This window comes from Epinephelus moara, chromosome 24 (assembly GCF_006386435.1).
Source record: "Epinephelus moara isolate mb chromosome 24, YSFRI_EMoa_1.0, whole genome shotgun sequence".
Lineage (NCBI taxonomy): Eukaryota > Metazoa > Chordata > Actinopteri > Perciformes > Serranidae > Epinephelus > Epinephelus moara.
The window spans coordinates 44,874,478-44,989,800 of record NC_065529.1 but is presented as its reverse complement, the minus strand read 5'-3'; the positions used below and the strand labels follow the sequence as shown (position 1 = coordinate 44,989,800).

General features: G+C 40.5%; 2 protein-coding genes and 1 long non-coding RNA gene across 4 annotated transcripts; 2 read left to right on the top strand and 1 right to left on the bottom strand.

Annotated features, from left to right (window-relative positions):
- Nucleotides 1–11,714: 11,714 nt before the first annotated feature.
- Nucleotides 11,715–51,622, bottom strand: matn4 (matrilin 4). Of its 2 annotated transcripts, XM_050037563.1 has the most exons (17): nt 51,237–51,622; nt 31,302–31,443; nt 27,184–27,359; nt 26,852–27,010; nt 26,269–26,500; nt 24,573–24,695; nt 23,662–23,784; nt 22,228–22,350; nt 21,641–21,763; nt 20,936–21,058; nt 19,878–20,000; nt 17,860–17,957; nt 17,042–17,173; nt 16,593–16,776; nt 16,318–16,470; nt 14,271–14,373; nt 11,715–13,204 (listed from the first exon to the last, which is right to left on the bottom strand). In XM_050037563.1, the coding sequence occupies exons 2-17, from the start codon at nt 31,381–31,383 to the stop codon at nt 13,144–13,146; spliced, it is 2,118 nt and encodes a 705-aa protein (XP_049893520.1). In that variant the 5' UTR covers nt 31,384–31,443; nt 51,237–51,622; the 3' UTR covers nt 11,715–13,143. The 2 variants fall into 2 exon arrangements, with proteins under 2 accessions (XP_049893520.1, XP_049893521.1); XM_050037564.1 differs by lacking the exon at nt 21,641–21,763.
- Nucleotides 24,707–26,348, top strand: LOC126385715 (uncharacterized). The gene is made up of 3 exons (XR_007569438.1): nt 24,707–24,838; nt 24,976–25,063; nt 26,244–26,348. It is a non-coding gene; the product is annotated as an uncharacterized LOC126385715 (long non-coding RNA).
- rbpjl (recombination signal binding protein for immunoglobulin kappa J region-like) lies at nt 31,840–82,380 on the top strand. The gene is made up of 17 exons (XM_050037565.1): nt 31,840–31,904; nt 38,608–38,657; nt 39,727–40,103; nt 41,062–41,190; nt 42,886–43,091; nt 43,568–43,653; nt 51,142–51,289; nt 59,506–59,640; nt 61,044–61,114; nt 61,260–61,375; nt 65,038–65,212; nt 66,192–66,329; nt 68,663–68,775; nt 73,716–73,856; nt 73,953–74,108; nt 75,344–75,447; nt 81,757–82,380. The coding sequence occupies exons 6-17, from the start codon at nt 43,599–43,601 to the stop codon at nt 82,055–82,057; spliced, it is 1,653 nt and encodes a 550-aa protein (XP_049893522.1). The 5' UTR covers nt 31,840–31,904; nt 38,608–38,657; nt 39,727–40,103; nt 41,062–41,190; nt 42,886–43,091; nt 43,568–43,598; the 3' UTR covers nt 82,058–82,380.
- The last annotated feature ends 32,943 nt before the right edge of the window (nt 82,381–115,323 follow it).

Sequence of the window (115,323 nt, the reverse complement as noted above, 5' to 3'; positions counted from 1 at the left end):
GCAAAATTATAGACGGAGAACGATTGACAAATTTTTCACTTTAAGCCCTGACACTGTAATTTTTGTGTAGGAATTAAGCTACAATACATGACATATGTTGTTTTAATTAATAAATACAGTGTGAATAAAGATTACATAACATAAAAATAACTGCAGTCTTTGTCTTAAAAACTGACTTCGGGCAAGTAGATCTCTGACCAACTTGCCCGACCGGGCAAGTGAAAAAAAACCTTAGCGTTGAACCCTGATTAGTCATCATGTACTTTTATTTAACATTACCTGACCAACACATACAAAATAAATATTTTAAATTAAATCTAATCACAAGGCAGACAATTTATGTGAAGTGGCTACAAAAAATATAAACAAAGACATCCACAAGTTTGCTGCCTGTAACCGTCTTATAAAGCTTTTGTGCAATACACTACAGTGGTTGTGATGCACACATTCACTGTATCAGAAGAGAAACAATATACGTAGGTGAACCCTGCAGCAAAGTGAGCCCTCTTCCTCAGAGAGGATCTTTGCCTCCCAGTTTAGGGCGATATTTTGCGTGGCAATATTGTATCGATACACAGATGTCAAGTATCGATCTTTTACTATATACATAGTTCATCTTTGCAAATACACATTTAAATACAACTTTTGGTACTACAATAATAAAATCAGTTGCTTTTTTGGTCCACTAGATGGTGCTGATGGGTTTTTTTTTTCCTGGTGAGGTCAGCAGAGGTCTCAGTCGGCGCCATTTCAGAATCAGAATCAGAAATACTTTATTGATCCCCGAGGGGAAATTATTTGCGTTACAGGTGCTCCTTGCAAGAGTGGAAAGATAAGTGAAAATGTAAGAAATTTAACAAGATTATTTACAAATATATAGTTCAAATAAACAGGATTATTAACAAAAAATAATAATAATAAATAAATATATATATATATGTATATATATACTGTAACCTAAACAAGATTATTTACACAATATATATAGTAACCTAAATCGATAATACACAGAATATACAGTCAAGGTAAAATGGGGTTATTGCACAAGTTAAATTATTGCACATGTTGACAGTGGGTGAAATAGTCACAGGGCCACTCAGAGGGAGGAGTTGTGCAGTTTGATGGCCACAGGCCGGAATGATTTCCTGTGGCGCTCAGTGGTACATTTAGGTGGTATGAGTCTCTCACTGAAAGTACTCTTGTGCCTGACCAGCACATAGTGGAGTGGGTGTGAGACATTGTCCAAGATAGTTCATAGGCAGGAAGTTCATCAAAACAAAGATGGAGGCCCCAGAGAAAGAAATCAGAAATGCGCCATCGATGTTTAAATCAAACATCTGGACTTATTTTGGATTTTTTAACACAGAGGGAAAGGAGGCCTTGGATATGACACATGCAATTTGCAAGCAGTGTCACATGAGAATAAAATACTCTGTGAATACTAACATTACTAACAAAACTCCCATCCAACTCTGAGAGCTAAGAAAATAACACAGTCCATCACCTACTTTATGGGCAAAGATCCGCGTCCATACAGTGTTGCTGAAAACAAAGGCTTTTGTTACATGCTAAAAACACGTGAGCCCAGGTATATGACTCCGTCCCCACGTCTTTACAACGACACAGCTGTACCCAAGCTCTACAGAGACATGCAGCATTACGTTGAGGAATCTTTGAGTGCAGCAGGAAGGGTGGCGTTAACCTGTGATGCCTGGACTTCAAGGTCAGTGGATTCATATGTGACTATAACAACACATTATCCAACAGAGGACTGATGACTGCTGTCTCACGTTCTCCAGACTAGCACAATACATTATCTGACATAGGACTGGAGACAGCTGTCTCACGTTCTCCAAACTAGAACAGTACACCAAAGTCACAGCAGAGCAAACGCTGCAGACCTCCTGCAAAATACAGTACAAGAATTGAACAAAAAACACTTCTAATAATAGTGATGTCATTCAGTTAGCAGGATACCTGCATGTTAAGTGTTTCGCGCATGCTCTTAATCTGGCCACTCAAAGGGTGTTGAATCTGCCCACAGTTCAGTCTGACAGGTGTGTGCAGCATTTCTGACAGGTTTTAAGATGGTTGTTGGTCAGGCTGTCTGCTTTGCATCACGTTTTGCTGCAGTAAAAATTATTTAAGTCGATGAGCAGACTGAAATCTTTGTCTTATGATGTAAAACTGATGCTGACAAAGTTTTTCCTTGTAATAATTTGCAATTGTAAAACAAAAAAGGTAATAATTCGCAATACATCACAATATATTGTATCGCAGTACTCAGCATATCGCAATATGGTGATTCTGTCATACCCTGAGTCCTCTGGCGATTCCCACCCCTACTGTCTGTATGTCCTGTTCCTCTGATAGACTCAACACTTGGTGGGTTTATTGTTGAGGATCCAAGAAAGTACCTTGTCAAGCTATTGAAATCTACAGGTCATTTTTTATTAGTAGTTGAGTTATGTACACACCCTGTTAGAGGGAACCCTTAACTATCACACTGCCAAACAGCATGCTGGGTACAGCTCACTCTTTGACGCTCATTCAAAAACAGATTGAGAGTGACAGAGCAGAGATGTGGCTAACAGTCAGAATTGACACATTTGAATCTTTAAGGGTAAATATTGTGTGAAGAAATATTGTGTATATTAGAAAAGCTATTTGAAGTCATATTTTTCAATAGCCAAATTGTGTTGAATCACTGAAATATGTTGCACCTTGCACATTATCTCATAACAACAACAACTCACTAAATCAAAGTTAACAAATAACATTTTATTTAAAACAATTTTCCTATAGAATATTGTTTTAAATAAAATGTTATTTGTTAACTTTGAGTTTTGTGAGTTGGGTGAATGCCGTCACATAAATACAGAAGTGTATTGCTGCCACATCAGGGGGAAAAAATGGATCAGTATTATATTATTATGTGAAAAGTTTATTGTTCTAACAAGAAGTTTTTCATATTATAACGCATTCAGAGGGAACACCATACTGCAGTCAGAAGCACAAACAATTTAACTTTGGAGCCTGGAATGTGCGCACCCTTATGGATAGCACCACTGGTGAAAGACCTGAGAGACATATGGCCATCATTGCCAGAGAACTGCAGAGATGCTAGATTGACATCCCTGCCCTATCCGAAACCCGGTGGGCAGATGAAGGGCAACTGAAGGAGGAAAAGGGTGGCTATACTTTCTTTTGGAAAGGAAAGTCTGCTGACAAGCCTAGAATCCATGGGGTTGGGTTGCCATCAACAACCAGCTTGTCAACCACCTCTGTGAACTTCCCGTAGGGATCAATAAGCGCCTCATGACCATCCGTCTGGTGCTAGTCAACAACCAGATGGCGACAGTAGTGAGTGCCTATGCCCCTACTCTAGACTCTGATGCGGATAAAAAAGAGGCCTTCTATGCCTGCCTTGAGGAAATCCTGTCAAAAATCCCCAGGGAAGACAAGATTATCCTTCTTGGAGACTTCAATGCCAGGGTCTGCCAGGACCAACACCTTTGGAGGGGCACTACTGGCAAAGAGGGCACTGGCAACACAAACTCCAATGGAGTGCTGCTTCTCAGTAAATGTGCTCAGCACAATCTCATCATCACCAATGCTCTCTTCCGCCAGAGAAACAAATGCAAGGCATCCTGAAGACATCCTCGCTCCAAACAATGGCATCTTATCGATTATGTCATTGTAAGAGCAGGGACCGCTGTGATGTGAACATTACAAGGGCCATGATAGACTCCGACAACTGCTGGACAGACCACCACCTCATTCGATCCACAATGTCCATCAAACTTTAAAAAAGGAGGTGGATTCAAAAGAAGCAAACCCAGCGAAGACTGAACGTTGATAGCCTGAATGAAGCCACCACCAAGCAGCTACTTCAGGACAACATCAAGACTGGTTTGATGAGAATAATACAGAGATAGAACAACTCATCTCCAAAAAACAGAAAGCCTTTCGAGCCTGGCAAAATGACCCAACATGTGAGGCTAAAAGGACAGGTCACTTCAGAGCCAAGGCTGACGTTCAAATCAGCACAGTGCACTGGGAAAGGCGCTACCCAAGAGGAAGAAGAGACTGTTGTTGGGCTGCAGTAAAGCAGTGGCCGGCAAGACATGTAGCTTAAGACACCTTCAGTTTGTAGCTTACACGACAACAAGCTACAAGCTGCAGCCACCACTAGTACAAGACAAACCCACCATGACAACCATGATCTGAACCCTGCCACAACACAACACTGTAGTGAATAAATATGAAGCCAAATGTTGCAATAATCCACTGTGTTAAACAATTCATTGCTAGCTAATCGCTAACACAGCATTTTTATCAGGTCTTTCGCTCCTGGACCAAGGGGCAAAGTCAGCTGATGGTGAACTGACATTTAGGTATGGTGGATGAGTCATGTAGCAAGTGGACGGGTCACGTAGCTGCTCCAGCTGCAGCTATACTTACTTGTGGCCAACCGCCAGCCCTGTACGCCACAGTGTTTCTGCCACCACGGCAAAAAAATCAGTAAAGAAACCAAAACTCATTTTCTGGGCCATTCAATGTTTTAATATAGTTTTATATTGCCAGCTGGCGTTTATAAATGCCGGAGACAGTCATACTTTGCGTTTGTGATCGTGACTTCCTATGCGTCATTATGTGCCTGAAGGGAAGCCTTGTACTTATATCGTACACACCAGTGAAATCTAACGAAATGAAGAGGCCCCCCCCCCCCCCCCCAATTAACTGTATTCCCACTTTATCAGTACAAAGGTTCAAACAGACTCTGTAAAACATAATATTTGTTCATTACAATACGTGTCAACATCACTTCCACATGTGCTTGAGAAAAAAGATAATTTAAAATAGGAAGTGAAATACGCAAAATAACTGATGGATATAAAGAAAAGGCTGTGTTTTAAAAGTGTCTTGTAAAAGTGTCTAAGAGGTGATTGCTTAAAATGTAGTTTTTTAAATTTATTTATATGCTACGAAAACAGGAGGAGGTCTACATTGGAGTAGATAATGTTCCACCAGCAGAATAAAATTGATACTCACTATATTAGTATTTGTGGCCATGTTCTCAGTCTCAAACATAAGGTGTCCAAGTCATGTGATCTGCTTTGGGAACAAATATTAATGGGACTACAGAAAATAAGAGATAAACATTTTACAATTAAGCCACAATTTATTAATTGTTGTCTTTTTTTTTCCAAGCATATACTTATCAGCACTTTTAAAGTGTGCTGCCTGTAGTAAGTAGGGATTGCTTGAGCCAGTTGAAGGCACTGAACACATGTATGTGTGATCAGGAGATCAGGATAGTACCGCCTCTGTGTCATTTTGAGCCAAAAAATCCTTAGATATTATAACTGGCCTCAAAAATCCAGTAAATCCAGTTTATAAATATATGATTAAGTGACTTACTTTTGCTCTACAGTGTGAACTTTTCTTTCTCAGTGACTAAATGTTTAACAGCTTTCATTACACACACAGCCATGTTATAGAATGTTAGAAGGAGATTATTCCTCTGAACATTTTGTTTTGAAGTTACTCATGCTTCATGGAACTTTTGCTGTTGGTAAACAAATTGTGTCTTCTTCAGTTTAGCCTCCCACACTTCCTGAAGTACAACACTCAGGTAAACTTACTGTAAGCAAGACCTTAGTTGCATTTTCCACAGGAAGGACTTCTGGGACCTCCTGACATTTTCAATAATCCTCAGTGTATTCAGGAAGTGAGTGATGCTGCAGGACAGAACGAGCAGCTACCTAATCAACCCTTGTTATCAGTAAAGGTCACACACACTGGGGCCGTTTGTTATGTAGCATGCAGTGCACACACAGCATCACAGGGATTTATTAGATATGTCTTCAGAGAGAGTTTCTCATTATTGACATTAAAAGAATCTGCAATTAGAAGGAGCCGGGGGGTCACTCCATTAGCTGTGATATTTAAGATGATTTACTTTAACTGTCTTTTTTTAGTAAATTAAAAACAAGTTGCAGAATTCTCAGTGGGTAACAAGTGATTTAAGTTCACTGACATTAACAGGGCTGTTTAAAAACAATAATATTCTCTGTGGTGCTGCTCTTTATCTCTGATCCACAAGGAGAATGTCTTTGTTCCTCACGTGTCTGACTTCTTTGCTCTTTCATAAACTTTACCTTTGAAACCAATTATCAGAAACTTTGCTGTAGAGAAGTTTGTTAATGATCATCACAACTTAACCGTGAAGTTGTTGCATCATTTCACACTTCTTTAATCTTAAATTCATAAAACATACATTTGAATTAAGTTACATTTTCAGTAAGCTCATTTTCAGGTTGTATTTGTCTTTTATGATTGTAAATTGAATATCTTTGGGTTTCAGGCTGCTGGTCTGACAAAAGAAGCCATTTAAATACATCAACTTGGTTTCTGAGAGCTTGTAATTGCCATGTATTTTACTGTGTTCTAATATTTTGTAGCCAGGTTGTGATTATTATAAATATTGCGATATTCCAACATTCAAATATGTTCAAACTTCTGCCCCCTCCCCCCTTATAGTCATGAAAAGATATGAATTTTAAAAAAAAAACACACACACCACCATCCAAAAGTAATCATTAGCAAATGTAATCATAAATACATTTAACAACTTTTTACAACTATTGAAGTGTTTAAAGTATTATGGTGTACTGCAATTGTACATGTGGTTTGTCCAAGTGGTGTTGCCATACTCATAGCAGAAGCAGTTGCTTGAGTGTTGTGGGTACAGTCAGTGTCAAACACTGTGCTTTTTCTCTGTTTCATTACTTTCAAATGTATTTAAAAGCTGAAAACTAGAAAGTAATATGAGTGTTACGTAGCCTCTATCACTGACCATTATTTTAGTTTTTGTAATGTGTTTGTATGTCATGCGCGTCAAAAATGTCATAGTATAGTATGTCATTAAAAAGTCAGTGGCCCTCACTGTTCAATCTACCACACAAACAGCGCAGATCCAAACACAGAAATCATCTAATGATGGGGTTTACAGGTGATTCATGAAACGTTCTTTTCTCACCGAGTGTGAGGGCTCATTTATGCTCACTATTAGATACAGAAACAGAGACGGACAAAGCCTTCTGTCCGTACTCTGCGTTGTTTTTTTCTGTTCTTGTGTACATTTCCTGAAAGCTTACAGAAATGCACGCAACAGAGCAGTGCCATTGGAGATCGCAAAGGCAGTGTAGCATAGTTCAAGCGAGAGACGACCTTAGGAGACAACAAAGAACTTTAAATTATGGTGAAAAGAAAAGAATCCGTTATATAATGAAAAGAACTCTCCGTCCTCACTGGGATGTATATATAATGGCCACATTAACACTGCCGTCTACAGCATTGCCTCCTCCTAGAGGTGCAATATTACGACCTCTTCCGCTGTTGCCTCATTTGTTGTGTAAAACTGCGCCCTCCAGTACAATCTATTGGCTGTATCTATGCCATCATAAAGGACATTTACATTTGAAACAGCTATATCTATTTTCATATGTAATGGTAGGGTGACCATATTTTGATTTCCAAAAAAGAGGACACTCGGCCGGCCACGACATAGCCTACTTAAATGATACTCGCAGTTTACTCAAAGATGCCTTATAATTTTAATATATTTAAAGTTTATATGTATGGATAGAAAATTCAGTCATATTACAAAATAATATCTCTCAAATATCCTGCCTCAAAATATTCTCGGTTTAGAGGCCTTGTTCCAAGAGTTCACGTCATGGAGAGGCGTAATACAGCTGAGAAGAGAAACTTCTCTGAGCTCGAACTGGAAACACTCATATCCCAGATCCAATTTAACCAGTATAGTATTTTTTATTGCATTTTATTTGGCTGCCTGAAAAGTGGCATCAAATAAAGAAGCAAAAACACAGTATGGAAAGAAATCACTGCTGCGGTCAACAGGGTTGTAGCAGACAAACTCCAGCTGAGGTTGGAATATTTGATTTACACACCTATGTCATGTACTGACCAATGGCCCACATATACTAATAATATTAGTCTGGATATTATATAATAATAATATTATTGTAATATTGCCCACAAAACCTTATAATTGACCCAGAAGTAGGAGTGTGTGGCCGCGGATATCTGTCTGCTTCTAGTTCCAGCATAACAGGTGGTGGTGGGGACACAGACACACCACCTGTGTCTGAGCCGGACACTGGTGAAAAATTAATCACCAAGGCAACTAGTATTTTAATATTTACAAAGTTTCAGGGTTTATTTATTTATTTTCAATAATGTTTAAATGATATAAACATGCTTTGGTTGGTTGGTGTTTAAAAAAAATTCAGATGAGTCAGAGCCAGGCACCAGTGGTGTTCAGCCTTCAGTCAGTTTGGAGCCAGTCCCAAGCAACTGCGAGCTGTGAACACATCGTTGTAGGCCTTTACAAAAGGCAGTATTTTCGCATAGGCTTTACGTTTTATTTACCTCCACACTGGAGGCCTAACGTGGGATTTGATTGTAGCCTCCGCTTAAATCTTCATTGATAAATGCCAAGGTTTGTGTGGAAATGACCACACACCCAGTTTTCTGTTGTGTGCTCATTTTGTAAATGAGGACTACTATGTGTCCTTTTTCTGTGAGGCCTTCAATCCTGTGCTGGCTCCCTAAAATGGCACTCAGTCATCAAAACTTTGGGAACCCCTCACTGAAAATTTTGTTTCAAAATGCTCTAAAATAACCAATTTAGCTGTTGAGTTTCTAAAAACTTCTCCCGAGAGTGTTGGAAAAGATGGCGGTTGAAAATGGTCCCCCTCCCAGTGATTATGGCCCTTTCTTGTACATTACATAATAAATCAATTAACAAAGGAACTAAGTAGAGATGCGCCAATCCCACTTTTTCTTTCCTAATAAAATGCCTGTAACGAGTACTGATACTGTGCTGTGCCAGTGCTCTCTGGTTCCCCACATTTAAAATCTGTAATCTTCACTGTTTGAAACTCTTTGGGATGATTTTATGTACGATAAACACTAAGCTATATATCACTGTAGCAAAAAAAGAGTCAGGCCTTGAGTGAGTGGATATTTTTTATGACATTTACAATGAAAGCGTATTTGTTCCAATCTGTTGATTTCAGTCCAAATAACAAGTCTAAGCAGTTTTAGTAAAACTATTGTTATAGTTAGTCATGCTAGTTTGAAAGTAAGAATAACAGGAACAAACAAGTTGCATCATAGTCTACAGAGAAAATGTGTTTAAGGTCATTGTCAGTAATGAAGCTCTTTGTTTGAGAGCAGTAACTGATCCCTGTGGAGATGCTCTTTAAACACTGTGGATCCACAGGGAAATAGCTTTGTTCCTTTAAGTGTTTTGTTTACTTGCTTGTCTGCTTACCTTTAGAAAAACAAAAGTTACTGTTGACCCACTGAGAATGAACTTTGGTCATCAGGGTACTCGTCACCTTTCAGAGGCAACTTCAGTTGTGAAGAAATTCTCACTATTAAAGTCCCACAAAGAAAAGTTTAGTAGAAAGTTTTGAGTTCCATACAGTTGATAAAACTCTGTTTTTAAACCCACCTTTTATTCATTTTTTGAACGCTCCCCTCAAAGGCAGATCATGTTAGTGACATAAGTACACTTTAGAGTACAAGGATATATTTTGTCCACCTGTACTAGAGATTCCATGGACTTGAGAAATTAATTGCACTATAACACTTTGTTATGCAACTATCCCACACATTGTAATGACTCAACTCTTTGTGCTTTATGGGCATAGATAGATTAGTGAACAGGCCCACTGGTCCAGGGGGTCAGGGGCCCCTGGACTGGCTGCTTTTGCTGCTTTGCTTTGTCTTGAGTCTTGTAATATCAAGTATCTGCCAACCAAAGTAAATCCAATATTTGATTTTTTATTTTACGCATTCAAAATTCCAAAATAGATTTCAAATGTTTTCCTGAAAGGTCCACTGTGTAAGAGTTAGAGAGCTTTACTGGTCCCTAGTGGTGAAGATTGCTGATTGCAGTTTAACTTCCTTGGAGTTGCTTCAGTTTACATTGTTCAGGGGGTTTTCAGCAGGAGCCAAATAATCTGCAGTGGTTTCTTACTCCACAAAACAAAGAGACCAGGTGATTTAAACTGGTAAAAACACTGTATAAAGCAGTTTCATGTTACAAATCATTGTTTCTCCTACGCTGTTGGGCATGTCAGAGACAGGCCACTAGCCCAGCACCTGTGCAATCTGTGTTCACCTTTTGTCTCTGACAACCAGAAGTTCAGGAGGTTTTTACCTTTTAGAGGAATTATCTGCAGAGGTCTCAAACAGGCCAGGTGATTTAAACCTAATGAAGCAGTTTAATGTCACAAAAAATCTGTTTTTCTGATGCTGCTTATACACCAAAGAAAACATACTTGTAATATTATATGCAGTTTCTGTCAGTATAACTGCCTAAATCCTACACACTGGACCTTCAAATTATTTATATGATTTGATAGGAACTAATTAGTACATTTCCAGTTGATATATTTTAAATAAGTCTGGAGTAACTGAGGAAGTTATTTAGTCTGTGCTGGGTTTGGGTACTGAACTCGAGTACAAGTCACTACAACCAAGTACCGATTCAGGTTAGTCTGTGTCAAATTTTGGTGCCCACATCTGGGTGAAAACGCCGGGCTCAGACAGGAGGCTGAAGCAGTGCAAAGTGACCCAAAGAGCAGAAACTATTTCTGCAGCAGCGATCTGCAGCGATAGTTTGGCGTCTGGTCATTTTTCTTTTGTTTAGTTTTAGAAATAATCTAGTATCAATGCTGTTTGTGATATACTTTTTTAAAATTACTTATTTATTCCACATATTTGTCAAAGAGGTCTTAATAAAGAAGGAGAAAAACAAGCAAACACACACACACACACACACACACACACACACACACACACACACACACACACAGACAGACAGAGACTCAGCTCTACATGTGACTGGTGGAGCAGAGGAGTACAGGGAGAAAAAGAGAGAGTGAGACTATGTTCAAAAATTATACTTTTTCTTATGACTAAGAGACTGAAAAACTGAAAAAAAGGTACCACCAGGTACAGGTACTGAATTCCAGATAACAGTGTTGCTTCAAATGTGAACAGTACCCAACCCTATCAGTGCACAGCAGATATTGTCTGCAGGCAAACATACAGCTCAACATTTGTAGAAAAGGTTTCCAGTAGGGAATGAATGAATAATTAATAAATATTTATGTGGGATTAAATGGAGCTTTTCATTTAGGAACATTTTCAAGTTAAATAGTTCTTTACAGGAAACTTGAAATTATTAAACCGTCACAGACCTGTAAATCAAGTGTTACCTTCTGTTCAGTTATTTAGTCTTTCATGTTACAGCTGCAGAGCACACTGAGCAACATTTCATTGACATACAGTGACATGAGTAAAGCAATTCAAATCAGTTTGACAGCAGGACATCTCTGCTCTAACAAAACAGAACCTGCTTCTCATGCTCTTTTGATTTTTTTCCTTTAATATTTTCTGTCGTTTGCTGTAGTATTTGTATAATCTTCATCTCCACTGAACTAAATACTGATGTTAAGATGCTGTTTTTCAACCTGAGAGTTCTTGTTCACCTGCAAAATGTCACAGAAAGAGAAACAACATGTCTACGAACACATTTTCTTAATAAGACACCAAATTCTGAAGTAAAAACAGAAACTGGAAATATAAAACACGTTACTCAAAAGTGAAAAGTTCACTCTTTTATTGCCTTCTGTGCTGTAATACAGGGATCCATCAGAAAAGTAAAAAAAGGTAAAGCTATTGGAAAATATACAAAAACATAGAGACATTCAAATATAAAAGGGTATATTTTTATACAAAACTACAAGAGTGAGATGATCTACCAAAGTTAATTTACATACAGCGCCCTGTGAGGCCTCCCTGTTAGTCTAATGTGACTGGATTATAACAGACTGCTCAGACACTGCTGATGATGTGATGGACCACTTTAGGGCAAAGAGAAAAATATCAAACACTTTTTTATTTCCAATACTCAGACATGTTAAGGGCACTGTAAGACAAAATTTAGAAAGTGCACAGTAGAGAATGAATTTGATTTTTAAAAGGTAAGACCATATTTGTTCTGACTACAAAAATACTGAGTCCTGTCACAATTGGTTCATCACATTTTCTCAGACCACAGCTTTATGAACGACACTTCAGACTTTATAACATCCCTTTTTGTTTTAAATTCAAACCGCTTTTCTCTTTGAAACTGTCGGACCTGTGATCGAACAAGTAATGACTTTGTATGAAAATGACTCGAGCCAATTTGAAATTGGGAGTGGTAACAACACTTCATTTTTATAACTCCTTTTTTAATTTAAATTTGCTATTCTACTGTGGTAGAAAAAAACAATCTGCTATAAATACATCATAATAAAACTTAACAAACCGTACAAAACAGATCAAGTATAAACAGGGCACTGACAGACGGAGGGTGTGTGTGTGTGTGTGTGTGTGTGTGTGTGTATGAATGACACAGTCTGTGTGATGAACATTTTTCACTGAATAATATTTTGTGCTTCCATCTAATATCTACAGTACACTGATTACATCTAGTTTACAAAGATAGCCTACAAACCCGTGTGTGTGTGTGTGTGTGTGTGTGTGTGTGTGTGTGTGTGTGTGTGTGTGTGTGTGTGTGTGCGACTGTTATAACATGTGTTACATGATGACTATCAGTAACAAATGTTAAACAGTCTTGAATTCATCCTTAATGTAGGTACACTGAAAACACAGATGTTCTGGGAATCTTGGAAATGTAATATCCATCTGTTTTATGAAAGCATGTTTTTCATCTTAACAGCTGGTTCTCTTGGTGACGTGTGGGAAAGTTTCTGTAGTTTTTTCTTTTCTTTTTTTTTAAAAGACAAAAAGTGTACAGTTGGGTCTTTTACATCTACACCAGAATTATGATTCTGTCACAAGCTTTCAGATAAATGTCGTCCTCATGAGCATGACAAGGAACAGACCGTCTGAAAGCTACAAAGGCTTTGTGAAAAGACACTTTGGTTTTGTCCATTGATTTGGAAGGTTTCTGATGCTCCCTCCTCTTCCTCACTCTGTTATTCTCCCTCTGTGGCGTCCCGTTAGCTCACTGTGATGATGATTAGATCACTTCCTGGAGAGAAGTTGGTTCTCCAGCTGCTCCAGACGAGCAGTCATCCCAGACAGTAGACAGGTGATTAAGGAATGATAATGATATAAAGGTATTCACTGTGAGTCTGCTCATAAATACATGCATGAACAAATATTTATTGGAAATTAAGACATCTGTTTTTGTTTTTGAAAAAAAGATGCTTTCAGGTAATTTTTGGTAGACCACATCTAGCACCGTTTACATGCTATGTTTTGTTTTGTTTTTTTCTTTTTGTCCTCAAATCTATTGTTGTCAAAGTGGACGCATGGTAGGCGCGCTCAAAGTGAGAGCAATTCTGTCCCAGTGTGCAAACATTTCCAAGTGCCTATTTTCCAGAGTGCAACGGTTATGTTGTGAGATACACAAAGTTAAACTGTTGGAAGGCATCAGTGTGCACCGCATGTCATGTGAGAACGAACAACCAATTGTAGTCAGCAGATACCTTTCCCTTCTTTTGTAAGCATCATTCTGTTGTAAATACGAAGGAGAAATCGATCATTGCAGAATATCAGCAGCGTTATTCCTTAGTTTAGTTTCTTTATTTAGTTTTACCTGATTTTTATGTCGCACTGTGGGACTTGGAACAGTTGTGGGAAAAATTTGGAACTAAAAAGATCTGTTTATACAAACAAATTGTTGTGCATCCGTTGCAGTACAAAGTAGCAAAGAGTGCAAATAAATCAAAATATAAACAATAAAGACTAACAAGGTGCAAAAACCAAATGTGCATGATGTAAGATATGTGGGTTTGCTAACGGACCTCGCTCTACAGACTCAAGTCTAAATCAGTCAAAAGACAGCCGTAACTAAAGCCGCAGTTTCACATCTGTAACATCCATTATCTTTGCCTTTAAATCATTTTTATATTACCACTGAATCCATGACTGTAATTCTGCAGGATCCTCATACCGATGAACACACAGAAGAATACCAACCAAATTTGGTGTATTTACTCTGGTGTCTTGTGGGGACTTTTCTTATTGCAGATCACAATGAGTAAGTGAGTCTTCTTCCCCTGTCACAGAGGCTTCTACACAATATTTATTTAATTTTGTTTTGGTTTCTTGTGTTTGGATGAAGACATTTTTTTTAAAGGATATGTTTCTGTGTGAGCTGCTCCAGGCTGCTCATGGTGGCCTGCTGGAACTCCACCAGACTCTCACAGGCACACGGATCCTTCACCTCGATCTCCCCCTGACTCTCCTCTGCAAAGAAATAACGTCACAGACAAACAGTTTTACTTCATCTCTTTGTGACACTTCATACTTTCACCTCAACACATTTGTCTTTTGTTACTTACAGGAAAAACATATGATAGGCTCATAAAGCATGTTGCAGTTTAGATTGCCCTTATGAAACAACAAATTAAAACTCTAAATCACAGGCCTCTTTGTTTAATAAAGTAATATTATCATATTTTTGGTATTATGTTTTGTAATTGCTTCACACTGCTGTGCATTTTCTACTTCTGTCAGCAGATGGAGCCAGAGAACAAGACATCACAGTGACCTGCTGACAGGTTTCACATGTGAGTCTCATCTTTTACATTTTCCTTATGTTGAACAAAGTCTTTTGAAAATATTACAATTAATATTTTTTCACAATAATGTTTATGATACTGAAATAAAGCAAATTAAAAAGTACAATGTGACAAAAGAGTTGAAAGTAGACATTCCCCCTGTAGGTTGTATCATGGGCCTGTACAGTGTGCTGCATTATGGTTATATTTCTGCCATTTTATGCACCGAACCTCTTCAATTAATCATTTATTTTATAACCCATAATATATATTTTTTTTAATGCAAAGCAATTTCAGCCACCATACAACATACAGTTTGTTAATCTGTAGTGAAGTAAAGGTTGTTACTTTACAACTGATTTTTCAATCAACTGTACACAGACATTAAGACAATGATCAGTGACCATTTGGGTGCTTTTAAATATTAAACAGCAGTCACTAAGATTTCCATCCCTGTTAAGCAGTGGAATATTTAGGAGTGTTGTATGTTTCCTCGTTTATATTGCTCGTTTAAAGCCCTATTCACACAGGACTAGTATTACCTGGTGACCTCTGGTCATTTGTAATAATTGTAAAGGTTGTCTGAGATTTTAATCCTGTACCATCTGCCATGTCTGTAATTTGCCGAATAATATTTCTGCTGCAAATTACCTCCTATATTTCTCCAAACACAGGTTATGGGATGATATTCGTCCTGTGTGAATCTGCATCTGGGTGATTTGGGGTCTTATTTAGGTTTTTTGTTTTCTGCGGGCCTCTTTTCTGCCTCTTCCCTGGTCGGAAATGGTGGAGGCTGATGTTGGCAACTGTAAATGACAGTTTTGACAGCCCTTTGGGTGGAAGAGGTTCATTTAGCGACACAGTGTGGAGACCCATTGCCAGAAAGAGCAAGCTTAAACCCATCCAAAGAGCGAAATCTCAAAAGAGATGAGATTAGATGAGATGTGACAATTTGTGTCACATTCGGTTCTGCCTTTTTACCCCACTAAAAAAAGTGGTTAAAGGAGCAGTGTGTAGGATTTAGGGGGACTTCATGGTGAGCACTGCAACTAGCTGAAACTTCCTCTGGTTAGAATTCCTTCATTGTTCATTGTTCAGGAAGTTTTTTTCATCGGTAGCCAAATTGTCCACAGAGGTCTCTTCCTCTCCAAAACAAACAGACCAGATGATTGAAACGGATAAAACACTGAATAAAGCAGTTAAATGTTACAAATCAGTGTTTGTTTGATGCTGTTTGGCGCTTGGGACGGGCCCCGTCCCCAACACCTGCTCACCTTTGTTCTCTGAGAACTTAAAAAACAGACGCTCAGGGTTTTTTACCAAGAGCTGAATTCCCTGCTGAGGCCTCCTCCTCTCCAAAACAAATGTTTCACATTAAAAAAAAAAAAGTGTTTTTCCTACACTGCTCATGGCAGCTGGTCTTCTGACTACAGTTGCCAACGTGAAAACTTGAATGTCCCTGTCTAGAGACAGTGTTTCAGTAAATACAGTAAAATACAGACTTTGCTTATCCTGTGGAAATGTGCCACATGAAACTCAGTGGTGGGGGGTCATTTTTAAATCACACGAGGTCCCCTGGTAACACCAGTCCTGTGCGAACAGGACTTAAGTCAGGCGTAGTATCTTGTACCTGGGCAGACGTTCAGTTTGAGGTTCTCAGCGATGGTGCTGATGGCCGTGAAGTCGGTGGTGTAATAGAAATGTTTCTCCACAGGCTCAGATGCAATTTCACGAAGCTCATCCTCCACAGCTTTTCCAACACCCACGGCGTACATGGTGATACCTGCGTACATGCACATAAACATACACGTCACGAACGTACTTCTGCAGGGACCGGACTCAGAGTATTACCCTAAAAATACAAAATGTAGTGCTGGTTCGACCCTCACACCAGTTGAGCCTTACCAGCTTCTTTGGCCTTCTTGGCGTACTCTGTGATGTCGTCCTGTGAGCGTCCGTCTGTGAAGACCAGTCCAATTCGAGGGATGTTGCGGCTGGAAGGACGAGCGCCCTCCGCCTCTGAGAAGCTGTTCTCCAGCATGTGTTTCAGGGCCAGACCTGTCATAGTGCCTTTCTCCATGTAGTCAACCTAGACAAGGCCAAAACAGCAGTTCAAGTCCCAAGTGTCTGCATTTCTTATGGGCTCACACTAGAAAAGGACAAAGAAGCTGTTCCTGCTGGACGCCCATGAAATAAAAGCCTGTAGTATGTTTGTACCAAAATAATTGATTGATTTCATTTCAGAAATACTTGTTAATACTTTCTGAACACCGGTAGCTGGTGATGCATCTGATAGTAGAACATAAAACTGAAGATCACTTGCAGGTGAAAACAGAGAAAAGCAACAACTTTACCTTCATGACTGCAGCTTTGATCTCGTCAGCAGTGTGGTACATGTTGAGAGGGAACTCTGTCCGGACCCGGCTGGAGTACTGAACCAGACCGACTCTGGTGCCATGTGCAGACACATCCAGAGAGTCCACAACCTGGGGGCACAAGGCACAGATACTTGATCAGTGTACCTCCATGTTTACCTCGGCCAAAGGAGATTGTTTTCAGCTCGGTTTGTGCATTTGTTTGTCAGTTTGTCAGCAGGATTACAGAAAAACTACTGACCAGATTTTCATGAAACTTGGTGAAAATTAAGTATTGGTCAACGAAGAAGTCATTAAATTTTGGAGTGGATCTGAATCACATGGCGAATCCACAGATATTTTTTTATTTGCAATATACGACATTCGTAGTCTGGGTCTGGATTACACATGGCAGTCACCTCAGACGTCACAAGCAAAGGTGGAGGTGGCTCACACTGGCAGCAGTGTTGACAAAGCTAAAGGTGTGATCATATGGCGGTGCTCATACAGGACAGTATGATGAATATTTGAGCTTTTGTTGACCAATTGTTTGTTACACAATTGGATTACCTTATTTTGATACCTGTTAAGTGATACCAGTTCTCTGTCTGCCCCGGGAGCAGCTTGCCGACACAACCAATCAGCTGTTAGCTGTAAACAAACATCTGCTCTGTGTAGGAAATAATTATTCTTGCAGATAAATAACTAGATTTGAATGTGTTAAATTATATTCCGTTCTTTTGTCGTTGTTATTTTTGTAAAGTGCAATACACAATGACATCAAAATACTGTAGTTGTTATATGACACCATGTCCCACCTGGTTTACAAACTTTTTGACCAGCTCAAAGTTTTGGGGGCGGACACTCTTGGAGCCGTCAATCAGAAGCACCAGGTCGATGTTGGCTGACTTACAGGCTGAAGGAGAGAGAGAGACGGAGGATAGATACTGACAATATACACAGTCATAAGTTTGCTTTTTTAAAATTCACCACAAGTATTTTTTCTATTGCACAGAAATAGCAAAATGATTTGAGGTACAGTAATATAGACACATGCATATTTGTCAGCTTCTCTGTACATATCTAACTCTAAATGCTTTAACAACAAAATGTACAGGATTCACATCAAATGTGTTTATGTTACTGTAAGTGTTCATTATAAAGAAAATTCTAGTTTTGCACATGCTGTTATTAAACTGTCAGATCTTCAGTATCAGATTTCAGTTTAGCCTGAAAAATTAATTAGCTGTAGTCTTAATATGTGCATTTGAGGAAGTCAGTCATTCAGTCCAAAACTATGTTGGTAACACAAATACAGGATTCCCATGGTCATGAAATTCCTCGAAAATGTATGAAATTGGAAAAACAGTCTTCCAGATCTGGCAATGGTTTGAAATTAACAAAATGTTTTGGAAATGTTTTGAGCATACAGTTTGTCTGTTGTTAAAAACATAATTAAAAAATACCAAATCATGTATAATGTTATGTGAAGTATGTTTCTTGTATTTCTATTTTAAAATCTAGTGCTGCTCTGCATGACATGAGGGCAATCAGTTTTAATTTATTAAGTTATCACGTACACTCAGGTTCAGACAAGGTTGCAAGACAATAATCAGACATGTCCATAAAACAAACATTTACTTAACAAGAAAGACATGCATACAAACTTGTCAAAATTATAATCTAAACACATGTCAAAGTGCATTGACATCTTTAGGCTCTTGGTTCTGTATCCCCCAAAGAGGGGCGCAGCCTTGACGTTTTGTGAAGTACCCTTATGTACCCTGTCTAATGAGCGAGGAAAGTCATCTGCAAATGCCTTGGAAGTGCATGTTCAATAATGGATGGCTGTATCACTAGATAGGCCGACCTACTCTAAACGACAGTACTTAAATAAAGTCATGGTAACAAGTATTAAGTGGTAAAAATGTGTGGGAACCCTGTGTGACGATTTGTTGAGAAAAAAAGAACAGACTATTTTGTCTCAGCCTTATTTTTCCATTACTGCTGCTTTCTCTTTGGAAAATGAACGATATGTCCTCAGTATAAAATATCAGCTGACTGATAGATCTGTATTATTCAAATTTTCAGACATAACAAAATAAGACAGAAATTATATTTCGCTCACAGGTTCTCTGGTTACTATGAGAGTTGCCGTGGTGACAGAGGATGTGTTGCAGTTATCTGGAGCAGTTGGAGCAGTTGTCTCCAAGTATAAATCTTGGATGGATGATGAATGAGACCGTCTGCACGGCCACAAATCTTCAAATAGAGGATACTGGCAGGCTCAGTCTCCCCAGAGGAAAAGAAAACTCAAAAGAAGATCCCATCTTTGTCCAGCCAGGTCCTGCCAGACATAACTGAGCTGCTTTTAACATCAGCATGGGATTGGGTTTATTTTCACACAGATATTTCTCATCTCCAGAGAAATAACCCTCCTTCTCCTATTCTAATCCTAATCTCAGCTCTTGATGTTTTTCTCCTTTGCAGAGCTCATCTGAGTGATCGAAGACAAATGTGATGGGATTCAGAGGTTCTGCTCCACCTAAATACTTCACCTGCAACGCTTCTTCGGGTCCTGCAGGACCTGCAGGGTCTTCATGCCCCTGCAGCCCCCTGACTGCAGCACAGTGGTGAGTTGCTCCATTATTCTATGAAGTTGTGTTTCATGACTCTGAGTGATAAGTGTTATAATGAGGTCTGCTTTGGGAAACAGTGAACCTGTCCATTATTGCGCACAGTGGTCAACAGTCTTGTCAACAGTCAGTACCTCCGTGTTTGCTCAGCCAGGTCAGATGATTTTATATGATACGGATTATTATCAGAGTAGACTTACTGCCGCAGCTCTTTCCGTCCTCCTGCAGCAGTTGTCCTTCAGGACAGATGCAGTAGTAAGATCCTGGAGTGCTCACACACTGGTGCTCACAGCCGTGCTCCACTGTGTTACACAGGTTCATGTCTGCAAATACACACAGATTACATATAAATTACACCTGTACAAATACATACTTTTAACAATTTGGTACTTTATCATTGCCATTTTTATTTAATCTTTACTTAACACATGAGATAAGTTCATTTGTGTACTGTCTATGTAAGGCCACTATAAATGCTTGTTTTTGTCACTGACAGGCTCAGATTATTATTCTAAGTAACTGACATTATGGAGAGGATTTCTACAAAGACAGACATTTATTAGATTCTTTTTGTATAACCAGGAACAGCCCCTAAATCACCATCACCAAACACACCAGACTAAGACAAGAGTCATTTTATCATCTTAAAGCAAACTTCATTCAGAGTGCACAAAAACAAAATAAAACTAACAATAACCATCTTTGTTCGCTTTTGCACTCCTCCAACAATCACCAACTCTGGTTTGGTTGAAATAAATCCTCAGTTCAACCAGTTTGGTGTGAAAATAAGCTGCCTCTATACACGCTAAATGGAATCTGGTGGGTTTGGTGATGGCGATTTTGGGGCTGAGTAAGGATCTTACTCTTTAACGAAAAGGTCTGTCTCTGTAGGGATCCTTTCCATAATGTTGTCAGACACTTAGAATAATTATCTGAGCCTGTCAGTGATGAAACCAACCACTTTTAGTGGATGTTCGTTGATGACGCACAAATGGCCAGAGTGGTTACATTGCAGCCTGTTTGGCCGCGGCCAGCTGCAGCGCTCTCTCTCAATACTGGGTCAGTTTCAAAAAGTGTTGTCTCCATTAGTCACTTAGATGCTAAAACATAGGAAAACAGGGTCCAGGTTGATTCTTGACAACAAACTGAAGCTGAGGTAAATCTTTAAGTCAGGGATAAAAGAGTGAGATCTCACATAAGATGAGCTGATGTAAAAACCCATGATATTAGTAAATGTTTTTGTGTGAGATTCACTGACTTGTGCAGGTCTTCTTGTCTTTGTTGAGTTTGAATCCTTTGTTGCAGTCACAGGTGAAGACGCCAGGAGCACTGATACAGATCTGCTCACAATCATGCTTTCCCTCGGCACACAGGTCAATGGCTGAATAACACACACACACACACACACACACACACACACACACACACACACACACACAAAGTTATTTCCACTTTGTCATTAATGGAACAGTGGAACATTTTTCTGTGTGTATATTGTTTTACATGTCTTCAAGCACAAGTTCAGGTTTAGCTAGAGGATCATGTATTTATTAGAAAGTACAAGAAGAAGAAATATGCTACTGATCACCCAGAGAAAGACAGTTATGTGTTGCAGCTACACAAACAAAATATTCTACAGCTTAAATAATCTGTTCATTATTAAGTAGTTGTCTAAAGTGGTGTATATTAAAACTGCTTATTTACCCCTGAACAACAGTCCAAAGATCTGAAAAGATTTAACATATTACGACATGAAACATAAGCAGCAAGTCTTCACATTTAAGAAGCTTTGAGGCAGAAACTGTTTTGTGTTGTTACTGACATTACAAATGGAGACAGAACAGGCCTCACTCCTGCTGCAGGATAGATGCACAAACAGGAGTTTCTCTTCATTGTAACTGTGTTTGTTACTGTTGGTGTGTGTACAGCTGTGTGTGTGCGTGTGCACGAGGGCCTGACTAACGTGCGCAGGTCTTCTTGTCTTCATTGAGTGTGTATCCTTTGTTGCAGTCGCAGGTGAAGACGCCCGGCGCGCTGACGCAGATTTGTTCACAGTCATGTTTCCCCTCAGCACACAGGTCAATGGCTAAATAACACACACACATTAAGTTAAAGTGTGTGTGTTTCTGTGCATTTATTTACACACATACTCACTCTTAAAATGAGCCAGTAGCCGGTATTTCAGTTTGTGGAGGGTTATGTGTTTCCACTGANGCTGACGCAGATTTGTTCACAGTCATGTTTCCCCTCAGCACACAGGTCAATAGCTAAATAACACACACACATTCAGTTAAAGTGTGTGTGTGTTTCTGTGCATTTATTTACACACATACTCACTCTTAAAATGAGCCAGTAGCCGGTACTTCAGTTTGTGGAGGGTTATGTGTTTCCACTGAAATCATGCATGTGTGTAAGCGGCTCTGTCAGGCAGGTTTTACTGTATAAAATCTGATCCTCACCTCCGTTACACCAGCGGCAGACAACACTGTGTGTTTTTATCTGTGTCATCAACAATGACCATGAGTTGTGTCTCACATGTGTGTTACTCACCCTGGCAGGTCTTGCCGTCGTCCAGCAGCCTGTAGCCCTCGTTACAGCGGCAGTGATAGCCATTGAGCACACTCACACACTCATGATCACAACTGTGGTTCCCAAACGAACAGTAGTCGATCACTGAGGGGAGGAAAGCAGCGAGGCCATAAGCAGCAGAGCGAACAGCAGCAACATGTGTGGGATTGCATCAATGTTCCCTTTGTCTCACTATAAATCTTACCTTAAACAAATCAGTCAATAATATGTTGAGTTCTGCTCCTTAAAGGGATAGTTCTGATCTTCTGCAGTGGGGTTGTACAGGTTTCTTTTCCATAGTTGATGTATTATCTACAGTGGATGCCAGTCGGCACGCCCCCAGCTTGGAGAGGTAAGCAGCAACGTCCAACATGGAAGTTGTTAATGGCTTCAGTTCACCATCTTTGAGCTTGTCAAAGCCTCCAGACTCCATTGAGAAAAACAGTATTTTTAGCTTGCTGAACACAGGAGCTGCTGGTCTACCGCTGCCTCGATAGGTAGTTTATTTGTGTTATTGTGTGACTTTGGTGAATCCGAACTAACTTGTTTTAAACGCCAAAGTCGCACAATAACACAAACAAATTGACATCAGTAGACCAGCAACTTCTGTGTTCAGCCATGTTAAATCACTGTTTTTCTCAATGAAGTCTGGCTTTTTAGAAAGTGATGTAACTGCTTCAGTTCTCCATCGTAAATCACTGTCTGATGCCAAGATAAAGCAATGAAAGTATTCTAAATATGGCAAACGCTAAAACTCCACAGGAGCACATTGCTTAGTTTCTGTGTCGGTACTCCTGCCTGCTTCTCCAAACTGGGGATGTGCTGACCGCCATCTACTGTAGATAATACACTGACTACAGATCACTTATTCATATAGTTCCACTTATATCTGAACTATGTCTTTAAGGTGATATATGTTGTTAGAGCAGCATGACACATTGTCTTTCAAAGCCCAAAATTACAACAAAAGTTATGGTTGAATGCAAATCAGGTTTTAAATATTTAAGATTTATGATTTACGAGTATGGCTGTTTTTTTTGTTTATCATATATCTTAGTGTTTTTATTTAACAATTTTCTTGTAAAAGAAGGATCTCAAGCCAGGATGTGCTGAAATATAAATTATTTAAGTAAGAGGACTTCTTTTATTGAGACAAAGGGAGGAACATGGTGCGAACCCAAAGTCAGCTTCATGAATCAGCAGAGAAATCATGAATCAGCAGTTTGTGAAGCTCAGAATCCATTTCAGCATGAACGAACATGAATTCAAGCCAAACACACTTCTTAATGTAAAGCCAGGAGCTATCAGCAGATGTTATCACACGTGTGTTGTGTGAAATGATACTAAATACATGTGTTGTATCATAGTTTCTACATGTGTTTTCTACATGTGTGTTTGTGTGTATGTGAGACTAACTTGAGCAGGTCTTCTTGTCGTCATTCAGTTTGTATCCTTTGTTGCAGTCGCAGGTGAATGAACCAGGAGAGCTGACGCAGATCTGTTCACAGTCGTGTTTCCCCTCAGCACACAGATTAATGGCTGAAACACACAAACACACACATGCCAGTTATTTATTGAGTAACTGCATTTTCATTCATTGTGGATTAATGAATAATTTCACCTTTTGCGTTCAAGCATCTTAAGCACTGGGTGAATTAATAAAACCTTTCATGTCAGGCGACATTTATACTGGTAGGAGTGTTGAAAGTCTTCCTCTCTTTGAATGTTCCTCTGAGCCTTTTAACCAAATTAACACTCTGTTTTTAAACAGAGGTTTTCAGACCGAGAGAGACGTGAGGTAATGACACTGTGTGAGGTGAAAGGGGCCGGCACATGCTTGTGTTCTGAAAACAACAGGAAGGTAATTATTGAGGTTTGGCCCACTTACCAACACAGTCAGCAGTGACTGAGACACAGCTTATGGAGGAACTCAAGGTAATTAACCCTTACCATGCAATAGCCACAATTTGAGTCAAACATCGTACTCCTTCTCAGAGAGGCATGTTCTTCCTCCATATGACTGCAGAACTTACCTGAGAATCATCACAGTTTTATGTTTTCTTCAGTATCAAAGTAAACCAGTGATAGCTGTCTGTACATTCAAGACTACACTGCAAACAGGAACTGCTAATAGCTAATTTGGCATACTTTTAATGGAGCTAAAACACAAACAAATTCAGGCAAAAAAAGTCTTAAGGTGTCTTTGAAAACCTCTGGTTAAAGTAAACGTGCCTCTAATGTAGAATAAACATGTTTCCAGTGAGTGTGTCAACCTAATTGTCCATATTGTTGATTTTATTTCTTGTGTGTGACCTTTTTTTTGTTACCTGCACATGTTTTCCCGTCATCATTCAGAGTGTATCCAGGCAGACAGAGGCAGTGGTAGGAGCCCGGGGAGCTCTCACAGATGTGCTCACAGCCGTGGTCCGACTCCAGACACAGATCCACACCTACAGCAGAGATGATATCCACTTCAGTAGCCAAAATAAGTATCAGCTGGAGGGTCATTATCAGTATTAAGGGTCCTACATGAACACACAAGTCTTTCATGAACACATTCTCACTGAATGATGTAGGCTGAGTTGGGAAAAAGGTGAGGTGTTTTACTTCTGTTGTAGCTCTGTACGACTTTGATTGTTTCTTCTAGCTTGTTTTTTATTCCACTCATTCTTCTTTCCTCTCAAACCTGGTGCCTACATTACCCACAATTCCACTTGACATTTGGGTCAGAGATTCAGGTGTGTCATGCTAACAGCAGCTACTGTATCCTGGAGCCTCTGGCCTGCAGCAGAGATGAGCAGAAGGCTGCAGCGGTCTGGTAAACTCACTTCTCTCTGACTCCACACCTAACATCTGTATACACACTTTAATGTGTAAGAAGGTTTCCCTTTAATGTTCTAGAGATGTACTTAATTAGATTTGATTTGAAACCACGTTTTTAGGGGCTTTACCAACATCAACTTCTTTGCACCACATCTACCAAGTGCTGAGAGGGAGTTACCTATGCTAATAGTTTTCTTATGATCAAATGGGATTTATCATTCAGCACACCTGGGTAAGAACACATCTGGATGGGTAAGAATACTTGGTGCAAATCTCGAGTTGACTTCTTTTATTTTTTCTCTCAACAAAAAGCTAAGAAGAAGTATAAGACATTTAAGAGAATGTTGCTGTATGAGGCCCCTTAAGTGTTTGTTTCATTTATTCTTTGTGTATTCATTCACTGTTTAAAACTTTGTCTGCTTTTGGTCTTCCTTTCCATCTCCCACTGAGGAAAACCAAAGATTTTTTTGACATCAGTCTAGATTAATAGCAGCAGGGGGAAATATCTTGCGCTTAAAGGATTTATGGATGCTGTTATGAAAAAGTATTAGGCTCTGTGTGGTTAGATGGGCATGGTGATTTTTTTCTATTCAGACTAGACATTCACTGTGTTTTTAAAGACAAAGAATCAGGTGTTGCCCCAGATGAAGCCAACAGCATGAAATTTAAATTCCAGAGACATGGCTGCAGGTTTTTACTTGTCTTATGTTGAGGTGGCTTCAAATAAAAGTAATCCATCAGTGGCATTAAGGTCTTTACTGGTTTCAGACTTCAGATTTTACAAAAATGTGATGTCAAATCCATAAAGCATTACTCCTCTCCTAGGGCAGGTATTTAATTTATGAGATGTATTTTAATCTGTAATGAATATGGTCTTGGGAGAGTAAGGATTTATGTTTCAATAAAATTTCCAGTCAAATTAATTTGTGAAAATGTTTTGCTCATCTCACATTTTGTACTGACATAAAACTGCACTTTCTGAAAAGAATTAATGTAACAAAACCTGAAATTATACAACTCATCCAAACCAAGTCAGAGTGAAACCTCATTTGATTTTGACGTCAATGACTTGTCTTACAGTAAACCAACCGTCTTCAAAGATCCTCTCGTGATTGAAAAAATGGTTTCGGCAAATATGTTAATGACACATAATGTGTACTTTGGATTTTCTACAGACAGTGGGGTTCCTTCCAGTCTTACCACAGAGCTTGTCCTGGAACTGCAGACCGAACTGGTGAATGAGGTCGAAGGACTCCACCAGAAAGACGTGGTCTTCAAAAGGTGGTGATGCCATCGCCCTCAGTGATGCCATATCAGCTCTGGCCACCCCCACAGCGTAAATCTCAATGCCTTTCTCTCTGGCCTCAGCTGCCACCTCCGCCACACGGTCCTGAGGACGCCCGTCCGTCACGATCACGGCGACGTTGGGGACCTGAAGGAGAGACAACAGGATCAGAGCTCAGGTAATGTAGAGAGGACATGGTGTTGTGTTACATTCATGGAAAAACTGTTTCAAAGGATCACAAAACTACGACAAGGACAAACTGAGACAAATTAAAATATACATTTTTTGCTTCATATCTAAACGTGTGTTGCTGAAGGATGTCAGATCAGCATCAACTCTACGTCACTCCACCTAATCACTTTGTTTAACAAATTAAATGCAATGTGATTTAGAAATGGCAGTGTATATGCAGTCAGATGCAGAGTCTAAAATAAATACATGAAAAGACAGAAATGTAGTAAAACTATGAACCAAAACCAGTAACTTGTGTTTCACTACCTTTGGCCTGTCACCGGCCTCCGCCGTGAAAGCCGCATTCATCACATATCTGATGGCGAGTCCGGTCATGGTACCCTGAGCGAGGGGGATGATCTGATTGATGCCTTTCACCATGGTGTCCAGCTTGGCGTGTGTCTTCAGAGAGAACTCACTGCGGACCTGAAGACAAGAGGAGCGAGACATTACATCCAAGTCCACTTTTCATATTCATCAAAGCAGAGACGAAGTATCATCCTCACCTTCATCATCAGACTTCACTGAACAACATCGTTGAAAGATTAAATAAAGAATACAACATGGGTGAAGATCTGGATGTGGTGTGTCTGCAGTACCTGGCTGGAGTACTGAACCACTCCCACTCTGGTGGCATTGAGTCCGATGTCCAGGGTGTTAAGGATGTCGATCATGAACTTCCTCATGGTCTCAAACTCGTGTGGCCTGACGCTGCGAGAGCTGTCGATGAGGAAGACCAGATCCACTGGACCAGACTTACATTTCTGCTCCGGACCTGACACAAGGAATAAAAATATTCAATTTAGAGCAATGAAATCGAAAAAAATTTAATTTTCATCTCAGTTTCTAATCGAGGAGAAGACTGAGGTAGAATACAATGTAAGAAGAAGAACTGAAGAAAACAGTTAAGATGTTCAACCAGTTGATCCCCATAATTGTTTTTGCCTAATTTAAAGCTGTAGCTGATGAGCTTTATAAAAATTATTTTTGTCTTATGTGCAGAAACTGTCACTCTATTCACGCAGCATTGAATGAGACAGATAATCTGTGGAAATGAATAAATTCTTCTGCCTACATTATGGCCGTGTAGCACGACTTATGGCCTTACTGCACGTGAACAAAAACAACCAGTCAGAGCTGTGCAGCTGTCAATCATGTCAGTCTCTGCTCTTGAACTGTGGTCAAACTAGGCAGCACTGATCAAATATGAATCAAGATTCTGTCATTGCATTGCCTGTTTCTCACCTCAAATATTTTCAGAAACATATTTTAGTGTACTGTTTAGCTGTAAAACAAGAGTTTTGACCCAGCCGCCATGTTGGATACACTTAAACTAGAGTACTTAGCACCGCCCACCAGCTGGACCAACTTTTTCATCAACATTCTCAGTTCACATCTTTGAATCAGTAGGTGCATTTTTTTGAGCATCACAACCCCTGCAAAATGACTCATTTCACTATCCACATTTAACCCATTTGTTCTGATAACAGTTGGAAGGTCTAGAAGAGCAGTGGGATTAAACAGTTTTGTCCCCATTCAAGTGAACGGAGCCCTAAACTGGAAGTAGCTGGCTTGGTCTGTGGAAGTCTTGAATACGCCTGCTCTATGGGCTGCACAGTGCAGAGGAAGTGCCAGTTTTATATGCAACAGCCAGACTATTATGGCTTCATGCCAACACAACACACACACCGTCCTTCATTCATTCGTTCATTTTCCATAACTGCTTATCCTGTTTAGGGTCGCGGGGGGGCAGGAGCCTATCCCAGCTGACACTGGGTGAGAGACAGGGTACACCCTGGACAAGTCGCCAGACTATCACAGGGCTGACACATAGAGACAGACAACCATTCACACTCACATTCACACCTACGGACAATTTAGAGTCACCAATTAACCTGCATGTCTTTGGACTGGGAGGAAGCTGGAGCACCTGGAGGAAACCCACACTGACACAGGGAGAACATGCAAACTCTGCACAGAGGGGCTCCTCACCCTGGGTTGACCCGCCACCATGGCTTTGAACAGGGAACAGTCTTGCTGTGAGGCGACAATTCTAACCACTGCACCACCATGTCGCCTCACACACACACTCTCCTGCTGCCACAAATACTCACTACAGAACCAAATATGGATTAATCCACTGCTGAAAATAGTCCCTAACAGCTAAGCACTATTTTCTCCTGTTTGTTTGATAAAAACTACAGTGAGCAGCTGTTTTAGGAAATTACTGAGACTTTTTTAAACATGACAATATATATTTGTGTTTTTAAAGACACACATCTTTTGTGGGAACCAATGGGTTTGTAGCTGAGAGCCACAGACAGAGTGGGACTAACACACACTGTTGGTTCAGCTCTTTTCATGGGACTTTATACAATACGTTAACACAGAATAACTTTAGCTGAAGTGTCTTTATAATTAATGTGTGACACTTTTACTTTGTGAACAAGGTGTCACCTACTTAACACAGAATACTATAATGTGGGAGAGACATTGTTTTTGCGTGTGAATGTTTCAAATGTCTGTGACCTCAAAAGTATGTGTGTGTGGTTTTCAGTTTTACAATTCTCTGGAATGAAGCAGCAGTTCAGGCCTTTGCTCACTAACTTTCACATTATTTACCATCTGAACTCACTCCTCCATGACTTCAGGCACCTGTTTTTGTCTTTAATTTTTCAACATCACTGTGAACACACTCCCATGCTGTAATATCATCTCGGTTCAAAAACACAGGAGTCATGGATGAGGTATGAGGCGAGTCTGTGTTTTCTGTGTGGCTTTATGAGTCGAGAAGGAATTGTTTGATTCATGCACTTCCAGGATTTCTTCACAAAGGCTTCGACTGAAAGTCACAGTACAGGAGACTGGGTGTCAGTAAGAGTAGACATGTGGGATTGTTGTGGAATCTGTCTTTAGTTTCAAACTGACGAGCAGCGGCTGGTTTTTAACATCTTGTATATGTCAGACTCATTGTCTGGCCATATTTATCAAGTCAACCTTCAGCTGCAGATACAATGTAAACAATGTTGAAATGTACAAGTCTGATATGTCCCCAAACATTAGTGCCTTTAGGTGAAGTCATGACTGAGCTGCTTATGAGAAGAGTCCTGCTCAGTACACACCATGGAGGCTTTCACTACTTAGAAGTTAAGTTTCTGACAGCTTGTGATGTCGGCTGATGTTTTATTAAATGTCTACACCCAAGGAAGATGCTTTTAACTTTTTGTTGTTGTTGTTGTTGTTGTTGTTTTTGTTGCCATGTGTTTCTTTGTTCTAAAAATGAAGATGACATGAACGAAATACAATAGAGGTCCCACTGCAGAGCTCCACTCTCAGGCCCAACTCCATTGCCAGGACCCATTATGGAAAATCACATTTATCCTGCTTTCTTATCAATAACTAAAACTTACATACTACTGTATTAGACTGCACAGGGCATTGTTTTATCCTGCTTATCAATAATAAAGTAGCCTACTGATCATATATTTAATACGGAGCATCATGTCCATGACAGTGTATAAGTAGGCCTAATATAAGTTGACTGATTAGATTTGTTTTCACATTTAGGCTACATATGTTTAGCTTGTGGTGCTTGATGTTAATGAAAAAATGTATCATCAAGTTATCAAGTTTAGAGGATGATCATTAGGATATATAAGCATGTGTTCATTAGTTTGAATAAACCACTCACACTCGACTAATAACACCAAGGTAAACAATAAAGCCTCAACTTTCGATATAACTATAACTGGAAAAAGTTAGGTAACATAACGCTAAGCAGCAAATTACTTGTGTGAGCCTAATGGGTTTGCTAACGTTAGCTATTTGTGCTGTTGTTAGCAAATTAACATCATTTCAGCTAACGTAAGCATTATTTTGCTACCAACATTAGCATGGCTCGCTAACGTTAGCAAACACTAATGTAATTTTGAGTTAACATTAAAGTTAGTTGGCTCACAACATTAGCATAGCTAGCTCCCTGCTAGCACAGGACATTGTTAGATGTTGAAATAATTTTTAATTAACAATGTGATGTCAGGTGACCAAAATTCAATTCCAGAGCAATGTCTAATGCCAACCTCGATTTAATGTAGAACACTGATGACAGATGATATTTTGTTGGTTTTAAATTGTGTTGTTAGTAACCAAAATCCATTATCTTACAGACGTCTCATGCCAACCTCATCTTTCTTACATCATATTGTCATCAACACTACCTGAACATGTTAGCAATAAGTTTATTTCAAGTTATTTGCTGCTAACGTTGTGTTACCTAAACTTTATACCTGTATAAGTTACAGTTCGAAATATTAAGGTTGTATTGTTTACCTTGGTGTTTTGGGCGGAGGTCGTGTGGCTTATTCAAACAAATGAACACATACCATCATATCCTGATGATCGTCCCTGGTGAGTGTACACATTTTAAAACTTCCTCCTCAAGCTTGAGACCAGAAAGGATCTGACGGAGGTGACAGGCCTGAGCCTGGAGCGCTGCAGCTAGACTCTCTCCACAATAACGAAGGAAAAGTCCCTTTCTCTCAGTTGCCTCGTGAAACAGTGTTCTCACAACTCAAGCCACTTACTGCCAGATATATTGTGTGCTCAGTTTCATCTGTTCCATTGGAAGGAGGCACATGTCCCCATGTTGAGGAAGCTAATAAAAAACAGTCTTTCTTTTGTCTTCATGTTTTTTTTCTCACTGTATCGGCAGACTGACCTGCTTTCGGCCTGGCGGTGGCGAGGACGGTCAGGGTCAGCAGAATGAAGCCACACAGAGCTCCCGGCTGTTTCATCTTCATCCTGATGATACTGTTCTAACAGACAGGTCGCTCACAGCTGGACTCTGGAGCTGGATCAAACTGTGGTGGGTGAGATAGAAAGGAAGCAGACAGGAATGCAAAAGAGGTTATTTGTGGGAACATGAGAGGACCTGAGTTGATGGTGCCCTTTGGAAAGTCAGAATTATTCCAGCTTTATGGCTGACTTTCACAAATGTAATGATGTGTCAAAGGAACAGACAGATCCAGACGTCAAGGTCAGAAATGGACCAAATGTGGTTTAAAAGTGATTTTTCATTAGACACCTAGGTTACAAATAGTTGTTGTTTTAACAGTTTTTAATGACTGTTTGAAACATGTTATGACCACATGATTCATGTTAAGTGTCATCTTTGTATTATTGTGTTGTCTATGTTAGTTCTCTTTCACAGGTGGGAGTGAACTTAAGAAACAACTGAACTTGTGTGTGCTTCAAAGGAGGTGCAAACACAGAAATGTGTTTTGGGTTCCACCTCAGTTGAGAAACCGATCCATGAGAGGTGGTAAAAATCTTAAAGTTTTTCTTGTTTCCAGTTCACATCCCGTTTAATGTCACCCTCTAACCTTTTTTTTTTACTTAAGCTATTTGCAAGATGCTATTAATCTTCAATGTTAGGAACAATAGTATAAAAGTTTCGGAACCACTATATTTCAAATAATGTACAGCCAGAAGCAGTAAGCTGGAGTCTGTCCCCTTCCCCCGAAATGACGGGTCAGAAAACGTTTGTTTCGTGTCATTCATGATGGATTTTTTATTTGTGTGTGGAGGACTTGTTGGGAGTCTGAGGCTGAGAAAAGAAATGGAGCACAGAATTTGTTAAACATTAACCAAGACTGTTGAAAGATCGTGTTATCATGCATTTAAAAAGATTTACCTGATGTGGCCAGAACAAGACAAAGGAACCTTAGAGTACCTCATATTTTAACTCCTCCAGTTTTGGTTCCATATTTTTCCCTGTGAGCTTCACATGACGGCACAAATCTGTTCTGATTTGTGCCGTCATGTGAAGCTCAATCTGTTCTGAATTTACTGTTGTTTCTACTCTCTCTAATCGCTCGTCTGTGATGAGTGTAGCAGCTCCAGTAAATTCCTGCCCTTTGTGTGTTTGTAAAGTGATTATAATGTCGATGATGGGGCGTGCAGCAGAGGGACATTCCAGTCCTGCCCCATCGTAAAACACTCGGCTGCAAACACCTGGAGAAGGTGCACAGTAACTCCTGCTAATAGAAGGCTGCAGATAAAAACACACATGGTTCTTAATCTGCCCATGTGTCTGTCAGTATCCCTGTAGGCTGTCAGCTCCACCAGCAGCAGCAGCAGCAGCAGCAGCACAGGGATAATGATAATGTCTGGGAAGTGTTTACGTTCAGGGCACACGGTCAATTCAAACAGTTACAGTGAAAGCCCCCTCTCTCCCTCTGGTCCACAGAGAAGGGTCCTTCAGGGGTTTATCGCTGTCTGAGTGGCAGCCAGAGCCTGTGGTCATCGCTGGCTCAGGTCTGAGTCATGAGTCAACACATGTAGCCGAGCACAAAGGCTCTTTTCTTTATTTATGTCTCTGTTTGTCTCGTCTTTCTTCGTGGCTCTCTCTTTGTCGCTCGCTGCCCACTTTCTCTCATCATCTCACTGTCATCCACATATTTTCATCTCTTCATCTCTGCATCTCTGTCGTGGTCGGAGGGTCAGCCAAACATTTGGAGCACATTATTATTGTTACTGCGGTAATGCCTTCTACATTCTGACAGTGGCATGGACAGAATGAATTGTCCACATTCTTAAAGGGGACCTTTCATTCTCATTTTCAAGCTTGTACTTGTATTTTAGGTTTCAACTAGAACACGTTTACATGTTTTAGTGTCTGAGATGCTCCATTTTAGCCTCTTCCACCCCCACCCCCTGATAGATTATCGGCTGTGAGGGTCCAAGGACAGAGGAATGTCGCATGCTGTAAAGCCCTCTGAGGCAAACTGTGATTAGTGATATTGGGCTTTATAAATAAAACTGAATTGAATTGAACTCTCTTAAAGGTACCGATCACCAACACAAGTCCTTAGAAATGGGTAGTCAGCAAAAGCAATGTTTTCCTGTGGTATGGCACATTCGGCATGCATTTCTATCATGTGTCTTATGTCCCATTTTACTAGCAGTTCAATTATCAATCCATCAATCAAATTTGCAGACCTTTAGGGATTACCAAAAGAGATTTGTGTTTTTTCCATTCATCACATTTGATTGCCCCTGCTTTGCAGTTGTACCACTCTGTTTTGCCTGATGTGCCATGCCGAGGCATTTTTTAAGCGGTCACACCTGTAGTGACGCATCTCGGTGTGAGTGGGGCCTGAGTCCTGAAAAAGCATGTCACAGTGTCTCTGCACCATAATTGCAGCCGGGGAATAAATATAATGGAGAATAGCGGCTCTTTCTATGGTCAGAATTTGCCAATTAAAGTTTCTAATCCAAAATCTTTGCAACCCGACATGTTCCAGCAGGAATATGATCCAAAATTGTGGAGAAATTAGCAACATCATCAACCAAGATTTCGTGTTTCCCTGACGTTAGCATGTAGCTACATGTAGCAGTGTATGTAATGTAAACACTTGCAGTAGCAGGAGAAGATGACCATATATAAATATATATATATATATATATATATATACATATATATATATAAAACAGAAAATAAGACAAAAACATTATAGGTCCCATTTAAGTTTAGTCACAGATCCCATATAACATCCATTCTTTATTCCTCCAACTCACTTGCCTGCTGGAAATCTTTCATGTGAGACCAAAACAAAAGGTAACTGTTTGTGTTTTGGCCGTCATCCCCGCCCATCAGACCAGGTGGATATGTTGAACTGTTTTATATCATTTTAATATGTTCAACTCATATACCAGTGTTGGATGTCCTGTGGTATCGTGTGTACTCTGTGTGCATGTTTATATGTTTTTCTCATTACCTCCAGCAAGGGGGTCATATTTTTTGGGGGGGAAGCAGGATATCCAAAAACCTACTTAACAGAAAAAAAGGCTGGGCCACAAAACCATTTCTTCTTAATACTGTGATACAGGATCTTTTTTAAAACAAACAAACTTAAAAAGCTAATACATACCTCATCTTTTACATCTATTTTTCTTGAATCTATTACAGGATCTAACCCTGAATCATTTACTAGCTTTAATCAGCCATTACTCAAACATACACACTGTTAGTACAGAATCAGTACTATGGTGGAACAGATGAGACTGAGTCTCAGAAAATGAGACCTGAGACATAAAGTTTTAAATCAATGAAAAAAACAATAATGATGTAATTCCTCAACATTAAAACTCGGACCAACCAGCAGCATTGCGTTTTGAAACCAAGTCCACATTCTGCAAAGTCTAAAACTAATTCTCAGAAGGAAAAAAAGCACAGAGGCCTACACACACACTCACATGCCAAAAGATGTCATAGGCAGCCTGTTAAATGTCAGATGTAAATGAGAGTGGGAAGACAGAAGGGAAGGAGTGGGAGGAAGAGATGGGATGAGTGAACCTGGTGATGAAAGGTTTGATACAAGGCTGGTGAATTTATCAGCTCGTCTTATGATGAAATGGTCACCACAGCAGAGACGCAAAAAAATGTTGCTTTAGGCAGACAAACAAACCTCACTTGGTTGTGGTTAGAAAAAATCATGTTTGGCTTAAAATAGCGCGTTTAAGGTTAACAGTGAGGCAAGAAAAGCAGCAGTGTCTTGATAAAAAACCAACTGCTTTTCGTGCTTAAAATGCCACTAAAAAAACAGTGACTGGTCGCTACAAAACACCCACATTTGATGCCTAAAAAGTTGCTGGAAACACAGCAATGACTCGCTAAATCACTTGTTTTGTAGTTTGTTGGTCTTGAACGGTGGTCTGCAGCTTGGCAGCCATCTCGCCTAGGTGTCACACCATCCACCATCCCCTCCACCTCCAGATGACAAAGTCAGCTCATATGTTACCTCACTAGAAATGCTGATATATGTATGAAATGTACAAATGTAACATATTTGTGGTTTGTAGAAATGTACAATGCCAACATTTTCCTCTGGTGATTGGGCTGGATCTTTCCCAGAATGTTGTCACAGACATCCTGTTTGTAATGCTTCAGATGCAAGGGCTTTCATCAGTGGGCCTCAGGCTCAGTCACTGTTGTGTTACCTCATTCGGTGACAGGTAATGACTTAACAGACATTTATTTAAATGAAAATCGTCTAGCTTATTACTTTAAATATGGGATGCCCTGGTGGCTGAGGGGTTGAGGTGCCAGCCATCAGCGTCCCCAGTTCACATGCAGACATTTGTTCCTGTATTTTCCATCTCATCACTCTCCTGCCAACTGTCTAATAACAGCACAAAATATATTCAACATTTTTAAAAAACCTAACCTAAACATAACAAAAACAAAATTAAGAGAAAAATGCAAACACATAGGGCTATAAATAAACTTTAATTAGGCTGAGAATGTGATATTTTTCATGTACTGCATATCATGCAAGACTTAATGTTGCAACCACAACAAGACTGTAAAGCCGTGTTCGAGCTGATGACGTTCTGTCAGTTGTTAGCAACCACCTTTTTTTAAGACAAATAAAAACTTAAAGATTCACAGTGGGGTATTTACTGAAGTGTTTTATGTTGTGGAACAAAATGTAAAAGTCTCTTAAGCTTGTCTTAACCACAGACCTTAAACACATTCACAAAAACCCATTGACTTCAAGTCGCCGGAACCAAGAGTGCTACGTGCTAATTCATTTCTGGGTTTTAAGACTCATTACTGCAGCGCTGTTTCGGTGACTGAGCTGTATTTATTAAGATATTGTCCATCATGTCTTTACACACTGATTTCATAGGACACTAATAGAGACATATACTGTAAAGGAGAAAGATGATGCACTTAAGCTTATCTGAAAACACACAGGAGAGTTTTCAAGCTATCAACCAATTTCAGAGTTTGTGCTCGATCCAAGTCATGTAGGACTGTGTGTTTGTGTGTGTTATGTGTGTGTATGTATATGTGTAGGACAAAGACCCCTCAGTATGACTCGCTCCCCCGACACCTCCACTACCAACACCCCTTTCCTGTCTCCCTCACCGGCCACTCGCCAAACAACAATCTACTACCATCCCACCGCTACTGAGCACGTGCAACACACACACACCCCTCTGCTCCCCCTCAGTGTGGGTCACAGACCAACATATGTTCTATAATTATCCACAAAGCGAATCATTGAGCTCAGATATTTTCTTGTTAAACATTTCATTGACTGGTCGGTGGTGAAGGCTGCTGCTTGTGGTGACTGTGAGTCAGTTAATAGTGTGTTTCTTACTCAGCTGTTAAATATAGAAGTGGAGATCCTATTTCCCTCAATTAACACTTTAAACAAATTAAAACAGTGTCTGCTCTCTTGCCACCTCTGGGAATACACCGTGTTCACCCTCGGAGTTTAAATGTGAACCACAGTCACTGCGGATCCTTCATAAGTCTTGACTTTATACATCTAAAAATAAGACCTTAATGGGTATTAAAATGACTCAAATCAATCTTTCAAACGTCTTTAAAATGCTCAGACATGAGAAGTAGTATTTAATGCATCATATTTTTCGGACATCCTAAAATGATCCGTAACATCTCTCTATATATATAATTTATATTTCTAATTTACTGGATCTGTACTGGAAGTCATCATGATGAGAATTAAAACAGTGGAATCCCATGTGCAGAGTGAGAGACACAAAATTGCCAAGAAAACTCTCCAAAAAACGCCAGATATTTCCCGCTTTAACCAAATTCTATCAAAAATGTCGTGTTTTATATTACAATTAACATTTGGGCAAAATTGTTCTTAACTCAAAGTAAAAACTGTTGTTTTATTTAGTTTTGTCTTCATGTTTGGTTACTGTAAAATCAACACATGCTCATTCCAAACTTGATGGTGGTGGTGTTGATGCTCGGCCAGTAGCCTGTGACATCAAAACATGACGTGCAAGGTACACTCCTGCATCAGTTTTGGACGTTCAGGGATGGTGTGTCAATTTACACTCATTACATACATCTTCTCTTTTTGAAATAATCTTAAAACGTAGGTAAAACATTTAATTTTTAGGTTAACTTCCTTCGGTTTAAGCAACAAAAGTACGTAATTAGGTTTAGGAAAAAAAACATCAAGGTTCGGCATAAAATAAGTACGGTCATTTTAACTCGATTGACTTTTGGTTTCCCATGAGACATGAACAGCAGTCTCCCGGGTCAAGGTCTGGAGTTTGTTTGACCCATCCACCTCCACTCCCACCTGTCCTACGGAGACTTTTCTCGCTCTTTCTACCAGTGTCTCTTCTACTAGTGTCACCAAATGCTGCTGCTGGTGCATCTCATACTGCCGCTTGACTGTGCCTCTGTTCTTTGGTGTCCGACACCGAAGGGCTACTGACCAAGCATCAGTATGTGGTGATTTGGTTGGTGAAATTGGTCTTAAATTGAATTCAAAGTGGTATAAAAATGTTTTAAAGTATCAAACCTAACTTACCTCAGCTGTGGGAACCCTGTAAACTGTGATGCACATTTTCTTCATAGAACTAAATTGTGTTGTGTAACTACTGCATGAAATTACAGGATGATTAACTAAATGATCTCAATACTGATGTGTTATCTAGAAGAAAATGTGATTTCAACATGAAAACACAAAAGAAAAGCAGGTAACTGCACATATTGGAGCAGTTTAATGCCACATACAGTAGCAGAGTGTTGACCAAGCGCTCAGTTTACAGAGCTGCAGGAGTCAAAGAGCAGCAGCAGTTGTTGACGTTGGCATGAACGTGAGATTACCACGACAAATGAAACAGTGGCTGTTTCTTAAAAGGTCTTTTCAAGTTCAAGCAGTAAAAATAAACCATTGGATTTCCTCCAGTCTGATTTATGCTGCAGCAACGATTCAAAGAAAGGACGGTAAGCTCACCTTCTGGCCGTTCCGTCTACTGATGGGGGCTAAAGCGGGTTGTCAGTTGTACTATGAATAAAACCACATCCAAGTGACCACAGCTCTCTGTGAACATTCAGTGTGGAATGTGTGCCCAAGCCTTGTTCAAGCATTGGTATGTTTTCTTTAGTGTATCATAACCTGAAAATAAGAATTGTTGTATTTAAGTTAACTTCGAATGAACCTTTTATGTCTACTCTTGCCCAGAACAGACGAACCAAACGCTGATGAATGACGGGTCAATTTACGGCACAAAGGTAATGTGTCGACCTAGATAGCTATTGAGTATCAGTGTATGTAAAAAGTTCCCATTGTTGTGTAATAATTTTGCTTGTCTGTTGCAATACAAGTTTGTTTGCTTTGTTTTGATAGTAATTTACTTTGTCTCACCAAGTGACGTCATCACTGGTGCTGTGTTCATGTTAATGTTAATGTTAATGCAGTGTTAAGTTCAGTTTCAGTGTCATATGTTGTTTATATTTTGACGATTGTGTTTTTCCTTTAGTTTCTTGCCATTCACCTTTATTCTTTTTATTATTCTTGCTGTGCATTTATGCTTACAGGTGAGTGTGTTGGTACTCATTGTGAAACCCAGATATTAGTGTGATTATTCGCTGGGCTCTGATGAGACGGAAAGCGTTTTGGTCGTCTTTGCAGCAGTGGCACACACAATAAACACTGTATTTTAAATACAGTAATGAGTAAATATATGTAGTTCATTTCTCGAAGATTAAATATAATTCTGGGTCTAGGTTCAGGACATTTTGAAAGACATCTGTTCTTCCCTTCACCCTGAGAATACAGTAGTTAAACACTTTAGGCTTCAGCACCTCTTTACTTCACTTCTTTTATTCTGAACAACACAAAGCACAGACGATCACTTCTCAAGAAAAGAAGAAAAGAAATGAGAGAAGAAAGAATCCCTTTTGTGTTTAATGAAGAAGCAGCAGCGTAAACAACAGCATCGTGTAACTCTGAACACTAACACGTACATAACAGGCTTGGGTGTCCCATTACTGCCGCCCCCTATGGAGCAGAACATGTTAATGCATTTTCCAGACTTCCTGTGTTTCGGCCCCTGATGTCCACTCAAACGACAGTCAGTGGCCCCTCACCTGACCCCAGCATCACTCTGTGACTGCTGCAGAACAGATTATAGAGAACAAGTCTCAGCTGCATTCAGCATGTACCAGTTCATCAACTTAATCATGTGTCAGAGGAGCTGCAACTCAAGATTATTATGATTATTGATTTATCATTGAGTATTCTCTCAATTGACTCACATGTCCAATTATACAACAGTGAAAATTTCATCTGCTTATCCAGGGTTATGTGGGCAGCAGGCCGATCAAAGTACTCCAGACATCCCTCTCACCAGTGACGCTTTCCAGCTCCTCCTGGGGAATCCTTGGGCATTCCCAGGCCACATGAGACATGTAATCCCTCCAGCATGTTCTGGGTCTGCCCAGGACCTCCTACCAGTTGGACGTGCCCAGAACACTTCTAATGGAAGGTGCCCAGGAGGATCCTGATCGGATGCCCGAACCAACTCAACTGACCGTTTTCGACGTGAAGGAGCAGCGGCTCTACTCCTCACCCTATCTCCAAGGCTGAGCCAAGCCACTCTATGGAGGAAACTCAATTTGGCCGATTGTACCTACAATCTCATTCTTTCAGTCACGACCCAGAGCTCATGACCACAGGTGAGGGTTGGGATGTTATTCAATATCTAAATTGTCACCACATTGACAAGATGCTGCAGTTGCCCTTAAAATAACAGAAATCCAAAAGTTCAGTGTTTGGAAAATGTTTTCCTTGAAGACACCATCAGAGTTTTATCGAGAGGTGGGGGCAAGACAAAATTTGACAGAGGGGACCACCTTGTAATTATCTATGCAGGAGAAAACCTGGAAATGATCAAGGATTATCAAAGAAGTTGCAAATTAATTTTGTTGATTGACTAATTGATAAATTGTTTCAGCTCTAGAGGAGCAGTCTTCTATATTTGTCCTGTTTGGTTTTGATCACCTGTCCATTATTCTTAAATAACAGTAACTGTGGACGTCATTATTTTAATACAACCTAAACCAGATCAGGTCTCTCTTCTCATATAGATAGAGAGACGTCCTGGTGAAATAAAGAGTAGATAGAGATAAAAACCTCATGTGTGTGCTCTGTATTTGAACTTCAGACTCAGTTGGAAATGTTCACTTCTCTGGCCTCTCTATCTTACCCACGATTCAACCCCATTTTTGCACAGTCCATGTGCTCTTAAAAAAAATGGATTGATCACATTAATGATAAATTTGAAAGTTTGATCTGTGCTGGCCGTTCATGCAGAGCCGAGGCAGAGACACGACATATTTCAATCAAAACTGATTACTTTTCAGTTTATTTTGGATCAATCCTTTTCTAAACCTTCCAAAGTCTTTCCATCGCAGCTCAACAGAGTTTGACTGATGTGACTTCAAACTGTTCCTCTGGTGTCTCACGTCATCTTAAACAAAAAAATCTCTTTAACAGAATTTCTAAATAACCAGTAATAATGTGATTGGTCACAGTTGGCAGTAAATATCTCAAACTATAGCATGTTTTAGGCATTTATTTTTGGATTGATCACCCTGACTGTTATTTGTTGTTTTTCTCCCTGCTGTCTGATAGGAAACGCAGACCTCTTGTCGAGTCCTGCTGTTTGTTTTCATCAGATTGTAATGCTTTTAGCAGCTTCTGACTGTGTGACAGAGGGACGCTGCTGGACACGTCAGCCCTGCAAGATAAAGGCAGCTGAAGGTAAACATCAAGTTTTGTTTCTCCGGGGGCACAAACTTATCAACCTTGTTGCATTTGAACTAAATGGTTGGGTGATAATATTTTACTGACGGCTTCTACTGTTTTATAATCATATTACTGGCTTTATTTTCACTTTAAAGGAATAATTCAACATTGTGGGAAATACACTTTTACTCTTTAGTCTTGCTTAGAGTTAAACAAGAAGCTTGATCTCACTCTCATATCTGCAGAGCTGGACCTCGCACGTCCGACACCCTAGGCCAGCTTTCCCTAGCGCCCCGGTACTGCATCCCCAGATGGCTTTAGGCTTTTTACTTTCTCTTATACGCCTTTTCCATCAAAATTAACACGTGCTGGAGGGTTTTTTAACATGGAAAAACATGGTAAAAATATGATAGACTCCTTTCCCATTGTCAGTAGACATGATCTGTGTACACAGCTCTGCAGCAGACAAGTGTGCCTTTCTGTGTTTTTTTTTTCCTGGCGTGTTATATTCGACATCACAGACAGGCCAGAAAACAGGTTTGTAAACAGTAGAAGGCAGCATGAAGGCCAGTGAAAATGTCATGGTGTTACTTCTTTTTATTTTTTACTTATTCAGTCTCTCTTTCAAACTTGATGCAGACTAATTAGGAACGATGTTTGAGCACTGCTTGGGTGGAGATGATCGGTATTTTAAGGTGGCGCTTCATTGCGTTTTACCTATACAGGGGCTAAAATTAGCATGTTCACCTGGGTGTTGTATTTCCATCACTGCCAATCAAAGTCAGAGCCAATAAATAGCCATGACTACTGCAGTCATTTGACACAGGCATGGATACTGATTGCAGCCTTTGCCATTACATACAAAAGCCAAATGTTAGTGGGTGTTAATGGGTTTTATTGTGCAGTGAGAAAGGTGTTTTACTCCTCCACATACACTCCACCATCCTCATCGATGCTCGAGCATTTTCTGTCTGTGATGATCACTCACTGATGAACCCATTTCGCTGAACTGCATTGTCAGGACTAGAGGTAGTACAAACTGATCATTAGCAGTAGATCTTTGTATTACTTTTTCCCTTATGTTTGATTTTTTTTTTTTAAATGTAAATAAAATTGGATGCAAATTTGACACCCTGTTCTGATTGGTGCCCTAGGAAGCCTCATATGTTGCCTACAGGAAGTGCCACCACTGCATATGTCTGTTCAGTATGAAGCTACCATCAGCAGCCAGTTAGCTTAGCATAAAGACTGCAAACAGGTGGACACAGTGGCTCAGAACATAGATAACTAAATCCACCCTCTAGTACATCTAAAGCTCACGACTACTTTTGTTTCCTTTGTTTAATCTGTACAAAAACTGAAGTGTAATTAATAGGAGAAGAGGTCAGCCATAACAATGACGACATGGTGTGTATTTTAGACTGATATGATCACTTGATGAAAACAAAATATTACAGAAAAAGCAGCTCGTCTCTGTGGTGTTTGCTAAAGAGGAAAGGTGTGTGTGAGAAAGCTGCAGTCCAGCAACAGGTGATTATCTCCTTACCCACACAGACTGAGAGATACAGTAATGTACACACACACACACACACACACACACACGCCAAGACTAGTGGTCAGATAACAGATCCGGGATGGAGGGCAAACATGAACACACACACACACACACACACTTAAATATGTTTTCCACTAAAGCCTCTGTTACTGTAGATCGACTGTACGCTGAGGTGGAAACATGCTGACTGGTTACGCTGGCTGATGGACATATTTAACTAAGCTAACCTGCACTGCTGTGATGATGGTGAAACTGTGAGATAACTGTGCATCATTGAAGCGTGTGGAACATCTGGACGGACAGAAGCTGAACCTGCATCATGAGAACAACTAGAGGATCTTAACCACCAGCTTGATTTCAGGTCAGCTCCCACTCAGAAACAATAACCAGAGCTTATTTATTCGTTATGTATTGTGTAGCTGTTGTCTGACTGACAGTACAAGAGGATATTAATGAGTTTTTCATGTTTTTACTTCATTTTCAAGTTCTCATGGTCTGTTTTTGGGTCTGTTAGACATTTGACTCCATGATGCATCATCTCCAGTTAGACAGATTTGTTTAGTTTACACAGGATGAGTTTACACAGATATTAACATTTCAACAGACCATCAAGCTGCAACACAAAGCCAACGTGACGTTAAATGGACAGCTGCATGAATCGATTTACACAGCTCGAAGACCTGCTGATGGACACTGAAGTCATTGTTTTAGTCTTCCATAACAATATCTGCCAAGTGTGCATTTGTTTGTCCAGCTAATCCACATCACTCAGGATCTGTTGTGCAGCTCCTTCACATACAAAGAGATCATCACAGTTAACAGTTGTCTTAAAAACAGTGACGATGGACCTGAGGAACGCCCCCTCTTAATGTCAGCAGAGACCATCATGGATGAGTTAGACATCGGAGAAGATGGCAGGAAAGGTGAGTAGAAGATGAGTTTGTCATCTTATTGATATCAGAGTTATTTCAGAGTGACATCAAGCAGCAGACAGTTCTGACATGTAAGGTAAAGAACATTTGAGGCTGATGGGAGTGTCAGTAGTTCTGTAGCAAGTGTTGGACACGTTTGAATTGAATTTGACCTGATGATGGTGCCAAATGAAAAGTAAGACAATTATTAAAGCTATTAAAAGTCATCCTGAGGGGAACATAAATGTCTCATTCCCAACTTGTCAAATACTGCCAGTTTGTCGGAAGACATCGACAACAGACACCGATGCAAAGAAGCACCCTTCATGGCTATATTCAAACCGGTGGCCGGCAGCAATTACCATGGTATAAAGAGCAACAAAGTCAAGGGAGCCCACTGTTTGTTTCCCATGTGAAACTATAAGTCAATGGAGTTATTCTAATAACAACATTTTGTGCTGGTACGGTGGATGTAGTAGGAGAACTGGATACAGCATTGGCAGTGGGGCCCTGTTTATTCTTATGAAAGTTGCTCAGTGGCACATGAAGCCAAAATGGTTCAACTGCCGCTTTTAAAATTACCCAGATGATCGGCACTGCTGCCACATTATACAGCCCGTAGATCAGGCACACTGGGGACTTGAGGCAGCTGAGCGCAACCGAGTGCAGCCTTACTTCCGCCAGCCAAACAGCTAGCTTCCTATTTAGAGCTCCACTAACTTGAATGGGGATAAAATGATTTATTCTTGCGGCTCTTCTACACTTTCCATGCTGAGCTGTCTGTCCTCTCTGTCTCTACACTGTCACTGTCTCACTCTGTATCTCTCTCTGTCTTTGTGTGGTCCTCATCTTCTTTTACATCCTCATCATCATCACCCACCTGATTATTGCTATCTGACCTGTTGAAAGTCGGCTATGTCAGTTATGATAGCGATAGAAATTATCCTGTGCGTCCCCTTCCTCTCTCTTGTTGCAGATGTGTCCTGCAGGTTACGCCACATTTTACTCTCAGCTTCTTAATCAAACAGTTCTCTGAAGGCTTTTCACAAATGCGAAGAATGCTGAAACTGAACCTGTTCCGAAAACTTTAATGACTGACGTAAGTTTCAGAGTCAGTGTGTAAACATAACTGACTCAATGTGAAGTCATATATGTATTTTTTTTAAAGTGCAACAATTTCAGGAGAAAAATACCGACTTGGTGTACAAAGGTGTTAATTGACTGCCATTGTAACTGCAGAAGATTTGAGTCTTTCTGTCCACACAAAGACATTTTAATCTGGTTTTATTTCTGTTTGACAAACTGCAGAGAAGCATTAACTGCTCACAAACAGAACTAGAAACCAAATCTGAAAGTATACTTCAATGTTAAAAATACACTATGTGATAATATCTTATTTACTTTTTTCACATTCAATCAATCATCTGACTCCTGACCCCTGATAACCATCCCGCGACCTCCTGTCGGGGTTGTGACCCTGAGGTTGAGAAACGGTGACAGGTGACAGATATTTGACCCTGTCTCTGACATCCTAACTGCTCCTCTGTTTGTCAGAGGCAGGACGACTTAACATACTGCAGGAGCTGCTTGATAAAACAGTTTGAGTTGTTAAAGAAAAACTTAGTGTGCATTTGTCTGACCGTCAGAGTGCTGTGCTCTGATAAATGTGTTTTTTTCAAGGTCTTTGCAGATTTGGAGCTCAACAGCTTCCACCATAGCAGAGAAATGTTTTATCCACTGTTGTTGCAGTTAAACTTCAGTCAATGTGTGTTGTGTGTTCTTCCTGCACTTGCAGAAGATATGCTCCTGTTAAATCAGCCAGCTCTGTGTTTGAATTAACATACACACATTATTTTGTATTGATGTGTCATTAAAACAGAGACTACATTGACTCTATTACACATTCAAGCTTAAAGAAACTGTCAAAAAAAAGTACCTGGTGCTGAATCTGCAGACCAGTGTGGGTTTCAACCTGGTTGTCACTAGATAAATCTGAGGGGTTGTAAAATGGTTAAAGGGATAAAAAGAAAGGATATTTTCATCTGCACAAAATAAAGATTTCATATTACTTTTTTCCTCTATTGCTATTTTTAAATTTCAGGTAGCCTATATATCTCATAATATCGTATCAATTCTGAGTATTTGAAATGGTTGAAATAGTAATTTTCCTCTGTATTGTTAAACTTCTACCAGCTGCTCTTTCTTACTCTCTCTTACTGTTAATGTTTACTACATTTATTCTGCCGTTGTCTGCTATTATCCAAGAAAAAAAGTAGTTGTAGTCATGTGAAAGCCTTGTTATATTAACCTTTTAATAAATATGTTAAATTTTATGCCTTTTTCCCTGTGGTATCAAAAATGGTATTGAATATTGATTTTTTTCAAGGTATTGTATCAAAGGTAGAAATTTAAGTATCATGACAACACTTCCTACTTTTTACAAGCACCAATGTCATTCAAGTAAAAGCTCAATTCTGGGGCTGTTCGGTAAAAATGTTTTCTAATAAATAATTAATGTAGCAACTCCTGATCAACTCATATTCATTTCAAGCTTAAAATAACTTCCAGTGAGGTCCCACCCACTTCCAATTTAAACCCCACCCATTCAGAGTGCAGATACGGTTAATTTAGTTGTTTGAACAGAAAGAGATAATGTACTCACAATTATGCCTCCATAAATTATTTCAATAAATAAAGCAAACTGGAAAAAAATACTTTTTGGTTGAGCTGGCCAAAACCTGAAGACAAACTGGGACGAGTTTGAGATTTAGGGAGATTTAGTGGGAACTAGCAGTGAGGATTGCAGATTGCAACCAGCTGAAACTTCTCCTGGTTAGAATTCCTTCAGTGTTCATTGTTCAGGAGGTTTTTACCAGGAGCTGAATTATCGGCAGAGGTCTGACAGTCCCGTCTCTGACAGACAGGACAGCAGAGTGAGGGTGGATGTGAGCAGGGAGACAGACAGGACAGCAGAGTGAGGGTGGAGGTGAGCAGTGAGACAGGCACAGTGAGGGTGGAGGTGAGCAGTGAGACAGGCACAGTGAGGGTGGATGTGAGCAGTGAGACAGGCACAGTGAGGGTGTATGTGAGCAGAGAGACAGGCACAGTGAGGGTGTATGTGAGCAGTGAGACAGGCACAGTGAGGGTGGATGTGAGCAGAGAGACAGGCACAGTGAGGGTGGATGTGAGCAGAGCCTGTGGTTGGTACTGTAGGTGGTTGGAGTGACAGCTGGAGCCCACACTGAGATGAAGACACAGCACTTCTTGTTAGCAGCGTTAGATTGGAACCAGATGTTGACTCTGCTACTGTTAGCAGTTTCACTCACTGCTGACTGTTTTACTGTCTACCTGTGTGCCCGTCTCACTGCCTGACTTCCTGTACGACTGACTGACTCTCTGTCTGTCTGACTGTGTGATTATCTGTCTGACTGTAGACCTGAGGCTGGTTTCATGAAGACTTGGACTATGGTTAGATCACACTGATGGTCAGTCTTCAGATAAAAGTCAAAACGGTCCAGCTCTTGATTTAATTAAAGGTCCAGTGTGTATGGTCGAGGGGATATACTGGCAGTAATGGAATTTATTGCAATAATTAAGAATCACCTGAAAATGAGAATTGTGTTTTCATTGCTTTAAAGCAGCGATACTCAGGGGCCACCTTTGCAAAATGACAGGAGGCCAGGGGCCAGTTATTAAACAAACATTATTAATATTCATCAATACATATAATTAACTGCTTTCAACCTTTGGACATTTGCTTTCCTCACTCATCTTTGCCAAGAGGCAAATCCAGTCACAGCAGACTGGAACAAATCAGGTGTCACAGGAGTGTTTCTAGGATTTGAGGACATTCAGGCTTCCAGTTTGAATCACTTTTTTTGAAATGGTCGGTGGGTGACCCAGCAACCTATGGCGGGCCAGATTTAGCCCGTGGGCCGTAAATTGAGTGCCACTGCCTTACAGTGAGCCATTTATATCTATGATGGACGTTTCCTGGCATATTTTAGGAGGACTCTGGGCAGTTTGACAACCTGCTGTCTATCATCGGCTTGTATAGCTCTGGGTATCCAGCAAATGTTAACACCAGTTTCTCCTCCATTACAGTAAACTTGTTGTTTCGACCACCACAGAAGGCCCGCCTCTCAAATAATCCAATTGGACAATGGGAAAAAAGAGATGACGTGGGGTGCTTTTTCAATCTGAGTTTAAGTTTTTTTAACTTGAGGAGTTCAGAGCGCTCTGAACATCAGGTGCCTAGAGCGCAGAAATGCGAGACATGTGGCAACATAAATTAACGCGAGCAAAAAGCTTTATTTTCATTAAAAACAATTACAAAAAGCCGGCTACAGCTGCTAAAACACATTCTGTGTGATCAGGTCCTTATTTAGTGTTTTACTAGTTTTAATCACCTGGTCTGTTTTAAAGAAGAAGAGACCTCTGTGGATGATTCAGCTCCCTGTACAAACCTCCTGAACACTGAAGGAATTCTAACTGGGAGAAGCTTCAGCTGGTTTTAATCTGCAGTCCTCACAGCTAGAAGCCACTAAATCCCCCAACACACTGGACCTTTAAGTAGCTAAAATTTGCTGTGAATTCTGGGTAAATTTAAACATTTTTCAAACTGAAAAAAACATGGCTGATCAAGCAACCATGTCAAACTACTCAGCTCCCTTTATAAAATGTTTGTGGAAGAATTCAACAGTTATGAGGGCATTTAAATGTGAAAATTCATGAACAGTGTAATGATACAAAAACTTCCAGAAGCATAAAACCTGTGCAGACGTTTAACAGATGTTGTGGCTTCCTCTAATTCAACAGGCAGCAGAGTTTCCTTGGTAAAACAAAAAAGACAGACAAGGTCCTCACTTCTGTTTCCAACGTGTTACCGAGCTCTCTAACAACTCCTTTCCCTTCTCATAACACGCTCCACAACATCGTTAACAAACCACAAATTATGAGCTCTGTTTTCATTTTGTGGTGCAGTTGTGTGGAGCACTTATCCATCGTCAGTGTGTGACCTGCAGTAGACGTCAGTCGGCACACCTCCAGTTTGGAGAAGTAGGCTGGAGCACCACCAAAGAAACTAAGCAATATACTGCTGTGGACGTGCCAGCAACAAAACTTAGCCTATTTAAGCCACCTTGAAGAAGTCCCACCTAAAAGAAATCCATATTAGTTTAAGTATACACTGTATTGAGAGTATTTTCACCACTTTACCTTTCTGTCAGACAGCCTGTTCCCGTGGGGAAGTTGTTAATGGTTCCAGTTCCCTGTCTATGCTCTCGTCAAAACCACCAGACTCCATTAAGAAAAACAGTAATTTTAGCTTGCTGTACACAGGAGCTGTTGGTCGACCACTGCCTTAGTCAACCAGTTTGTTTTTACTATTGCGAGACATTGGTGCATCCAAACTAAACCTTGTAAACACCAAAGTCACACAATAACACAAACAACTTAACATTTCGAGGCAGCAGTAGACCAGCAGCTCCTGTGTTCTGCAATGTTAAATTACTGTTTTTGTCAATGGAGTCTGGCTTTGAGGAGAGTGATATAAAAGCTTCATTTTCCCGCTAGAAAAAACTGTCTGGTCTTTAGGTAAAGCAGTAAAAATACTCTCAATATAGCATACACTTCAACTGACTTAAAGGTTTTTAGGTGGCTAAAATATGTTTTGCTGCTGCCTCAGTCCTCAGCAGTACATTGCTTAGCTTTCATTTCGGACTCCAGTCTGCTTCTCCAATCTGGGGGCGTGCCACCTGACATCTATGGTATGTAATACACTGACTATGGAGAAGTACTTCATCCAACTCTCTACAGAAAACCTGAACCATTACTTAAGTGTGTTTCCATCCACTTGTTTTTGTGCGCTGAGTAGACACAGTGGAATTCGAAAACAGAATATTGAATGTTAAAAAGTGGGAAAGCATTTACATGTCATTCATTATTCCTGCCTTCCTGCCAGCCATGTGTGGACGGTACTTTAATGTAGCAAATAAAATCAGTTAATAGAAAACAAGCTTTAAAAAAGTGCAACAGAACATGACTCATATGACCTAAAGTGAAGAGCAGAAAACACAAGCTGTGTGTGGAGCGATGAGAGGACTGTAAACGATTAATACATGGAACAAACACAACTGTCATTGTCATCATGTTTTCTTCCACATGGTTTTCCATCGTTCGACATTTCACTGGAGCTCTTTCAATGACCTCTTCTCATCCTGTCTGCTGTCATTTAATGGCACCGACTGAAGAATTAGCACCACCATCTGTTTGATTAAACAACTCTTAAAATTTGTAGTAGATAGAGACATACTTTTTTTTGCCAATTCCCTGAAAATGGGTTAAAATTTTATTTAAATTTATATGGACCCTTCCTTTAGTTCAGAGTTAACCTGATAGGCCCTCACCTTTTTCTTAGTTTTAGTCAAACTGTCCAGCTTGTATTGGATAAATCTAAGGGCAAAATTAAAACTGAACACCACAGACCAGTCTGAAATATCTTTGTAAAATCAGGTCTGCACTCACTTCTCATTAAACTGTATTCCTGTCTGTCTGTTTGTCCATCAGCCTGTCTAACTGTCCGCCTGTCTCTCTGCTCGCTGCTGACTGATCTGTCTTCCTGCATGAATGCTGCTTTTGAGCTCTGCAGAGCATCACCTCCAGGCAACCAGTGTGAACCCAAAGCATTACGCTCACTCACTCACTCACTCACTCACTCACTCACTCACATCTATTTCTAAGCCTGCCAACAGCACATCACATTTTTCAGACTTGAGCTTGATAGAATCAGAGGACTAAAAGATGACCAGACTTTTTTTTGTCTCATTGTTTAACTTCATTTCAAACATTCACCACAGCACCAAAGCTGTGCAGAAATGTTCATAAATCACCAAAAACTTTTGGCTTTATAACTTTATATCAACACCAACAAAGATAAATGCCTCAACAACAACTCAAATGTGTTTTAAGTTCATTAGAGCTCTTTATCAAACATGTATTATTAATACCACACTGGACTCTGTAGGACAAGAATTCAAAAGTTAATTTTAGACAAATCTGAGAGCTTTTTTGAAAGGCAGACTTTAAACGAAGCAGCTAATGTTGACATTCAGAACAGCAATTAAGATTATTTTCATTACAGATGAATGTGTCAATTATTTCCCAGAATAATGAGTTGATTGTTTTGCCTATAAAGTGTCGAAGAATAAAGACTCATACTGATCACAGTTTCTCAGAGGATTTAAAATGACATGCAGCTGTCTTGATTTGTGGATTAGCAGTTCAAAATCCGATGATATTCAGTTTGGTTTACTGTTTTTTCTTGGACAATTGTTTTCTCTTGTATGACTAATGATTTCAGCCTTGTTGGCATCCTGAACATCTCTAATGATGAAGCTCCAGTCCTAATGTTACCCTGCAGATCTCCTTCTGCTTCTCTTTGCTTTGAATCAAATGTTCCTTCAAACTGAGCATCTGAGTTTGTCTCTTTTAATCTGACAGACACGTCGGCGGCCCAGCCAGGATTCCCCCAGGCGGACTCAGCTCTGTTCTACCCCCCTCCTCGGTCCCCGGACCCGGTCAGCCCGCTCACTCACCTGGGGACTCTGCTGGCGGGACACGACGCACCGAGGACGGCCGGATGGGACAGGTAAGGCAGGCGAACCAGCTGGATGCTCAGCCTCCGCAACAGAAAGTCCCGTTACACACAGACAATGTCCCGGGTTCAGAGAGGTGAGGTCACGGTTTGCTGAAGTTTATCCCCAACTTTTCTCTCAGAGAAAACTCGCCGTCTCGTGATGAATGAGCGCTCGGGCGTGAAAATGCGTTCAGGACGGTGGGGTCGCTCTGCGTCTCTCGCTCCGTGACCTCTCCTTGGTTTTACTCACTGGTGGAATGAGGTGGTGGAGGGATGGTGTGGAGGTATTAAAACGACAGAAGGAGACGTTTTTGTGGAGGAAGAGACCCCACCCCTCTGCCTTTTGAAATCCGAACAGCAGTGAGTGAGAAACAGAGTTTGTGCAGGCAGCTTGGAGACGTTTGGAGAGGAGAGGTGAGGTGGGGCCGTGGCGCACGGAGCGCAGCGAGGCGCACGACAGAGTGGCATCACTGACCAGTCTTAAACTGTTTAAGAATAACTGTCTGAATCTGAAGCCGTTAAAGTTGTTAAATATTTGCATAAGCTTAGATATGTTGTTTAAAATGTCTTCAATGCCACGCGGACCTTTTTCTGTGAGATCAGCTGGATTTATCTGACAAACAGGCTTATGAATTAAATGAGTACTATATTAATTGTATTTTCATTTAAATGTCATCAGGAGGAGCTGCATTACGTTTTATGTAGGAAGTATGTTCAAATATGTGCTCCCGAAGCTCATGATATGTTGGTTTATTGTTTATTTTTTAATTGTATTAAAGGTCCAGTGTGCAGAATTTAGAAGGATATAATGGCAGAAATGGAATAATAAATATGAAGTTTTTCTTTAGTCTATAATCATCCGGAAATAAGAATCATGTTTTTGTCACCTTAGAATGAGCCATTTATATCTACATAGGGAGCAGGTCCTCCTCTTCTAAGATCACCATGTTTCACCACCATGTTTCTACAGTAGCCCACAATGGACAAACCAAACACTGGCTCTAGACAGGAATACATCCAGATATTTTCTGCGTTTGCCAGCATAGTAAGCAGCCCCTCCACGACAAGCAGCAACAGAAAAACTGCTTTTTTAACGTGACACTACTTTATTCAGTGTTTTTACTGGTTTAACCCACCTGGTCCGTTTGTTTCGGAGACGAGGAGACCTCTACAAATAATTTGGCTCATGGTTCAAACCTCCTGAAAGTCTGGATCAGATAGAAGGTGAGCACACACTGGGTTATCAGAGGAAAAGGGTGAGCACACATAGTAGGTGCTGGATGTCTTTGACTTGCTGCGAACATGCTAAAATGCATGTGGATGGCAAACGTGAATGGCTCTATCTGAAGCCAGTGTTTGGTTTGTCCAACATGGCGATCTCTTTAGATGAGGACCTGCTTCCTGTGTAGATATAACGGCTCATTCTAAAGTAACGAAAAAACAGTGATTCTTATTTTCAGGTGATTATACAATAAAGAAAACATACGTATTGTATTACATTCAATTTCTGCCGATACTTCCCCCTAAATCCTAACTGCACCTCTTAGACGTCACATTTCAATTCAACTCTGCACAGTATCTAGCAGAATGTCTCCACACAGCGTGGAGATTAAATCAGAGTCCAAAACTTGTCCACAGTCAGACTTTGAAAAATCCTCAGCAGATTAAGACTTAAATGTCAAAAAAGTTTGCATAAACATTAGTGTCCTAGTTTTTATTATATTCAGCATGTGAACATGAGAAACTTGGCTAACTATGTCAAATACATGATCATTACAGTATTCAGGTGTCTGATTGTTGATCTCAGTCCTTCCACCACTGGCCTCAGGTTGACGCCTCTAAACGACTCCTAAACTGACACCTGTTGAGTCGCTCTCACTAACAAACCAAAGAATGACTGTAGTCATTACAAGTTTCAGCCTCCAGCAGAAAAACCTCTGGAGCAGAAGATGTACTTTTTTGGAGGTGAATGTGCGCTCCTCTGCTCTCCTCCCCCTCTTTCAGTCTTCCTTCTGTCCGTTCTGTGTTCTCAGTGTGAAATGCCAGAGGGTCTGAGCTCCTGACACACTGACCTTTGACCTTTGAAGAGGGAAAGATCTAATTTAGTCTACTGCTGGCACCCTGGTGACTGAGCACACACACACACACACACACAGAGCCAGTCAAGTGTGAACCCTGAACTGTGAACTGTGGAGAGCGGTGTGCTGGGTCAGTGGGATCCCCCTCATGTATGAACAAAACATTCAGTATACAGTTCAGACAGACTCTCCTCCTTACAAGGAGCAGCCTGCTCTCCTCTGAATCCATGTACCGCTGTGTGAGGGCAGGAACTAGGTTAAAAAATAGAGCTTTAGGCAGAGTTCTTTATGAAAACAGACACAGATGAATAACATGTTCAACCCTTCATGGTGCATCCAGCTGAAGCCACGATGAAGAGTTTAGCTGATGTTACTTTGCAGAAAGACAAATTGTGTCACAGATCATTTTAGGACGTCACAAGACTGAAGAGCAATGTAGCTTAAAAATTAATATTGATGCTGTGAGCAATGTTGTTTTTATGCCTCAGCATACATATGGAGAGAAGGTATGTGTGACTTAAAGACAGGTAATACTGTTACCTTTGTGTGGAGAATTACATTTGCAGTTTGTGACGCAGGCTAATGTTGTTATTGGTGTTTAGTACTTGTTTTTTTTTTGTTTTTTTGTTTTTTTTTAGATGAAGGCAATGTGTCAGTTTTTAAATTTTAATATTCCCCTTCAAATAATTTGTCAATAACTGGCCCTATTTTTGAAACAATTCATAAAACATGACGACATGTTCTGCTGCATGAATTAACACTCAGTCTTAAGCACCTTTTCCACTGCACAAAAAAAAAACACTAACACCCACTAACATCTGGCTTTTTAATGTAATGGGAAAGGTTACAGTCAGCATTCACACCCAGGTCAAATGACTCTGCAGTAGTCACTGGTGTTTATCAGCTCTGGCTCTGATCAGCTTCGATGCACTAATTTAGCTCCTTTACTGGCAAGTTGCAGTGATGTGCCATGACAAAATACACTCCGTCTCCACCTAAGCAGCACTCAAACACTGTCCAGATTAGTCGGCACCAAGTTTGAAAGAGAGACTGAATAAGTTAGAGATATATGAAAAGGTGTTACCACTGTGAAGTTTTCACAGGCCTCTATACGGCTTCCTACTGTTTACTAACCTGTTTCCCGACCTGTTCATGACATGCAACATGAACACCAAAAAAAATCCACACACACAGAAAGGCATACTCATCTGCTGCAGTGTCGTTTATGCTGCTCTGCTCTGCTGGTCTCCTGGTCTGGAGTCAATCGCCTATTTTCAGCAGGTTTACTCATGTTTTAAAAACCTGCGCACGCACGCTTATTTTGGTGGAAAAGGGGTGTTAGTGTGTTTTACATAAAGATAATCATCAATCTTGTGTTGAATTTAAAACAATACACCTGGCTGCATCGTACAGTATGATGTAAGAGACAAATGCAAAGATACTCAACAAGACTGTGTGAAATTTTTCTCTCTTTACAAAACTAGAATTACTTTAGGAAAGGTTCAGAAATATTTCTACAAATGTTTCTAAACATGCGGCCATGTTTCACTGTCACAGGTGTTGTGTCAGGTCAGTGTCAAATTTTTCACATCCCTGCACACTTTAAAAACAGCGATATGTTTTTATGTTTTCTCATATTTTCAGTTTCAATTTTTTCTACTTTTGACTTTATCATTGTGTTTATCATCATGCACCAAAACACCCAGAGTGTGCAAACCTACTTGGTAACAAAACTGTTTCTGATTCTGATGTAAATACTGTATTAGGTTTATTTTATTAAAACTCTATGAAACAGGTCGTACTCATGCAAAATGAGACATAAGTTCAATCCTGTTCACTTTGAGTCCGAAGATCCTGGCGAAAGTTTCTGTTGTGATTTTATGAGCAGAGAAGAACACCCTTGTAGTTTTGACTCAGTTGGCCTCTGAGTGTGTTCTCTCTGTGCGTTGTGACTGTGTGATGGTGGTGTTTCTGAGTTGTTCTTGTTAAAGCTGGCGTCCTGCTGCTTTAGAGAGTCGCTCTGCTCTTCTCTCCTCAACACTAAGAGAAACTAAGTTCACAGACACTTTCTGAGCAGGTAGCCTAAATAAGAATTTTTTGATTTGTAAAATTTGTTGAAGTTATGCAGTCATGTTGTTTGTACTGTATCAGTTGTTTTCACAGTATTTGGGACTTCTCAGGCTGTGGATCCGATATCCTGCAGAGAGTTTACTTGTTTAAATTTTTCATTGGAAGGTGGAGCTGTGGAAGAGTGAGGGGTGGATCTGACCATAGACTATAAAGCTGTAACTAGCTCACGAGCTTTGTTCCTAAGGTGCCTCCGTAATTCACATTATCTGTGATATAAATCTGGACACTAATTTTGCCTTTAAGCAGGCTGAAAACAAAAAGTACTCAACACAAAAACTGAACAGCAGTCTTCTTAGAGTATCTTTTAGTTCAACTGAACACTAAACAAGATTATTTTAGGTGACCAAAATGTCACAATTAACTTTCATGAACTGAAGACACACTGGCCCTTATTTACCAACTGAAATGATTCGGTCATTTCTTGCAAAGCTTGATATATAATATAATGTGGACGTGAGTGGAGGTTACGATCAAATCTCACATCAGGTCTCAAGTCATTTACGCAAGTTTGAGTCAGCCTGGACTGGCAGTGCTGCAGCGTAAATCTGGTGAGTTGGAGAACACAGGTGGTGCGTCTGTGTCTCCTCCACCATGCGCGAAATAGCAGCAGACCAGATACGTGTGGCCATGCGATATTATATAGTATGTAGGCTAATATTATTAATACATGCAGACTATTGATTGGTACATAACATGGATGTATAAATTAAATATTCCAATCTCAGCTGGTTTGATTGTCCAGTACAACGCTGTTGACTGCAGCAGTGTCTCTTTACGTACTGCGTTTTTTCACTTTCTTTGATGACATTTTTCAGCCTGCCAGATTGAACCAGCTGTTTAAATTGAACCTGTGACATCAGAGTTTCCATTTCCAGCTCAGAGAAGTTTCTCCCTTTCCATGTCGTAAACTCTAGGGAGTTTATTCTCTACACCGAGAATATAGGGGGCGGGATATTTAAATGATTGTTGTTTTCAGCTGCAACATTTATCAACAACCAATCATTCCCACACTGTGATTGGGGAGATATGAATGTTTCATGAATCACACGCAAATCCTATCATTAGATGATTTCTGTGCTCAGATCTGTGCTGGTTTGTACGTTAGTTTGATATGTAAGGGTCACTGTGAAAGGGTCAGACTTCTAAGACAAGAACATGGACACCACCCAAAAACAAGTTCATGGTAATGCACGCAGTGTCGTGGATACGCATCACTACGCCGCTGTCCTGACTGACAGGTCCTGTAGTAGCACCTTGTCAATCATGAGGTAGCCACGACCCAATGCATCCCCTGCTTTATGGTCTATTTGAATGGGACCATGATTTACAAAAGTACAACAGAAGAGTCTCTGACTAACAAGGGAGTGTTCGCTATTTTTATAGTATAGCAGAGTGCTTTCAACAAACAAGTCATTACGTTAACTCTTGCACTTCCTCATGTATCTTTCAGTCAAACACTGGTCTTGTCTGGAGCACCACATACTGACTAACAGGTGACCTATAGATGATCCCGAAAATAAGGAAATGAAATCAACATATAGAATGACATGTGGATTATCATGTCTCACAAATATCCTCTCTCCCAAACTACCAGAAGACAGTCACCATGAGGACACTACATAGACACTGATACAAATTTAAAAAATTAAAAAATTCGACAGCTCTTAAATCTGATAACAGCACACCTGTAATTTTAATCTTACAATTCTTGTTTCTTAGGTACACGACTCACTTCTTGCAAAGCAAACATCATATATTTTAAGCAACAGGTGCAGTTAACTGCTCAGTTATTCTGACCGTGATCTCCTTCATCATTCACTACTCCTCATCAACATTTTCTACATCCTCCTCTTCCTCTTCCTCTCGTGTCAGTAGTCTTCATTATGAGTAGCATTCCAGCCTCCTGGCCCCGGGGTGGTAACTCCTCATTACATCGTTACTGCAGAGAGAAACACAGCTAATGTGACAGCAGCTATTGTTAGCGGAGCAACACGGGGCCGCTCGGTCCGCTAATGTTTCTGTTCCCTCAGTCACTTACCTGCTGTTCAGCTGAACTTTTAATGAGATCTAATCACACAGATGAGTTTGCAGACCATGTTTCTGTTTCAATCTGGTCACCAACAAACTATTTCACATTAACTGCTCAAACTGAAGAATAAATGAGTTTTCACCACATTCTTCACTTTATAGTTTTACAGAGATGAATTATAGGAAATCTAGTCACAAAGAATTCAAATGTGTTGCTTCTTTGTGTTATTGTTGAATTGTTAACTCACAAAAATATCAAAACTGTATTACACAACTGCAGAGATGAGTGAAAGCATGAATGATTTTGTGTAAATTAAATCATTATCCACACAACTGCCTTTTGTTCCAGTTAGTTAAACTTGGTTCTTGCAGATGTTTACCTGCTGTTTGATTGCTGCTGTCACAAAATGTTCCAGATTTTAATTATTTTAAATGCCTCTTGTTATCAACTTTAATAAAGTAAGCCAAAAAATGAAGGAAAAAATAATTGAATCAATCAGTCAAAATATTTTGACAAAAAGCAACAGACATCTAAATTCCCCTCAACAATCTGTTTTAGTTTAGAGAGCTTGTTTAAGTAATGAATCATTTACTTCTGCTGTATAATGTGAATCTTCTAGATTTGTTTTTATTTGTAGAAAAATTTCTAGTCAGTAAAATGTGTGAAAATAAGTAACAAAAAAGTGGCGTCATTGTGTATTTCACTGTGACTGTGTGTCTCTGGTGTCAGTCACAGTAAGAAGTAAGAGCACATTTTTAAGATACAAAAATAACTCTTCCATTGTACAATGTGTCACTAATGCAGTTCTCCCATATCGGAAACTATGTTTGGTGCGTCTTTATTTATGTCTCACTGTTAACAAGTCCATTATAAAGATGGACGGAGTGTCTGAACATGATGACAGAGTGTTTAGTCTGAGGGACTGAAGAAAACTTTAAACACTTCCACTTGTCTGTCTGTGTTTCAGATACAGCTGAGTGATGATGTTGTAGTTTATGATGCCCTCTGTCAGTGTGTTAGAGATGCAACTTTATTACACACATGTTGTTAGCGGACATTTATTTGTTTTAATGACATTTATCAATCCAGCCTGAGAAACTCCAGCATGGTAGAGGTATGAATTACCTTCTTCACTTCAGTTCAAAGATTTGTCATCAGACACATTCTCCTTCTTCTTCTTCCTCTTCGTCTTTGGAGTTTAACGACAGCAGCCAGCATCTGTAATGTTGCATCGCTGCCACTAACCACATTCACTTCAGTATGTACATCAGTAAGTGAACGCATCACTGTTTAAATGCACTTCAGTCAAGTGGCAAGCTCCACGGCTGGAAAATGAAGCAAACACAAAGTGCCAAAAACTGCAGTTCCTCTAATGGCCACTTGAGGCTGGCACCAGGAGCGAGTCAGCAGAGCGGGTTTAGTATAACTTACCTGTTAAAATGTTATGAAGGCCTAAAGTTACACATAATTAAGAGCAGGGCTGCTTAGGCTGTCTGTGAGGTGTCACCACAGTCTGTGAGTCATATCCAACATTCGCTCCTCCACAGCTCCACCCTCTCATCTAAATATGGTCAATTCTGGCTCCAAAAATCCCCAAGACGGTGACAGCCAAAACCCAAGGCTTCAAAACTGGAATCCATAAACTAATTGGTGACATCATGGTAACTACATTCATTATTTTATATAGTCCTACGACTTCAGTGTGTACATCAGAAAGTGAGCGCATCACTCAGTTCACTTTAAAGAGACTGTGTTAAAGATTAATTTGTATAGGAACCTCAATTATTCAATTAACTTTTCAATTAAAACCACCCATAGAATACCTCTCAATTGAGCAGCTGAAGTCGTAGGAGTGTATAAAATAATCAGTTAGTAATTAAGCTTGCAGTACCACAATTGGCCACTGGGACAACTTAACATTGTGACTCTGCCCCACACAAATACAAATTTCCTGGTTGTTTGTGATTGACAGTTTGTCCTTGTCCAATCAGTAGACTGGACCTGGGGCTTCAAGGCTGTCAGTTACTGGGAACAACGAGGGAACCAGGAAGAGAAGCTCATGCAGACCAGAGTGTCACCATCCTGCACGCCAAGGTCGCTCAGAAGTCCTACGGCAATGAGAAAAGGTTTGATGATGATTCTGAGCAACTTTTCAGACAGTTAGCTGAATAGACATGCAACACACTAAAAATACACTCATCACGTCCAGTCCTTAGAGGTGGTTGGAGGTAGGCGAGGGTGGAGGAAATTCAGATCTTTTACTTTAATATAAGCACTATGTGGAAAATCCTCCGGCTGTCTCTGACTAACAAGGGAGTGTTAGATATTTTTAGAGTATGGCAGTATAGGAGAGTGCTTTCAGCAAACAGGTCTTCCATTATATCAGCTCTTGCACTTCCTTATATATTTCAAGATCTGGTCTTGTCTGGAGCACCACATACTCACTAACAGGTGACCTATAGATGATCCCCAAAATAAGGAAATGAAATCAACATATAGAATGTCACCTCGATTATCATGTCTCACAAATACCCTCTCTCGCTAACTACTAGAAAGCAGTCACCATGAGGACACTACACACACACTGATACAAATAATTATTAAAGATGTGACAGCTCTTAATCTGATAATAGCACACCTGTAATTTTAATCTTACAGTTCTCATTTTCTTGCAAAGCAAACATCTTCTATTTTAAGCAATGGGTGCGGTTAACTGCTCAGTTATTCTGACTACTAGTCTTAATCAACATTTTCTAAAACTAATACCACAATGTAAGTATTATCGGGAAAATGCATTTAAAGTATGAAGAGTAAATCTAGTTATAATGCAGTTAACAGTTCTTTTCCTTTTATCTAATGTTTTTGGATTAATATTACTGCTGCATTAATGCGTATGTTGCATTTTCCTGCTGCAGATGTTTAAGGTTGTGCTCATTTGTATCCTGTTGGGTAGTTTAATCTGCAGCAATGCATCATGGCCTATAAGATCATCATGTGTATGTAGCGTGGCTGTCCTGTGAGAACCTCGTATCTCTAAAAGGTCAGAATAACAGCCTGTTTTCAGCTTTGTGACGCCGACTTTTCCAGCTGATCCCAGATGGTTTTTAAAGAGTTTATTTAGCTTCAGAAGGAGGAGAATTTTCTCAACACATAAAGGAGCTCTTCATCCTTAAGTTTATCACAAATATTCAACATCAGCACATCTGGAGATACGTGGTTATCACTGGAAAGGAAAGAGATGAAAAACTGTCATCTGAAAAGTAACTAAAGCTGTCAGACAAAAGTAGTGCAGTAAAAAAACTCATGCTGACATGAACATGCAAACTCTGCACAGAAGGACTCCCCCACTGCAGGTATGAACCAGGAACCCTCTTGCTGTGAGGTGACAGTGCTAACCACTGCACCACCATGCTGCTGATGTATTTAATTAGATATAAAAATGTCCACACCATACAGCTCGTGTTCATGTTCATGTTCAATAGTATGTTTGATTCAGTAGTTTAAGCCTGAACTGTTGTATGACCCACAGGTTCTTCTGCCCTCCTCCCTGTGTTTACATCAGCGGTCACGGATGGAGAGTCATGCAGGACCATCTGAAAGGTGAAGAAATGAAAATATAATCAATGTCAGAGGAAAATGTTGAATACAGCTCTTTGAATCTGAGTCCAAAACGCTCTTCCTTCCTCTGTTCCTCACTGTGTTTCTCGCTCTTCATCCTTCCATTGTTATTTCTCCTCTCCTCCAGCTGCTGGCTATGGAGACTCTGTGTATCGAGTGTGTGGTTACATGTGTCTGGACAGTTCCAGTCAGTCTCAGGCCGACACATTCAAACTGGTCTTCGATGAGCAGCCAAACTCCAGGGTGAGAGCACCGTGTGTGTGTGTGTGTGTGTGTGTGTGTGTGTGAGAGAGATTTATCTGATGTAATGCCATGTGCATACCTGTCTGCTGTGTTTGACTGTTTCTGTCCACACCGTCTCCGCCCGTCTGTCAAATTCAGTGACAGACACCAATTTTCTGGCAGTTTAAACTGGCTTTTGTCCCGGATCAATTATCCCTTAAATTCCTCTTGAAACAGCAGAAATTCTGCTGTATCCATCTTCCTTCTTCCCCCTCGGCAGTGGATCAGATCAATATTTATTGGGTTGTAGATTTGTAGAATTTATAGTTTTATTATTTTCACACATTATTAGTATAAACCAATAGTACTGTGAAGTGTTTTCCTGTGAAAAAAATAATTTAAGGAGAAATTCAGTGTTGGAGTCCTCTGTCGGCAAACAGCCACAAACGATCTGAGACCAGATGCATAAAAATCTGTATTAATTTGTGACTAAAACTGTGTGTATGAACTAATGCAGAAATATGCATACGCATTCTTTTTGGCAGATTTATAAAGCTGTGCAGACACCTGATTATGTTTTGAATCACTGCTGGGCACATGGACATGCGTCTCATTTCCACCCCCACAGTTCACCATAAGTGGATGTAGAAACACCATTTAACATCTGTTTGCATATCGATACTTGTGCCCCTCACCACTCATTAGAACTGTCAGTGAGAAATACAACAAAGGACGTGCAGTTTTCCTGACTGTGTCACATCGATGAGGTTCTCCAATGGTGCCAGAGCACGCGTCATTATGCACTGCTGTGGATGTTTGTAGCGTCAGTGCCACTAATTCATCACGTTACACCACTATTCTGGTTAAGTCTTCATCATTATTATTATTATTAAACATCAAAAAGATTATGATTCATTCATGGTGCTCATGTTGAAACTGACTTTACAAAGTGCTTCACAGTATAAAATCAAACAATCACTAACAGGGAGATCAGTGTAAAAAAAAGATGATAAATTGAATCACTCATAAATAATAAATAATTAAAAATTAACTTTGTAAATGTGCCTTCAATTGACACTTTACAGAACGCCATGTAAGCTGCAAAAATAATAACACAATCAGTGAAATTGGCAAACAACCTCAAAACAATGTTGTTCATCTCTTAACTTATATTTAATCTCCTTCTCATCATCTCACCTGCAGCTGTCTCAGCTAAAAACATGTGTACGCCTGCTCTGAAGAATATGTGAGGTGTGCCCATTCTTCCTTTATAAATACCAGTTATGTGTGAGGAAAGGCGTACACGTGTTTTTTGTGTGTACACATTGTTTATGCATCTGTCCCCTGGGGTCCAACACTGTCCACCATTTACCCTTCACTGGAGTGAATGACTAATGGTGTCAGTATACTTCAAACAAAGTGAAAACCTGTTGTCTGAAACCACCTCCCTCCACAACTCTCTTTTTAAAAATTTCAAACCATTAATTACCGTTACTTTTCATGCGATAATGTGCTCTGTTATCCCATCTACAACTTTGACAAACAATAGACATAATGTAGACACAATTAAAAAGAAATACGTCTCTACATATTGCACGCCCCCCGTCTGTGAGTTCACATAACCTTCTTCCATCCTTATGTTGCACGTCACCTTACTGCAGCTTAAGTTTGGTTTTTGCCAGAGGAATAAATGGCTTTTTAGTCAATTACTGTCTCGCTCTTCTCTACGATATCAGACTTTTCACCCTGACTTTAAGTGCAGCCATCCATGTATACTTTTTTTTTTTTCAGACAACATATCGTACATCCTTGTTTGTTTCAAACATACCCAAGTCTCCATCACTCCAACGATGTGTGGCAATGTGCACACGATAGAAGGACACTAAATGATTGAAACATGATCAGTGACAATATTTTAGACACATTACAAACACATTTTTGTCCAAGGTGCAGCAATTGAACTCTGGAGAAAGTGAGAATGGGGTTGTTTCCAGCGTCCTCTGTTTCAGAGACAGTTTTAAGGCTGCGACACACTTCATGACTGTTTCTAAAAATCATGGACATGATCTGGACGTGACAACTGATCAGACTAAATTGGTACAGGTCCAGGTACATGTTTAATATTTGTGTACAGTCCTGTTGGCCTTTACTGCACATAAAGACTGCAAACTACTGCTGGTGTTGCGACAGTTTGCGTTCTTGCGGAATTTGCGGCAGCCAGAGCTCCAGTGGTTCGATGTGTTGTCTCATGTACTTACTCATCATACGATTTATGCTCCTTTGTAACTGACTGTCTGTCAAATATTCTTAAAAACTCTGTGTAAGTTGGTGGAAACAGTCTTTCTGTGCAGTATGTTCTCTCCCTTATAGGTTTCAGCTAATCTTCAGGTTTGTCTCGAGTGCTAGATTAACTTGAGACCGAAAAGTTATGCTGCTAAAGCGATACTGTAATGCTTAACATTTGATTCATGTTGATCAGTCAAACTGCTGCTGTCGATGAGCAATGGGAAACTGCACCTGACCTCAGACCTGCAGTGTGTTGTGTCTGAGCTACAGACAGCTCTGTGTCTGCTCACCCAGACGAGACAATCACCTCTTTTATTACAGAGCACTGTTGACTCGACAAACAGTAATGTCGAACTGTAAAACTACGCCACTGTAAACACTCTGTGTGTGTTCTCCGGCCTCTTCCTCATTTACTGGCTGAGGGACAACACAAGACACAGAGATCCTACATCTGTGTTACTGTACAGCAGAGGTGGGACCAAGTCATTGTTTTGCAAGTCACAAGTAAGTCTCAAGTCCCTGCTCTCATGTACCAAGTCAAGTCCCAGATCAAAACAGGCAAGTCCCAAGTCCTAAACTTTGAGTTTCAAGTCCTGAACAAGTCATAATGTGCTCTTTGCCAAATGTAATGGCTTTGTAATAGCAGAGCAAGTAAGTGTAAAATTATCAAGAACGCTTTTTTAAATTTATTTGTTAAAAAAAAGTCTGTTATGAAAAGTGTAACTGAACTTAATTTAAAAAAGACATGGCACTCTCATAAGATATAGCACTATTAACCACAGCAGAATGAATCATGTATGTTTCTGTCCCATCTTGTTTTATTTTACCCATATTATATTGGAGAAATGTTTATTACTTTCTCTTCCTGTAAGACTACTCTTCCTTTAAAGTGATAATTTATGCCGTTCCATGTTTTGTGTTTAATTGTCTAAAGGAATTAAAAAGATAAATGTTTGTAGGTTCAGGAAATGAATGAATGTGTTGCGCACCTTTTCAATAACATACTTTTTAATCTTTGGGTTTGAGGGGAGGTGTCAGGTGTTCTGAAGTCAAAAGGCTCAAGTCCAAGTGAGGTCACAAGTCATTGGTGTTTAAGTCCAAGTCAAGTTGCAAATATTTTTTGATTTCGTCAAGTCAAGTCTAAAGTCATCAAATATGTGATTCGAGTCCACCTTGAGTACAAGTCTGCTGTATAATCTCTTCATCTGCACAACATCCCCGAAGACTCTTCATCTTCTGATCATGGATTAGATATTAGAAAACATCTAAGGCTTCGTCTCCTCTCAGTGTTTTAATAAAGTTTGGTATGATGGAAGTTTTCCAGACACATCCTGCTCTCCCTCACTCACTCATTCCCTCATTCACTCACTCATTCACTCACTGTGTTTCTCCATCAGATGTTTGCCTGTGCCAAGTCGCTGTTCATCTCTGATCAGGACAAGAGGAAACATTTCTGTCTGCTGCTGCGACTCTTTTTGGGCAACAGACAGGAAGTGGGTTCGTTCCAGAGCAGGATGATCAAAGTCATCTCCAAACCGTCTCAGAAGAGACAGTCCATGAAGAACGCCGACCGTGAGTCACGTTTCTGTGTATTTTCAATCAGGCAAATGATTGATTTAACACCTACCTATCAAGGAATAGTCTAACCTTTTGGAAAAAATATGATATGCTTGTAGTTTAATCTAATCTACACATTTTTATATACTTTTTAGTCCTGTTGACGAGTGTTTTGTAACATGTGAATCAACTTTTTTTCTGTCTTTTCTTATGTGTATAATTTTCACTAGTTATTTCTAACATCTCATGACCTCATAGATTGCTCCCAGGTTTGGCTGAGTGTTGTGTTGTATGACTTCCTGTACTTGTTGGGTCACTGCAGACCCCAGGGTCAGTCTTATTCAGTTATTTAAAACCTGCGCGCACACGCACACACACTCACACACACTCACACTCACACACACACAGTCAGTCACAGTAACCTGAGCGATCTGACGGCACCTGATCTGCTTTCTCATCTCTCAGCTCAGAGTGACATCTCCTTTTAGTGCTTGTGTTTGTACTTGTACATCTATCTTTGTTAGAACAAGTTTGAGGTTTAGACTTTGGGAGAGAGGACATTGTTGGAAAGTGAGGACATTTTTGGCGATCCTCACTGCGGAACAGACTTAAAAGGGCTCTCTGACGGTTCAGACCTGGTTTTAAGATTCAGGTTAGATAAGCTGAGGGTGAGAGCTGGGGTGAGACAGTCATGGTGGTTAAGGTCAGGTTAAGGAGCAAGGGAATGCATTATGTCAATGAGAGTCCTCACAAGTATAGAAAGACAAATGGTGTGTGTGTCTGTGTGTGTGTGTGTGTGTGTGCGTGCGTGTGTGTCCAACAGGTTGCAAATGATGCATCAACCAATAAAATGCACATTCCTGCAGGCAGACAGGAACTGAGCCTGAGTCCTGTGTTGTACAGTGTGTGTTTCTGTGTGTGTGTGTGTCAGTGTACGTTTTATCTTTACAGCATTTCTCTCTTTCTGTGTGTGTGTGTGTGTGTGTGTTTTCAGTGTGTATCTCGTCGTGCTCCAGAGTAGCTTTGTTCAACCGTTTACGCTCACAGACGGTCAGCACGCGTTACCTCTCAGTGGACAGAGGAGCCTTCATCGCCAGCGCCAGACAGTGGACAGCCTTCACCATCACCCTGGGTATGTGTGTGTGTGTGTTTTTGTGTGTGTGCATGTCTGTGTGTGTCACCACTTGTGTGATAACGATACTGTAAAGGTCATGAAGTGTCTCTAGTAGTAAAGCTACCAGCTCTGCTTCAACACATGTACCCACACAGTGACTCTCTCATATGTGCTTGTTGTGACAGTCGAAGCTCCACCAGACTTCCTGAGACAGATGCATAAACAAAAATCATGTTTACATCTTTTCCTACACATAAACTGGTATTAATAAAAGGAGAGTGTGCGCACCTCACGCATTCTTCACAGCAGGTGTACACACAGTTCTTAACTGAGATTGCTGCAGGTGATGTGATAAGAAGGAAATTAAATATAAGCTGAGAGACGAATGACATTGTTTTAAGATTTTTTGCCAATTTCTTTGATTGTTTTATTATTTTTGCAGCTTAAATGGCGTTCTGTAAAATGTCAATCAAAATGTGCATTCATCAAGTTAATTTTAAATAATTTATAAGTGATTAAACTTATCATTATTTTAATTTACATTCATCTCCGTCAGTCATGGTTTAATGTGATCCTGTGAAGCCCTTTGTAAAGTCTGTTTTAACACGAGCGCTGTGAATAAATCATTGTTCTTTCTTCTACTCTTTAATAATCATAGTGATTAGGCGCGACAAATATCAACGGCCATGTGTAATGACAGTTGCTCTGGCAACTTTGGAGAACCTCAGTGATGTGATGCAGTCGGTGAAACTGCACTTTCTTTGCCGCATTTCACATCGACAGGTCTAATGAATGGTGGAGGGCCACAAGTATCGATATGTAAACAGATGTCAAATGGTCTCTCATTCAAAAGCACTGTCAGTCCTTATAACTTGGTGCAGGTGATGGCAGGAAACATCAGACTGATATTAAACAAGTAGATGCACCGCACACAAGAACGTAACTTGAACTGATGTTTAAAATGAAGATTAAAAGAAGCATCTACTCATTAACTATCAGTATGTTGAAGGGTGTTTCTACATCCATTTAAGGCAAACTGTGGGTTTGGAAATGAGGCTCGTGAACTTTCGCCCAGTGCCACAATGATCAATATTTATAAAACAGAATCAGGCACATGCACAGCTTTATAAAACCAATGAAAAGAATACAGATGAATATTTCTGTCTTTGTGCGTACACACAGTTTTAGTTGTGAATCTACACAGTGTTTATGCATCTGGCCCCCTGTCTTTACAGCAGAGATACAGAGAGTCTGACAGCCGGTTACCTCGAGGGTCAACCAGTGTCCCCTGACCCTCCACGTTACACTACATAGCCACAAATTATTATTATATTTATATATATTGTGTGTAATTATTGAAATTGTTAGTGTTTGTGTAACTATGCCCACAAATCCTGCTAAAACCCTCACATCCAGCATATATACAAATGCAACAGAGGAGTGACGACAGGAGCTGTGGTGGTATCATTTAAAGATTTTTAGTTTCTATAAACATACACAAAATAAAAACAGCCATAAGTTACAAAAGTAAAAGTCTCTAAACCATTTTATCCTAATCATTGATTATAAACCTTGTGACAGACTGACACCCTGTGCAGGCTGTACCTCACCTCACTTCACCTCACCTCACCTCACCTCACCTCTTGCCCAGCGCATGTAGGGATAGACTTCAGCTCTTCACAACCCCGAAACAAGTGAAGCTGCCAAGAAAATTAATAGATGGGTGGATAGATACGAGACAATTTCAGACATGTTTGGGTTTTTCTTTGCATTCCTTCAGTTGGAGTCACTCCACGCTACAACTGTAAACATGGTGGATACTTTCTAAGATCCATACATCTGTGGGGTTACATCAGGAGTCTTTGACAAAGACACTGAAACAGTGATAAACACTGGCATTAAAGTAGTTACTTTCCAGTCACTAGACGGCGTCTTTCACCACCCGGCCACCAGGCATAAATACAGTCAGTGTGTGAGCAGCGTTTCCCTGAACACGTCTGGAAAAGTCTAAAGATCTGTGAGGTTATTTATTTAACACAGTTAAACCCAGTGTGCACAGACCTCCCACCACCAAAACCTAAACCTCAATCATTCATCTGTCTGCAGTCCCTCCTCTCTACTATCACCACACACACACACACACACACACACACACACACACACAATTTGCATTTGTCTTTATCCATCTGTTGGTAGAAATGTAAGCCATACTAGGAAAGAAATGTGTTTTTTTTAATGAGGAAAGATTTAATAACTGTAATGTGTGTGTGTGTTTCCATGGGAGTATGTCCATGAATGTGTTTGAATATTCATGTGTAGTTTTGTGTGTGTGTGTGTGTGTGTGTGTGTAGTGGAGGACCAGCGTGCTGACCAAGGGGACTTTGTGCTGAGCGAAGGCTTCATCTGTTACGGCTATGTGGTCCAGTTAGTGTGCACCGAGTCTGGAGTAGCTCTGCCACCCATGGTAAAACACACACACACACACACACACACACACACACACACACACACACACACACACAAAGATTGCAGACTTTTCTGTTGTATCACACAATAAGACCCCGAGTGTCTATAATAGCAACAGCTGGATGCTTCTCCTCAGTTTTTCATTTATGTGCAAAACAAAGTCACATAAAAGGATCAGATGTACCACCAAGTTAAAATCGCCCTGAAAGTTCAGCAGTGATAAAATGTCCTCGCAACCACTGGATTTCCTTCGTAGCTCAGTTCAGGAAATTAAAATAATAACAGTGAGGAATTTTTGAAAGCCTGCTGATTCACTGAGAATGTGTTTAAATCTCTGTGTCTCTAAGTGTACAACCTGCTGTGGTGTCCTTAAAGGGGAACACGACCTAAATTAAGAAATCCAAGCTGTTGTGTCCTAGGAAAGAAAAGTTCAATCAATATTTGTGAACATGAGCTACTCTCTCTCAAAGCCAGAAACCAGAGTAAGTCTCAAACTCTGATTTTGTGGACCTACAAAATGTTTTTTTTATTTTTTATACCTAAATGAGCTTTGTTCTATTGTAGAGCTCGCAGCTCTGAAACAGAAAATGTCCCTATATACTCAGAACACTCTGCTGGCTGCTCTTAGTTTCATCTGTAACATCTTTTACCATTCATTGTCTGTGGAGCAGCCCCAGACTTAATACCCCATTACATCACAAATATAAATTTTAGCTCTCTGTTTTTTGGATTTGGCAGAGAGTTGTTCATGTTAACTAATATTTTTGGTCTGTCTCAGACCATAGGAACAACGTGTGAATTTTGAATATGGGTGTTTTTTTTCCCCTTTACCCAAGACACTAAATTCCCACCACCTCAAAGTGCCACTGTTATTTAGAAAAGGATTAATCATTGTTGGGTTTTAGTCCTTTTTTGAAAAGAAATCCTGTGATGTTGTTTCAACCAGCAGGAAATATCTCACTCTCTTAAACTAGTTTGTTTGTGTCGAGCACAAGGGGTAATCTGCTGGTGTGAAAACTGAAGCTAACGTCGAAGTGCCTGAGACCTGCATTGTTTATAATGGCCAGCAGGGGGAGATAGTGATAGTCTGATAGCTTAGGAGCCTGTGAGAAAATGACCCGACTTCTCTCTTGATGTAAACATTTTTTAAATGAGTTTATAGTCTTATTTGCTATTTTCAAGACTTCTTTAATACAGCATGATGTTCATTCTGTGAATTACTGTCCTGTTTAAAGTAAAATATATGATACAGCAGGGTGTGTTTTAGGGTGTGGCTACCTTGTGATGGACAGGTCATTACCATTGTGTTGTCCTGAAAGCCACTCAGAGGGCTTGTCTGCTCATTTTCTCCAGTAAGTAGATTTTGTTTTGTGCTGCGTCGCATTTACCTTTGGATGTCTGAAATCGGAGCTGACCTGAGTTGACCGTGTGTTCCAGTGCAACAACTCCGCAATACCAGTTCTAGCTAGGTTAGCCATTGTTAGCAATACTCGTTGAGAACAATGCATTACGCTGTATTTTGTGCACACAAACACTGTAGTAACATGTCCACGGGTGGAAGTTGGACAGGACTGTGTGTTTGACTGATTTATTGAGACACAAATAAGACAGAAATGCTAATAACCAGTATATTACTGCAGCTTTCACTACTGTTGATGGGCCAGGCAGCTATCTTGGATTTTAGGTCAGGTTTGGTGAGGTTTCTCTGACTCTCCCAGTCTGATATCTGACTTCAGGGGGAGTTCCAGTTCACATTTCTGCCTGGGAATTTGTGAATTCCAACTTTTCCAATGCAAATGGAATGCACCTGTTTTTTCCAGCCAAAATCAGCATTCCAAATATCACGTTAATTACGGATGCACCTTGCTAGCCAAGCTAGGTCCAACCTCTTGTCCATATATGGTCACTTCTGGTTGCATAAAAAAACAAGATGGCGACGGCCAATTGCCAAACATGAGGCTTCAAAACATGGATGTATAAAGAGAACTAAATACAGCATTGGAGGCAGTACCCTGTTTCTCAGGGGCTCATGAAGCCAAAAAAGTTAATCTACTATAAAATTACCTAAATGATTGGCACTGCTTCCCCACTGTGTGGCCCATAGAGCCGGCACGCTAGAGACTTCCATTGTCCGAGCTGGCTATTTACAGTTTAGCCCTCTGATAACTTGAATGGGGATAAAATGATTCAATCGTTCGTTTCAGACTTTCCAAATTTTATCGGATCAATCAGATCAAATCCAATCATTTCAGAGGGTTGTGATGCTCAAAAAAAATGTATCCACTGATTTGCAGACGTCTCTTTTGCCATTAAGTTAATGCAGTAAAAGTCTTTTTTGGCAGCAGGGCATCATGTGACAGTGTAATTACACTGTTTGGCCACTATGAAAATTGATTTCAAAGCTTGGCACACCACCTGGATGCCTGCTCGAAAATGGAAGTAAACAAACCTACTGGTGACTACATCCACTTCTTTTATAAAGTCTATGTTAGAGCAGCACAGATGCACACTCAGTTGACCATTCCGCCAAAAAGTAATGAAAGTTGTTGTGGCATCAAAAACAAGCCCTGTGTGACTGTTTGTATAACCACAGGAAAGTGAAAAAAGATGTCTGTCTCGTGCGATTATCCAACATTTCAACCACAAAGTTTAGGTATAATCACTCTGAGTCTATATGTCTTACAGATGTGAGTTTGTGCAGGTGTTACATAACCCGATAATCCCATAAATGCTGTTATTGTTGAGCCCGACCTCCACTTTAAGTTAAACTTAGACAAACCTCTTAACAGAATCCTTCACAATCCGCTGAGCAGACTCTTTCTCCTCCTAAACTGCTGTCATAACAACCTCAGCTGCTGCCTGCCGGTGGATGGTGAAGGTATATCTACACATTGCACCTTGATATGTTTTTGTAGTTGAGGCCTTTTGCTGCACGGTTTGTTTGAAGATAGAGAAATGTTTCCTGCTGAGTCGTTTTGCGTGACGAGCTGCTCGGCCCTGTTGTTTGGTTGTGGTCAGCGTTCAGGAGCTGAAGAGGTGAAGGGAGACGAATAGACCGAAATGTTCAGCTGGATCAGCAGCTCTGAAAAGACTTAAATGTAAGGGTTTTATCATCTGCGTGCGGTGCAGTAAAGGGTGTGTTTGAATGTGTTAATACTTAGGACTGGGGGCTCAAGGTCTGCAGATACCAGAAGCAGTTCATTGTGCAGACCACCTGGTTTTTATTTAGAGTACACACCTTTTTAAAATCCCATCACTGAACCGTCCGCTGGCTGTGTCAGCTTCCTGAAGGCAGCTGTGTGATGTTCTAATTTAAAACTCTTTTCCTACTCAACAGTTATAAAGTAAACTAGTTTTGTTGTTGTATTGAGATTGTATGTAACTCCTGTATGTTTGACTCAGCTATTGATTAAACACCGTCTCTTCCTCTTCATGTAACATTTGCAGCTCTGTTAACAGAGAAAACAGAAAGATAACACTCAATTACATTTATGTTATCTTTGTTTTTAAGCTCTGTTATTGCCCTCATGAGGCCGCGGAGTTAGGTTATGCTACGGATTCAGTCAGGAACGTGACTGAAAGTATGCATCGTATTTCATTCCTAATTAGGGTTACATAGGGTCAGCAAATTTCTGGACATGAAGGTCCAGTGTGAAGGATTTAGGGGGATATACTGGCAGAGGTGGAATGTAATATAATAAGTATGTTTTATTTAGTATATAATCACCTGAAAAAGGATCCTTGTGTTTTTGTTACCTCAGAATGAGACGTTTATATCTACATAGGGAGCAGATCCTCGTCTACAGAGATCACCATGTCACCACCATGTTTCTAGAATAGCCCAGAATGGACACACCAAACACTGGCTCTACATAGCGACACTAGTGTTTTTAGGTTGGCCACCGTAGTTAGAAGCCCATCTGTGACGAGCTGCGTTGGAAAAATACTTGATTTTTTACGTGAAACTGCTTTATTCAGTGTTTTTACTGGTTTAAATCATCTGGTCTGTTTGTTTCAGAGAGGGAGAGACCTCTGTGGAAAATTCAGCTCCTGGTAAAAACCTCCTGAACAATGAACACTGAAGGAATTCTAACTAGGAGAAGTTTAAGCAGTCTGTAGTCCTCACTATGAGAATCCACTCAATCCCCCAAAATCTGACACACTGACTCATTGTTTCAATATAAAAATCATTAATTTTAATAGTGAATTTATTTAGGGGAGTAAAACACATACAGTATATGGAGGCCAGGGAGTAAAATTATTTGGGCAAGTCTTTTATTTTAGAGGGAGGTCATAGGGATGGTTTATGTTATTATTCAATGAAAGCTCTTAACTTTGAAAGCAAATAATGGTCTGTAGGTCCGACACTTTGGTCCAGACTGAATTGCCATGAACTTTTGTAAAGACTCATGTTCCCCTCAGGATGGCTTGTAATAACTTTGGTGATCCTCTTTTTTCATCTAGTGCCATCATCAGGTCAAAAGTTTTAATTTGTCCAATTAAAATTACATCTCCACCATCCTCAGCTGGACTCTGAGTTCAATGCTAAATAAAAAATGTTAGCATACTAAATTAGGATCATGGTAAACCTTCCTACATCAGCATGTTACATTTAGCTCAAAGTACAGCCTCACAGAGCTGCTAGCATGGCAGCAGACTGTCAGTCTTGTCAAGATGAGTTTATGTTTTAGGAGACACTGATATTCTTGTCAGTGTGTTATGATGCGAGTCCTATAATAAATACATTGTGAGAAATTCACAAGTCTTGTCCCTTTTCCTGACTGTGTATCTGACAAATCTAAGAGCTCCTGGTATCATGACAGAAAATATCATCTTGATTATTCAAAGGAAATCATATTTTCAGTTCTGAAAAGATTCCTGAGATATTAGATCATGCTTATTGACTTATTTTTTCCCTCGTCTTGTTCCTGTCTCCAGGTTATTCGTAAAGTCAACAAGCAGCACGCCATCTTAGACGTGGATGAGCCGGTCTCTCAGCTCCACAAGTGTGCCTTCCAGTTCAGAGACAATCCACACACATACTTATGTTTATCCAATGACACCATCATACAGTACCAGGTGAGACCCCCTCAGCCCCCACACTTTCTGTTCCCCCTCTCACTCTTCTTCCTCTGTTCTTCCTTTTCAAACATCTTCATCTTCTCCTTCCTTCAGGCACCGTCCAATGTCAGAGACCCAAGCAGGGTGGTGCTGAACGACGGCTCCTGTTGGACCATCATCGGAGTGGAAGCAGTGGAATTCACCTTTAATCAGGGTCTTGCCTGCATCCAGACACCGGTCACTCCTTTCCCTGTTATCACTGGGTTAGAGGTGAGTTCGGCAGGAAGACAGGTACTGACACACGCACACATGGCAGGGGAATTAAAAGGTCAATCGGTTTGGTTCACCCCAAGTCAGTCAACACAGCTGCTGAGAACGAACTGTTTTCTCCAGGAATGTTTTAAACAAAGATACTTTTCATTTAGGCTCCATGAGGAGAATACAGGAAGAAAACAGTGTTTATTTATTGATTTATTGATTAATTTATTCATTGACTAGCCTCCTAGTGAAAACCTCCTCCACAGCATTGAAGAAACACTGATTTGTAGCATGTTTTACTTGTTGTAATCACCAGGGGTCTCATTTATAAATCAATGCTCAGGATCCATGCAAAAAATGGATGTATGGAAAAAGCCAAAAATGGCATGCGCCAAAAAATATTCATCAATTCCTACAGTCAGGCCTCCAGCTCACCATCTTCATCACCAATTTCTAGTCTACAAAATATTAATAAGCATGGGTCAAAGTCTGTTAATTACAGATCACAACTTTTGTGTGGAAAGTGACATACACCTCTTTCAAGCCTCATTTTGTGCATACACACTGTTTATAAATGCGACACCTGGTCCCTGGAGAGGAAGCAACCTCTGCTCCTGTTAAAACTTCCTGAACGATGAGCACTGAAGGAATTCTAACCTGGAGAAGTTTTAGCTGGCTATTATCTGAAGTCTTTACCGCTAGATGCCACTAAATCCTCCTAAGTCTTACATACTGCTCCTTTAACAGGGTTACAAAGTGCTACATAGAAAAATATTAGTAGAGATAAAACTCAAAACAACAATGAAACAACAATGATGAAAAAGAGACTATATAATTGACGATACAGACTGCTATACTATACAGACAGGTGAACCAGCTGGAAACACGACTGCTGCAGGTCATAAAGATGATGATGGTTTTGCATTTTTCAGACATGTAACTACAAATCCTGGTTGTGTTTGCTCCCTTATTATTTGAGTGTTTGTCAAATAATTCAGGATTGGGTCATTAGCATTAATGTCAACCATTTTCCAAAACAAAATATGTTTCTGGATTTATTTCCTACCTCACAGCAGCCATAAGTTTTCTCTATTACCTCAGTACAAAAATCAACCTGCAAAGACTTGAAAATCACCTGACGTACAGCAGATCATCCATCAGCATCATCATTTTGTAACCTGTACCAATATGTGGTGATGTGAGCAGTTGAAGATAAAACAAACGTGTGTGTGTCTGTGTGTGTGCAGGTGAATGGTGGAGGACATGTTGCCATGTTGGAGATCAACGGAGAAAACTTCAGCCCTCATCTCAAAGTCTGGTTTGGAAACAGTGAGGCTGAGACGATGTTTAAGTGAGTTAACAGGAGATACAAAAACAGCATGTGAGAGGAGAAGAGGACATTTATTAAAGTCAACAGACAGTCAGACGTGTGGACAGGTAGGATGCAGAGAAGAGGTAAGAACAGAAGTGATCAGATAAAAGACAGGATGAGGACTGATCAGTGAAAGGGATAAAGAGAAGAATAGAATAATCTAGAGGAGATGAAGGGGAAATACTATTTCAGTGAGACAAAACATTTGGCATTGTCAGAACTGTTAGAAGCTTTCAGGTGCCATACAGCAGATATAAAGCTCAACAAACAGACCCTGATGGGATTCATTGGTAACTGTATCTGTGTTACTGGTTTTTCATCAGTGTGCACGACTTCTCCTGAACACACTGACCCAGAAACCAGAAAGGAGGGAAGAAATATAAACACAGATCCATTAACAAGCGTACAGTATTACCTGCAGACGCACGTACCAACAGTTGTCATTATACTTTTACTGGCCGCCTGCTCTGTTGTCTGGTTGGCTTTAATAGCTTCTGGAAAGTCGGGAGGCCACATGGGAAAAATACTTTGTTTCAGACAGTGAAACATATTGTTTATATCTTGCTCCAGATCTGACAGAATGAACGCTGCCTCAGGCAAATAAAATACATGTTTTAAAACATAATATTATTTTGATTAAAAAAAGACTTTTACTGGTGAAACCATGGAAATATTTTGAGAGTAGAACAGACATTGAACTAATTGCTGTCGTTATCAGACTATTACAAAAGAAAGTGATAATTGTTGTTAGTTGTTGTTATGACGACATCACACGTCAGTGGGGCCGTAAAGTGCGTCACACACAGTTTTTGCCTATTCTTATTAACCTATTTCCCTTATTAAACAGAAAAATACCACTGTTCACCAGTCCAAGTTTCTCTCTTCCACTACACGAACACTAACGTCAGCTTGATTGCCTTGTTAACTCATCGTAAAACACACTTCATTCAAACTCAACAGCAACCGAATAAAACTCACCAAAACCGTCTTTCTTTGTCCAACAACAGGGGTGGACGGGCCATCTGGCATCCTGAACCTCTCCCTCTGCCTCTCAGCTGTGTCCCTAACTGCAGCTCTCACTCGCTCCTCAGAGGCAGTTACAGTAAAGTTACATCATAATTTAGCAAACATGCAGTCAATGGCAACAACAGAAACAGGAAAATAACAGTTACAGTAATATTTTGAAATCAAGGGATTGCTAAAGGCCCAGACACACCAAACCAACATCAAAGAACTAGCGGTGGCATAAGCTGACTGTTGTACGTATGACGTCGTCTGTGTCTCAGCCAAAAAGTTGCACATGAATGCACTGCAAAGACTACAGCTGATGGCCAACCAGCACATATGTTCTGTGCCTGCGTGAGAGGAAATAACTCTCCACACCAGCAGACAGTGGTAGTCTGTGATCGCCATTCAAAAAGGGAAATCAGAAGACTGTCTTGATGCTAGTTAGCCAGTTAGCACATTAACAACACAATCAACATTGAAAGAACAGAGCATATTTACTGTGCGCCAGTGAACAATAACATAAATCCTTAGGAAACATTTCTACTGAAGAGCTCAGTGGCTTAAGAAACACAAGTTTGTTTCAGTCTCACTCCCTCTTGATTTTAGCTCTTTGTTTACTATCCTCACTTCCGTTTCTCCTCTTGTCCGCTGAGCTGAACTGACAATCAGATCATTCACCAACATGCTTCGCTGTCTGCAGCGCTGATTCAACATACTGAATTGGTGTGGGAAAAAACTAGGGTGGCAGACGCTCACCAACAGCTTTACATTGACTGACAGCTAACTGTCGGCTTGGTGTGCCAGGACCTAAACTGTCATCAAAGTTGGTCTCTGGCAGTCATGGAAAAAGTACTTAGATCTTCAAGTAAAAGTACCAACACAGCAAGTAAAAGTCCTGTGGTTAAAAAGGGGAACACTACCTATCTTAATATTTCCCATGTTATTTCCATGGCCTAGGAAAGTTCAATCAGTACTAGTTCAGTGTTTCTCAACCCGGGGTCGGGCCCCTCCAAAGGGTTATCACATAAATCTGAGGGGTCGTGAGCTATCTGTATAAGCTCTGGTACATACATCTATTTTCAGTTTTCAACTATATATCAAATTTGAGCTTTTCTGTGAAATATTGGAGAGTTTTACTCCTCTGGGTCTCAAACACTTATATAAATGAAACATTAGCTGTTTTTCCATAAACACATTTTTTGCACATTTTGAAGTAGAAAGGCTGAATGGAAACTAAATTACGCTTCTCTAAAGGTGTCATAGAAACACCTTTGCCGAAAAAGTTCTGATGTAGCAAACATGAACTCGTCTGACTGATCAGCTGTTTCTACTGCATTAGAATCACTGCATAATTCTGTTCAATTTGCCCAACTGCAACCACTTCCTGGAGTGTGTTCCTTTTTCTCTCATAGTTGGTTACATGGCCAAGGCAGCTTGTTTTGTTTTTGTCCACAAGCTTTACTTCTTGTACTCTGTTTACTGGTAGAATACGTGAAGTGTAGCCTGGATGGCCAACTTCTGACCAAACTATGCTTTTTTTAACAGCTGATGAAAACGCATCTAATTCGCTTTTATTTTGTTTTTTTTTGGTGACATCTCTAAAGACGTCTCTGCTTCAAAAAAAAATTGTAACCAGTAAAAACATTAAATAAATCAAAAATCTGTGTTTTTAGGTGCTCTCCTCACAGAGGAGCTGCTAACTATGGAGTCCAACACAAAAACATGAATGGCCCTATTTAGAGCCAGTGTTTGGTTTGTCCTTCTGGGCTACTGTAGAAGCATGGCGGTGCAACATGGTGATCTCTGTAGATGAGGACCCTCCCTGTGTAACTATAAACGGCTCATTCTACTGCTGTGTTCACACTACGAGTGAGACAGCAACAGACCACAATTCATTTTTAATAGAAGCCAGTCATGACACCACAAACTGATGCCAGACACTTGTCACTGAGGACGTGACAAGCAATTAACGAAATTTGAGCTAGCTTGTGCTGTTTTCAGCACTCCAGTGATGCCGTGAGGTGTCAACCAATCACATGGTTTGTTTATGGCTGTGGTACTGTGTGTTTTAGTTTGGTTAGCTGACACTGAGCTAACTCTCTGTGTATTGTGGTGCATATGGAGACGCAAGGGGGCGGCAAAATGTGATGTTGAAAAAGGGCTCAGACACTGATACTGATACTGACACTGACTGCAAATACTTTATGTCCTAATACACACTTTAGATGACGTTCAGTGGAGGTGCTTTGTGTCAGGTAGCAGACACACATGTGCCCATAACGACGGTACTATGTTAACAAGTGCTTGAAAATACATAAACGTCACCTTGGCGATAATTTAGCCAGGCAAACTGTTGCTTTGTCACTTGTAGTGTGAGCACATCATAAGGTAACAAAAACACAACAGTTTTTTTTTAATGTGATTATACACTAAAGAAAAAACAAAGTTATTATATTACTTTTCTGTTAATTATCCCCCTAAATCCTACACACTGGACCTTTAAATATAAAATAAGATACTTAAAGTAGATCGACCTCGAAATACTACTTGAGTTATGTAAGGTGATCGTGTAAAACGTTTCTGTGTAGGTGAATTTTTGCTTTAACAATCAGTTTAGGAGGCCCTGTTTCTTTTATTTATGACCGTTTCGTGACATTTGCTCTCATGCTGCTTCACCACAGAGACACCTGGTGTAGAGCCGAGCTGCAGCACAAAGGGCAAATTAAAGTCTTAGTCTTGTTTCAGTACGACTGCTCAGCTCTGTGAAGCTGGCTGCCCATAAAAGTTGGTTTTATCGCATATTAAGTGGCACTTCAGCACCAAATGTTATGTAACAAAGCAAATTATATTTCATTTGACCCAGAATTTGAAAGCAGTCATTTTGAAGTTTGTTGAGGAATTTCCATGAAGAACAACATAGAATGTCTGTCCTGCTGAAGACTGTGGCTGGTTTTAGGAAAAGATGATGACTTTAAGGTGAGGGTGACTTGTCCAATAAGTTTGATGTATCACTAATCTGCACAGGAGACACATATGTTTAGGTATTTCTTGTGCAGATTAGTGATAATACATCAATATGTCAAAATATGTCACAATACAATATATTATTGTTGTCCCAGCTGAACAACAACCATCCACTGAGACAGAAACATTTTGTTACTTTATTGTTCAGTGTGTGTCTGGTATCATTCTGGTTCCCCTCTCTCAATTTCAAAGGTCTTTGCGTTCATGTGGGTCTATGATCAGCAGTTTGATTAGTGGAGTTAACAGTTGACCAGTCAATGCAATCAGATCAACAGACAAGAGGAGCAGCTGCTTTTTTTGGACCAGTGCAAGGAACAATTAAGGTTGACTTTCACTGCACCCTATGTTCTACTGCTCTGTCTGTACCCAGATACCATATATTTCATTTGATTCATCCATACAAAACCCAAAGTGTGAAAGCAAACATGCTAGCTTTTTCCATATGGTCCCAGTCATTATGCTAAGCTAAGCTAACAGGCTCCTGGCTGCAGCTTCAAAGCACATTTCCCAAAATGTTAAACTACCTCTTTCAATGGATTACGACTGAAAATAATTATTATTTTCATTATCCATTAATATGTCACATATTTTCTTGATCAGTTTATCATAAATTGTGATGAAATAGTGAAACATGTCTTTCCTAGTTTACAGAGAACATTGTGATGTCTTCAAATGTTTTGTTTTGTCCATACAACAGTTCAAACTGCCAGAATTCAGTTTACAATCATTTACAACAAAGAAAGGCAACAAATCTTCTCAATGAAGAAGCTCTTATGTGTGAGTGTTTGTATTTTCTGCTTTAAAATTACTTAAATCATTAGTCAATTATCAGACTACCTGCCAATTAACTTTCAGTCGACCGATTAATCGACAGATTGTTTCAGCGTTTGATTCTGTTTTAAGGAGTTTTGTTGTGGCTTTGTTAAGAAAAAGAATCTTGTTTGTTAAGACTCAGTGGGGATAGAAGGCGGGCAGTTTCCCAACAAGTTTGACTAAAAATAATCTTGACAGTCATGACATTCAATGTACTGAACTTTCCTACTGAACTTACCTGAATTCATCCTTTTAAAGAGTGTGAGCCAAGCTTTGACCCGAGAGGCATAAAGGGCCTTATGTTATATTCAACATCAGTGGAGGAACTCAGCTCAGCTTTCAGGGAACAATCCTCTCTCTAACTCTTGTGCAGGAGAAGTTACAGAAGGCCGCAGCAGAAACCTGACATTCAATGCGTCTCCTCGCAGAATCTCATGTGACGCATCCCAAATCAAAACAACCTCTCTGACGTCAGAGTCCACCTCAGACCCACAACTGAAGTGCTGAGGCATCGTAAGTCAGGGTCTCTGGCTGCGAGTGGCTTGCCACCGGCTTCTGCAAATATTCCTCCCATCAGCAGCAGCTCGGCAGCGAAGAGGAAAGCCGTATTTATATAACACAGTCATCCACAATGTGCTGTTTGTACGAGAAGCTGCAGCCAATTAGGAACATGATCTCTCACTGCCATGCAAGCCAGAGGTGTAGTGTAGGCTTCAGTGAAGTACCTGTATGTATAAAAGGGCATTTGAAGTTTCTGCTGCTCGCTAGTGTTTCATATCAACCACAGAAATATGTTTAATCTGTGTCTGTCCATAGTTCATTTATCAGTGTTTTCACTGGTGTTGTTGTTGCTCAGTTTATAAAAAGAAAATCCTGCTGCAAAAACAACAAAATAATATCAGAAAGTTTTTGTTTTCTTGGATTTTTTGAAATCAGGCCGGTTATTTATTCATATCAGCTTTTTTTCATAAATCCTGCAGCTGCAGCAAAATGAAAGGATTAACACAGCAGAAACAGTGTGTGTGTATGTATATACAGTATGTTTCGGTGTCTGTAAGAGTGTATTGTTAATGATTGTGCATTGCTTGTGATTTTTCCCAAGAATGTGGGACTCAACACCCAGTTTGTAAAACTGCAAACCATAAAGCTCTCTTGAGCTGCAGAGTCAGAAGATAATTTGGTTCATCAGAATTAGAAACTCCTCTCACATACAAGAAGTCACGTGATCCATTGTTTATATAAAATATTGATTAGAGCAGAATTTACTTGATTTGGAACATTTGTTGATCTACCGTTAACTTGGGTTTTAAGGTATTATTAGGAGATAATTTAACAGAAGGACTGTGATGGATTCCAGTTTAACCTTTACTTGGTCCAGTCTGGGTCCATCTGCTTTCCATCAGCACATTTTATTACAGAAGTCTTCTTGTTTTTTCCTCTCAGGTCTCCCAAATCTCTCCTCTGTGTCGTTCCTGATGTCTCCGTGTTTAGTGATGGCTGGCGCTGTCTGCGCCGCATCATCACCGTCCCTCTGTCTCTCATCCGATTGGATGGCCTGATCTATCGCACGTCCTTCAGTTTCACCTACACCCCTGAGCTCCAGCCACCGCCATCCGTCCGAGGAGCAGCGGGAGGAGGGAAGAGAGAGGGAGGCATGGATGGAGACCAGCAGGACGACATCCTGTTAGAGACCATCCATCAGGAGTTCACCAGAGCCAACTTCCACCTCTTCATGCAGAGTTAGACTCCCTGTCTGTCACCTGGAGACAGAGGTGGAGCCCTCAGGTGAATGTTTGGAGCAAAGTCTGGTTATCTGAAAGAAACTGATTTTTATTGTTGTGGATCACTGCTGCTCCTGAGTCAAAGAACTGTGTGTAAATTCTGGACCACAATCTTCCCTCTTTGTCTTCTTAATAGTTCATGTTCATTGGATTAAAATATTCTGTGGATATGATGGAAAATCAGATTAAAAAACTAACTGTGAATTGTGCAGGCTGGAAAAAACAGTTATTTGTCCACGATAGTAAACAAGGTGTCAAAATTCAGTCCAGATCACACCAGTTCCTCCAGATTGTTCAGACTGTTTGAGACAAGGTGAAGGTACAGAATCAGGCTGCACTGTTTGTACATTTTCCTACAAAAAGTAATGTACCCAAATTTGTGCATAAACCACATAGTTTGGAAGGCTGTGTTCACTGAGAAATGCGCTGACAGGAGTAAACAAAAAGTGGTCCTGAGCAGTCCATAAGGAGGCAGATTGTGGTGGTGGAATTGTCACAAAACACAGGACGTCCTCAGGGACTCTCCCCAGGAGGCCGATGTTTGGAAAGATGTGAACTTTGTGTCATTTTAAGGTACGTAGTCCCCATGTTTCTTTTCCTAAACCAAACCACAGCTTTACATTAGTTATGTAACTTATAGTTAAGGATGTAACGTCATTCATGGGGCGCCAATTTGTAGGATATCATATGAACCGTTTTATGTGGATACGTTGACAGAATAGCTGACAGCAAGAAATAGGCAACAGCACAGACGATTCAATCAAACAAGAGCAACTTGTTTTGTTTTGACTTTTGTTTATCACAAAAGAGAGAGGAGCATCTCTCTTTCTCTCTCTCTCTCTCTCTCTCTCTCTCTCTCTCTCTTTCCCACAGTCTGTAGTTCAAGCAACAGCAGCGAAAATCCGCTGAATGACATAAAACGCTTTTTGCTGGCAAATGAGCAGTAAGATCTGAGTGCTGGCAAGATGGAGGGAAGTCTACCACGGTTTATTTACACACACTATCCACGTTATTATGATACAAAGCTTGCTTTTACTTATAGTGTTTACAGTGTGCTATCAGTAGTTTTACTTTAGTGAAGTGAAGTGAAGGATCTGAATACTTCTTCCACCACTGATCTGTTGTCATTCATAAGAACTTGTGTGTAAACCCAATCCACACTACAGTTCAGAAGTACAAATTTGCCTCTGTGAATATTAACGCTGTAACAATGAGGCCTGAGTAACACTGTCCTGATACAGAGACGTTTATACGATGTGTTCAGAGGTGATAAAAGAGCCCAGAGTGGGAAAAAATGAACTGTGAGTGCCTGAAAGATTTAAACAGAGAGCTATAGAGAGTTACAGTGTGACGGACAGACTGACTGCTGCGAGCAGGGGCAAGTTTTTTCTGGAGATTGAACACGCGAGCTGAAGGTCAAAGGTTGTGAGAGAAAGCAGCAGTGAAACTGTCTGCTTCCCATCAAATCCTCTGAGAAGCTTTCAACTCAGTATTCTGTGAAAAGATGGAAGTTAAAGTGTAATCTGAGTGTGTGTGTGTGTGTGTGTGGGTGTGTGGGTGTGTGTGGGTGTGTGAATGGCACTTTGTTGTTAAACTGTAACTGTAATAATTCACTTGGGTTGAGCAGTGAAACAGCAGCACGAGTTTCTCCCAGAAGATCTTTCTGAATGTTTTCAATCACTGAAACGTCAGAATTTGGTGAGTGACAGAAGGGGCTCAGGACATTTACAGTTCAGTTTAGTTTAGGCAAAATGTTTTTACAAAAATTAACAAAAACTAGTGCCATTGAGAAAACACAATACACCTTTCAAGAAATAGAATAAAACAGGCCTGTTTGATGTTTCAAATATCAAATATTGTGAAAAGTATTATGTAATGTAACTCCTCATAACGGTTACATTTAATGCATTTTATCTGTTTAGAGTCAGTTTTTATTCTCTGTTTTCTTTGATATTAATAAAACCATGTTTGGAAACTTTAAGCGCGTCATGCTGAAAAGGCTTCAGGCAATTATGTTCAGTTTACAGTCAGTAACTCCATCAGTGTGAAGGGTGGCGTTGAGTGTGGTGTCCAGCTTCTTGGCATTGGGGCTACGCCACCAGACTGGAGCACAGTACTCGGCGTCTGAAAACTTGGGCTGTATACATGCCCAAAGAATGCTATTAAAACACATATAATACTAACATATCCCACGTCTTAATTGGAAAATGCTAATTTGTAAAAAGCCTAATTCAGAAAATCCAAACAGAATATGCTGTTTACATGAACTGCATCAAATTCCAAATATTGTCTTATTATAATAATGTGGATGCCACTTTAACATCATCTACTGTATAATAGTAACTCATTCATTTTCATGACTGCCCTGTCCCCTTGAATAACTTCCATATCAGTCATAAACAGCTTTGCTTCTTGAATACATTTTGACTTAATGTGACATCTCTGTTTCTGCTCTGATGACACGTCGTTAACATTTGCACTTTTAATATGTTGTAATTATTTTGAGTGCTCAAACACTGACACCGCTGCATTTACTCTGCTTGTATCTGCTGATTCCTGACAGCAGTATTTGAAGCAACACAGTGTAAAACTCTTCTTTTTACTCTTTGGTAACATTTTTGTGAATGAAACTGAGTGAATGAAACCCACAAACAGAACACAAGAAGTAGCTTTATGTGCTAATTCACTGCAGGTGTGTTAATTATACTGATGATCTTATCTCATTAACACACACCTGCTCGTGAACAGGTGACGTTCATCAGGCCAAAACAAGAGATTTGAAAACAAGTCTGTGCAGTTAAGAGAGTTTGGTGAATCTGACTTGAAACATTCCTACATGCAAACCTCAAAAAGACAAAAATGTAAAAATCCTCTTGCAGGAGGCCCAGTGTATTTCAGTAGTTCATCATCAGTTCAGGAAGCTGAGAGGACGTGTGTCAGAGTCAAAGCTTCCACAGTAAAATGCTGCCCGAGCTTTGCTTTGCTTTGCTTTGCTCTCCCCAAAAAACCTGATTTGACCTTTTTGTTTCAGGAATAATGGGTTTCATTGTGTTCTGTTTTCTGTTGCCTGTGATCTTCTGCTGTACTACAGATTTGATACACAGCAGACTGCAGAGCAGAGCGATGACAGAAATCCTTTCGGCTCACGTCCAACACATCCGCGCCAGCCTCACATTTTGTCCCTTAAAGCCCTCATCCTTATTATGTTAATCCAATTAATTAAAGTGTCTGGTAGCAGCGAAAACTCAACAAACTCACAAAGCCGACATCAGCCGACTCTCGTCTTTGTTCCTACTGTACGTTTGATCTCTTGAAGTTAAGTTTTGAGTTATTAAGTTTGTGTAGTTCTTTTGTTCCAAACAAGTGAAGCAGGAGATAATCACACAGGCATGCCAGGACCTCCCACGTGGCCATGTTGCTCTACAGTAAACCCAAAATTCATTCTCTTTTCATCCGTCGCATACTTTTCATTCTTAACATGGCTGCTTCTCATCAGCTCAGACAGAACCTGAGGAAGTCCTTCATTCATTTTAGATTACATTCACAGAAAACAGTCATCTCATGGTGTATGAGTGAGACATAGACTTTATCTCAGTTGATGTAGGGACGATGCATCAGTACAAGACTTTGTCGTCATGAGTGTGCTTACATTGAATTCTCTCTGTAGATTTAATCACATCGTAGAGACGTTATCTGAGTGCAAACTGAGAGCTCGCTCCAGCTGTTCCTGAAGAGCAGCAGGCAGGTATGAATGTTTTGACCTGAGATGAACTCAGCAACAATACTGTACTCAGTGTGTGTGTGTGTGTGTGTGTGTACCTCTATCTTTTTGAGAACCAATTTGAGTTTTCATTTGAGTCAGACCTTTGAAGCAGTTCGATGGTTCAGACTTGGCTTTCAGGTTCGGTTTAGAATTAGGTTTAGGTTAGAGTAAAGGCCATTGCACACCAAGTCTGTATTTTTCGTCTGGAATTGTTGGACGTTAACATAAATTCGATCTCATGTTGTGTCAGTCACATTTGCACACTTTCTCGCATCTGGCAAAAGCCTTTGGAGAGTTGTTTGATTACAAAAAGCATTAAAAAAATGTGGCGTAACCTGCGGGACACATACATCTGCAGCAAGAGAAAAGAATGGGGCACACAGTATCATTTCATAACTCAGATAACCTACTTTCAAAAGGTCAGATAGTAATATTAAGATGATGAGGAGGATTTAATAGAGGATGAAGACCTCACACAGACAGGGAGAGAGACAGTGTGGAGACAGTGAGGGAGGACAGCTCAGCCCCAACAAGTAGCCGCAGTGCCAAGTGCAAGACAGAAAGTGGCGACAGACAGGGAGGTACCTCCATCAGAGACAAGCAAGAGCGCACGTTTGTCTTCACCTGTACAGTGGATTTTTACAACAAATAAAACGCATCAGACTCAGTGTGCAAGGGTTTCTGTGCATAACAATTGTTGGATGACAGATTTTTTAAAAAGCAAACAAAAGATATGGACTTAGTGTGCAAACACTTTAAGGGTTTCAGGCATTTAGTCATGATGGTTATACTAAGATTATCTTAGAGTGGAGATTAGATTAGAGCCAGAATTTTGATAAACAACATGAGAGCATGGATCCATCCTGCCTTGTATCAACGCTTCAGGCTGCTGCTGGTGGTGTAATGGTGTGGGGGAGATTTTCTTAGTACCAACTGAGCAAAGCTCACATCATCTCAAACTGGTTTCTTGAAAAGAGTGCATTTGACTCAAATGGCCTCCACAGTCAACAGATCTCCATTCAAAAGAGCGTCTTTGGGATGTGGTGGAACGGGAGATTCACATCGTGGATGCGCAGCTGACAAATCTGCAGCAACTGTGTGATGTCATCATGTTGATATAAACCAAAATCTGTGAGGACTGTTACAAATACAGAGGCCTCCACTTTCCTTCCATACCTCACGTGTCGAACATTCTTAGAGGAACCGAGCGGCATGTGTCTCTCTTCCTGCACTCTTTCTCCCTTCCTCTCCTCCTCCTCCTCCTCCTCCTCTTCCTCATCATTAGCAAGACAAACATGTGCAAGAGAAGAGGAAGGAGACGGGTAGAAACACAAGACCATTTGGTCTCAGGGCTCCTAATCTCTATCATGTGGGCGAAACTTCAAACTGAGAGATTCACGTGCCCAAAACACTGACGCCCTCCACATTTTCCCTCCATTCCTGCATCCTTCCTGATGAATGAGGAGCCATATGAAAGGGCCCATTCTTAGGTTCTCATCTACAGGAACACACCTTCATTCTTCATTCAAGCCCTTAACCTCCACCTCCTCTCTGTTACATAAAGACTTCAATGACTTTAAACCCTCCATAGTATGAGGTCGTTTGGCTGTTTTTCTTCACATTGGATATAACCTCTTTTTACCATCTAAAAACGAGAAGGACAGTCATTACATTGACTCTGTTTTGTCAAATCATACGATGAAAGACAGCCTCTCATTCTGCTACATATTTTTTAAAAATACATAATCCCTCATTTTATATTTTATGTGCTGAAGAGATGAAAATCTGTCTCTCTGACTGGTTTTCACCCTTCGATTCTATGTACTAGGACTTTTGTCTTTTTTATTTCTCTTCATAAAATATGAAAATATGAATATAAATACATCACTGACGTTGCTGTAGCAGCTGTTCAGATGTTCAGACTCTTCTGTGCTCTGCACTGCACCCGATCATCAGTGTCTCTTTACAGAGGCTCCATCTTAGACTGCTGTTTTCAGTTGTTTCAGTATTGTAATGTTTGAACTGAAAGCAGTTTAGTTGTATTTTAACCAAACCAAATTACAAATACAAGTTCAGGCCTTTGCACACCAAGTTTCTTGTTTACGGAAGTGTATTTTCCATCCATCATCTTAAAAAACAACATAATGCAGATAAGCCTAACACACTAAGTCTGGTGTGTTTTGTTCTATTCATTGTGATACAAGACTAAATGTGAAGACACTTTTGCTGCTTTGCTCCTCCACCACTGGAGTTACCTCCCTGTCTGTAGCCACTCTGTCCACATCTGGCATTTGGCACCACATCTGCCTGTCCTTCCTCCTTTTCTCCACACTGTCGATCAGTCTGTGTGCGGTCCTCCTCCTCCTCCTCCTCCTCCTCCTCATCATCATCATCGTTATCTACCTGAATTTTAAAATCTGACCTGTTGAAAGTCGGCTATCTGAGTTACAAAATGATACCGTGCATCCTGTTCCTCTCTCTTGTTGCAGACATATGCATCCCTACAGGAGCATAAATTGACACACGTTCCCTGAACTTCCAAAACTGACGGAGGAGAGTACCTAGAGCGTCATATCTTGACATGTAGGTCCACTAACAAAGCATCGGTATTTGATGAGTTGGGATGAGAACGCATTGGTGAGACGGACGTCTGAAAAACATGGCTAAAATACGTCCTCTGCTGTGCTCTGAGCTAAATGCAGATAGTTAATCATAAATCAAAGTACTGGACCAATTGAAATATTGATCTCATGGTGGCAGTAGAGGAAAGGTCAGAGGACCACCAAAGCCAATAGGATTCATCCTCTGAGTGCCTTTTATCCAAACAACATACAGTATAATTAGTGTATTTAACCTCAAACATAGTTAGAATCATGCGGGTACATCAGCTTCAGAAAATATACTGAACTAATGTATTTTCAATTTTTTAAGGGGGCTTAGCGATGCAAAAACAAGGAGACTGCTCACGAAGTAAAATAGGTAGATAAAAATCTTCTGTTGATGTTGTTCTACCTCTAATCAGGAATAATAAGAGCAAATCATCTAGAGTCCTTTTGGGGCTGAAGTTTGAGGTAGAGGTGAAGAGGTTAAGGTCAGGATTAGCTTTAGTATTAAGGTTAAGAATACGATCAGGGTAAAGCTCAGTGTTGTGTTTAATGTCAGAGGGAAACTGGATAAGAATAAAGTCTTGAATCCTCACAGTGAAAACACACATGTCTGTCTGTGTGCGTAGTGGAGCAGTATTATAGTGGGGCCCCGGACCTCATATCCCTCACAGTGTGGTCAAGGGGCCCCCGTCTCTCTGGGCTCTCTTTGTGTACTACAGTGGGATAAAGAGCCTACTGTCCAAACCTGCTCTGCTTTACCACAATCCTCTTCCTGTATGTCATCACCTCGACATCAGTGTGATGGACAGGCAGAGGGGTGAGGAAAGAGAAGAAACATGAGAAAATGCAGACAGGCCAAAAAAGGAGAGGATGTGAAAAGCGAAGGAGAGAAGGGAGACCGGCGAAAATAAGGCCGAAAAAAAGCAGAAAATATGACGAGAAGAAAAGGCCGTCAGAGACGATACCGACACTGACTGGAAGGAGAACGTCAGAGATAAAGAAAGATGAAAGGAGGAGAGAGCTCAGGATAAAAGTTATATGCAAAGAAAAAAGGCAGATAAAAGACACATGGAGACAACAGATGACACTCTTTTGTTCAGCCATTAATGGGTTTAGTATAGAGACAGTATCAGTTTGTCCTTAGAGAAGAAGCTCATCAGCGGACATCATCTTCTGTTGCTCACAGCTGTTCAGCTGCCGGTGGTGACAGGAGCTCTCAGTGAGGAATCTTCCTGTCAGAGCAATTGGAGAAATATGAGCAGAATGCTAATTGTCAGAAGCTAACGGAGCATGGGAAATATGGGAGGAATGCTAATGATGGTTAATAGAGATTATATCCAGGTGGTGGTGGTGGTGGTCATGCCCTGGAACAAAACAGGATCTGGGGAAGAAGGATTGTGTGAACGCTGACTATCGGCTTTTTCCATGAAATGATTGTGTTTTTAATCTTAATCTAAACCTGCAGCAGCTCTCACTCACTCAGTTGGGAGATCTACTGTCTCAGCAGACACATGTACCGTTAATATTGGCTAAATGTTTTGTAAGGACCCTGACACACCAGTCGTCAGGCTGTGGGTGAGCATCTGTCACCCTAGTTTTTGTGGTGTTTGTCCTGCATCGTTGGACTTCGTCAGCTTCCTTTCCCTTGATGGTTCAACATTTTGAATCGGGGTTGGAGACAGCGGAGCCCGTAAGAGAATAAAATCACTCTGAATGGCAAAATGAAAGTGAGGAAAGTAAATGACTTAATTCAAGAGGGCATGAGATTGAAACAAACTTGTTATATTAGGTAAGATTTTTGTTTTAGCCATTGAGCTCTTTATCAGAAACGGTTCCTAATTGTTTCTATTGTTGTTTGCTGCATGGTAAATATCACGGTAGCTGCCATGATGTCACCCATTGGTTTGTGGACTCCTGTTTTGTAGCCTCAGCAGCCCTCGCCATTTTGGCCTTCAGACTGTTTCAAATGTGGTGAATTTCTGGATTAAAGCAGCAGTAATTGTTTTTCTTCTGTCATTTGTAGGCAGCAGAACGAACTGACAACACTCACATGTCAGTATCTTTTAAAGGTTTTTCGGCAAACCTGTTAGCAAACAGTTGCCTGTTATCATCTCCGTCAGACATGAGGCAACATTCACATTTGTGTTTTTGATGACCTGAAGTCCAATAGGGCTTCTCCATTGGCACTTTTGGCCATGCTGCTGTAAACCATGATCTGCTAGTTTGTGTTTCTGTCACCAGTTTGGACACGCTGAATCATGTCTGTGATGGACCATCACCAGGGTTGGACCAAAGCACGCCCAACCACCTCCAGGCGGGATGCTATGACACCAGATGGGCTTTGTCATCATTATTCAGCATCAACATTCAGTGACAATTGAACAACATGTTTGAATAGCCTCTGTTTCCAGACATAGCAGATACTTTATCAGTTTCAACTGCTTAAAAAAACAGCAAACAGAAAAGAGAACGTCAAGAAGCACCAGCGCTGCTTATTGTTTGGAGTGACTCTGACAATGATAAAGGGAAGTTGTTGACCACAAAAACACCAGTGGGACAGTCAGAAAATGGATCCGCTGGTTCACAATCACAAATACGTCATCAGGAAACCCTGTTTTATGGAGATGCAAATCCCCGCTACATCGAGTCAAACCAAGCGAAGCCAGCACCCGTGTGTATAGAAAACAGGCGACAATGTTCACTCTCTTTTAGCTCTGTTTTGGTCTCCACTCACTCCTGAGGAAAATGTTTTTCTTTAGCTGCTAAATGCTCCACTATGTTCACCAGCTCGTCGCTTACTGTGTCTGTCTGCTGTTTGCTGCTGAGCAGGTAGTGCACAGTGGCTTTACAGTAATGTCGTGATAACAGATAGTACCACTGGATCAGAACAGTAAAGTTGCACAAAGTGAAGTAAAATACAAAACAATCAGCTGAAAGGCGGGTGACAATTCTCTGAGCTTCATTTCTGTTGTTAATAAAAATGTTAATTAGTGCAGCTTTAATGCAAAAAACATTTGACCGTGACAAGACGCTGGTGATTCAGCTGATGGGAGATGGAAACAATGAGCGAACATACACAGCTAGTGAGGTAATGTTATCGAATGTTGGGCCATCAGTGAGCAACTCCGCATTCATCAGCAGCTGTTGGATCAGTGTGTTGTGTTTAATCTGGAGGGGATGAGACAGAGCTGTCTGACTGGTGAATCAGTAAATACACCCAGTCACTGTGGCGCAGCTTCTCATGTTTTCCTCTTCTCTTTTAGAGCAAAAAACCTCAAGCTGACGCCAAAACACACCAAAGCAAAGCCTCATCTACTGTATACAGTGCCAGATGCAACTTTATATCAAACCAGGTTTACATCCAACTGTAGCGCAAACGTTAATTGAATTTTCAGACAAACTGCAAAACTAAATGTGAATTTATGTGTTTCCATCCACTGCTGTTATGTGAATATTAGGTCCATCAAGATAAACAGTAGGTGGCACTAATCCAGTCTGATGAAATTAAAGCATTGCAGAGGAAGAGGACGCAACAAGTAGGGGTGAGTGATACCACAAAATTTGGTTTCAATCCAATACAAAGTAATGCCCTAAAACCCCTCAATGGTATCATTACATCACCTGTTTCACCTCAGCCAATCTAAAACAAACTGTTCTACAATATTTTCAGTTTGTTTCAAATTTTTGCTGTTTCCACTCAAGTTTTATGAACAAACTGAAAATACAAATGAGAACAAGTAGATTGAAGCACATCTTCACACGTGTAACCAGATCGTATAGACAGTCACAGTCACATTGAAATTATGGGTGAATAATTTTTTGTACTATAATTTCTTTTTGGGGAAAGTAGCGACAGTAATGAGGAAGCTGTGCGTCCTGTCGTCTGTCTTCCAGACAGTTTGTGTCTATGTGGGTCAGCCTGTACATCAGATATACAAACAAGGCCTCAGTCCCGTCCTGACAAGAACAAATACAGATATACATTCCTCCTGTTCACTGCCACTTGGGAACTGTGTGTGTGTCTGTGTGTGTGTCTGTGTCTGTGTGTGTCTGTGTGTGTTAGTTATATAATGAAAGGGTTTATTTGGTTTTCAAAGACTGTCTAACCATTTATCTGTGGTATGTGTTTGTAGCTGCATCAGAGAATGATATCTCATGTCTCAGTTTGTCTGTGTGTGTGTGTGTGTGTGTGTGTGTGTGTGTGTGTGTGTGTGTGTGTGTGTATGAGTGACGGTGCACATCAGCGGAAGTTACCCCAGAAACCCAGTAAGTCCAGGGTCATTTGTCGAGCAGGACAGTGAGCGGAAAGAATTTACGAGGCTCTGCAGACATGAAACGCCTCATATCGTGGTGCGAACAGTGTTTTACGAGCTAACAGCGAATATCATCCATCATCATCAAACAGTCAAACAAGTCTGAAACAGCCCGCTTTCTGAAAATCACCTGGATGTGGAAATACCGCACAGGTGTGTTGGCCAAGCGTACAACTTAGTCGACAGGTTGGTGGATGATGAGATGTGTCGCTGTTATGTAATGTTATTTTTTTTAGGTCAGCTGTTTGGAAGAAAAGTTACAGGGGCTGCAGTTCACAGAGTTTGTACGGCTGTTAAAGAACTTCCCTGTTGTGATTAACAGTAGCTCAGCAGTGTAATATCTGGTATTAGCGCCCTCTTCTTTTGCTGTTGTTGTTTTTGCAAAGTACTTTATTTACCCTGACTCTAGTGCGATATAAATAAACATTATTATTAGACTAATATCCAGTAAAGATGACACAGCTGTAAAACATATTAAATACTTGTTCATTGTTAAATACAGAACACAGCGGGCAATGAGGCGTGCAGTAACAGGGCGCAGCATTTTTTCAGCTGAGACACTTTGGTTTTGTTAAGATGCTATCATACGGAATATCCACGGAAGTAAAAACATGAGCACAAGGTAGAGTAATCGATGAAAGGAATGTTGAAGCATGTAAGGAGAGAGGGCAGACCCCCCCAACACATCCTCACTCCGACCTCGTCACATATTGACCTTTTGGTCATGGACTTTCCATGTCCACATACTGACGTCCAAGGTACCCTGGGTGTGTTGGTTGTTGATGTTCTCGGACGCCGTGTCAACTTCAGTCTGTGACATGCATTGTCTTCTTTCAAAATACAGTTCCGTTTTCACGGGAAATTTAACGTTTGCATACAGTCTCTTTCAAAATAAAAGCACTAACAAACAACAAAAACAAGTGGTTAGGTTTAGGAAAAAAGAACAGGGTTTGGGTTTAGAGTCTTACGGGATGCAAACATCGCTCTTGGGTGAAAGTCGGTGTTTGTTGAAAACAATCCACCACCCCTCCTGCCCGCCATATTCGGATTTCACCACCTTAACTTTCGTCCTTGTCCCGCCGTGTTTCCCCTTGACGCTGCCAGGCAACATTAAAATATAATGGCAACCGGCCAAGTATCATGCCGACGTTAAACTACACCTTTTTTCGTTTGTTTCTGATGCAGCAAGTCCCTGCCCAAAGTTAAACATTTTTCAACTCTCGGACACCAGAAAAAAAAGATAAATGTGCAGCACTCAGTGCAGATTAGATGCTCAGCGCCTCAATGCATTGAACAACAGAGGCCTCACCTCGTGATGAAAAGAAAACACTGAGTAGGAGGATTGTTGCAGTTGGCTTGTCAATAGTGCAGTATTGTGATTTCAGGAGTGACAGCATGATCTGCGTGCACGGTTTTCATGAATTTGATTTCTTCTGCATCAGAACGCAGTTTACAGTTTGAATTCACTGCTCCCAGTCTGATGTTTTGACTGCACTGATTGCTGCTGAAAAGATCCAGTTTAGTTTTTCCTTTCAGGAGGCAGAATGTGCAAGATGTCGTCTGGCAAACAGATGTTTCAGAGGAGCAGGCTTTTATTACACTGATATGAACCTTACTGGTGCTGGTTGACACCATTTGGGTGTTTCACATAAGTGCAGCATGATAATTTACCATATTAGTCGATACAATCAAAGACTGTATCACGTCCTGGATCGAATTTTGTTGTCAGAGTTTTGTTTAGTGACCTCAGATTTCATGCAAAGACCTTGGTGTCTGGTTCACCCCTGCGCACACCAAAACAACTGAGCTTATTCTGCATTTTAGGCTTTCATCCGTCTCTTTTATCCAGACTGTTTTATCAAGCTTTATTAATAATAATTATGTTTTAAAGTTTTAATTTTAACCCTGAACACACAACACCAGATTCATGAAAACATGTCAAAGTACTGTGAGAGGAAAGGGGTTACATCAGTGTGTGTGTGTGTGTGTGTGTGTGCGTGTGTGTGTGTGTGTGTGTGTGTGTGTGTGTGTGTGTGTTGGGGGGGTGGTAACGTGTTTTAATGACTGTTGACCTGCAGTGGAGCTTACTGACCTTCACATCCTCTTGCCAACCTGTGAACTGAATGCCACAGGATCCCTGGTAGGACACACACACACACACACGCACACACGCACATACGTACACATTCAAACTCAAAGACAAGAAAAACACAAACACACACACATATGCATACATGTCACCAGATACAAACACAGGCACCCACATTTGCACGAACAGCATGACCCCAAAAACAGATTTGTTTTTTTTGCACACAAAGGCAGAAACAGTTTAAAATGACACACATGCGCGCGCGCACACACACACACACACACACACACACACACACACACAGAAGTACTTGGTGTATCCGGCTGGCCAGCTGGAACAGTGTTCAGGTCGTGGAAACTAGGAAGTTAAACTGTTTCAGGATCTCACCAAACTGATGTGACTGATAAAAGAAATACACTCGGTGTCCAATTTATTAGGTACACCCAACTAACTAAAGTTCATGCAGTCTAATACAGCAGTAAATCCTCTTTCATGAAGGTTATAATGTTCCATTTTTGTTTTGTTTATAATAGGTGTTTGTTCAAGTATGCAGGAATTGTCGCTTACTGTTTGTACACCAGCCTGTTCTCGTGCACTGTTTGTACGTTTTCCTACGAAAAGTAATGGACCAGAATTCATACATTTCCCACGTAATGAAGAGCCAGATATTTCTGCATTACTCATAAATTTTTGGAAGGCTTGATCACGTGACGAGTGCACTGACAGGAGTGAAGAAGAATGGGTCAAAAACAGGGCTTTCCCCAGGAGAGCAGTGTTTGGAACTGTGTGAACTTGGAGTGAACTTTGAGTCATTTTCAGGTACGTTCTCACCATGTTTTTTCCCCAAACCTAACCTCTGTAACTTAACGTTAGTTACGTAACTTTACATTAAGGACATAACGTCTTTCACAGGCAGCTAATTTGCTGGATATCATATGAACTGTATCCTATGAGGATACGTTACACTATTGCCAGCAAAAGTGAAAGCAAACTCTAGATTCCCTCGTGTTTTTGGAGTGAGCTTTGTCGCCTTGTGTTCATTATTGTTGCATTTTTTCAGGGCCGTGTCTGTGAATTTCATAGCTTCCTTTTGGATGCTGCTTACAGTCTGACGCCTGGATGCTACTGTTTTATTTAGTCCTAGCCTCACCTGCCGGCTTCCGCTGTGCCCAGGAGCGTCCTACACACAGCGAAATGGGAAGAAAATCCAGACGGGGCAGATAAACACACCGCCTCACACTGAGAGTGGGTAATGAGTGATGATAGAGAGGGATTATTGTTGTATGAGTCTATACAATTTTTTAGGAAAATCCTGCATAGTATATCTTAATGGTAATTTTGGAGCCTGTCATTTGCGCTGATTATTTTTACTGTAGTTTGATTTCTATTCTGCACTGATTTTGACTCTAAGCTGATTGTTTTTTGTGGAATGAATTTAGTCAAAATAAGCTGGCAGCTGATAATATAAAGTCTGATATGATGAATAACCCCAGCAAGCATTCTTTGGTTTAAAAAACGTCTAATAGCCATCTACATAAAGACCTGACGTCTAGGCTAAATCACGGCTGAATTTGGGCTGTCAGTGAAAATTTGGTAGACGTCTAACCATAGCCAAAGTGTAGACGTCATCAATTATACGGCTATGTAGAGACCATGTCCAGAAAATGGAGATAAACATATTTTAATTACTGTTGACTCTCCATATGTGATTGAATATCATACCGCACGCCATCTGCAATGACGAAAATTACATTTAATCAATTTCAAAATTAAATCGGCTAGATTTGGGTTTCATGTAGCTAGACTAAATCGGTGCTAAATATAGCCAATATGTTTAAATCACGACTATTGCTTGCTGGGAGTGTTTGAACTATTGAGCCAAAAGCTGCACTTTAGATTTAGATTTTAAAGAATAAGCTGATGAGCTCAGTGAGTTTCCTCACTCATCTGTTCGACAACTGAATCTTATGACGAATTTGTTTGTTGAAACGCAGCTAAGTAGCGTCTTTTGTTAAGTCTTCCACACTTTGGGGATGTCGGTGGCTTAGTGCTAGAGCAGGCGCCCCATGTACAAAGCTGTTGCCGCAGCGCTTCGGGTTCGAATCCAGCCTGTGGCCCCTTGCTGCATGTCATCCCCCTCTCTCCCCCCTTCACGCTTACCTGTCCTGTCCATTAAAGGCAAAATGGCCAAAAAAAGGTCTTCCACACTTTGTTTTAACACAGGCTTTCTGCTGAAAAAGTGGAGACATGATTCAACTGTCTTTGAAGTAAACAGACTACAGACAGACAAAGGATCGAAGAATGTACAGTTAAGATTAATGGTTTTTATGATAATGAAAACAGAGACGACTGAGGAAACTCTTCATGTGAGGTGAGAATGTCCTCACTAACACTGTGATTACCTAAAAACACCAAAACTGTTGGCTGATGAGGTGATTGTTAAAATCAGTGAGATCAACATCTGGTTTAGAGATGAAAGATTCATGTCAATAAAACAGTAACTGTGTATGTGTGTGTGTGTGTGTGTGTGTGTGTGCATGCGTGCGTGCGTGCGTGCGTGCGTGCGTGCGTGCGTGTGTTGATTCTGAAAACAAGCCTGTTTCCTGGCAGGAAGCATTTATCTACAGGGATACAGCCAAGGAAGGTTAATATGACACACACACACACACACACACACATACACACACACACACACACACACACACTCACAAACGTACACGTTAATCACACAGGTCACTTCTCTCCCTCTTACACACTCTGTTTGTGTGTTCAGTTTATGTGGACAAGTCAGACTGAGACACACAGCCCAACACACACACACACACACACACACACACACTGCAAACATGAGTGTCTCTCCCTCTTTTATCTGACCCGCTCAGTGCTGCTGGGTTCTGCAGTGAGAGAAAGAAAATAATTTCAGGTGCAACTAGACATTTCACTTTTTCCTCTACTGCATATTGAGTGTAGGATAACTTACTTCTGTTGCATGCCATCCATGCTCTCTCCCCCCTTCACGTTGAATCTGTCCTGTCAAATAAAGGCAAAAAAGCCCCCAAAAAATCTTTAAAAAAGGGTAGGATAACTTCATAAATTAAAATATGCTGTAATGGTATAAGTGACCAACACCACCCACCAGCACCTTCTGATGGGGAACTGAACTAAAGCTGAAACTTATTGATGCTCTTTTCAAAGCCAGACTCCAGTGACAAAAACAGTAATTTTACCTCAGTGAACAGGGGAGCTGCTGCTCTACCACTGCCTCCATAAATTAGTTTCTTTGTGTTATTGTACTGTGACTTTGGTGTTTTAAAGGGTTAGTTCAGATTCAGCAAAGTCACACAATTACAAGGCCGTCTGTTTGGGAAGTACCGAGCATATGACTGGATAAATAAGACTTCGATTATGCCGCACGAGTTGTGTGAGAGTTAATGGACCGATGTCTTTATGTGGTTTTGCTGTTGTTAAACATGGACCCCAGTGACTTCAACTCATCAAGAATTTTCTCTGTTTATTCTTCATTGACTGGAGGCATGTGAGAAAAACAAAAATGTATTCACAAATTCAACAAAACACGGGATGAGTAACTGACGGTAATTTGGGGCTGAATTATTTCTTGAAAACTAAAAAATCATTTTAAGTTCTGCCCTCGAAGATGACGAGCATTTGACTTTTGCATTCTTTATCCTCGTCTCCTTCATGCTTCACACATTAGTCTGGTATCTTCTCCTGCTCCTGATTCTTTCTTTTTTAAATCAACACCTGTGAGATACTTTCCTTTGGATAAAATCATTGTGTCATAAATAACTGTTTTAATCACCACAGGTTAGGAGAAGGAGTGTAGGATCAGGAGATGAAGGAGTGGTACACCAGTGACTCGACTGGTGGATTGGAGGAGGAGGAGGAGGAGAGTGCTGACTGGTGCTCAAGAGAAGAGGAGAGGAGGAGTTAAAGGCAGAGGAGGAGGAGGAGGAGGTGAGTGGAGAGTGGGAGGGTTGAGGCCTGCAGAGGGCTCAGAGGAGAGAGAAAGGCCTGCCAGGAGGTGCCTGTGTGGAGGGTACAAACTCATACCAGTTTATTGCTGTGGAGCCAGCTGAGCCTGACTCTGTGTATCTGTCACTGCTGGAAACTTTACTTCTCTTGTATGCAGTTATTAGGGCTTTTGTAAATAATGTGAAACTAAAGCAAAATTGATAAACTGACTTGCTGCTATATTAACATTTAAACAGTTCTGCTGACCCTCTGATATCAAGGTGGTTCCTCTCTGAACACAGCTGTAGCAAATAAAGTTTGATTTTCTGGGCTTATTTTCCTTACATCTCCAGGAAGTGTTTATTTTTGGCCACTTGTGGGCAGCGAAAACAAGATGTGAACACAACACTGATGTGTCCTCCTACTTTAGGTTAAAACTTATTAGCAAACAGCTCCCTGTTTCAACGCCCAGCCGTCACAGAGCAACATGATTCATTAGTCTTTGTGTTTGTTTCCACCGGATGAGTGTCAGTCCAATATTCTCTCTTTTAACTCTGTTTTGGTCGCCACCAACTATCTTTTGTTCTAGCCTCATTAAAACTCTACTTAAAAGTTTTTAAAATTTTAACTGTGGATCATAATAGGGGTGTCGCTATATACCGTTGTTGATGATAACCATGAAAAGCCTCAGGAAGACTTTTGACAGCAGCGTTAAAGATAGAGCGTCCAAGAGCGCCTAGGAGGAGTTGGAGGGATTTGGCTAAAAGATGTCGACAGGACGGGCCTCAAAGGAAAATTCAAGGCGTGGGTCTAACAGCACGGGATTCCGCCAAACATCCTGTGGTCACTGCACCTCTATGAGCTCCCGATCTCCACCATCTAACACCTGGAACAAAGAATCAGCCCCTACTGGAGGAGATAGCTAGGTCTACCAAGAGGCTTGACCAACATCACCCTCGACAGACACACCTGCAATTAGGCTCCTCTTGAAGTCCATCAAGAAGGACTTCAAGGTCTTGCGTGCCAGGGAGGTGCTGCAGTTCTTAAAGTTAACTTGCCCTAAATTTTCAGAGACATGGGTAGCGGTAAAGACCTGCAGGAAGTGGAGAGCAGAAGCTGCAGTTAAGCAGGCAGAGTAATGACTGTTCCATGGAGTCCTGGTGGGAATGATGGCCAGAGTGAGAGTGAGAGAGAAAGCTTGGGGAAAGGAGCGGCAGCAACTGGTCCAGAACAAGGTGAGAGCTGCTGCTGAGGAGGACAGGGCCAGCAGAGCAGTGTGAAGAGGCAGCAAGGGGCATGACCAGATGAAAGCAAGTGTTGACTCTGGATCAAGCAAGTGGATCTGAGGGTGAGTGCAACTGGGGCACAAACTGAGGCGTGATCAACCTCAGTTTAGTCGCCTGAGCGAGGGTGTCTGATGTTTAAGAGACCCAAAACACCCGATTAACTGAGTTATTGTTCAACCAATATCTTTCGGTGTGTGGCCTTGATGGGTCAGCGTAGTAATCAATTCCAGAGGATCCCTGGCTGCTCGTTTAGGATTGTTTACTGCCACATGTTAAATTCAACAGCCGAGGTTCTTTATCAGCAGTGCAAGTACTCATGTTTTTTTGCTTAGCCAAAGTAAGCGTAGCAATACCGCTCTGCAAAATTTACCTTCAGTATTGTACATCAAAGAGTCATATTACTGTATACCATGCTTCGGGTGAATACTCGATTCTGATTGGCTGCAGGGTGTCCGTTAAAAACTGATATTGCACACCTACTAAATGGGTCCTGTGAAACTGTTCAATGTCCTAAATGAATGCCCTGCGTAGGGCTGCTCACTTATGGAAAAAATAATAATCACAATTATTTTTGTCAAAATTGAAATCTCGATTATGCGGTGCACATGATGACTTATATTGTTTACATGACGACATGTAATTTCTGTCTCTACATGTGTGTTTAAAATTCTCCTCTGCTCTCTGTATCGCGCACGGCGGAGTTCAGCCCTGATGCGCGCACACACACACACACACACACACACACACAGACACGTGCACATGCACACACACCTACACAGACCAACCTCTCTCGCTCTCCCTCTGCCATTTTCCACACGCTGTTTTTGAAATCTTCCGCGATCACCTGCCCCTCGCATTATTTGTAGTTCACCTACTTGACTGGCTCGTGGAGTGGAAAGAGGAGAGGAGGGGAGGGGGAGGTATTGCGCTTGTGCGGCTTCCGGGTGCATTTGATTTGCAACACAAGACAACGAGAGTAAACTGACAGAAAGCGCATAATCGTTTTATGTCGATTATTTTGTTTTCATAATCGTTGAAAGCCCAAATTGTAATCTAGATTAAAATTCGATTAATCGAGCAGCTCTAGCCCTGGGTACAAAACAGTATCAGCCTGTAGCTAATATGAGTGAGAGACGCAGTCAAAGCCTCTGTTTACGACTCATTTACAGCAGTGTCCTTCAGTGCCTCGTCCTCTGAACACCACAGGGTAGAGACTGATACACGCTGCACTGCCCCTCTAAACTAATGCAATCATTTCACTTGAAACTCACGTTCAGTTCACCACTTCAGGTTGCATCTGACAGTCACATTACACAAGGTGTATCATTTGTTTGTGAAAGTTTTGATATTTATTTGGAGACAATAGCATGGCTGGATAGCTGTCTTTTCTTGTTATTAAACATGATGTCAATTTATATTTACTGTTCGTCAGCCGCACGCAGTGTTATTGACTTTGAATCTTGCTAGCATAACGTTAGTTCTCTGGCTCATACGGATTCTCCTTCGCTGAGCCAAAGGGCTCCATGAGCTGAGCAGACTAGAAATGGCTCCCATTGCTAAGTTGTGTCTCAGGATCGTCCTGTTAACTGGAGTAGTGAATAACATTTCTATTGCGTGAGAACATCATGGGACGGTAATGATTGTTTCAGGTATTAAGTAAACCCTCAGGTGTTAGATACTATATATATCCCTTACATATATTATATTATTGGAGTATTAATACAGATGCTTTCACATATAGCTGGTAATGGTAGAGAACATGTTGTCTTCTACATATAATATTGGACAGTTTATAGCACTTTATCATATTTTATCAATTCATCATGTTAAGTTTGTAAAATCCTAATCTGCAGAGTAACTAAAGCTGTCAGATAAAGGTAGTAAAAGTAAAATATTTCTGTCTGAGATTTAGAGTAGAAGTATAAAGTAGCATAAAATTTAAATACTCAAGTAAAGTAAAAGTACCTCAAAACTGTACTCAAGTACAGATCTTCAGTAACAGTATTAAGTATTCAGTCACTTTCCACCACTGTCTTTCACCGATGAATGTGAGTAGATGAGCAGCATTAGTCATTCCACAGTGTGTATTATTTGTCTTTCAGTACTGTAACATGTTGTAAGAGCAGACGGTCTCAGGATGAACTCCTGTAAACGCTCACTCAGAGACTCAGTGTCACATTTGTTATAAAAGAAGAGTTCTCCATCACTCAGAGGTCTCTCTGGTGTAGATTACAGCGATGATTAAATTGCCGAGGTTGTTGAAGTACTGAGCAAATAAAACTGAGTGCAAGTCATTAAACTCAAACTTTTGAAAGAGGTCTTTTACGTTTGGTCCTGGCTCTGATGGAGAGTTTGAGGTGGTCTGTGTGGTGGTCAGGTCCAGGCAAAACCAGGCGGTGTTTGTATTTGGCTTCAAATATTTAAACTAGCTGAGGTGATTTATTGGATGACATTAGATACATAGAAGTACTCAAAAGTAGTGTGTCGCATGAGAGATGAGAAATATCAAACACATCTCAGTGTTGATACACAGTTATTGGTTTTAAGAGACTAAATGTGACTGTGTCTGGAAACATAAAGTCCTGACCGATATAAAACCACATAATTAACTGAAGAAAAACTGACTTGGCTGACAATAAGAAGTGAAAACAAATAACAAATAAGCAGTGGTGGAAGAAGTACTCAGATCTTATACTGAAGTTAAAGTAGCAATACACCAGTGCAGAAATACTCTGTTACAAGTCCTGCATTCAAAATATTACTTAAGTAAAAGTACAGAAGTGTTAGCAGAATCGTATGTTATGTTGGCCTATTGTCAAATACTGATGCTTTGTCATGCCTCTTGGCGTCAGACGCCAGAGGCAACCTTTACCATCTGTATGAGCCGCCCTCTCTCACTCCCAACTCATCAAATCCTGCTGCTTTGTCAGTGGACCTAAGTGGCAGACACTTATGCACAGAAGCACCCATAGATACGCACAAGGCGGCAGCAGTTTGTGATACTGCTGGCAACTACCATAATATAAAGAGCAAGAAAGTTTGCATAAGGCAGGTGGGAGGGGAGGTGGATGGGTCAGATGTTTTGCCTCGGAGCCCGCTGTCCATTTCCTGTGTGAAACCAAAAGTCAGTCGAGTTATTTTAATAACAACAACATAGTATGTTAGTGTGTGAAGCATGCTGCATCAGTGACATAGGTCACTTGATGCATGTCATGTGATGCTACATTACATTAGTAACAACCGTATTATTTATGCCAGACCATGATGTTTTCTTTATAAATCTAAACACAAACTGGACGGGAGGAGGGGACGTGGGTTGGTCAAACAAAACAGGACTTTCAACAAGGAGACCACAGTTTTCTCTTTTTAACGTAAGCTCACGTTACTTACATACAGTCGTCGTGCACTGACGTCACTCAGGTGACATATTTACATGTCATTAGGTTATGTAGCAAAAACATACTACTTTTAACCCCAAAAATTATGTTTTTTTTTTAAACATAACCAAGTAGTTTTGTTGCCTTAACCTGACTGCGACCGTTTCAGAACATTAACCACACATTACAGTGCGTTTCAGCTGTATCACTGAAGCTCTTCTTAAACAGAGATCGGGCTGAAGGGCCACCATTACGTCCCTTCTTTATGCCTTCTTTGCATTTTTAGACACAACTAAACGACAATGGCGTCATTCAGCTCCAGTGTGTCATTATACACTGCATTGTGACTTTGTGGAATCAAAAGAGGCGTGACGGGCGTGATGTAAAACAACAGTGTCGGCCTCTAGTGTGACACATAAGGTACATGTCAGTAGCACTTTCCAAACAACAACAGTGGCATTAACATGTCAGTAACAATCATTTATCGTCCCTGTTATCTGGCGGCTGATCTTGTCCTCTGCTCGGAGGGTGAGGAGCTCCTGGACCTCATTGTTTTCCCATTTTGTGGACATCTACAGCTGCTGTTCCTCGTCTTTAAGTTAGCTGCTTATTGCTTAAAACTACATTCTAAATCTCCCGCAGTGGGTTGCACACATAACACATCAAAACATCAAACCTGTGCCATTCATGATCATCCTACCAGCTGTCCTGTTACAGACACTGTTTTCGTTGCTGTTACTACATCCTGTGGTGGATTACAGGCGGGACAACTCTTTCACCCCACTCCACAGTCGTACCTTATATACAGCACAGCAAGGTGGCGTAACGACGTGATATTCCAGCCTTGAAGATGCAGTGTGACACATTCTTTAGGTATAAACAAACATTAAGTCTGGGTTTCAAAGTGATGAGACTCCACACTGGGATGTTAATAACACCGTTACTACTACACAGTTATTACACTTTACTGTAAGGTTTCTGATAAATTGAGTGTTCAGGAGGGAAACACCCTGATATCTGCAGTAAAGGAGGTTGTATAATCACTAACGCAGCTCAGAAATACTCTGTCTTTCCGCTCCACTCTGCCAAAGAGGTGTGAACTGTTGTGATCCTGATGAAGATCACCTGCTTCACCAACTGCTCACACGAGTTTCCCTCAAAAGAACAGAAAGAAACAAAAGATGAGTTTATGAGTGTGAGATTAGGAGTGATGCTGCGTGGTGAACCCTGATCCTGAATCCACCTGTAACCCTGTCCTTTCCCACGACACACACACAGACGGACACTGACAGACACACACTCACACACAGACACACACGCACGCACACACACACACACACACACACACACTGGTTGCCTGTAGGAGATTTAGCTCACATGACCACCCTGATGCTGCTCTATCTGACCGAACTAAAGGGCTAAGTAAATTTATGTGACCGAGATAAAGGGTCAACAGATCATCCGTCCCATCGTGTGTGTGCACATGAGTGTGCATGTGTTTAAGATGATTGGCTGCTGCTCTTCTTCCTCAGATGTTTTTCGGTAACAGGATTAGCGCATTGCTTTGACTTTTCTGCTGTAGTTCAATTCTGTCAACACTGACTCATCTGACACTAGGGATGCACAATACTGGATTTTTTGCAGGTATCTGATATGCAACAACTAATCTGACCAATAACCAATAGTGATATCGATATATCCACTTTTTTCCCTACCTAAATTTAATGATCATCAAGTCTCTTCTGCAGTGGAATTAACATCATATTATACATGCATACTCTTATCATGATGGACATGAAATACAATACATCTCAATGTTTGTAATATTCATTCATTGTGCAAAAAAATAAATAAATAAAGGCACGTTGGCCGATGTTTAAGTCCATATCGATATTATCGTGCATCCCTACTAAACACCACTGCGCTTCTGCAACAATATTGAACTCTGGCTCCAAAACATGGAACATATAAAGAAGAAAACTTGCAAACCTCAGTGGCAACAATTAAAACCAGACAGAGTTCTGAAATGAAGCACGATTCAATAACTGCATGACAATTCATGTAGTAAAGCCTGTCGACAGTAAGGTCTTACACAACGTAACCATGTCATGGTACAACAGTTTAATGCTATGAGTTTACAAACAAAATTCCAGGGGTGGAAAATAACTATGTACACTTAGGGCCGTTTCATAGTCAACGCAAAGGCACGCACACATTGGGACGCATCGAGACGCATTGGCCGCCATGATGCGTGCTTGCGTCTCAAAATGTGTTGTCCATTTTTTTAAAAACGTGATGCAGCGATGTGTGTAATACCACGTGTTGCCAGCAGGGCTGATAAGGCAAGCGACCTACATGAAATTAACCTCTTTTTGTTATTCACAGAAGAAGCAGGTATGAAATATGGCAGGCGAGGAGGAAAACTTTGCAAACTCGTACGGGCACACCCCCATTTATATGGCAGTTCTAGTGCCCTGCACTCTAATAACATAGCAGTACTAGCTAGCCAGAATGTACTGGTGACTCTGCTACCCCCTATTGCGTGAGCGATGTATTGCATTTCAAGTGTCAACCGCATCGCTTGCGTTCCGTGTGTTGACTATGAAAGGAAGTGTGTTGCTCGCGGAAGATTTCAAAAACAGCATGNGCCAGCTTATTTTGACTAAATTCATTCCACAAAAAACAATCAGCTTAGAGTCAAAATCAGTGCAGATTGTGTTGACTATGAAAGGAAGTGTGTTGCTCGCGGAAGATTTCAAAAACAGCATGCAGAAAATGGCGGAGAGAGAGCAAGAGAGGTTGGTTTGTGTCTGTGCATGTGTCTGTGCGTGTGTGTGTGTGTGTGTGTGTGTGTGTGTGTGTGTGTGTGTGTGTGTCATATTAACCTTCCTTGGCTGTATCCCTGTAGGTAAATGCTTCCTGCCAGGAAACAGGCTTGTTTTCAGAATCAACACACGCACGCACGCACGCACGCACGCACGCATGCACACACACACACACACACACACACACACACATACACAGTTACTGTTTTATTGACATGAATCTTTCATCTCTAAACCAGATGTTGATCTCACTGATTTTAACAACCAATATAAGCCATCACGTGCGCCACATAATTGTTTGCATAATCATGATTTCGATTTTGACCAAAATAATCGTGATTATGATTTTATCCATAATCGAGCAGCCCTACGATCACCTGCACCTCGCATTATTCATAGTTCACCTACTTGACTGGCTCGTGAAGTGAAAAGAGGAGAGGAGGGGAGCAGGCAGTATTGGGCATGCGTGGCTTCTGGGTGCGTTTGATTTGCAACACAAGACAACGAGAGTAAACTGACAAGAAGCGCATAATCGTCTTATGTCAATTATTTTGTTTTCGTAATCGTTGAAAGCCCAAATCGTAATCTAGATTAAAACTCGATTAATCGAGCAGCCCTAGATACTTGGCACCATGAGCACTTTTGGTATGAGCACTTGAATCCAACCCCAAAGTGAACATTTGTAAATCAGTTCTTCACCACTTTATTGTTTCGCTAAAACCTTAACGATATAACACACGGTGATACAAACAGATTCAAGCACGGAAAAGCAGCGTTCCTCTCAGGCACACTCAGGGCAAGCTTCTTGTAGGTGGAAATGTTTTTATTTCATAATCTTTAAGTGAAAATTGATGTGTTTGGGAAGTACTGAGCTTCGTCTGGATAAATATGGAGTTGTGTGAGAGATTGTAAATGTATGTGTTAGGTATAGTTTTGCTGCTGTTCAGTGTGGACTCCTGTGACGTCAGTGATTCTCTGTTCAGCGTGGAGGCATGAGAGAATGATGAAGTTTTCCTCACAAATTCAAGGCAACACACAATGAGTAAATGATATATAAATGGTCATTTGTGGGTGAAGTATTCCTTTAGGTATAATTTGATGCTTATGTCCTTTCACTTAAGTAGGATCTTGAATCGTGGAGGCATGAGAGAATGATGAAGTTTTCCTCACAAATTCAAGGCAACACACAGTGAGTAAATGATATATAAATGGTCATTTGTGGGTGAAGTATTCCTTTAGGTATATTTTGATGCTTATGTCCTTTCACTTAAGTAGGATCTTGAATACAAGCCTTTTACTCTTAACAGAGTATTTCTACACAGTGGTATTACTACTTTTACTTAAATAAAGTATCTGAGTATTTCTTCCACCGCTACAAAAATTCAGCCACCTCTATCTGTATTGGGACAGAAGCAGAAATCTCAGAGAATGATTTCTTAAAACCTCAGTAGATAAAACCTTAATGGCTGCATACCACAAGGATCATGAGGAAAAATATCTCTTAGTAGTTTGCGTGAATTAACCCTTTACCTTTCAGTAGACAGTTGCTTATGTGCAAAGTCAAATCAAATGCAAAACTAAATTCAGACTAGAAATCCAGAGTTCTGGAGCCAGTCCACCTGCTGTGGTATAATTTCTATGTCACATTATCTCATTACACAATGATGTATGGTCCAGTTGTGCTTGTTCCTCCTGCTGTGATGGAGGCAGTGTGGCCTTTCCACAGCAGCAGTCAAAGGGTTGAGGAAATGTTTCTGCTCACGCAACAGCAAACTCTCCAACAGCGAATGCCTCAATTAAAAACATGTTCAAAGACTGCATGAGCAGGAGAGGTAGCATACATGATCCTGGATAACTCAAAGTTTACAGGTTCACCTTCCAGATGTTCTGTTGAAATGTTTCTGACCAAGACAGAAAACCACATAGAAATATTGTCTTCTAGTGTTACATTTTCATTCCTGTTTACCTTTTGTCTGACATAAAGACTGATGTTAAATATCTGCTGAGGAAGAGAAATGAGTCTCAAACGTGTGTTTATCAATTTGCAAATAAAAGATTTGAAAGTCATTATAATAAGAGATCATAAATGCAGCTCCTATCCTAACTCCTAACACTTGTACAAACAAATACAATCCAACTTGACACATCTGATGTGTTCCATATGCATTTCCAACTACAGCTGATTTCTTACTGTCACTGCTTCTTTGGTTGAACTTGCGAAACCTGTTGAGAACATCAGAATCAGAAATACTTTATTGATCCCCAATGGAAAACGATAAACATTTGTATGAGATTCTTATTTAGTCATGAAATAATTTTAGTAATTTTTCCGTCTCAGGATCAACAGAGAGTTAATGTCCGAGTTTAGTCTGAAAACCGTTTCAGTGTTTTCCCTCCCTGTTAACACTGGCTCTGTGTAAGAATATTTGCAATATACGCATGTTTCTCAGCTCAACTCTGTATCAAACTACTGTATAAAGTTCTCGGTCCGTAATCCAAAGCATAATAAGGGCGTCAGGAGTGACACCTTAATCGGTGCTGACTCTGGGATCATAAAGGAAATGAAAACCAAACGCTCGAGGGCTGCAGAGAGAGGTGGCATTTCAACTAATGAGAGCACAGTGACAGATGTGAAGTTCTTTTCTCTGACAGACAGATGTTTATCTGCACTGCACTGCCTTTAATAACTTAAAGGTTCAGTGTGTAGGACTCAGTGTTTAGCAGTGAGGTTGCAGAGCTGAAATTTATCCCATGTGCCAAGCATGTAGTGGGAGAACCACGGCTGTTGCTGTGAAAACCCAAATGTCCCTATCTAGAGCCAGTGTTTGGTTTGTCCATTCTGGGCTACTGTAGAAACATAGCAGACTCACTGGAAGAGGACCTGCTCTGTATGTTTATATGAACAGCTCATTCTAAGGTAACAAAAACACCATAGTTCCTTTTTTCAGGTGATTACTAATGAAACTAATGAAAACATAGCTATGAATATTATATACAGTTTTGTCAATAGATAGGAGGCACCCAGGAAGCATCAGATGCCAAAACCACCTCAACTGGCTTCTTTGGATGGGAAAGAAGCAGCGGCTCTACTCTGAGCTCCCTCCAGATGTCCGAGCTCCTCCCCCTATCTCTAAGGCTGAGCCCAGCCACCCCACAGAGGAAACTCATTTCAGCTGCTTGTATCTGGGATCTCATTCATTCGGTCACTACCCAGAGATCATGACCATAGGTGAGGGTTGGGACGTAGGTGGACCAGCAGCTCCCTCTTCACCATGACATTCAAACACAGCATCCGCATCACTGCTGACTCTTATCCCGACTGCTTTACACTCGGCTGCAAACCAGTGCATGCTGGAGGTCACTCTTCCCCATCCATCCACCAGATGCCCTCACCAGTCCCTGTCACCTGACTCTCATCTACCTGCTCACCTGTTTCCACTTTCCCCTCATCAGCCCTATCAGTACATATATACCAGCTCCCTTTTCTACAGGCAGTTGCTAGATTGCTGCTATGTGCTTCATGTCTCATTTTTTCTGCCTCTGTATGCTGCAACCTGTAATCTGGAATCTTTACCTGTGATCTGCACCTGCCTGCATGTTTGACCCTTCTCCATGGATTGTCAGTCACTTCTGTCTGGACCTCTTCCTGCCAGTAAGCTTTGTATCTTCACTTCTGACAATAAATCAGTAAACTGCCCCTTCCTGCCTTGACTGTCTGTCTCTCTCCGCTGCCTGAATTCACTTCTGCAACAGTTTAATTCTGGAGCTGACAGGATAACAGAAATCTGAAAGTGTATTTACTGTTTTGCCTGAAACTACAGAGTAAATATTAGAAACACATCTCAGGTCAACAGCAGCACAATGTACAGCCTCTGAAGTTACAAAATTAAATTAGCACCTCTCGAAAACAGTTTGTGAACATGACCTCAATAAAGGAAGGATTGGCAAGGCTGTTGGATTTGACTGCATTGAACATTAATAGTTTCTCTCTTTCTTTCCTTTTCTTCAGTATCCATTGTCAGCTGTCACTGCAGAGACCTCCTGACAATCAGTGAATGTTTTCCAGTGAACCTCTTCAGCTCTGCTGCCAGGTGAGTGCAAAGGTCACATTCATCTGGTGAGAGATTGAAAATGATGGAGAGCAGGATGAAACACCCTTAGTTGTTTGTATGAAACATGTTGAGGTTGGATAGTAGAAACAGAAAGAGAGGGATGAAGGTAATGACTTCCAAAAAGTCAGTGAAGTAGAAAGACCGAAAACTTGAGGTCAAACTGGGCCTCCTCATTTTAAGCTGGAGTCCTTTAAAGCTGCATTGATCATTTCTAATAGACATCAGATCAAATGATCAGCTATATGTGAAGGGGGCCACTCAAAGTGATGAAACTACAGAGAATCATCACCCGACTCTGCAGTTCCCTTCGGCTCAAGATCCACTTTAGCTGCTTTCACAGGTCGCACCAGTGACTAAGTTTACATGCACAAAATAATCAGTTTTTTACCCTTAATTCAGAAAGACATTTCTTCCTACTAAGCTGTTAACATGTCTTTTTTGAATATTTTGTATTGAAGATAACTGCATATCATACAGAATAACAAATACTTTTCCTTCCATATTTTTCTTTTCTTAGCTTTTACATGTCTAACGAAAATTAATATTCCACTAACAATCCTGTTAACATGCAGACTCTGATTAACGTGCCCTGACATCTTGTTTATCAAGTCAAAACATTGGATCATAAAGCCGCTTATCAGTCAGCTTCTTTGCATCAAAATAGGATTTTTTCAAAGTTACTGCGCAACAGTAAAATGTCAGTGTTGTGGGATGTAAACGATAATCTGTAATCTGTAAACAAAAAATGTAGAAATATTAAAAATGCTATCCATAAATACACCATGGGCGGAGTCTTAAATTATGTGTAGGGATCACTAGGCTATGTGTGACATTATGTGTGGATTATTTTTCTAATAAAACAGTCTTTTTTGTCACCTAGTTCTCATCACACCGGTGTCTCATGTTATTTTGAGCTGCAGTGATGAATCAGTGTAAGATCGCAGAACTATCACTACGGACTAAAATAAACTTGCCCAAGTTAAACTGCAGCTAAAATCATGTGTTTAGTGTTGTAAACTATTTCTGTTTGTTACTAGCTCTGTTTTAAAACCAGTGGAAATAGAGCCTTGAAACAATGAAATGATTCTACTGACCTGTAACAATATATAGGCTCCTTTTTTCTACCTGAGACTCCGATACTTTAAAGTTCACCAGCTCCGGAGCAGGTTAGCTGTTCAGCATAAGTTACCAGGTGATTTATCCCAGTGAAAAGACTTCGATAAAACAGCTCCATCACACAACTGATTATATTTATCATCTGTGTTGTTGTCTGTGCCTGTAGCTTGACAGCCTGATAACATTTAATAACACTAATGTTATCAACTATGGCAGATGTTGGTGTTTTTGTAGATTCCAGGTACGTAATGCGCTGCTAGAGGTTTTTAGCTGCACAGCACACTGTCTATCTTCACACACTATGTTTGTTTGTTTTTATAGGAGCAAGTAATCTGAGTCTCTTGCAGTAAATTAAAGTTATTATATTAGAATCGTGTTTAAATCTCTTACATAAAAATGTCAGGCTTTAGTTAGCCATGTATCTGGCTTAGTTACTGAAACTGGCACAAATCATTTTCTCACCTTTGCACGAATGCCAGGAGCTCAGCAGAGCATAAATTACAGTTCACACTCAGGACAAATGGGTGATTTTAGAGTCTGTTCTCTCAGGATTTGATCGGTAAAATCCACGTCAGCATCCCTGAGATTTAGTGAAACCTTAAAGCGTGGCAGGAAGACTGGAGCAGGAGTTAGGAGAGAGGCCAAGGGTTAGTAGTTCTGTCTCAATAAATGGAGTAACGTATACATCTCTGGTTTGTTGTCTTTGGCTCTGCAGCAGCTCTCCCTGCAGATACGAGGAGAGACTCTGGGAGACGGAGCTGCTGACAATGCAGCAAGTGTCCACAACTGACCAGCGGCACCACACGATGTTATGTAACACACTCATACCATCACACATGAACAGAACATACAGTGGACGGTCACATTAGCCTTTAATTCAATCTGCCTGCTGGCTGCTTCGCCCGCCAGCAAAGCCAAAACTAACCGTTCATATTTAAGGACCACTGAGGCATTTTGACTATTTATCATTTAAAATTATATTCACAAATATTAGCAAAGAGTTTGATTCTCATGAGAGACAAATATTTTGCTTGTATAACAACCAAATATAAATACAAACATTGACCTTCTTTAAAAAATGTAAACACACCTACAACACCACCCAGAACATTAGCATTTATTATATGGTATTATATCACTTGAAATTTATTTGGGGGTCAGCAGAAGATTTTAATTTTGATTGTGGGGATGCACTTCACCTTTAAACTTTTTGTTCCACTTTATCTCCAGATATATATAGTCACAAACATCCATCTCCACTTTCTCATGATTGATGTAAGTCTGGGTTAGGAGCAGCGACGTCATCACCTGTCATTATCACAGGATCAACACCCTGGAGGTGGTTTCACTGCCTCACATTGTTTACCTACTGTCCAGATTAGTCATGTGCTTTGAGGAGACAAATACGTTTTTACTTTTTCAACATCTGTCAAGATTTGCGATTAATCAGATGCAATTATTCATGGTTGCATTCAGCCTTGGACAGTTATTGGTAGATAGAGAGAGTACAGTATTAATCCCAAAATAAAATGCCAGTGTTACAGCAGTCACTTCACATAAATCACAAGACTAAATGAGGTGAACAAGAACAATTAAAAATATGAACATATAATTTAAGTGTGTAAGATTTTTGGGGATTTAGTGGCATCTAGCGCAGAGGATTTCAAAATGCAACCAGCTGAAACTTTCCAAGATTACAGTTCCTTCAGTGTTCATTGTTCAGGAGGTTTTCACCGGGAGCCAGATTATCTGCAGAGGTCTCTTCCTCTCTGAAACAAATGGACCAGGTGATTCCAATAGGTAAAAACACTGAATAATGCAGTTTCACATTAAAAATCAGTGTTTCTCTCCGCTGTGTTTGGCATTAAAGGACATGACGATGGTGCCAGGGTTCGAATTTTGCATTGGAGCCAGACTTTGGAGTCAGTTGTCTTGGTGTCAGTGGGGCGGACACAGCAACTCAATGCAAATCACTGAAAAATCCACCAGATTAAAGAAGCACAAATTACTTTACGTTACATCTAAATTTGCATGTTTGTTGTCCTTGTTATCGGTCTCCAAACAGATCATATCTCTTATAGTGCGATTTGCCATGCTCGCCACATTAACTTCAATAAAACTGATACCAAAGTCTGGCTCCAATGCAAAATTCAAACACTTGTCAATGACGTCATGTCCGTTCTTTGTTTTATAGTTTCCTTGGTAGCTGACAGGAAGTAAACTAGGGCCAAAGCTGTTGTTGTAGCAACAGAGGAGTGACGAAAGGGTCCATTGTGTGACTCTGGTGAATCTGAACTGACTCTTTTAAACACCAAAGTCACACAATGATACAAACTAACTGATGGAGGCAGCACGAGACCAGCAGCTTCTGTGTTCAGCGATGTTAAATCACAGTTTGTCTCAATGGAGTCTGGCTTTGAAGAGAGCGATTTAACAGCTTCAGTTTCCAGTTGGAAATCTCTGTCTGACAGCAAAGTAAAGCAGTATAAATATTCTAAATACAGCCTACACTTTGCCTTTTTTAAGGTGGCTGAAATATGTTTTGTCGCTGACATTAGCATACTTATTACATTAGCTTAACTTCCATAGCGGTCCTCCTGTCTGCTTTTCCAAACTGGAGGCTGACTGTGGATAAGTTCCTCATGCAACTCCAGTTCAACACACTTGACCTATCCCTTAAGATCTAGGTTGAAGCACTTATGAGCCAAAGAAGTTAAACTGCTGCTAAAGTTCTTGTATAAACTGCAGGTGATAATCACTCATTATCTCAACAGCAATGAGACAGCAGAGACATTTGGTCGTTACTGTCCAGGGATCTTCTTGGACACCTTTCAAGGACCCATGGGTGTGCCTGGACCCTGGTTTAGGAAGTTCCACACCACACTGCTGCCCATACTGGTTTTTATTTATCTATCAGGGATAATTAAAACATTACAGAATCAATCACAAGTTTCCAAAACAGCATTTCCCCTCTGACCACGGCGTTATGTAGCAGTGAGAGGTTTGTCTCAGCCTCTGTTCTCAATAATGTGGCGCCATCTGCTGTCCAAAACTAACATTGCTTTTTACTGTGTAAAATCTGAAACCTTAAATACTGTATGGAAGCTCATGTGTACATGTATGATATTGTCACACTACAGTGTTTCATATGTTGTTTTTTTAATCTATTGCTCTGAACATTTCTGAATGTGTTTCATTTACTAGTTGATGAGCTAATTGTGGCTGCAGTGGTTGGATAATTTACCCAGTATCTATTTATGTGTGTCCTATAAAACTGTTGAGATGCGTGTTCATATTCACGGTGAAGGTCGTTTAGACAGGAAAGTCTTGTTTCTGTCGATAAAATGCAGTTCAGCAGGAACATTAGGACATATTATGTGCATGCACAGCTCATAGATTTAGATTTTGTCTGATTTGAAGGTTTATTCTGTGAACAGGAAACATGTTACTGATGGTGACGTCTCATGACACTCAAACTATACAGAGTCTACTGTATATTAACACTGGACTCTTTTAATTATTGAAGTATTTAGCAGCACAGAGACTTGTGGTCAGTGAGGTGTGAGGATTCTTAAAATCACATGTGTACAGATGTGAAGCCCTGACTGTATCTGACTGAGCCTTAAAGGGCCAGTGTGTAATATTTGGCATGGTTCATTGTCAATCTGAATCTGAATCTGAATATTCTACCCATTAATATGTTTATACAAGTGTATAATCGCTATAAAATAAAATTTGTTTGATTTTCGTAGCCTTATAATTATGCTTTT

Coding starts and splice junctions, on each gene's coding strand:
- matn4 (XM_050037563.1), bottom strand. CDS start 31,383: ATGAAGATGAAACAGCCGGGAGCTCTGTGTGGCTTCATTCTGCTGACC. Junction 23,785..24,572: donor TGACGGGAAAACATGTGCAG/GTAACAAAAAAA, acceptor TGTGTGTTTCAG/CCATTAATCTGTGTGCTGAG. Junction 17,958..19,877: donor GGACGGAAAGAGCTGCGGCA/GTAAGTCTACTC, acceptor TCTCTCCTTCAG/CCTGTAAGTCAGCCAACATC.
- rbpjl (XM_050037565.1), top strand. CDS start 43,599: ATGTCAGCAGAGACCATCATGGATGAGTTAGACATCGGAGAAGATGGC. Junction 51,290..59,505: donor AGGACGGCCGGATGGGACAG/GTAAGGCAGGCG, acceptor TTGTCCAATCAG/TAGACTGGACCTGGGGCTTC. Junction 74,109..75,343: donor CTGTTATCACTGGGTTAGAG/GTGAGTTCGGCA, acceptor GTGTGTGTGCAG/GTGAATGGTGGAGGACATGT.